This window comes from Microtus oregoni, unplaced genomic scaffold (genome assembly GCF_018167655.1).
Source record: "Microtus oregoni isolate MIOR12 unplaced genomic scaffold, Mior012 000014F_ref0000157, whole genome shotgun sequence".
Classification (NCBI taxonomy): domain Eukaryota; kingdom Metazoa; phylum Chordata; class Mammalia; order Rodentia; family Cricetidae; genus Microtus; species Microtus oregoni.
In genome coordinates this window covers 37,888,456-38,032,634 of record NW_024543073.1, presented here as the reverse complement: position 1 = coordinate 38,032,634, position 144,179 = coordinate 37,888,456, and the positions used below count along the sequence as shown (strand labels likewise).

The following is a 144,179-nucleotide window of genomic DNA, read 5'->3' as shown; positions in this document are numbered from 1 at the left end:
TGCGGATGTGGGCAAGCTCACAAGTGAGCTATGCGGTGTCTCCTGCCACTAACTGATGCTGGAGGCCTGGGGGTTCCATGGAATCCTTGAAACTGTTCTGAGATGCCCTGTTCTTCCCAGAGGAGGAGCCGGGAGGGAGGAGTCAACGGCCTAAGAACACAGCAGGGAGGGGTAAAGGAGCTCCGGCCAGCTCTGGCTCTCCTTCCTGCAGTGACCCGCTACTGGGGGCCTGCCAGGCTCTGAACTGCAGTATACTTTGCTCCTTGCTTCAAGGTTAACTGTCTCGTTCCGCTCCCCACCACGTAGTAACCGTGACAGCAGTCAGCTCACACTGATCCCCGAGTGTAAAAGACGGTGGTTTGAAGACAGGCTTTGCTTGCCTTTGTTTTCAACTTGAATGTCAGACTGAGAAATAGCTGGAACAAATAGTTCTGGGTTAGAGGTCAGGGGACAAACTGGACTCCAGGGCAAAACAAATAAGGCCTCTCACAGTAGCTTGCAGGCGTGAGCTCACAAACCTGCCCTCAGTGAACAGACTTGGCACGCTGCCTGGCTCACCCTTAAGCAGCCCCAGCAGGCCGGGAAAGCATGGCCTGATGATCCATGTGAGGATCTGAGCTTCTGCCTGGAAAGCGATGATGCCACAGCACAGGAACACTCCGTGATGCAGCCCCGCAGCTGCTGTGGGACGGTTTGGTTCCACGATGCAAAGATGTTATTGTCACACGGTCTGTGGACCATGTCATGAAAAGTGGCAAAGGGACATTATTCTTACAATAGTTTGCCTCTGGTGGAACCTTCTGGAGAGACTGGCTTTGTTTGCAGATTCTAGGATGCAGTTTGAACTTGCTGGGTAATCACAGGGATGTATTTTGTCAAAATCTTTCTCCACAGCTCCAGCTCATGTCTGCCAACACTATGGTTTCCCCATGGAGCCAACAATCCCTAACAGCAGGAAAAACAAACAAGTGCCCGGTGCCAGGTGTGGCTCTAAACTGTCCACTTTAACACTAAAGCAGTGCTTCTCACCCCGCTAGTGCTGCAACCTCACAGTTCCTCATAGTGCGGAGACCCCCACACCAACACCACCACAACAACAACAAAATTATTTCATTGCTACTTTTTTAACTGTAATTTTGCTACTATTAGGAATCATAATGTAAATTTCTGATACGTGAGGTATCTGATATGTGACCCCAAGGGGTCACAACCCACAGACTGAGAACCAGTACTGTAAAAGGGGCGGGAGTTTGGCCAGGGCTGGGGGGGATGAGAGGTGGGGGTGTTGTCTCCAGGTGGCTGAGAGAGAGGAATGTGTGCTCTCGTATGTCAAGTAAGACTTGGCCCTGGCCGGGCAATGGTGGCGCACGCCTTTAATCCCAGCACTCGGGAGGCAGAGGCAGGTGGATCTCTGTGAGTTCGAGACCAGCCTGGTCTACAGAGCTAGTTCCAGGACAGGCTCCAAAGCCACAGAGAAACCCTGTCTCGAAAAAGCAAAAAAAAAAGACTTGGCCCTCGCTGGCTGCCTCGGTGAGGCCCACCCCCAAGAGAACCAAGGCCATGCAGAAAGCAGAAACTGGCTCTGTCTGGGTAGCACAGGTCTCCGGTCTTGAGACAAAAGCCCTTTGTCTAGGAGGTGGCTTCCAGGAAGCCACACCACATCACTCCCCCCCCCCCCCAACTAATCCCAGTGCTACAGATAAGCTGGAAAGCCCTTTCCAGGAGAGAACTTGAAAATGTCCTACATGATAAGAGAAAATCTGAATGTCCAATATTAAGAAAATTGTCTATCCCAGCTTGTGGAAGTTTATAAATATGTAGCAAAAGAGGTTGAGAACATAAAAGGAGGCTTCTTTTAGGCTCATGCAAAACCAAAAAAAAAAAAACAAAAAACAAAAAACAAAAAAAAAATTTGTCCATGGATCTGACAGTACAGAAGGTAAGTGTTGAAACTATCTACACCTTGGCATAAACTCTCCAGTGGGCCTCCTGCACACTAAACAAGCACCCACTGGACAGCGTTCCACACCCACCCACAATGATAGTGTCTTTGTGTTGGAAGTAACCAGTATACCGAACTCTTAGCCATTCAATTTTACTATAAATCTAAAATTGTTCCAGGTTTTTTTAAATTTTCTTATCTAAAGTAAGCAGTTTTTTTTTTTTAGTAAGCAGTTTTTTTTGAGTGTTGAGATTTTCTTATTCATTTCTTTGTTATTCTATCTTCCTACATGCTACTCTGATTTGGGTATCGCTTTAATAATCAGGAAAGTAAAAATAGTTTTAAAAGCCTATCTCTTCCTGGGACAGGAACAGACTCAAGATTCCTCTGCTCTCCTAAAGACAATGGGAACAACTTACTAGGTCAGTCTTTTTTATCATTATTATTAAATTTATTTATTTTATATCCCCACGGAAGCTTCTTCTCCCTCCTCTCCTCTTATTCCCTCCCCCACTTCCCCTCTGGCCTCCTCACTCCATTCCTCCATTTCTGTTCAGAAAAGGAAAGGCCTCCCATGGATATCACCACAACATGGCTAATCTAGTTGCAGCAGGACTAAGCACTTTGCTGAGCAAGGCAAATTTCGTGATGTCATTGTTTTTAACAGCTGAGTAATACCCCATCGTGTAGACGTCACACATTTTCTTTATCCATTCTTCAGCTAGGTTGTTTCCAGGTTCTGGTTATTACAAATAAATCTGCTAGGAACATAGATGAGCAAGTGTCCTTGTGGTATGATTGCACATCCTTTTGGGTATAGCTAGGCCTTAAGGTCCCAATTTTCTGAGAAACCACCAAGTGGGCAGAGTTTTCCTGTCCTGCAGCAGCTCGCAGATAAACGCACTGAGTCATATATTAATTAGAAATGGTCAGCCAATAGCTCAGGCTTATCACTAACTAACTCTTACATTTTAGTTTAACCCATATTTCCTATTTATGTTTTGCCACATAACAATATCTTCTTTCAACACGACAGGATCCTCTCCTACTCCCTCTGTATCTGGCTCGCAGCTCCAGACTCCACCCTTCTTCCTCCCATCATTCTCCTAGTCTGGCTCTCTTACCTACCCTTATTCTGTTCAGCCCGTCAGTGTCTTTATTAAACTAATCATAGTAACATGTTCACACAGTGTAAAGAGATATCCCGCAGCACCACCATATTGATGTCCAAAGTGGCTGTACAAGTTTGCGCTCCCACCAACAGAAGATGCTCTACACCCACCGTCTCCAGCATAAGCTGTCATTTGTGTGGGTTTTTTAAGAGTTATTTTTTAAAGATTTATTTATTTATTTATTTATTATGTATATAGTGTTCTGGCATGTATGTCCACACACCAGAAGAGGACACCAATCCCATAATAGATGGTTGTGCGCCACCATGTGCTTGCTGGGAATTGAACTCAGGACCTCTGGAAGAGCAGCCTGTGTTCATAACCTCTGAACCATCTCTCCAGCCCTAAGATTTATTTATTTATTATACATACAGTGCTCTGGCATGTATGACACAAATCTCATTAGAGATGGTTGTGAGCAACCAGATTGTTGTTGGGAATTGATCTCAGGTCCTCTGAAAGAGCAGCCAGTGCTCTTAACCTCTGAACCATCTCTCCAGACCCCTATCATTTGTGTTTTTTATCATAACCATTCTTACAGGTTTAAGATGGAATCTCAGGTCATTTTGATTTGCATTTCCCTGATGGGTAAGGATGTTGAACATTTCTTTAAGTGTTTCTCAGCCATATGAAGTTCTTCTGTTGAGAATTCTCTTTAGATCTTTACCACATTTCTTAATTGGATTATTTGGTTTTTGATTTCTAGTTTCTTGAGTTCTTTATATATTTTGGAAATCAGCCCTCTGTTGGATATGGATTGGTGAATATCTTTTCCCATTTTGTGGGATGCTGTTTTGTCTTACTGACCATGTCCTTTGCCTTACAGAAGCTTCTCAGTTTCAGTAGGTCCCATTTATTAATTGTCAGTCTCAGTGTCTGTGCTGCTGGGGTTATATTCAGGAAGTTGTTTTCTGTGCCAGTACATTCCAGGTTACTTCCTACTTTTTCTTCTATCAGATTCAGTGTAACTGGATTTATGTTAAGGTCTTTTATCTATTTGGACTTGAGCTTTTTACAGAGTAATAGATAAAGATTTATTTGCATTCTTCTACATTCTGACATCCAGTTATGCTAGCACCATTTGTTGAAGATGCTTTTTTTTATCCATTGTATAATTTTGGCTTCTTTGTCAAAAATCTGGCATCCATATGTGTGTGGATTAATATCTGGGTCTTCAATTTGATTCCATTGATACATCTGTGTGTTTTTATGACAATACCATGCTGCTTTTATTACTATAAAAATAATATTACTTTTATTACTACTCTATAGTAGTGCTTGAAGTCAGGGACGGTGATGCCTCTGGAAGTTCCTTTATTGCACAGGATTGTTTTAGCTATCCTGGGTTTTATATTTTTCCCTATTAATTTGGATATTTTTCTTTCAAAGTCTGTAAAGAATTGTGTTGAGATTTTAATGGGGATTACATTAAATCTGTAGATTGTTTTTGGTAAGATGGCAATTTTTACTGTTAATCCTGCCGATCCGTGAGCATGGGAGATCTTTCCATCTTCTGACATAAGCAAAACAAGTGCCGCTTCAATTCTCCTGTAGCCGACAAGCTTGTTGTTGCCTCATTGCCCCAAAGAAGTCACTAGATTAAAGAATGAGTCAAGAGTAACAGTACATAAGGTTGGGCTGGAATGCTCTCTGTACATCACTAAAGGCCTCTTGTGAAGCAGCTACAAAATGGCATACATAGGTAAATAGTGACAGGTGTTGAGACATGACTGACCCCAAGGTTTATGTGATCGAACAAGAAGCATGGAGAAGATTCTGCACTGAAGTTTCAGTGAAGTTGGAGTGAGACTCAGCGACGAGGCTAGCAGAACTCAGTCTGATTCTCAGCAAACGCTGCACTGTACAGTAACTGATGGAGGACATTGTTGGGGTGGGGTGCGGTGAGACCCTGCATTTACAGCTCCTTAGTTCCAGAGCTGTGGACACTGTTAGGATGGGGTGGGAACCTGGCTTTTCAGCTCCCCAGTTTCAGAGCTGACGATGTTGTTGGGGTGGGGTGGAACCCTGTGTTTACAGCTTCCCGGTTCCAGGACTGTGGACACTGTTGGGGTGGGGTGGGATGGGACCCTTTATTTATAGCTCCCAGGTTTCAGAGATGCGAACATTGTTGGGATGGGGTGGGACCCTGGTTTTATAGCAATTCCAGAGCTGAGGATACTGTTGGGGTGGAATAATGGTAAAAATAAAACAGCGCCATTCCCAGAGTGGTGGCAGTGGGCAGCAGGCAGGAAAAGGAAAATTCCGAAGGACCCTGTGCCCCCAGTCAAATGCACCTCACAGCGTGTGCAGTGCTAGCGCAAGAGGACTGACTCTGGGTCATCCAGTCACACTTTCAGCTATGGAAAGTAGCAAAGGGCCTGTATCGGCATAAATAAATGCAATGCAGATACTAAACAATATTCACACTTTAATGATAAACTTACAGAACCGAAGTTCCCGCGTGGCACAGGAGGTAGGAAGGAAAAAGGGCCGAGCCGCCTCTCTGCGAGCCCATTTATTGGCAGGCATTCGCCCGAGGCAAACCCCGCCCCCTAAAGGGGCTGTCTTAACCCTACATCTCCCCCTTTTGTCTAAATAAAACAGAACTAAACCAAATATAATTATAAACAATAATAACAAACGATAAATATAACAAACAATACTGAGAACAAAAGTTTTGCTAGAGAGTAACTACAATTAAATAATCTTTAACTCCATCAAAGATCTGAGAAGGGAGTAAATATTACTTAACAAATGAGAGATATCCAAAATGTGCAACAAATGACAGTGACAACTGACTACCTGGGCAATCACCCAAAATCTCGTTTGCAATGTTGAGTCAACCAACTTTGGCTAAGGCCTATCATAACTGACATACCATTATCAAATGCAAGGAACTTTCTTAGAATTATCCTACCCTGTCTTGGCAAGATAAGACAATCCTGTTTCATATCTTTGTCAGTAGTTGAGGTATGGGCTTTTCTTAACCCAAAGGCCAGTTCTGCCAAGAAGACAAGCTCCCAGTGGAGTGTCTTTGGTGCTCAACATTCTCTCGGGAGTAGAGTGGTGTTGCCAGGAGTAATTGTGTCTCGATGGCACAGAATTCTAGGTTAGATTAAAGGCCATTTTCTACAGCTCTTCAAAGAGGCTGAAGATTATACTATCTATACTAAATATAATCTCTATGTATCTAAAAGACCTGATTAACCTAAAAATAATATGACAAACATATAATTCTCAATACCTATCTAATTTGAAAACTAAGAGAATAAACAACTGTGCAATATATATATATATATATATATATATATATCTTCACCTGTAAACAATGTCATTACATATCAAAATGTAAACAATGTTATTACATAAATAGTACCAGAGGTAGAAATGTACATTGTGATATGATAGATGTATCCATACACTATAAGCATACTCTTATACAAAAATAGAGGTAGGAACACTCACATTCAATATATCAATATACAAGAAACAGTACCAATATAATTTTCTAAAAACAGTAAGTCACAAATACCAATCATCCCATCAAACCAGTTAATCCCCCTCTTTTTTTTGAATATACCCCTAATTCCATACAATATCTCCCATCCCCTCAACCCTAAACCAACCACTAAAAGATGTCCCTAACCCTGTGGGCAAACTCTGTTGGGAGAGGGGACATCGTCCTCTTAGATTGCTTCTAGCTGACATGGGGGCGACGTTCTTCTTAGGGGCCCCTGTGAAAGCAAATGATGGTAAAATTCCCAAATTAACCTTTGAATTAAGAAAATTATAACTAGTCTCTGAGTGTTTTGAGAAGGTCCGGCCAGAGTGTTGTCAAAAATGTGCATCATTCGAAATTGTCTCTTGCAGTTGGTACCAAAAACAGGTCTAATATTAGCGCTTAAAAAAAAAAAAAAATTCATGACGTCATAAAAGCCAGATTGAGTTGATGTTGTGGGGCCCCATCTTCATCCTGGAAATTTCAAAGATTATTATAGGAAAATATGTTGCTTGTTATGGGAAATTTAAACATTAACAACAAGGACATATACTGACATATAAAGAAAGACACAGATATGAGGAAAGGCAAAGAAAGTTTATCAGATATAAAATTATTCTTATTCTGTCCCATTTCATGGCTCCTGACCTGAGACAGAAACTCTGAAATATCTCTTATCAACAGGCTTGGAATTGAAGAGGGACTGAGCCATAGTCCAACTCCAAAACCAGCTCTACACATTTATAAAGAAGTGTTCAATAAAACATATAAATATATATAAAAAAATCAATATTTACAATATTGGCAGGCATTCGCCCGAGGCAAACCCCGCCCCCTAAAGGGGCTGTCTTAACCCTACAAGGGCCCAACTGTAGCCATGGAAGTTGTGGTTGGGGGATGGAAGGGGAAAACTCACCACCAAAGCATAGAGGTTGGCGTTCAGGAAGATGGAACACATGGTTGTTGTGGAGAAGGGCAGAGAGCCTCCCGAGTCTCAGGCACCAATGGCACCAATGGCACCAATGGCACCAGTGGAATGGTTTGGAAATGAAACGCTGCAGGTCCCTGAGAGGCTACAGTGGGCAGCAGGCAGCAGACATGAGACCACTGCAGGCCATGAAGGCAGCCAGGTCCCAGGCAGGGAGCCGTATGGTGGGTGAGAGACTGAGATGGATAGCTATGCCATGCAAAGTGAGGTTGGATATTTATTTAGTGGGTTATGGAAGAAAAAGGGAAGAGGGGGAAGGGGTGAAGGGAGAAGCACAGATTGGGGGAGGGGGAGAGAAACAGAGATGGGGAAGGAGAGGAGCCATGGCCCATGTTTCTCTCTGGGAGAGAAACAGAAAGGGCAGGACACTCAGGCCAGAAGCAGAAGGAAGTAGGTGGGGCTTGTCTCTTAAAGGGACAGGACAGACCATTACAGGTGGGGTGGGACCCTGGTTTTACAGCTCCCCAGTTCAGAGCAGCCTGTTGAGATTGCTGTCTGCAGTTCTCCTTCACAATGACCCTCCAGCTCTTAGTCTTCACTCATTTTATAGCCTGTATAACTGTAAACTCCTCAGGACGGTTGTACTCTTTTGTTCATTTAAGGCACGGCTGTATCATAGAGCCAGGGTAGCCCTGAACTCAGACTCCCCCTGTGTCAGCCTCTGAAGTGCCGGAATTATGGATGTGTCTGGTTTCACATCAAGGGATCTTAATGCCATACCTGATGCACAGGTGGTGTTACCAAGGATTGAAGGTGCTTATCAAGTTTTGTCAGCTTCCATCAGGAAGTGGAATCTATTTCTCTTCCTCTGAACCTGGGCTGGTGTATGACAGTCTTGACCAATTAAGTATTCTAATCATTACGTTTCTTACTATTATGGAAAAATACCTGAAAAAAAAAAGCAAATGAAAGAAAGAAGGGTTTACTTGGGCACACAGGTCAAGGGTGGAGTACATCATGATAGGAAGGAATGGCAACAGAAGCATGAGACTGCTAGTTATACTGCATTTGTACTCAGGGAGCAGAGAGACAGTAGCATCCACACGCTGTCTCCTTTGTATTCACTGTGGAATCCCGCACCGAGGCTGGTGCTCCCACATTTGGGGTGAATCATCCCATCTCAATTTACCCAATCTACAAAATGTATTCTAGACATGCCAAGAGATTTCTCTAATAAGTGATCCTAGATTCTGTTAACAGAATTAACCACCAAAATATGGTAGAAATGACAGCCTTTTAGCTCTAAGCTTAGTCTTAAAAACAGCTTGTCTCACACGGTTTTCCACCTCCTCTGACTCCCTGATCATCCACACCAACTTCACCTCTGATTTAGACTGGGTGTCTAAGAGATTGTATGTGTTCATTGATATCCAGAGGCCTAAGTATCTTCCAGTTGAGGGACACAGGTCCACAGCTGAGAGACGGGAAGCTGCCTGGCATTCCCCAGATGAACCGAAAGCACCCATGCTGGATGAATTGATCATCATTTAGTTGGTGGAAATGAACTTCGCCGTAGATGCCTGAATAAGTGCAGCCGCCAATCCCTCACCAGAGGACTGTGTGACCACCATTGTCTCTATGGGCTTCTCAATGGATCAGGGTTCAAAAGCTTTGTGGGACACAAATAGTTTAGCATGGGCTATATAGACTAGGGATCTTCAGTCACACTGATAACCTAGATGTAGGAGCTGCCATGGAAACCTCTGAGGTATGCTCAACCAAGTCTGTGCCAGTGAACTGCAAAGTTGGGGATGGTCCTGGGAGGTGTCAGCTCTTTGCCATCATTGGTCACATGGGCACCTCTGTCATGTGTTCTCACCATGTCTGCCACATCAAGAAGGAAGGCAGATGTGTGATCTACAATAACCAGAATGTGTGTGCTTCCAAAAAGCCACCCAAGGACCTGGGCTACAGCTACTGCTGCCAGAGAGTGGTCAGCTAGGAGCCTACCCTCACCTTTTACTGCTTCAGGCAGGGGACAGGCCATCTGACGTGAGAGACAGGGACTAAGGGATGGACCTCACTCTGCTAGGCACCCTTTTTCTTTTTGTCCCCAGCAGCAGGAAAGAGCTGGAGGCCATACAATGGCCTCACAAAAAGAAAGAGTACTCAATAGACTTTGGGCACAGGGCAGGGATGGGACAGGAAGGTAACCATTGCCCATCCCCAACAGGACTTTGCTGATTCCTTCTCCTGCCCCTTGAGTCCACACCACTCTGCTTATCTGTAATGGCCCTGCCCTACAGTGAGGAGGAATTTTCTTTGTGTGCCTGAGTGTAGCTTCAGGCAGCCTTCCTGGGAGGAACTATTGTGCCTCCCCTGCCCTCCTCCACTCATGTTTGCTCCCATGTAGTTGGGCAAGGAGGGATATGGAGAAACTAGGGATCCCCCCTTCTCCCCTTTAACCCCCTCTGCCTCTTCCAGGTCCTCTGGGGAAATGCCAAAATATGTAATGTGAATCAAAGGACAATGACAAAAAAAAAAGAAAAACTAGAAAAAGAACTTGGTCTCTTAAGACCCTCAACAATTGCAGCTAACCTGGTAGGGATCCTTGCAGGAAGCCTGCAGCTCAGTGCAGAGAGAAACAAGAGCAGCTAACCTGCTACGGAGCCTTGCAGGAGGCTTGCAGCTTTCCCCTCTGGGAATCAGTGAGGCAGGTGAAGTCGTTTTGACCCTCCAGACCTCCAGAAGTGTAGGAGCAATGTGATGCTTTTGTGTCTGCTTGCAGTTAGGAACCCAGTCAGGCAGTCATGGCTTGCTTGGGTTCCACATACTGTAAGTACAGGTTCTACACAATGCCTTCGTGGGGATTTTCACAGGAGAAGTGAGAGGCAGGATAGTGGAGCTACCAGCTCTTATCACCCACTTTAGCCAAAATCAGTCCCACTTTAATGTTTTTAATGCTATGACCTTCTGTCCTGTTTCTAGATGATCACTTACACATGTAAAACACTAATCCATACTATGAATTATGGGGTTAAAAAAATGAGATGTTCACATAAATGTCATGACAGACCCTTCACACATATGCATTAGCTCCAGGGGTTTCTCTGGGTTCCTCTAATACAGCAGTTCTCAACCTATGAGTTGCGACCCCTCCCACCAAGGGTTGAATGACACTTTCACAGAGGCTACCTAAGACCATAGGAAAACAATTATTTACCTTGATTTACAACAGTAGCAAAATCACAGTCATGAACTAACAACAAAAATAGTTTTATGTTTGGGGATCACCACAACATGAGGAACTATGTTAAAGGGTCACGGTGGAGTAAGGAAAGTTGCAAATACTGCTCTAGCAGAAGAGTAAAACAAGACAGGTTGGGCAGTGGCAACAGAGGAAATAGAATAATGGAACAGAGAAGGTATGAAGATGCAGTCCCTGCCCAGTTCTCTCAACGACAAGGTTGTTTCAAATTGAGGTGGGCAGTTAAGAGCCTCGGACAGAACAGCAGCAGGCAGCCTGATCAGGGGATGCTCTGAAGACAGCATAGCTCAGGCTTGTGACTCAACTGAGGGCAAGTCTGTCGGGTGCAGTCAGGACAGAAACAGCAGCGAAACAGCTGCTGGTCGGGCCACCCTGAGTTAGATGCTCCCACCTGAGATCAGGGGTGTGAGGGTGTGTGTAGCCCTCAGTGAGGTGTGTGTGTGTGTGTGTGTGTGTGTGTGTGTGTACTCACAGAGAGAGAGAGAGAGAGAGAGAGAGAGAGAGAGAGAGAGAGAGAAAGGGAGGGAGAGGGAGAGAGAGAGAGGGAGAGAGGGAGAGGGAGAGAGGGAGAGGGAGGGAGAGAGGGGGGGAAGAGAGAAAGAGGGGGGAGAGAGGGGGGAAGAGAGAGAAAGAGGGGGAGAGAGAGAGGGAGAGGGGGAGAGAGAGGGGCGTAGAAAGAGAGTGGGGAGAGAGGAGGGAGGGGGGAAAGAGGGGGAGGGGGAGAGAAGTGGGGGAAAGAGAGAGAGGGAGAGAGAGAGAGAGAGAGAGAGAGAGAGAGAGCGGATTCCCTGGATATGAAATGCAGTCCATGTAGTGTTGGTGCTGAGAGGTCCTAGGATGTCAGTGAGCATGGTACCATAGAGCCTTGATGTCCTAGGATGGCTGTGTCAGTGAGCATGGTACCATAGAGCCTTGAGGTCCTACGATGGCTGTGTCAGTGAGCATGGTACCATAGAGCCTTGAGGTCCTACGATGGCTGTGTCAGTGAGCATGGTACCATAGAGCCTTGAGGTCCTACGATGGCTGTGTCAGTGAGCATGGTACCATAGAGCCTTGAACTGAGGATGCTCCGTGTCCTAAATTCTAGGAATATTACCCGCATTCAAAATTTTTCAAGTCTCAGCTTTTCCATTCTTTTTCTGACTCCTATTACCAGGAAGTCGACATTGCTGCTCTCCTCATACACTGGTTTTCTTTTGTATTTTATCTCTTTTTCTTTCCTTCTCTCTCCCGGGGAAAAAAGTCCCTTACTCCATCTTCCAACTCATGATTTGATTAATTAAGTTCCCTATCATATTTTCCTCCTACATTGTGTTCTTTATTTTAATGGCATCAAAATCTCCGCTTTTCTTGTCTTATTTGCCTTAAATTGCTAACATATTCTTCTCTCTTATTGTCTCTGTTTTGGATCACAGGTAACTTGTGGGCTTTCTTTCAACATATTTTTACTCCTTCAGTATGGAGGAGTTTTGCTCTGTAAGCTAAGGGAGACTTTGGGACTCTTTGGTATTCTGAATCAGGAAGAGAATTTAAGACAGGGATGATGACCAGACATCATGGCTGACATCTCTTCCAATAATGCCACCACTCATTCCTCCTCCTGTGAGGATTTACCTCAGCCTTGTGGGGAAGACCAACAGGCCTGTGCTATGTCGTCAATTGTGAGAACCCATGTTTCTTTCTTGTTTCTACAGACCCTTCAGTTTGGCTTTGAGAGAGCATGCCATGGCCATGTCAGAGAGCTTGTAGGAAGAGGAACTTCTATATAAATGAGTCATTGAGTTCAAATTCTGTGATGATTAGAAGACGAATGACATGGAAAGCAGCCTGGACTGTGGGCTCTAGATGACTTTCATGATCTTGACCATGAAGTCTCCACTTTAACTCCAGGAACACAAGGCAAGGACATCTGGAGTCCCTCACTAACTTCCATGACCCCATCTCTTCAGATGCTTGAAGTTTCTGCATCTGCACCAGAGCCTTGCTCAAAACACTGAGGGCCTCTTAACTAGTCAATTACAACATGAGCCACACGGTTAAAAAATGGACAGGAAGTGGGTGTGAGCCATGGGCTCAGCTTCACAAGGAATGTCTGGATTGGCTGCTACTGCTTTAGGAGTAACTGTTTAGCCATACGACCAGGAGCACGACCTAGAGCTTCAGGTTGCACAGAACAGCCAGTCTGGGAAACAACACAGCTTTTTTCCTGTACCACTATGAAATGTCCCCACTGCCGCCTTCCTCTGAAAAATGGCCAGTTCCTCATCAACAAAAGCCTGCACTGTGTTGTGTTAGGAGTTCGGAATGCAAGTACAAAGCTTAGTACCTAGGCATACATATGTGAGTGTGTGTGTTGAACGTTTGAAACAAGCCTTGCAGACAAACATCTGTAAACAATCTACCTTTTAACTGTTTCCTTAAAGAGTTCAGACTTAGGGGGGCTGGAGAGATGGCTCGGAGGTTAAGAGCACTGACTGCTCTTCCAAAGGTCCTGAGTTCAATTCCCAGCAACCACATGGTGGCTCACAACCATCTGTAATGAGATCTGGTGCGTGCAGGCATGAAGGCTGAACACTGTGTACATAATAAATAAATCTTAAAAAAAAAAAGAGTTCAGACTTAGCTGGGCAGTGAAGGCACAGTCCTTTAATCCCAACACTCGGGAGGCAGAGGCAGGTGGATCTCTGTGAATTCAAGGCCAACCTGGTTTATAAGACCTAGTTCTAAGATAGGCTCCAAAGCTACCCTCTCTCGAAAAACCAACATATACATATATACATATGGAGAGAGAGAGAGAGAGAGAGAGAGAGAGAGAGAGAGAGAGAGATTGCAAAACATCTAAAGTTGGGGCCAGAGAGATGGCTCAGCAGTTAAGAGCAGTGGTCCACATAGCAGCTCACAACTGTCTCTAACTCCGGTTCTAGGGGATTTGATGCCCTCTTCTGGCCTCTGAAGATGCTGCATGCCCATGGTGCACAGACATAAATGAAGGCAAATACCCCACTCATTTCCTATTGTCCTGGAGAACAGCAGTAGCCAAAAGGTTCTATAATCATCGCCTTTCCACATATTAGGGAAATATATAATATGTAATAATCTTATGACTAAGAATGCTGGTTGCATTGTCCAATGTAGTTTAGTTCCAATGCAGCAGTGTTCAAGGCAATGGCATATGATTTCCTGTAGTAATATGAGTGGCGGGGCTGCATCCCCAGCACCCTGGCCGCCTGGCTAGCTTATACCCTGAAATAATTACACGGACACTGTATTCTTTTAAACACTGCTTGGCCCATTATATCTAGCCTCTTCTCGGCTAACTCTCGCACCTGGACTAGCCCATTTCCAATCATGTGTGTAGCACCCCAAGGTGCGCTTACCGGGAAGATTCTAGCCTACGTCCATTCTGGGTCTGAGCTTCATGCGTCTGCTTTAGAGAGCAGAGCTATCGCCTCTGTCCGGGAGAGGGGAGCATGGCGTCTCTGAGCTCACTTCCTCTTCCTCCCAGCATTCTGTTCTGTTTACTCCTCCCACCTATGTTTTAACCTATCAGGGCCAAGCAGTTTCTTTATTGCTTAACCAATGAAATCAACAGATTGATATATGACACTCCCACATCAATTTCCCACATGATCAATATAAATGGGCTCAAAGGCAATTCCAAAATAGAAGTTCTCAATGGTAGCAACATTGAAATCCTTATGGCCAGGATGATTTCTTGTGTGTGTGTGTGTGTGTGTGTGTGTGTGTGTGTGTGTGTGTATCTGTAAGTATTCATAGGCTTGTTCAAAAAGTCAGCATATCCAGAGTATGTTGTGTCTCATGTTTAAGTTAAATTCAAACATGTAAATGACTTCATGGTTTCCTATGCTGCCCAAACCTAAATAGGCACCTAATAAACACAATCCTAATATAGGTGGTAAAATAAAATCTTTTTTAATTGTCTCTTAATTATTGTGTCTTTCACAACATGTCTCTATATCCTTCTTCCAATCTCACCCATCTCCCCCCCTCAAAAAAAAATCTTATAACTAGAGTTATTCATTAGCAAAGGCGATGCCAAGCATAGGACTGAAATGTCTTAGACTTTCTACAGCTTCAGAATTCATCATTTCAGAAGACATCCTGGCAGTCTGAATTGTTCTCAGGAGTGAGTAGTCACTGAACACAGCACACTGCTTCCCCGGGGCTTCCCTGACTGACCAATGCTGGGATCTCATTCCTCAAGCCATATACATGTAGGAGAATGTCATGGTGGAACTCATTACTTTGTACACTTAATACACAATAGCACAAAAGAAAGAAAAAGAAGTGAGACATCTATAAGGCTAGATCGAATATATTTTATTGTTGTCTTAGATTTGCATCATTAATATTTTCTTTTGTTATTGAAATTTAATTGTATCATTTCTCTCTTACCTTTTCTCCTTCTCATAGGCCCCACGTCCAAAAGCTCAGTTAGTAAAGGCATTTGTTTCAAGCTGAGGACCTGAGTTTGACCCCCAAATCCACATGGTGGAAGGCAGGATTTCAGCCCTTCAAATTCCCCACATGGACATGAAGGGTGCTCCACCACCCTCCCCAACAACACACATTAAACGAGTACAAAGAAAATCTTTTAAGAATCAACAAAGAGGGCTGGAGAGATGGCTCAGTGGTTAAGAGCATTGCCTGCTCTTCCAAAGGTCCTGAGTTCAATTCCCGGCAACCACATGATGGCTCACAACCATCTGGAATGAGGTCTGGTGCCCTCTTCTGGCCTGCAGACATACACACAGACAGAATATTATATACATAATAAATAAATAAATATTTAAAAAAATATTTTTAAAAAAAGAATCAACGTAGAAAACTCTTTTTAATGTTAACATGCCTTTGAAATCATTAGCTTAAAAAATTAGCAGAATTATGCAGCGTATTTGCGAGGAACTCTTGTTGATAGGCAGTGCCTGAGTGCTGTTTATCTGAGTTCTTTCCTTCTGGGGGCAAGAACTATTTCTTTAGGCACGTGCACTCTTATTTTCGGCCACTAGGTGGGGCTCCAACCATAATGTCGTTATCTGAGCCCTGAAACCATTTTTGCTGCAAATTATAGGGCAGGCATCCCTGAACAAGACCACCTACTTGGACAAATCACCTACTGCATAAAACATGTTTTTCTCTCCACCCCTAGAGCTTTTACAGAGCTCCCCGAGCAGAGATGATAGTAAAGAGTTACTTCAATAAGGGAGTATTCCCAAAGCGTTAAGAAAATTAAGACAGGAGGGAATTGGCAATCGGGCCCCGGGTTTCAAAGCGGATATCTTCAACAATAATTTAATCCCCCATTCCAGGGGTTGGTCTGCGACCCCATGACCGGGTCAAGCAGACGTCTTCCACAGCCTTCTCTCTACCGGAACGTGACCTACATGTACACTAGAGGGTGTGGAAAAGTGGCGTGAAGTTCTGCACTAGCTCTGCTGTGCCTTGCTTAGCATCCTCCAGATTCCATTTGCCTCATGCATTTGCCAGCCCAGATAACTTGCCCAGAAGGTGGAGGTCCATATGACCCCGGTCCAAGGCAAAGCTGCGGCTTTCCCATTTCCTAGAAGACTGCCCTCTGTTCCCTTTGTTCTCAAGTCTGAGTCGCATTCCCAGAGAAACACAGGACGGGTTTTTGGTTTTGTTTGTTTGTTGAGAGAGAGTTCATGCTAGGATTGAAAGTGTGTGCCACCCCACCACCACCCTCCATACTACAGACTGTTCTAAGCTTCAGTCCAATGTGCACACTTGCGTATGTACGCGCACACACACACGCACACACACACCTAGATCAGTGTGGGTATAGGCCAGAGTATGTGATATATCCCCGCACTCTAAGTGATGCAGAAAAAGAACGAATTTGCAAGAGCCAGCGTGGTTAAAAGGCTTTACTGGACTCATTGGTTAAGAGCATTTACTGCATTTGCAGAAGATATAGATTTGATTTCCAGCACCTACGTGGTGGTTCATAACCATGCTGACCTTCTTGGACACCGGGCATGTATGGACACAAGACATGAATGTGCAGGCAGAAAACATTCATGGACATAAAATAAAAGGAATACACCTTGGGGAAAAGAAAGGCTTACTGGCGGTAACAAGGAGCATGATGTTTGACCTTCAAGAGTCTGGTCTGGGGCTCTCAACCAGTTTCTCCAGGTTCTACAAATCCATGAAAGTACCCACAAGTCATCCTGAAAACCCACCACGCCCACTTCAACTAAACCAACGCAGACTGATTAATTATTAAGGTTCTATGGATACTTTGTTTGAACATGAATATAAAATGCTACTCCTTGCTTCTTTTGTTTTGTTTGTTTGCTTTGCTTTATTTCCAACGTTAAGCTAGCCCCCAAAACTTCACAGACAGACCGCCAAAGCACAAGGGGACTGCTCAAGGCTATCCATGGCTTGAATTGAGTTCTTTTTTTAAAAAAAAAATTATATATTTTGTGTTTGGGCACTCTGCCTGCAAATATGTATAAATTACCGTGTGAGTGTGTGCCCATGGAGGGCAGCAGAGGGTGTCACCTGGAACTGGGATTACATGACCCCGCTCAGCCACCAAATGGGCGCAGGGAACCAACCCTGGGTGCTCTGCAAGAGCAAAATGCTGTTAACCACAAAGCTCTACGCCTATTTATTCTTTGTGGCTTTCACATCAGGCATCTCGATCCCATCATCTCCCTGTCCCTTTGTATCCACTTTCTGCCCTTGCAACCACCCCACCAATAAAATTAAATTTAAAAGAAAAAGAAGAAATTTCATCGTAGAAACTACACTGTGACCCAGTGAGTCACACAGTACACACTCTAACCCATATATCTTTACTGGCAACTGTCCATTGCAGTGAGTTTCTGCTACACTACAGTGTATACTTGGCCCTCGCTGGGACTCCTCTTGGATATCCTGTTGATGCTCTGTGTCATGGAGATCCTGAAGCTTTGGTCGCAGGTCACAGATGGGGTGCATGTTAGGGTGGGCCAACTCAACCCTTGTTCTGGGCCTGGATGGTTTCTGGGTTGGTCAGCCCACCAGTTCTCCCCAGTCCTCACCACCAGGGGGAGCTCTCCAGCACTGCTCCAGCTAGCTCACCCCTTGCAGTCAGGAGCAAGGACCAGAACCTGTTCTCCTGCCTTCATGCCCTTGTGGCCAGCTCACCCTCACCTAACCACGAGGATCTCGAACAAAGCTGCAGGATCTCCATGACACAGATCATCAACAGATTATCCAAGAGGAGTCCCAGTGAGGGCCAAGTATACACTAGAGTGTAGCTCTACTGTGTAGCCCAGGCTAGGTTGCAGCTGGTGATGGGCAGAGACAGCTCTCACACCGGCCACAGGCAGATGACGGTGGGGACAGGGGAGGGCATCTCTCCCTTGCCGATACCACCATATAGCAGATGAAGGGCAGGGCCAGATTTCCCACACTCACATTCTCGGGGCCAGTTCACCCACACTCCCCTGTCTACAGGGTCAGCTCTACTATGCTGCCCAGGTGAGACACAGGGCCCATTCTCCCGAGTGCTACAGTTGGGGCAGGGGGCTGCAGGTGAGGAGGGGAAAAAGGAGAGGGCATCTTTCCCTCACGCATGTCACCACATGGCAGATGAGGAGAGGCAGGACCCACTCTCCCGTCCTCAGCCCTCAGGGCTAGCTCACCCCTGCTACCTCAGTCAGGCTCAGCTCTACTGTACTGCCCCGGTGAGGCGTAGGGTCTGCTCTCCCAAATACTGCAGCCAGCAAGGGACAGGGCCACCTCTGTGCAGCACTGTCCTCTGGTGGTTTCAGGAACCACGGACATCAACACAGACATTGAGCCCTGGCAGTGTGGTGGTCTGGCCACTTACCTCATCCGGCTCCTCGCTGCTTTCACCTCTGTCCACAAGACATACCCCCCCTTTCCCTCCCATACCACAACACACATGTCCCTGGCATGCACGGGGGGTCTTTTTGTCCCACTCAGTCCCTGATGGCGCTGGGCATCATGCTTTCTCCTCGGAGCCCCAGGTGGGTCTTCAAACTGAATCTTTTTTTTTAAAGATTTATTTATTTATTATGTATACAGTGTTCTGTCTGTCCGTATGTTTGCAGACACGAAGAGGGTACCAGATCTCATTATAGATGGTTGTGAGCCACCATGTGGTTGCTGGGAATTGAACTCAGGACCTCAGGAAAAGCAGTTAGTGCTCTTAACCTCTGAGCCATTTCTCCAGCCCCTCAAACTGAATCGTAAGTGTTGAAAAAGGGAGAACGGAGTGCCCATAGCAGGTAAGTGAACTGAAATCCCCAGGAACAAAAGCCATGTCTGTTAATGAGTCCACAGGCTGGCTGGTTTGAATGTAGTGATTACAGAGAGTTGGAATGCTGCAGATCCGGCTAAATTATCTTGAGCAATCATGCCCACCCCTGTGTCTGACCTAGCATCTGTTGCTGACTGTCACCTGAAACTACACAGATCACCAGCCTCTACCAACCCAAAGACTAAGACCTAGAGTGGAGATTCCTCCCCGCCCCCTCAGTTTTCTATAACCTGCCTGCCTAACACTAGTGTTTCTGCCAATGTTTTAGATTGGGTTGTTCGTTTGGGCTTTTTTTTTCTCTCCCTTGTGTCTTGGATGATTTTATGTCAACTTGACAAAAGCTAGAGTCATCTGAAAAGGAGAAAGGGGACTCAAGATCCAGATGTAGGGCATTTTCTTAATTAGTGATGAATGGGGGAGGGCCCAGACTTTTGTGGGTGGTGCCATCCCTTGGCTATCCCTGGGTCTGAAGAAAAAAAAACAAACAAAAACAAAACAAAAAAGCCAAAACAACAACAACAAACAAACAAAAACCAGGCTGAGCAACTCATGCGCAAGCCAGTGTGCAGCTCTGCTCCATGGTCTCTGCCTCAGCTCTTGCCTCTCGGTTCCTGTCCTGTTTCAGTTCCTGTCCTCACTTCTTTCGATGATGAACAGTGCTGTGGAAGTGTAAGCCCCAAGTTTCTTTGGTGACAATGTTTCATGACAGCAATAGAAACCCTAACAAAAACAAGTTAGTAGCAGGAGAGTGGTCTGTGACAGACCTGACCGTGCTGTTTGCAGAGGACTGTGGAAGGACTTTGGAACTGTGGGCTAGAAGAGCCATGGAGAGTGAAGACCTCCGTGGTATGTTCTTTAGGAACTTGGAAGACAAGAATGTTAAGAACAGTACTGGCAATGGAGGCCTGGCTTGTGACATTTCAGAAGAAGACATTTGTTATTCTGAGTTATGACGCTGTGGTTCTGGTTAGCGGGCCTAAGGAATCTGATTGACAGGAGACCTTTATATTACTAGGACAATTGACACTGGTTAGATGAAGCTAAGAAATTAGCAGTGATTGAGAAGAGACCAGCAAGACTGAGGTGAAATCTGGGAAGTGCTTCCTCAGAGACATCACACAGAAGCTGTGTTTCAGAAGCAGCTGAGGATGTACCTCACACTGGAAGCTGAACTTTCTAGTGTTAAGTCATGCAGGTCGTACTGGCTTTGAAGACATGAAGGTGTCATGGAAAGCAGCTGAGGTTTGGCACTGTGGGAGGCCAAGAGAGGCCATTGTTGAAAGTGTAGCCTCATTGACATCTGAAGGCCCAGGACTGAAGCTGAGGCTTGGCACATGAAGAGAGCCTATGAGAGGCTATCGGTACAGCCCAGTTGCAACAGGAAACCTCAACAGTTTGGAGATTCCAGTACTGTGGGATATCCACCAAGAAGAGCAACAGCAGTGAAGGGGTTTCACCAAACTTAGAAGACAAGCTGTGTGTGTTGCAGATGTAACTCAAGTCCCTTGGTGGAGCCCAGAAGATTTTGAGTGAATACCAGTCACTGGACGCCGAGTTACGTACATTTTGGGAGTTTGCTTTTGCTCTGACTTCATTGTGTCTGTACCCTGGTTCTCCCTCTTGAAGTATTCAATTTGTTTTTTATTTTACAGGAGCCCACAGTTGAGAGACTGAATTTTTAAAAGAGTTTCAGGTTTTAAAAGAGACTCTGGGTTTTTTATGTGCATTGGTGTTTTGCCTGTGTGAATGTCTGTATGAGGGTGTAGGATCCCCTAGAACTGGAGTTTTAGACAATTGTGAGCTGTCATGTGGGTGCTGGAATTGAACCAAGGTCCTTTGGAAGAGCAGACAGTTCTCTTAACCACTGACCTATTTCTCCAGCCCAGAGATTTTTTTTCAAAAGACTGAATTTTAAAGTGTTTGAATTTGTGAAAACTTTTAAAGTTTGTGAATTGTTTATGCTATGATGTTGATGTTAATGTGTGATCTTGCGGATGAACAAGAAAGGAATGGTTATAGTTTAACTGATGAGTTTGGGTGTCAAGGTGACAAGGGGTCTATTGACACAAACTAGAGTCATCTGAAAGGGGGGAACCTCAACTGAGAAAATGCTTCCCTAGAGTTGGAGAGGTGGCTCAGTGGTTAAGAGCACCACCTGCTCATCTAAAGGTCCTGAGTTCAATTCCCAGCAACCACATGGTGGCTTACAACCATCTGTAATGAGATTTGGTGCTCTCTTCTGGCCTGCAGGCATGCATGTAGGTAGAATATGGTATATACAATAAATAAAATAAATCTTTAAAAAACAAGCAAAATCTAATAAAATCTTAAGCACCCCCCCCAAAAAAAAGAAAATGCTTCCCTAAGATTCAGCTATAAAGTATTTTCTTAATTAGATGGAAGAGGGCCCAGCCATGGTAGGTGGTGCTATCCCTGGGCTGGTCCTAGGCTGATGTGGGATTCCCCTCTGTATGCTGTGAATACCATTGGTTAATAAAAAAATTGTCTTAGGCCTGCACAGGGCAGAATTAAAGTAGGTGGGGAAAACTAAACTGAATGCTGGGAGAAAGAAGGTGGAGTCAGGAGAAGCCATGTATCCACCACCAGGAACAGACGAGCCTGAACCTTGCCAGTAAGCCACAGCCATAAGGTGATACATAGATTAATATAAATGAGTTAAATTAAAATGTAAGAGCTAGACAGTAAGAAGTTGGAGCTAATAAGCCAAGCAATGGTTTAATTGATACAGTTTCCGTGTGGTTATTTCGGGAGTCTGGACAGTCACGAGGAGCAAGCCGGTGAGCAGCTCCCCCTATGGCTCTGCATCTGTTCCTGCCTCCACATTGCTGCCCCATTTGTGTTCCCACCCAGACTTCCTTTGATGATAAACAGTGATATGGAAGTCCTTTCCAAGTCTCTTCAGTCGTGGTGTTCCCACAGCAATAGAAACCCTAAATAAGATACCTTGATAGGCTAGGCAGATAGTTCAGCCACAAAGTACTTGCTGTTCCAGCCTGAGAACCTGAGTTAAGATTCCCCAGCACCCACATAAAATACCTGGTTAGGCAGCTCACACACATTCTAGCACCGCCCTACCTGAATCATCAAGTTCCATGTAAAAGTGAGAAGTCCTGTCTCAAATTCCAAGGTGGGTGTTGTTCTCTGGACTTCATGTGCACACATGTGCATGATTACACACGCATATACACAAATAAGGAATATAGTTGCATTGATTTATGCAACTATAATAGCCCCATGAAGCCATTTCCATATTAGAATATTTATATGGGACAACCCGAATATGAGTTTCCAGGTCCTAGTCACTCACATTTGGCTCAAGAATAAATTCTAATCCCTTTTGAGATTAGAACAGAGTTTTGCACCCATACAAGAAAGAGACACACTCTTCTCCAACCCATGGGGTAATAAAACATTTTTGTTAAACCCGTGAATATAAAGGAAGTTTGCATTTGTTCTCCAGGTGTTATTCAGAGACAAACATTCTCTTAGCAAGTCAGGCAAATAATACTAACCGCATCCCCAAACCCACAGGGTCAACCCCAATATTGGGCATTTCCTCTCACTGGCTTTAACCTCAGCTGTCCCTCCTAGGACGTACTATTTTGAAGTTATCTGGCCAATCTGTATCATATGTTTCCTGCTGGGACTGGGAATCATGGATTTACCAGAGGTTATGTCCAGGTGGACCTTATAAAGTCTTAAAAGATGAAACCAAAGCCAAGAAGTCAGTAAGAGGTAGTCCCAACAGCAGAGGTGCTGTAGAAAGAAGTGACACTGGGCAGGAAAGCATGTCTCCCTGTGTATTCCCTGAACCCTGCTCAACCCTGCTCCTGTCTGTGCAGGCACAATGAAGCACATCTGTAACCAGAGGGGGCTGGAGTAGCTGAGCTGTAGAAAGCAACGCTGTGCTCATCAAACACTTCTGGAAGTGTACTATTTCTAAATAAACCGCCTTTGTTTCTGCTGATGCCCATATGTCTCTCTCCAATTCTTTGTTCTAAGATACAGATACATCCCGGAGGTCCTGGGATATGCCCTCCTGACTCCACTACCACGGGCAGCCATAAAGCTCTCAGAGTCAGAGTCTGCCATTTCTCAATCATCCTGATCAGCTTATATCCCCAACCTCAAGGGCTTCCTGGCTTTGATGCCATTTCTTTCTCCTTTATTGTGGATGAAGTGGAAGGAAGGCTCACAGAATCTCACCTTATGAATGGGCACGGCCAGCTGCCATTGCTATCTGGTAGCTAATGCCAAATTAGAAGGCTTGAAGGTCACTGGGAATGGAACCCTTCTTCATGGACAGTTGTGGATCTCACTTCCTGTGCCCTAGAAAACCCAGTTTTACAATGGAACCAGCAACAGTAGTAGATAAGGATGATGCAAATATGGAAACTGGTCCCCCTTTAATACAAAAAGATAGCTATGGATTAGACTAAAGAAGAAGCTGGAGCTAAGAAGGATTTGATGATAACACCAAGGGGAGGCTAGTTCCACATGTGGTAAGCATGGCTATTTTTATAGATGTATTATTTTTAAAGTTCTTTTAACTGTGCTCTGTAATGTGATTTCTGGTGGAAAGAATAGGTTCTGAGTTGTATCTCTGGCCCTGGGTGGAGACACAAGTTAGCTGCCAGGATTAAAAGCTTAGTACAAGCCTATTATATTACGTAGCCAGGGCTCACTAGTAAAGGACAAAGGCATACTGTCACACCTCTCCTAAGAGTTAATCCAAGGGGCCCTGCCGATTGCCTAAACAGGAAGGCACACTTGCTCCAGAGACTAGGAAACAGTATAAAGCCTGCCTAGAATGTAGGTTGGGACAATCTGACCATTGTCCTGGGTAACTTCCCGACAGTGTCTTTCTTTGCAATGGCCCCTTTGACCTTTGCCTACTCCTACCCCCTATAGTAAGCTCTGGCTGCTTTCAAAACTGATCACAAGGACTGGGAAACTGAGGGGAGGCCAGAGCAACATTACCAAGCTCTGTGGGAACTACTTTAGAATTTTCACCTTATATAATCGTCTGAGCAGGATACTGAGGCCCAGAGAGATCAGTGCCTCTTACCTGTCACACAGCCACAGAATGGCAGCCACAGACTCAGAACAGTCAGCCTCGCCATGCTTTTGACTGTCACACACTGGCCATCTGAGGCTTCTGCTGTAGGAAGTCTTTTTCCAGCCTGGATTCTGAAGGTACAAAGGAATTCCACATTCTTCCAGTTCCCCACCAAGAGAAAAAGAGGGAGCTAAGGATCTAAGGTCTGTCTGTATGGGGCAGAGAAAGTCTCCTGCATAGTGAAAAACACCAAGCTTGTGAATTAGTAACATACCACTCTGATACACAGTGTGTACTGAAACTCAGCCATATACTTTTGAAACCCACATAGCTATGTGACTATAGTCTTAGTATCTGACACACTCACACACACACACATAGCTATGTGACTATAGTCTTAGTATCTGACACACTTACACACACACACACACACATAGCTATGTGACTATAGTCTTAGTATCTGACACACTTACACACACACACACACATAGCTATGTGACTATAGTCTTAGTATCTGACACACACACACATAGCTATGTGACTATAGTCTTAGCATCTGACACACTTACACACACACAATGTACACACGCACACACGTACAGGCATACATGCACATGCACTCATACACTGTACACAGAAGAGCTTGTACTAAAGATTTTCTTCATGTACCACCTGAACTAGTACCAAGCAAGAACCATGTCTGTTTTATATAGCTGAGTGATAGGTTCCATACCCCAATATTAGGTTTCTTCACAGATACAGTAAGCCAAATAAAGCCAAATTAAGAAGACCAGGTTTATTGGATGAAGCACTCTCAGGTGACCTTCCAGTTCCCAATAGGTGAGACATGGGAAAGGGGTAGGAAAAATCACATCACTGGTCTAGAAGCAGGGCTTAAATACCCTGTGGGCAGTCTTGAGCTTGAGAAAGGACCCTGTATTTTTGGCAGTCTTTCTGAGGGGGCAGGGTTTGAAGAGGAGGAACTGGAGATCCCAGTTGAACAACCTGACCTTCGTGGATATATAGGCACCAGTTCAAGCCTGGCTACGTCCTGCTAGCAAGGACCAATATGGGGAGGGGGAGTCGGGAGTCAGTGGGCTCATGCTCAGTGGAAGGTGTGGGTAGAGAAGAATTCAGTTAACTGCCATGATCTCAGGAATCTGTCTTTTGAGGAAGCGGATAAGGCAAGTTGCTAGGAGGAAATAAAAAAAAAAAGATGATTAATACCAGCCCTATGAACGGGGCTAACCTTGGAAAGAGCGAAGACTGCAGAAAGATGGAACAGAGATGTGCCCTGGTTGTATAAAAGAGACAAGGATGGATGATCCAGACATGAAAGCAGATATGCCCTTCATTGGCACATTCTGGAAAACCAAAGGGTGGAGGGTCCCAGTTATTGGACAGACCATTTATCCTGGGTAAGCACCAGCTTGAGGTTGGAGAGGTGGTACCAACACAGATGTCCCAGGAGCTGGGGGGATATGGAGTTTCCAGGAAATGGTGAGAGCCTCAGGCACGAGCTCAATGACCCTGGGAGTGAAGACTGGGCCGTTATCTGTCTGGATGATCTGTGGCAGACAAATCGAAGGAGATGTGTTCTCGGAGTACCTGAGCCACCATAGTTGCTGCTTCCCAGGAGGTGGGGAGAGCCTCCTGGAAAGCTCAACTAGAGTTAGGTGATGCCAGAGCTTTTTATAAGTGGGCATGTGGATAAAGTCAACTTGCCAGTCCTCACCCAATTGATGTCCTCAGTGCTAGTTCAAGGGCTGGCGTATCTGGAGGAACCTTGTGAGTTGACCTCGGCTCATGTCATGCAAGAGGAGTGGATTTGTGCTCAGATATGGGCTCAAAGATGGGTGGGGTCCAAGAGGGGCTCTAGAGGCCAATATCAGCTTCCACCAGGCCAGATTCCTTGATTCGGTAGCAGCACTCTGCCCAGGAACATGCAGGTGTCTGTAAAACAACCAGAACAGATTTACAGATTGGTGTTTTGGCAAAGGGGTAAAAGGAATAAACGTTTTCCCTTTGGCCTGGTTTTTAGCCTGATGAAACACACCTTTAAGTCTACACTTAGAAGACAACCGGAGGAAATTTATGAACAAGAGAGGTTGTGCATGCAAAGGAGGAAGAGGGAAGAAGGCTGAGGAATGAGAGAGGAGGAACAGAGTTGATCAAGCATGTAGGCTTCCACGCCACCTTCCATGCTAACCTGTCAGAGGCCGAGGAGTCAGCCATGGGTTATTGAACTGTTACCAGCACCTTGCTTTTCAGCAACACTCAGCAGTTTTGCCACATGACACTGGAGACAATACAGTAATGCTGAAAAGGCCTCTGTGCAGTCCTGTTAGTGTTGTAAAGAACCTAAAAACAGGGACCAGTAAAATCCGCAGAACTTAAGAACTTCTGAAACTGTAGTCAGTGCTCTATCAGCTTATCAGACTCCACTTATCAATGCTAAAACCCTGAGGCCTGCTTGTCCCTGGCCATGAAGCTGTGAATAAGGCAGAATTGTCTGTACTTTTAACAAGAAACTTGACTAATGAACTAAGGTGCTACCAAGGTGCCTGTAGCCTTGGGGAGCCAGGGGGAGAGGTGTTAAACCGGGGAAGCTATCAGTATCCAGGTCATCAAACACTATCAGATCTGAGAAGGATAAATTTTACCTCAATAAGCAGAACCGAAACACTTTTCAAATTGATTAAAAGTGAGAGGAGCTTACTGGCTACCTAGACAGGACCCAAGTTTTCTCCATGGTTGTTGGGGACCGAGGTCCCAAGGCAGTATAGTCTTCAGCCGCCAGGCCAAGGAGATCTGATGGACTGTCCTGTGGAGCAGGAATTTGGGGAGACTGGCCTACCCTATCTAGGCTAATCAGGACCATCAATTCCCCAGTTCTGGCTTGTTCGCAGTCGGGATAGGGTCTTGGCAGCAGTTGAGGTACAAGGCAGTCTTTTCCGCTCTGTAACTGGTTTTGCCACCTTTAAAGCAAACTCCAGGCAGAAGTTCTTCTGTGGTCATCTGTCTTCCTTGGAGGAAATAGCGGTACTTCCAGGAGCTGGCATGTCTCTATCATGAAAACTTTCTCTATTAAATGACATATTGACAGATCTCTGAAGCATTTGAAGATCAGGAGATCATTATCTGTTAGATATAAGCAGTTCGGTACCAAGATGATAGATTTTCTCATACCCCAATAATAGGTTTCTCCGCCTATGCACTAAGCCAGATCAAGCCAAATTAAAAAAAAATCAGGTTTATTGGGAGATCTTCCAGCCCCCTATAGGTGAGGTGGGGTAAGGGGACAGGAGAAATCACATGGGGGTCAGGGAGATTCACTTAAATTCCCTGTAGGCGTGGTCTTGAGCTTTGGGGAGGAGCCTGAACTTTTGGCGGTCTTTCATGGGGGCCAGGGTCTGGAGCAGAAGGAGCTGGAGACCTGGGCCAAACACTGAGCACTTCTAAAATGTGTTTCATCAGTATCTCTTCAGTATCCCTTCAGCATCCCTTCAGCATCCCTTCAGTATCCCTTCAGTATCCCTTCATTATCCCTTCAGCATCCCTTCAGTATCCCTTCAGCATCCCTTCAGCATCCCTTCAGTATCCCTTCATTATCCCTTCAGTATCCCTTCAGTATCCCTTCATTATCCCTTCAGTATCCCTTCATTATCCCTTCAGTATCCCTTCAGTATCCCTTCATTATCCCTTCAGTATCCCTTCATTATCCCTTCAGTATCCCTTCATTATCCCTTCATTATCCCTTCATTATCCCTTCAGTATTCCTTCAGTATCCCTTCATTATCCCTTCATTATCCCTTCAGTATCCCTTCAGTATCCCTTCAGCATCCCTTCAGTATCCCTTCAGTATCCCTTCAGCATCCCTTCAGCATCCCTTCAGCATCCCTTCAGTATCCCTTCAGCATCCCTTCAGCATCCCTTCAGTATCCCTTCAGTATCCCTCCAGACAGAGACTTCTCAAATGTATCCCTTCAGTATCCCTCCAGACAGAGACTTCTCAAATGTATCCCTTCAGTATCCCTCCAGACAGAGACTTCTCAAATGTATCCCTTCATTATCACTTCAGACAGAGCAACATTCTTACCACTACCCTCCCAAAGGCTGATACTCTTTCCCTTCACACTCTATTTTTGCAGTTCCCTGTCTTCAGCCAAGGAATATTTCCTGAGGTTCAAACAACAACAGAAATACATCTTATTTTCTATATATGAGATCATTGTGAGATATTTTTAATGTGCTTTTCAGATTATATCCAGACATATTTAAACATGTAACACTTCTAATATCCTGGGACCCCAATAATCAGAACTGCTGCTTATGTCTGTCACACACTGGACACGTCCTGAGGGCATCTCTCCCATACCTACAGTTAAGAATAAGAGGGAAGCCCCCTATTTCTGCCAGTGGTGCAGTACAGCTTCCTGGAAACACAAATGAGGATTGCATAACTCTCTTCCTCTTTTGAGAAAAGCTTCTCCCAGCCAGTCCCTCTGTTGTGGAACTGACCATTCTCTAAGTACAACAGAAGCAATTAGCAAAGACGAATAACAACAGGTAGGTGTGTTACCAAGTCAGAATGAGGCCCTGTAGTTCTGGATGGTTTTGTCCAAGTGCCCACTTCAAACTTTAGTTATGAGGAAACTGCACAGATGTCAACAGGGCAGCCACCCACTTATTCCTACCAAAGGAATTTCCTTTACTGCTCAGGTCACGAGAAGATAAGGCCCTTGATTCTATTCTTGAACACAAACATAAAGGTGCGGGCAAGCTCCAGTGTCCATGGGTTCTCACATTTATGAGTTAAAATCAAACGCAGACCTTCTGGAATGCAAACTTACCCTGCTCTTTTGATCTTACTCCTGAGTTTAAGTCTCTTTTAACACCTCTCCCTGGGCTGTAGAGAAGGATTGTTGGGTAAAGTCACTTGCAGAGAAGTTTGATGACCCAAGCTTGATACCTAGAAGCCACATGGTAAAAAGAACTCCCTAAATTGTCCCCTTACCTCCATATGTATGCCCACAGTAAAAATAAAAATTAAATGTCAAAAGATTAATTTTTTTGTTAAACTACAACTCTGCTTTAATTTTTTTCAGGAAAAAAATCATCTATATAGTAGAAAGTACTGAATTTCTTTCTTTTCATTATCCTTTAAATAACACAAGATAGCATTTAATTACATAGTGTTTTCATTGTACTGGATATCTTAAGTAATCTAGATTTAGAGGTAATGGTAGGACAGGTCTAGCTTATATGCAAAGGTCACACCATTTCATATAAAGGAACTCAATTATGTCAGGATTTTTGGGATCCTGGATATTCATCCCCACAGAGACTGAGGTACCATTGTCTGTTCAATGGGATTTGATGGAGAGCCTACAGGTAGTGATGCTGGCGATGTAAAGATGCATCTCTATCCTGTGGTACACGGTCAGGATGATCACCCACGTATTTCTAGGACTTGTAAAATTAGCTCTTGAGGTCTCTTTGGGTCACCTAAATTTTCAATGGCTTGTCTCAGAGTTCCCCAATAAGTAATTAATCTATTAAGACCCCCTAGGATGTGATCTCTCATTGCCCTCTGATTTCAATAGCACAGGCTGGTTTCTCTAGCTATCTCTAAAACCACCACTCACCATCTTTCCATGTTCTCTATTTTATTTTATTTATTTATTTTGGTTTTTTCGAGACAAGGTTTCTCTGTGGTTTTGGAGCCTGTCCTGGAACTAGCTCTGTAGACCAGGCTGGTCTCGAACTCACAGAGATCCGCCTGCCTCTGCCTCCCGAGTGCTGGGATTACAGGCGTGCGCCACCACCGCCCGGCTTTCCATGTTCTCTAAATCAACCAACACACACACACAATTACACACAGTCACACACAAACACACACAGACACACACATAGACACACACAAAGTCACACACAGACACACACACAGAGATACACACAGACACACACACAATCACACAGACACACATACAGACACATACACAGTTACACACAGACACACACACAGTCACACACAGTCATACACAGACACACACAGTCATACACAGATACACACAGTCATATACAGACAGACACACACATAGACACCACACAGAGATACATACAGACACACACACACAATCACATACAGTCACACACAGACACACACACAGAGATACATACAGACACACACACAATAACACACAGACACACACATGGGTCACACACAGACACAGACACAGGTCACACACAGACACAGACACAGGTCACACACAGAGATACATACAGACACACACACAATCACACACACACACATGGGTCACACACAGACACACACACAGTTTTCTGCTGAATTGTGACTAGAGCAGAAAGCAAACCTCCTGTGACTGGAAATAGGATCTGTGTGCTCTTGGCATATTTGTTAAATGAAATACTTAGTGGCCTTAGGTGCATCAGGGCTACATCTATTCAAGAAAAACAGTTAAGTGAGCAAAACAAGGAAAACACAGGGAGCTGACATGAGGTTGCTAAAGAAAAATAACAAGACATCTTTCTTCCAAAGACACAAAAGAAACTAGTGACAGCTTCATTTGAAAATAGGAATCAACCATAGGGTGTAGGTTGGCTTGTGTATATTTTCAAACATACAGTTACTTTAAAATACTTCTTAGAGGAAAGAGGGGGAATATATATCACACATCCAAAAGCATTAGAGAAGAAGTTCCTGGCTGTGCTGGGGAGTTCAGGAGAAAAAGAGAGGCAGGTATGGAAAGAGAGGGAAAGAAGAAAGGACCCAGTTCCTCCGCATACCTAGCTGCTGGTCCATTCAAAAGCACTAAGAAGCCTCGCTCTTCACTCCCCCACCAAGAAGAGGGAGCAAAGACGCTAAGGTCTATCTGGATGGGGCAGAAACAGCCTCCTGCACAGTGAAACACACCAATGCAGCACTCTGCTACCCAAGTTCTCATAATGGGCGATTCTCCCAAAGAAAGTGCTAGAGAAAAAAGACAGGTTGTTAAAACCCAATAGGGAAGGCTTTCTTGGAAACACGGCGATCATTAAATAACCACCACAACACAGGTGTTGAGGCAGGAAAGAGATTAGGCTCAACTCCAAATCAGAAAGGGCAGTTGGGATAGCAATGGATAGACAATTACTATGTGGAAACATTAGGAGAAAGAAGAATTTGGGCTAAATTAACCTAAGACCCGTGCGGAAGTCAGGCCAGGGTAAACGCACATCACTTGGAAGATGGTGGACGTGAGACAGTGAGAAGGGGCAGGACCAGGATTCTCTACTAAACTGCATTGGAAAGAATGCACAGATTGACCAAAGTTTGTGCAAGCAAAGAATCTTTTCAGAGTCAAGTGCAAATCTTAGCTGGGTTCGCCATGCTTAGGTGTCTAGATTTCAGATCATAGGGAAGCATCTGTCACCATCAAGCGGCACTTAGAGGTTACGTGTATTAGTGTCCTAAGATTTGGCCATTAACCGTATAACTAAGGCCCCCCTGCCTTGCTATCAGCACAGAAAGTCCACCTTCAAGTGGGGCTTCCCCTGAGAAAGAGGGGTCTTTGTGGAGACTCGGTCTGAAGTGCTTCTAATTTAATTGGCAGAGAGAGGGCAGCTGGTGTCTCAGACTGTCCAGAAGGGTCTCCTGTGTGGCCAGGACAGACAGCTTACATTTTCTCTGTGGGTTCCTTCTCAGCCCATCCTGTCCACACTGTGAATTCTTAGAGTGTTTGAGCTTTTCCTTGCCTATAGGGCCCTCTCTTGCCTATGAGAGTCTTTTAACTGAACCTTATATTAATTCCCTTGTTCATTTTATTTGTTGGTTTGGTTGGGTTTTTGTTGTTGTTCTTCCTCGGTTGGGGGTGGTGGTGGTTGTTTTGCTTTTGTGGTAGAGGTGGTTTATTGGTGATGGTTGTGCTGGAGACCAAACCCATGGTTTTTTCTTGCCAGGCAAATACTCTAACACTGAACTAAATTCCACCCCACAAACCTTGTGTTCTGTAGAAAAGCAATGAAACATCCAAGTCAGCACATGGGGAATGAGTCTGCAGCTACTGGAAAATGAAGAGGATCTCTGCACACCGGAGGGTTTGCAGCTGCTGTCTCCCCTGGATAGCGTCCACATCCTAAGTCATCTGAGGCCATTGCTTGGTGCATTAGTAGCTTGGGCTTTTGTTTTACTTGTGCCCATTTTTCTTATATTTTGTCTTAAGTTCTTTGGTCAAGCCATTTCAGATAACAGGTCCACATGTGCACATGTGTCCAGAGGTTGTTTCTCCTCTGGATAAGAAACTTTGTCCCTAAGTGATTCACTTCCGTTCTGCATCTCAGCTCATGATTAAGGAATTTATTTTTGCAACCAGATGTAGCTATGACTTCTGTGATTGCACATCTGCTGTTAGCAAACACAAAAAGAATGTTTGATGCATTAGCAACTTACTAGTCTAGGCTGTTTGCTTTCTTGTAAAGCTGCCGGCCTCCTAGAGGCAAGGGCCTCATTTAGTTCTGGGACACTTTTCACCTGCTTCCAAAGAAAGCTTTGGACTCTGCCTACCCTTTCTTTCAGTTTTGGGACTTGGATTTCCCACATGCTAGGCAAGCTAATGACTAATTTATTTCCAGCCCTATTTTTACAGCATCTCACTGAATTGCCCATGATGACCTTTAACTCATTCTGTAATCTCTGTGTGAGCTTTGAGTTTGTACTCTGCCACTCCTCCAGGTATCTGGGATTATAGGGCAGCACCACCACGTCCAGCTTTGGCACTGCTTTGTACAAGTTTCTATTTCTTTGTTTCAGCTTTTTTGCTATTGCTACATATATTTAGTTATGTGGTCATGCAGCTATCAGGCTTTTTGTGGTCCTGGCTTTTCTGTTATAGAGCAGTATTTTCTTTTCTTGCTTTTCAATATTTGCCAGTGAACCAAATTTCCTATTTCTCCTTTAAGGCCTCTATGTTCTGCTTTCACCATTTTCTCCCCGGCTCATTTGATCTCCTTCCTGGGACGGACCCCACAGTTGGTATTTTAGACATGCATAGAAGGCTAGGCTTCCATCCTCTGGGGTTTACATTGTGGCCTCTAGTCCTGCCTGTTTGCAGCCCTGCTGCCTTTTTCCCCTCTAGACGAGTCCCCTCTGGCTAAGATTCACAGTGCCAGTAGGTCTCTTATTTTCATCCTCCGGTTCTCCAAGTCCTCCTTGTCCTGTTATTCACCTTCCCCACAACTGACTGCTCTCTGTCAAAACAAACAAATGCACAGGTGAGACTCCCTGTGGAAAATCCCTTTTCCTCCATCCTTTTCTATCCCAGAATCTCTTTAAGCTATTGTTCTATTTTGCCCTCTGCTCTGTCAAATTTCCTAAAGACTAATATTGTCAGTTGTGGTAGGACACATCTTTAACTCCAGAAAAGAAAGGGCAGAGGCAAGCAGCTGTCTGTGAATTCAAAACCCACCTGGTCTATCTAGTGAGTTGCAGGCCAGCCAGGGCTACAATAACCAGACTTTGGCTTTAGCCAAACTAGCAAACAAAAAGACTAATCTGAACTGGTTTCTAATTACCCACATCCCCAAATGGTACCTTCAATAAGAAACAAACAAGCAAAAATGAAGTAAAAGGTGCATATGGAAAATATTCAAAGACAGAATGGAAAACACCTCTCCTCCATCTGTCTGTTGGGAACATGTATTAATTGGCTACTTAGTTTCAGGGTTTAAGTCTCCAGAAAAACATTGATTTTATATATATATATATATATATATATATATATATGTGTGTGTGTGTGTGTGTGTGTGTGTGTGTGTGTGTGTGTGTCATATTATATACGTTCACACATTCCCAAACCATTAAATGTACATAAACAAGGTCACTTTTGTGCATTTCTGTGTTTGTAGGCATGTGTGTGGTATATGCACGAGTGTATGCAGGTATATGTGCACCTGTGCAAACATGTGTGCACGGTGTTGGAGTGTTCTCCTCTATCACTCTCCACCTTATTCCTTGAGGCAGGGTCTCTCCTTGACCCCAGCTCCAGTGATCAGTCTGCCCCTGCCGCCCCATGCTAGGGCTATTGGCATGTGAGGGACCATGCCTGACATTTTACATAAGATTCAGAACCTGAGCTCTGGTCATTAAACTTGGACAGGTATTTTAAACTACTAAGCCATCTCTCTATCCACCTACAAAGTTTATTTTATAAATAGATTGCTAAAATTTTTATATCTTAGATAGCGTTCATATTAAGCCTATTTAGATACAATTCATTATTTCTAATGTTTTCAAAGTAGCCAGTCATACAAGATTTGCCCTGACTTGTATAATCAATTCCATACTCATGGATGTTTGGATCAACCTCAAGTTCTAAAGTTGTTTTTAATACCCTTATTACAAACATGGAGAAGCTATGTTTCAAAATTCTTGTTTTATAAAAAGGTCTGTCAGACATTCAGGCCTGTAGGCCAAAGATGGATGCCCAACATTGCAAAGGAATCTTGTGTGACTGTCCAGGAAGCCAGATGTTTCTGTCATTTCTACAGTTTCGGGAGTTTCTTTCTCTGCACTTACTGTTTACTCAGGTAATATTTTGTTCTTCTTGGGTCTCTAATGGGCATTGAAGACAAGATAGTTATAGTTTTACAGTTTTTCTTGTTACCAAATTCAGAAAAGAAACTTAAGAGATAAAAGTTTATAAGGTGGAGAAAATAAGAGCTGTTGTAAGGAGGGGCAACTTGTTCGACCCAGGCGCTTAGATTCCCGAAATAACCACACAGAAACTGTAGTAATTAAATCACTGCTTGGCTTATTAGCTCTAACTTTTTATTGGCTAGCTTTTACATCTTAATTTAACCCATTTTTATTATTTTATATTTTACCATGAGGCTTGTGGCCTACCAGCAAGGTTCTGCCGTGTCTGTCTCTGTCAGCTCAATGGCTTCTTTCTGACTCTGCTCCTCTTTCTCCCAGCATTCAGTTTAGTTTTTTCCACCTAGCTCTGTTCTACCCTATCAGGTCAAGCCAGTTTCTTTATTAACAAATGGTATTCACAGCATACAGAGGGGAATTCCACATCAAAGAGCTTAAGTTGTTTTTCTAAGATGTTTTAAGGTCTAAAAAGATAATTTTAGGAAGGTAATATATGTTATCACAGAAAATGGTTTAGGTATAAAATTTTGGACTAACATAGGATAGATAATAAAGTACTTTCTCTGAGTTTTCCACAAAAAAAATGAACTGGATATTGTAAATGTAATCCTTACCTGATAATTGTTCTTATTATATATAACTTTACTATGTTAGAATTAAAAACCTTTCCTTTTTATTTAGAAGAAAAGGGGAAAATGTTGTGGGATATTTGTACGCTGTGTGAAGATGTATTGCAGTGATTGGTGTAATAAAAAGCTGAACAGCCAATAGCTTAGCAGAAGAGATAGGCAGGACTTCAAGGCAGAGAGAGAAGGAGGAAGAAGAGATAAATCTAGGTGCAGGAGAGATGCAGAGATGCCAGAGAACACAGAAAGCAAACAGGATGTTACAAGGCAAAATATAGATGAATATAAACAGGTTAAGTTATAAGAGCTAGTGGGGCAAGCCTAAACTATAGGCCAAGCTTTCATAATTAATAATAAGTCTCCTTGTCATTTTTTTATGAGCTGGTGGCCCAAAGAAAGTCTGTTCATAGGTCTTACGGTGGCAGCCTTACAAGGGATGAGTTTCCCTGAACAAAATTTTTCAGGTCTAAGGAGAAGGCCAAGGTCATCAGTATCCCAGTCTTCTGGAACGTTCTCATGAATCAAGACGTAGGTAAGATAAACCATTAGACTGTTAGACAGCTATAAGACTAGCATAGTGAGGGCAAAAGACAGCTCAAGGCTGTGATTCTTCATGGCAACCACTCACCCCATGAGATAGATACTCATACTTCTCTAAGCCGTTTTCTCCAGGGTCAGCTGCCTGACCATTGGAAAATGAGATATACTCTCCCTTCTTGTGGGTGCTCTCCAACCTTCAAGAATCTTACTTTTTGAGTTTTTCTTAATTGACAGGAGACAAAAGACACAAATTTCAGCGCTCTTTCCCAGGCCAAGTGGGGTAGAAGCATGGGCGAGTGAATTAATGGTCACAGGGTTAGTCCTGTTATATTTTAGTTAGCCAGAGGGAACTCTGACAGTTGATGGTAATTTTCGAGGCAGCATGCAGAATTTACCCTTTCTTGCCCTCATTTTGGCTCCCAATTCTTCAATAAGAAACTCCAATTTGGTATTCCAGGTGATTTTTTTTAAAAAAATTATTTATTATTCTGTAATGATTAGGGTTTTTTCTTCTTTCCGTTCCTTTTCTTTTTCTTCTTTTTTTTTTATGAGACAGGGTCTCACTATCTATTTTTCGCTGGCTTTGAACTCACTAAGTACACCAGGCTGGCCTTGAACTCACAGAAATCTGCCTGCCTATGCCTCTTGAATGTTGGGATTAAAGGTATGTGGCCGCTCCAGTTTTTAAATATAACTTCACAGTACTTTAATATCTTCTACTAGGGCTTGTCTTATTCTTTGCCAGCTTTTGTAGGTCAAAAATATTTTTCCTAATTTCTGTATGTTAGTTTTTTGCCTGGATTTGTGTCTGTGAACCACACGCATCTGGTAACAGCAGTGGCCAGAAGATAGACTTGGATCCCCTGGAGCAGGAGTTACAGGTGGTTATGAGACACCACAGGAATTGAACTTAGATTCTCTGGAAGAGCAGTCAGTGGGCCATCTCTCCAACCCTCTTTCAAAGACATTTTGAGGCACTCCATTGAGTTGATATATTATTACTAATTTCATATTGCTCCTTTGGTGAGTGTTATCATTCACGGCAGCATGTGTTGGGTGAGAGACAGACAAGCCATGAAGAGAGAGCTTGGGTATAAGAGTTTATTTAGTGGGTATTGGGAGCAGTGTAAGAGTAAGAGGTCAAAAAAAAAGTAAGGGACTATGGAGGGGGCAAGAAGGGAAGAGAGAAGGGGGAACAGAAGAGAAGAGGAAGAAAGAGAAGGAAAAGAGACAGAAGCTGCCTCTCCCTTTGAGCCCTTGTTGTGCTGAGAGGAACAAACGCAGGAAGCAACTGCTTTGGACTCATACTGAGATCCACCCCCTCGTCTACCACTTCTCTGCTGGCCAGGCTTAGTCTCCTAGTCCCACGGCCTTGATTTCAGGGTCTTTACATTTATTGGTAACATGCTAAGAAGTTATCCTGGTGAGAGGTGTGAATGCTGTCTGTGTGTCTCCAGTCCCATTTCCCCTTTCTTCTTTCCTTCCAAGAGAATTCCTTTTTGTGTGGAATCCACTCCCTATCCCCTCCCCCTTCCTTAAGGAGAAGCAGAAGCTATTTCCACTCTAAAAGGCTGAAAGGGACAGACAAGCCTTCCCACCCCACCCCCAGCCCCTTACTCTTTGATTTTGGAATGAGCCTGTGAAGCAATTCAAATCAACAGCTAAAGGTGAGGTTTGCTGTGGAATAAATTCAGAACAGCCCTCGATTGTTTCCTGTGCTGTGGCTGTTCACAGAGCTGAGGCGCCCCACCACCAGGCTGAGGAGCATGAAACCTCAGGAGATGGGCTGGAGCTACCAAATGGTACAGACCTTTAAACCAGTTACTTCATATTTTTGTTCTTTATGAATGTTTTTAAAGTATTATTATTTAATGTAGTTTATTTAAGTATTTCTTGCCTTTAAGAAAAAAAGGCAACCTAAGAGTTAAAGTATGGGGTCCAGGCCACACAGCTGCTATAACAAGCAGCACAGGGTTCCCCACTCACACAGCTGCTATAACAAGCAGCACAGGGTTCCAGAAAAAGCCTTAAGTTGGTGCCACCCAGGGATGGCCAGCCTCTAAAGAGAAGTACCTGACAGCCCAACCACCAGATAAGATTAGAAAGATCACCAGACATCTCTTGAGCCCAGGACTCACCTATCCCCTTTAGCCAAAACTGCCAGACAAATGTCAGCCAATTAGGGTCCTTAATCCTGGAAATCCCCGCACGCCAATCTCTACTATGATTAAAAGCCCTATCTCGACTGGGCTTGGGGCTCTCTGCTCTCAACCGCTGTTGTCAGACAGTCGGAAAGTCCAACCTTAAGTGTGAGTAAAGAAGACTCTTTGTTTTTACATACAAGACTCAGTCTCCTAGTTGTTTTTTAAGGGACTCCGTTGTTAGACAAAATCCTTAAGAGCCTCTCCGGAGCTCAAAATAACTCCAATTAGACCAGGTTAGACCAAATTAAAAATGTCCACCTTTAACCATGTGTTCCTTTTTCCGGCAGGAGCCTAAATAGCCTGTGAGAGTGGTACTGACCCTCCCTGGGGAGGGGTCAGCACTTGGCAGGCTGGGAGTTGGAGTCCAGAGGTGGAGTCCAGCCCAAGGCAACCTTCAGGGGGAGGGTGCCTGAGGTGGAGCTTTCTTCTCCACTGGTGCCCCAAGGCTGACAGCCAGGGGCTGGGGTGATGCACCCAACTTAATATTACTCCTGTGATCTGGGCATAACAAAGAATGATTTGCTATACCCAGAACCCCCTTGTTTCTGGTAAACATACCTAGGGAAGCACGCAGCAGTGCCTAGCAACCGCACCTTCCTCTCCGCCCCAGCTCTGATGACTAAGGAGTGTGGAGGAAACGATCAGAATTTCACATGTGGCTGGTTATCAGCCATTCATCTTTGTTTTTTCCTTGTTGATGAGTCACAGAATCCAGTACTGTTTTAGTAACTAATGGAACCTGTGGTCCACCTCAGGCCTGTCAGAGGTCCTTCTTTGTGCCCTGGGCAGCAGTTAAATGCAGGAAATCACAATAAGTCAAAGCACAGAATAAGCGTGGAGTGTCCAGCCACATACGGGACCTCCATACCCATATTACACTTCCTTGGCCCGAGGCTCAGGTACCGTGGGGGGCGCATCTGGGAGGACACGAGGAAAGGTCATCTTCTGAACAGGACCTGACCACTGCACTCATGGACTCTGACTGCACAAAATCAAAGCAGTCAGCATTCCTGCATGGAGCAGGAAGGGGCTCATGAGCTTCCACACCCAGCTGATGGCTTATGGGGAAGGGAGAATCAGTTTTCTTCAAGGGTGTGGCCCCTGCTAGGTCCACCACACTCTAGCAAGCCCCACTGCCCCATATGCATGAGTGTGCAGGCAGCAGAAACAGGGGCCCGGGATACACTCATTGTCCGAAAGGGAAAACAAAAGTCGTGAATTTGGGAGAGGGCTAAGAGACAGGGAGTGGGTCTGGAATGAGCTGCGGGGTGGTTGGAGTGTGTATGATTAAAATACTTTGTATGCACATATGAAAACCTCAAGGACTGATAAAAACATTACATTTTTTAAAAAGGAGGAGGAGGAGAAGGAGGAGGGAATCTGCCTTTGGGTATACCATTGTCTTAAGAGTTAATCCAGGAGGAAGCTGGGCAGTGATGACACACTCCTTTAACCCCAGTACACAGGAGGCAGAGGCAGGTGGATCTCTGTGAGGTCAAGGCCAGCCTGGTCTAGCCTTTTCTAAGAAGTGAGTTCCGGGCAGCCAGGATTATTACACAGAGAAACCGTTTCTCAAAAAAGAACAAACAAACAAACAAACAAAAAAAAACCCAAAACAACTGTTTGGTTAAAAGCATCGCCTCAGCTCCCTGGCACCCCTTTATACAAAGAGTCTAGATTGTTTAGTTAGGGGGGCTTCACCCCAGCACCCTGGCATCCATTTTTGGAATGCGGGGCAGAAAGTTCTATTTCAAAGCTCCCTCCCCTGGGAGTTGCCTCAGTCCAAATTCCACCTCCGAGAAAGCCCACCAAAAGGTGACCCCTCCCCATGGAAGGTCAAGACCACTCCCACAGGCTATTTAAACTGCCCCCCAGAGAATGAACGCATGGTCTCTCCTTTTGCCTCTTTCTCTCCATTTTTGGGTGGGCACCCTGGAGTGCTGGCAGCTATTAAACATGGGTGTCTTTTATTTTGGTCTGATTTGGTCTGATTGGGATTATTGCATCAGCAGAGAGATTGGTCTTTTAACAACAACAAAACGAAGACAAGTTAACCTAGGAGGCTTGAGAGATGACCAGTGGTTCCCCTAGTGTCACTATTGCTGTGCCGAAACACCATGGCTACACACGACTTGGGGAGGAAAGAACATGACTTACAGTTCCATGATACTGTTCATCATCACAGAAGTCAGAACAGGAACTCAAGCAGGCTAAGAACCTGGATGAGGAGCTGATGTGGTGGCCATGGAGGAGTGCTGCTTACCGGCTTGTTTCTCGTGATTTGCTCAGCCTGCTAAGACTACCGGCCGAGGTGACATGACCTGTTATTCTTTTTTTTTTTTCTTCCCCGCCCCCCCTGTTATTCTTTTTTTAAAAAAATGCTACAAGATGCTGCAAGATCCCCGGTGGCAGTAGGCAGCAGGAATGTTGTAGGTCCCAAATGGTGGCGGCGGGCCATGTGGTGGCAGACAGCGGGCCCTGGGAGCAGCCAGTCCCAGGCAGAGACAGCTGCTGGTCCCAGAGCAGTGGTGGTGGGCCATGTGGCAGCAGGCAGTGGGCCCCAGGCAGAGATGGCTGCTGGTCCCTGAGCAATGGCTGGTTCCAGGCAGGGAGACACATGGCGGGCGGGCAGAAGACAGAAACATGGATAGACACGACATGCAGGGTGATGTTGAATGTTTATTCAGGGGGTTATGGAGGAAGGGTGAAGGGGGGGACAGAGAGAGGGAGAGAGAGAGGGAGAGAGAGAGAGAAGAAGAGAAAGAGACAGAGAAGGGGGGAAGCAGAGAAGTGGGGAGAGAGGCAGAAGCGAAGCTGCCTCTCCGAGAGGAAGATGAAAAAGAGAACGAGCTCAGGCTGGAAGCTGAAGATCAGCCTGCCTCAGCGGATGGGGAGGGGAATGGGTGTGGCTTGTCTCTTAAAGGGACCAAAACCATAACATTCCCAGGTCTTCCTTATAATAAAAAGCACTCACCTGCAGAAAAGGAAGGGCCCAAGATGGCGGCTGGCAGGTCAGAGGTAATGGGAGTGGGCGTGGCTTGTCCCTTAAAGGGACAGGAAAGCACAACATGACCCACATGGGCTGGGCCCTCCTCCATCAGTCACTAGTTAAGAAAATGTCCTACAGGCTTGCCTACAGCCCAATCTTAGGCATTTTCTCAAAGGAGGTTCCTTCTTCTCAGATGACTTTAGCCTGTGCCAAGTTAATGTAAAACTAGCCAGCACATTGGTTAAGAGCACCTGTTGCACTTCCAGAGGATCCAGGTTTCATTCTGAGCACCCACACAGTGACTCACAACCACTGTAATTCCAGTTCCTGGGGATCCGACAACTCTATTGACCTCTGTGGGCACCCAACACACACATGGTCCACATACACACATGAGGCAGGTGAAATACCCATATACATGAAATGAATCTTTAAAAAAATCACTTTTAAAGAGTATTCACCCAGTTGGGCAGGTAAATTATTTGGCCAAGATGCCAGCCCTGAGGAAGCTAGGCTCTTCAAGCCATGCTAAAGAAATGAAGAAATAAAGATCTCTTTCATGAGATAATGTACGTTTCATACACCTGCTGGGTTTTCTGAACCACTCAGAAGAGCTCAGCTTTTCTTCTCTATCTCTGTTTAAGTATGCTTTCCTGCACACTGAAGCTTTGCTCCTTCTCTAACTTTCCCCTTCTTGCCATGTAGCTGCTTGTCTGCTTCCCGCTGCACGTGTTAGGTTTCTATCACCCAGCGCTTTGGCAAAATGTCTAGCCACCCCAAACGCAGGCACTTCCATGTTTCAGGGCTGCACATGCGCCATCAAGCACCCACTTTACATAGCCACCAGGGGCCCTCGAGCTCTATGTGATGTATGTGCTGCATGGTCACACGATCTATGCGTGATGCAGCTACAGCTACATAAGCCCCTGTGCGCATTGCAGGAAGTTTTGTTTCATAATCTCATATGCCAATCACCTGGTTTTAGTTTCGAGATGAGCAGACTGAGTCTATGGACGGTAACTTGATTTTTTTTCTCTTTTGCTCTTTGGGGGCCCGCCACCCAGCTTCCAAATACACAAGGAGACTTTTCCTGACTTATGAATGCCTGGTCTTAGCTTGATTTTTTTCTAGCCAGTTTTCCTTAACTTATATTAGCTTGTCTACCTTTTGCCTCTGAGCTTTTACCTTTCTCTATTTCTGAGTATCTTTTCTTTCCTTCTTTTGTCTGGCTGTATGGCTGTGTGGCTGGCCACTGACTCCTCCCTCCTTCTTCTTCTCTCGCTCCTCCGTCTTTCTTCCCAGATTTATTGTATTTATTCTCTCCCTGCCAGCCTCGCTTATCCTTTCTCTTGCCTACCTATTGGCCATTCAGCTTTTTATTAGAACAATCAGGTGTTTTAGACAGGCAAAGTAACAAAGCTTCACAGAGTTAAACAAATGCAACTAAAAAGAATATAGCACATCTTTGCATCGTTAAACAAATGTTCTACAGCATAAACAAATGTAACACCTCTTCCCTAATATTCCACGACAGTAACCAGATGATACCCTTTGGGATAGCCTACCTCAGCACCAAGGGCTGGAAAAAGGAGAGAAGTAAAATCTGTCTTCTCTATTGGAGTCTCCAACAAAGGCATTCCCTATCTAGAAGGCTTTAGATTGTTTCCTCTGGTATGGTTGTGTTTGGGACTACTCCCTTCCCTCAAGTCAATAGCAACGATAAAACATTTAACTGTTTGGAAACACCCAAAAAGACCTCAGATATGGGGCCTCTAATTTACATGGGAGTCAGAAACCACAGTAGAGCCCAGGGTCATGTCCAAACTGAACCTGAATCTCAGCCATTGTGGCAAGAGAAACAGTCCGAATGTGAGGTGCAGCTGGTGCCCCTAACTGAATTTCAAGTCTTCCAAGTCAAGGGCAGTTTCATTATTCAGTCAGTTTTGGAACTACCTTGCAAAGTTGCTGTGAGGATGAAAATTGCTTTTATTAAATTCTTATCTGTAAGTTTGGCACAGAGCCAGCACTTAGTAAGAGGGTGCTGACTTGAGCAAAGCAGGAGAAGGTGAGGAAATGCTCTGAGGGACTTTTGGGGCAAAGTTAATGATCCTCTGTAGTCAGACCCGTGGCCATCCAGGGACCATTCCCCAGAAGGCACAGCCACAGACCCAAACTTTCCTGCATCTGGTAACATGTTAACTCACCAAAGCCTCCAGCAGCATACCTAAAGGGCGGCTGTTGCTAGGAAGTCAGCCGTAGGCACCTCCAGTCTCCGAGGTGCCTCAGTGCAGCTCAGCCTGCAGAGTCCAGAGTGGTCCTGCAGTGAGCTGGACAGACTTTGTAAGGTTTGCCCCAAAGCATTCCTGTCACTGCTTAGAGCTCATCTGTGCTCACTAATTTCCTGGGATTCCAGAGATATAGCCTGCCAGCTACACATAAGTATTCACAGTGGCTCTTTCCCTGCCCACGCTCCGGTGGACCAGCTGTTCTCATTGGCACCCTTATATACCTCTATTGTACAGCCCCACATACTTGATTATATCTGTGTCCATTTTCCATGCTTGCATGCCCCACTTCCCTATGAATTCCTAAGGATGAGAGTATGTATGAGCATCTGTGTGTCTGGTCCAGGGAGACGATTAATAAACATTGACTACATGAGCTCAGATGTAGACAGAAGAGGACCTGTGTGCATCTGCCCATTTGTGGGGCTCTAAGGCAAGAATGAATGCATTCTTCTTGCGGTCCTTAAGAGACTGCAGAAATGGTGGGAAATGATTTTAAAAGAACAATGACGGGGCTGGACAGATGGCTTACAGGGTAAGAGCACTGGTGTGATTAAGGACCCACGTTTGATTCCCAGCATCCACAGCTTCAACTAAAGTCTGTAATTTCAATTTTATAGATCCCACACCTACTTCTGGCTTCCATAGGCACCAGACATGGATGTTGTATGTAAATATACATGTAGGGAAAGTATCTATACACATAAACATTAAATTTAAAAATTCCCACTGAGCTATGCTAGTCAGGGCAGAGCTTATCATGTGACCTTAGCTGGGAGGCATTCTAGTAGGAAAGAGGTGTTTGTTCTGGGGTACTTCCCAGAAGAGCTACATCATCTGGATTTGGGAGTCACTGGACTAGCGGAAGTTAACTGCAGAGAGAATGGAAATGTGGGGCGCTCTGAGCTTGGGGCGGGAGACGCACTGCACACAGTGGGGCAGGAGATGCACTGCACACAGTGGGGCGGGAGAGGCACTGCACACAGTGAAGATGCATGTCACAGAGCATAGAAATGACTCACAGCCCAGGGAGCTGGGAGAAAGCAGAAATGGGGGCCGGGCAGGAGGAATGACAGAACACAGGGAGGGCCAGTCATACAGTGTCTCCACAGGGAATCTGAAAAGGCCCAGAAGACTTCGAGAGCACATGGCAGGGCCAGCATTTCTAGAGACTGTCCAGCAGCACCACAGAGCTGGCTGGGAGGCCCTGTGAGGAGATGACAGGGGACAGGGCCCCCAAGTAGAGTCAGGTGTTCAGACCCAGGGGAGACCTGGGAGGCAGACCTGGGACAGCTTTGCTGTTTCATGTAGGCAAAAGTAGAGGGCAGGAAAGAAGCCTCCACCTTCCTGCCCTCACCACAGAAGGAAGATAGTATAGAGAGAGAGGGAAGCAGGCATAGAGGAAACCTAGGTGTAGTCAGATATATATATTGGACTTCCAGCTCATAAATAATGGCACAGAGACTTATTATTAACTATGAGAGCCTGGCCATAGCTCAGGCTTCTGTCTAGCTAGTTCTTATAATTTAAATTAAACCATACTTGAAAATCTATGTTTTTCCATGAGGCCATCCTGCTTCCTCCTGATCTGCCCTTTCTGCTGCCTATACTCTCTTGCCTAACTATAGGTCGTTCAGCTTTTTATTACACTAATCACAGCAATCCATCGTCACAGTGCACACAAATCCCACAACCCCTGGCAGCTTGAACACTAACCCAGGGAGGCTGAGAGGCTGAAGGAGGCTTCAGACGGGGCATCTCAGCTGCTGCATTCCTGAGGCTTGGAAGAGAAGTCCAGGCAAGGAAACCAAATGCAGCATTCATCATCAGTGACAGCCGGAACAGCACGTGGAGAAGACTCTGCCCCAGGACACCAAATGCACAGGTGATGTCCTCAAGAAAGGAGCTAAGCCAGAACATACAGATGTGCCGGAACAAAAAGCAGACCATGCTGCCACTAGCATTGGGAAGCGGAGGGCTTCTAGAGGGGGTACTGATCAAAACCGCATCCTGCCAAGCAAGAATGGAGAAAAGCCTGAGAAATGTCCATTCGTGGCCAAATGGGGCCACAATTACTGCACTGCCGCACATCCTCACAGACCACTAGCTCGTTGTCAGTGCTCTGCACAGGAACCCCACCTCTTCACAACGGTGCGTGCACTCCCACTTGTTCCAGAAGAGCCCTTATCTGCTCCTATGCACATACTACCCTCTCTGGGCCCCACCAGCTCCCCGCTGAAACATCTGTGGTTTCTACAGGTCTGCACTGGTCTGTAGAGCCAACGCTGTGGGCCTGCACACCTACACAGCACAGGAACCTGTGGGTACATTTCCCCCTCACGGAGCCGAAGCCCCAGGTTTGCTGAGATACAGACGAGTACATATGGTAGCCTCTGACTTAGTGACTGTCAAGTTAGAGATACAGACTGATAAGAAAAGATCCCCATCTGGCAGGAGTTTGGAGTTAGGGGTAGCGTGGGACTCCACGTCCCAGGTGACTCTGCAGACAGATTTCTTGGGAGGTTTCACAGTTCTGCACATGCTAACTTCACACTTAGACTTCTGGGTTAGGCCGGTCTGAACACCAGGTCCAGGATGAGACTTTTGGGCAAAAGGTGATACGGAGAGTCAGACTGCCAGGCAATTAGGAAGACAAGGCAAGGAGAACACAGGTGGCAAAGGACAGCGGGCGAATGTGCAGGAGATGGAAGGTCACCATGGTTCTCAGCCATGGTCTGAGAGACACCAGACCAGTCAGATTCTTAGGAAAGGGAGCTGCAGGAAGGGAAAGACCAGACAGTGCTGAGAAGACAAAGACTCTAAAAACCAGCCTGCACCATGTGTTGATGCCCCAATGTCTTGGAAACAGACAGAGCCCTGCAGACATCTGGGCCTCAAGAGGCCTCTGGGGTGGGCCAGCATCTGGAGGCTAAGGGGAAGAAAAAGAAGGGCAGGGTACCGACTTTACCCGGAGCCTCACTCTGGAGTTTGAGAAGCTACTGGCAGGGAGGTCTGCTGGGACAGGGCTGTTCTGAACCACTTCAGTGGCCCCGAATCTGGACATTTGACTGCTATTTTGCCATTTGATTTTGGTAACAATGAGAGTGACAAAGAAAGCGGCCTCCAGTCGTCACTCTTCCTCTCTCTAGTCACAGTGTGCACCTGAGCCACCAGCATGGTGTGGCTCTAGCCGTCCTCCAAGGCACTCTGGTTCTAGTGTGAAACTTGCCGTTTGCTTGGAAAGGTGATCTAGGCCATAGGCGTTTTCTCTTTGAACTGCTTATCTAACTGGGCCCTGCCTCCTGTAGCTCACTGGCTCACTGTGGATACAAGTCAGGCAGGAAAAGATCCCCATTCTGTGTGGAGCTTGAAGTCAGGGGTTCTATGGAAATTGCTTTCTTACCTAACTGCTGTTCAAAGGTCACCAATGCTAAGGCTGTTGGGGTGGGACAGGTGTGTATCTAAGGCTTAGCTTGCCAGATAGGTCCTGTGCAGAGTACGGTCACAATCTACACTGTTGAAAGGGGCACAGAGTTCGGTATGGCCTCAGTACTGTGCACACACTTGGCAGACACAGAAGTCCAGGTAGCTTTGCTGCCGTGTTTTTACATGTCAAGATCCAGTTCCACTAACCACACAACACTCACCTTCTAGGCTAAACAAAGCAACCTCCAGGGGCCCAGTCACCTTTCCACCTCACTTCCTACGAAGTGCCAACCATTCCTGAATGGTTGTGTTTATGTTTTTAAAAACAATCATGTCTTTAAAAGAGGGAAAAAAAAGAATTTGCTCTAAGAGGTCCCGGCCTTCTCCCAGAAGCTGGTCAGTGCAGTCTCTGCTACCCACGAGGGTGACTTAGGTTCATTCCCTGCTATTGGACAGGCATTTCCAAAGGCGGAGAGCACAAAGACAGCCTGGCCTACGCTATTATGGATTAAACATCGAGTGTGCATTCCTAGGCCTGCTAACTTGAGGCTGGCCCTTTAAAACTGAATCATCCTGCTCGCTAACTCCTCCTCCAAGGAGGTTCCTTTTTAAATGAAAGCTGTGGCTAAGCCACGTTTTACACCCGACCAGGACCTTCTACTGAGCGGTCCTCCTGAGGAAGCTGCAGCCTGCCGGCATGGCTCAGGAATTTGTTAATGGCAAGATCCAGCCTGGCAAGGTGGTCGTGTTCATCAAGCCCACCTGCCCCTACTGCCAGAAGACGCAGGAAATCCTCAGGCAATTGCCTTTCAAACAAGGGCTCCTGGAATTTGTGGATATCACAGCCACCAACAACACCAATGAGATTCAAGATTATTTACAGCAGCTCACTGGAGCGAGAACAGTGAGTGTGTTCAAATGCTAAGAAACGGCTCAAGGGTTGCTGGTTCCTTTCAGAGTGCAGACATCCGTGCCTTTTCTAGGTCGCCACTACCAGGACGCTGTCCTTCCCAGCATCTAGAGAGCTATGCAGGGTGGGGGAGGAACCTGAGGACAGACACTGGTCAGACAGCAGCAGAGGGACTGTCTTGGAGGACAGCACAGGGATGTGTGGTGCCTGCTCAGTGGGCTTGGCAGCCAGCTGGAGGCAGTCGGCTGTGCATCTGAAGGCTTTGTTTTAAGCACTATTTTGAGCTGACAGTGTTCATCTGACAAGGCAGGGGGCAGCTGAGAGGCTGGGTGTGACCTTCAGCTTTCTGTTGAGGAACGCGGCAGCAAACACACTTCTTCGCTGTTTGCACTCCCCTCGGTACGGTTTGTGAGCCTTCATTTTCTTTTCTCTAGGCATTATCACCTGGTTTGCTCCTTATCTAGCTCCACCCACTGCTCCACCGTTTGCCCCTTGTGCTGCCTTAATTAGAGGCTATTTCAGGCCTGCTGTTACTCAGGCCCGGTTACCACAGTAGCTTTTGGAATAGTCTGCGAGTTTCTTGCCTTCCTAGGGGGCCCGGCCGCACAGCTGGAGTAGCACTTCAGAAGCCTGTTGTGCAAATACACTGTGTGGCTTCCTAAGAACCTCCTCTTCCCTCCGAAAAGGCTTGCTTTGTGTCCGGGCTGCTGCTGGGATGCCCAGTCTAGCAGCCTCTGGTGCTGGCACGGTGAGCTTGTCTCACTGTTACTGGAGTGTTGGGGGACAAAGCCTAGGATCTGGCTGCCCCAACAAGCCAAGAACCTTGGCCACCTGCCTCCAATTAAAGGGACACGTGACAGTGAAAAGCAGAGAAAAGAAACTTATTCAGGGAGGTTTCATTGGGAAGATGAACACCTAAAGATGTCATCCAGTGCTTCCCAAGTCCATAAAGTTCAGGATATGTGTGTGCGTGCGTGCGTGCGTGTGTGTGCGCGTGTGTGTATGGCTTGTATGTCTGCCCACATTTGTGAGACGGGCCAGAAGTAAACTTTGGGTGACTTTTCAGTCACTCTCAATAACCATTTTTAGAGACAGGGTCCTTCACTGAATTTGGAGTTCACAGACTGGGCTGGTGGCCAGAAAGCCCTGAGGGTCCTCCTATCTCAGTCTCCCCAATATTGTGACTTGCAAGCAGATTTTTCTGTAGACTGTGGGAGATAAAACTAAGGTCCTCGCTCTCATGGGCAAGCACCTCACCATCTGAGCCCTCTCCCCATCCTAAGACTTAGGTTCATAGCAGGTGGGAGGTGTACAGGCCAGATCAAGGGGAGGTCCCCACCCACTGTTGACTCATTGGTTATCTCAGGTACAGTTGGTCTCGTAAGGACCTCAGAACTGTGAAATCTCTTCCTGCACTGGCTGGCATCAGGACTTCAGCCTTTCGCAGCCCAGGTTTTCCGGGGAAACTAGTTTTGAGGCCCAGTGTTTAGATAGTCAAAGGGAAAGACAGAGTCTCCCCTGATGGCCATCACACCAATTCACTTACATCCCTTCCAGGGGCACATTGTAGGGCAGTGTTGGCAGAAACACATTTCCTATTTGAGATTTAGTGTGACTTAGAGGGTTTTCTCTGTGACCTAGGTATAAAGCCTTGGAAATTGTCTCATTCAAAAATCTGTATTCTGGTGCAGACAAAGAGTACGTTATTTTACAGCTATAGGATGAAGTCTTGGAGCAGAGACACAAATAGTGGAAAGAACAGAGAAGTGGGAACACTCCTATAGGCCCGTGCAGAAACCTCGCTGGCCAATGGAGTCACCTGGGAACTTTTCAGACAATCCCGCACTCACACCACACTCCTATTTGGCCTCCCAAGAGGAGAGGTGGGAGCCGGCCATCAGTGACAGTGGGAAAGATCTGCAGGTGGTTCGAGCTACAGCAGGATTAGCGAGGACGCTGCCTGCGCAGAGCAGCAACTGTTCTGGAGGAAAACAATCTTCACCTTCCATCTTAACAGATGTTTGCACTGATTTGCAAAGCAACACTTTTGTAGTAGCTTTTTAAGTTTAAAATTTCAAAAGGGGTGTGAGTGTGTGCATGCACATGCGTGTGGTAAATTCACGTGTGTATATGTGAGTGTGTTGATGACTAGAAGTTGACCTCAGGATGTGTTTTTCAATCACACTCCACATTAGTTTTTTTTGAGGCAGGGTCTTTCACTGAACCAGCACCTTTGCCATTTTGGTTAGGCTGCCAAGCCTGTGAGCCCGTGGGATCCACTTATCTCTGCACCCAACTCCCAGTATTGTGCACTGTTATGCCATGTTTTTCCATGGCTTCTCAGGATTTGAACTCAGGGCCCTCATGCTGACAATTGAGCCATATTCATGATCCTGTATATATCCTCCCCCCAAATAGGTTTTTAGTACAAATCCAAATACATCCTTTTGAGGGAAGCACAAAAGCTTCTAACTCACTGCTTCCAGATCCTGTTGGGATGTGTTTACCTTCTAGGGCAGTGAGAACTTGAGTGTGGTTGGCTATTCAGTCATGCTCCGTGACCTCTGGGGAGTGGTACACAGTAGGAGTTCAGTGGGGCTTGACCACAGAAGCAGTCTTTGGCAAGACTGGCTTTCTACAGCTCCTACCCTGGTGCTTTTGTCTGCTACTTCTCCAGAGCTCCACATTTTTCCTTGAGCCTTTGATGGAACTTTCTGCAAATTGCCTTCATTTTTGTGTGAGGAGGCTTGGTTTTTCTTCATGGTCATAGGATGATTTTTCTGGATAGAAAACCCATTTTTCAGCATCTATGTGTCAGACATTTCTGCACAGTGGAAATACAGCCATGAAAAAACTCCTACTTTGTAAAATGTGCACTTTTGTGTGGGAGACAAACAATACAATGAATTGTGTATTTGGGAGGTGGCAATGATGTGCTTACCAAGAAAATTAGGAAAGGGGAGACAGGGTGTATGCGGCAGGCTGCTGGTTCAAACGGAACCACAAGAGCCTCACTAAGATGGAGAAAGACAAAGGTAAGGTCTAGCACACCTGCCTTTAGTGTGCTCGAGTGACTGATGTCCCATGCAACGAAGGGGAGGGCATGACGGGGACACTAAGGGTTAGAATAAGAAGGGCTTGATCTGAGGCCCGGAGAAGGCCTCTAATCTCCCAAACACCAGTGTGGGCTGCCCTGCACGGGCGCAGGCTGCTGCTGGAATGTGGCTCCTGGGAGGGCCATGCTGGTCACTAAGGTCATCAGTGCAGAAACTGCTTTCCCCTCAAAGGAGTTGGCAAGTGAATGAGTGTGGCCTGAGAGGATGGAGCTGGGTTACCTCCACGTTCCAACGCAGAAGCAGAAAAAAGAGCCAAATAAGGCAATTTTTAAAAACCTTAGGAGGAATATCAAAGAAGTGAGTTATAAAGTTGTGCAGATAGGCCTTGGATGCTGTGAGATAGCATTCTTACCCTCTGACAGGTAGCAGAATGGTTTCGTTAAGTTACTACATTCCAAAGACGTTTATATATATGTTCATTGGGTGTGACACTGAGGTGTAGTTAGAAAGAAAATGCTGCTCCTTTTCAGGAGGTGCAGCTTTGCCGGAGTAGGTGTGGCCTTGTTAGAGGAAGTGTGTCAATGTGGGGGTGGGCTATGAGGTCTCTTCTCAAGTTTCACTCAAGTGTCCACTTCCTGTTGCCTGCGAGATATAGCAGTTCCCCCTCTAGCACCATGCTCCCCACCATGATGACAGCAACTGAACCTCTGAGCCAGCTACTCCAGTTAAATCTTTTTCTTAGAATAGTTGGCATGGTCATAGTATCTCTTCACAGCAATAAAAAACCCCAGTTAAGACAGCAAGGTAGGCTAAAGGTAATTCAAGATTGCAAAGTAGGCCCTGAAACACCTACAGTCCACAGGCTTCACCGTCAGCAAAGCTCTAATCAGCCTCTGCACATGCAGTTACTTTTACAGAAACAAGAGACTGCGGGAGGGACAGGGTCTGGGCTGAAACTCTCAGAGACAGTCTGAGACCACACAGAATTCAGGTGGGAATGGCAGTCAGAAGAAGGGGCTCACAGTAGGAAACCGGGCCAACAATGGTCAGAAGTGGAGAAGTGGGTGCTGGGAAGATGGCTGCGTGGATAAAGCATTTACCTCACAAGCACACATGAATGGCAGCCTGCTTGTAAACCCAGCATTGGGAGCAAGGACCCTTCCTCATTTTAATAAAAAAAAAAAAAGGTAGACTAATCGAGGAAGACACTCACTGTCAGCTTTTGGCCTCTGTATACACAGGAAGTGAACCCTTGAGTTGCGGAGAATGCTGGGGAGACACACTCCAGGAAAACCCAGAGCTTGGTTTTAGGGTGAAGGTTCTTCCTCCTCTAGCAGCCGCTGAGTCAACTTCCTCCTAGGAGAGGGGTGGGCCAGAGGTTTGAGTGACAAATGTTTTTCTTCCTTCTCCTCACCGGACTGTGGGGGTGGGGCCAGGGTGGAAGGCAATGTTCCTTCTGGCTTCTTGCCAGAGTGTACAGAACCTATCCTAGGGAACAGCCAGACCGTTTCAGGGCCTGTCTCAGGCTGGGAAGTGGACAGGGGAGGGTGTGGTGGGGGTGGGGGGCTCAGTAACCCTGGGAGAAATTGGGGTGTTCTGTGTAGAGCAGGGATTTAAAGGTGACTGGGACCTGGGAAATGTTTAGAAATTCAGACTCCTGGAGCTTAGCTCATTTTGTCTGAATCTCAAAATTAGGGGTTGAAAGAAGGAATCTGCCTCTCATTTAACCAGACCTTCCAGGATTCTGAGTCTCAGTCAATGAGAGAACCAGCCCCTGGGGAGTGATGTTTGCTTTCGAGGCAGTCTTACCACTGGAATGAGCTCAGACCTCCAGCGTAACATTTACCACACAAGCATGGGGGGCACAGTTTAGAGTAAACTCCAGAACCGCATAGGAAAAACCAGTTTGTACCCCCAGCACAGGGGACACAGGAGCAGATCTGTCTCAGTTTTTAAAAACAGAGTGACCCAGGAAGACACCCAGTGTCAGCCTTTGGCTTCTACACACATAGGAAGAACAATGGAGATATACAAAGCTGCAGGAATATAGAAAATCGCTTGACTCTTTTGGAAAATACAGACATTCAAGAGTAAATACACAGTTTCCTTGTTTAAAGCTTGGGCGAATTTTATCTGTCAAGTCATCATACTCAACAGAACCACTGGGGTTCTGCTGTTATTGGTATGACCAAGCACCCCCATGGTGAAGATAGGGAAGGAAAAGTCCTTAGACTAGGGGGCCTCCTTTGCTCTGAAGCAATAACCAGCATTCCATGCAATTTTAGGGTTCTTTCTTCATCTTTCTGCACTTTTCTCCTTGGTTAGGGGAAGGAATATTGTGTCACTTCCTTCCCAGAGTCTCCCACAGAGCCCCCTGCCTCCCCTAACAGCCAGGTCACCTGCCAGAGAGGGTTCTGTGGGTTTTCTAATTGTCAGGCAAAGGACAGAGCTCACATAATTTGGATGTGGCATAGGATTTTGGTTTAGTTATTGGCTTCCTAATTTTTAAATCCTGGTTCTCCCTGGGTCCCCTTTTCTATGACACAAACAATCAAGACAATTGACTAGAGTTTATCCACAGTAGTTCAGCCTCTCTGTGCATTCTTCTCGCATTCCAAACAGCTCACTTTGCCATTCTATACTTTCTAAGGAAAATAGGATGCTCGGAAAAATATTCTCACTCTGTTGTCCTCCTACTCCCACCCCATCAGGTATGATCCTGTGTGCCCCTCCCCCCATCAGGTATGATCCTTTTGTTCAAGGGCCTGTTTTTTCCTGATCACTGGTACCTAAGCAGAGTCCTTTCTTCCTTGTCAGTCAGCCTTCATGTGAGGCTTGGAGATTACGGTGGGGACAGGTCCTCTCTCCTAGGGAGTCCCTTCACCTCTCTGATGGGTGTCTTGACAGGGTCCTGTGAAGTGGGAATGACTTGAGAGGAATTGATTCCACAAGTACATTGGTCACATTAGCTAGCCAGCAAGACACAACAAATCAGTGCCTTAGGACCGGGAGCTACAGCGTTCAGATAGTTTGCCCATGGACCCAGAGCTACAGCGTTCAGATAGTTTGCCAATGGCAAAGGAGTAAAGGAGACTCAAAAACAGCACAATACTGTCTTCTAGTTGAGGACAGCTCACTTGTGTTTTAATAACAGGGGGATGCATTACTTAATAAGCATGGATCTACCTTCTAGCTGCACTGAGGAAGAAGAATGCCCCTGATTGCTGGGGTTTAGTAGATGGTCTCAGGTCTTGGGTCTTTCCAACTTCAGAGAAGCCAGAGCATAACCTGGTACTCTTACTGCATCAATAAGAATTTGCACTTGACCTATGTCTGTAAAGTGAAAAAAAACTGTCAATGCCCAGCTCATCCAACCTGAAACACCTTTTCTTACCTTTTTCCCATGTGCGGCTGAGGATTCAACTCGCCATGCCTCTGAACTACAACCTAGCCCTAGTAATGTTTTTTTAATGATGACTTCTACTCTTAAGAGTCTTTTAAGACTCTTCCGAAGGTTGTAAAGCCACTTGTGAAGCTTAGCATGTGGACAATGGTGGGGGGGGGGTGATCACACTAGTCACAGGATCCTTAACTGTCCCGACGTGCTCACTTCTGCAGGTCCCTCGGGTCTTCATAGGCAAAGACTGTATAGGTGGATGCAGTGATCTCATCGCCATGCAGCAGAATGGGGAGCTGATGACCAGGCTGAAGCAGATCGGAGCTCTGCAGTAATGGAAGGGAGGCAGGTGAGCCTGGGCCAGGGCACTGGGAGACAATGACTTTCTGCTGCCATTTCCTATTATGCTGTAGGAAGACATTCTGGGGGTGATCTGAGGAACTGAGACAACATTTACTGATGAATCTTACATCTTACGGAAGGATGAATTGTACCAGAGAGAAATGCTTTCAGTGAACCTTTATTTAACAAATGTATTGTGCTAGACACAGTACTAAACATAAACACACACAAAAAGATAACCTGGAACTTCCAGTCCCTAGAGATAGATCACAAACAACTAAATTATTCACTCCTGAAGCACACAGAATAATGAGATAGAAGCGGGGCAGGGCAAGGGGGGTTGCTTGCACCTAAGGACGGCAGAAGCAGGTCTTTCTCAACAGGGACTGCCTGACAAGGACTCAGCTAACTAAAGATGAAGGATTCCCGAGGGATAGTAGAAAGTAAGATTTAAACGGGACAGTGGGGAGGAAGTAGGAGATGTAGACAGGGTTGCAGCGCAGAGGCCATGAGGGGATGTGCTTAAGTATAAGATGAAATGAGGTCTTTTTGGTTTTTTTTCTCGTGTTTATAGGTGTGATCTAGATCTAGCTGACTTCTCAAATGCCAAATCAGACACCTGAAGTGGAAAACTACAGGGAGATCAACTGATTAGAAAATTGGGGTCTCCTTTTAGGGTTCTTGTCCATACTGAACAATTTCAGAAGAAAAACTTGGCTGGGAAAGTTGTAAATCCTGGCAGTTGCCAGAAGGGGAAGTGCAGATGGGAAGAAAGAGCCACATCCTTTGAGCTAAGCCAGCATGGGGTCAGGAAGGAGAGTGAGCAAGGGAGGCTCAGGGTGAGGGAGAGCATGCTTAGAACTGAGACGGAATAAAGGAAAAACCAAGCCTTTCTGGGTGATTCAGAAAAACAGGTAGACTGTGGAGTTGCGTGTCTGTAAGAGACTGATAACTAATAAAGGAAAACAACATCTTAAAAGAATAACTATTCTTCCTATTTCCTTAGCTTGAGGTGGGCCTGCCTTCTTGAAGGATGGGCCCGCCTTCTTGAAGGGTGGGCCGGCCCAATTCTCTTAAGGGAGAAGCCAATGGTGTGTCTCCACTAAGAGGTAGACTCCACTCTTTTGGTTAGTAGGCAACAGCTTTTCCTTAATGGACCTTCATGCTATAGTGTGTAATACCAGGATGCCTTGGGTCTAATGTGTAAGCTCTGTGTCCTCCAGCATTTAGAGTTAGTAAGCTTCCAGGGACACATACACAGAGAGACTCAAGTGTTCCTTTTAAGGAAGAAGAAAGTAATGATTTGTTATTGTTGTGGGTTGTAAGTGTGTTTTTTTGTTTTGTTTTTTGAGAAAGGATTTTTCTGTGTAGCCCTGGCTGTCCTAGAACTCACTCTGTAGACCAGGCTGGCCTCGAACTCACAGAGATCTGCCTGCCTCTGCCTCCTGAGTGCTGGGATTAAAGGTGTGTGCCCCCACTGCCCAGTGAAAGTAAAGTAATGATTCTTTAACATAAAAGATCTTTGAGAGGCTGCATGACTCACAGATCAGTAATTTATCCTTTCGACAAGTCCTATATGTTGATTGCAGTGGTCACTCAGGATAGGAATGGAAGGAAGGAGGTCTCTCTCTAGGCCTCAAATAGTCTATGTCAATATACGTCTTTGGATCCCTGTTTGCAGCGTCACAACTGGTGAGCACTGTCTGTTCAGGGTAACTTTCTGCACTCACAGAGTTCTAAATCACTGAAACCTACTTAGTAACACCCATTGACTTCCATTCTAGAACACGTTTAGCAGGTCAGGCTGAGGTTAAGAACAAAACAAAGAAAATGCCATTTCCCTAGCCCCCTGTGCTAGTGTGGGTGACAGTGTTCACGGTTTCCCTAGCCCCCTGTGCTAGCATAGGTGACAGTGTTCACGGCTGTAGCCCTGTGCTAGCATGGGTGACAGTGTTCACGACTGTAGTCCTGTGCTAGCGTGGGTGACAGTGTTCACGGCTGTAGCCCTGGGCTAGTGTGGGTGACAGTGTTCAAAGCTGTAGCCTATCGTTCTTTCCCCTGTCCTGTGCTGTTCCTGTTTTCCTGCCAACTCCTGCCCAAGGCCACCTGTAGTAGGTGTGTCTAGATGACTAGAGTGTTGTGCTGTGGGAAGGGAGGCTGAGTTATTTATGACGTGGAATCTAGTTCTTTGTCTCTTTCCCGCCACAGACTCTGTGCTGACAGCAGCTGTCCGGTCATGCTGATGCCAGTGCCAATGCCAAGAACTGACCTGCACCACAAACACGGCAGTATTTCCTGGTGACTGGGATTTTGAACAAAAACAGCTTTTATTTTTTTTTTTCTCTGTGCTGAAAACGATTACAATTTCCTTTTAACCCTGCAGCCAAAAAATTTAGCAGACCACACTAGTTAAATTATGAATTCTTCATGTGCCACCATGTCTCTACCTCTAAGCCTTCTCAGCCAAGTTTATACAAATCTCCAGTGAATCTGTTCCTGGTTCTCTGCTAGTACTGGTCCATTGAAATAATTCTGTAAAACTTGGCTTTATAAAGGCTTTATTAAACCAATGACTATTGTGAACTTGTTTTCAGGTCCCATACATGCATCTCCTCCCCATCCCCAATCCCCTTCTTCAGCCATCACTGCTGAGTCGGTGTGCTCAATCTTGCCCTCTTCCAGAACTCACAGAAGGTAGTGCACATTGTACAAGGATGCTGTTTGAGAAATCAGATGAAGAAGCTATGAGCACACTACCAGACTGCAGAGCAAAGGCTACAGTCAGCACTGTCTGTAAAGATGATTGCCCAGAAAATCCCAAGTAGCTGGTTGTTGATCTGAGTTAGACTACCAGCAAAATTAAATATGAAATGCAAATTGCAAAACATTGCTTCCAAGAATGTCTGTAAAAAAGAAAAAAAAGAATGTCTGTGAAGTCATTTTCGAAACTGTCCTAAATAATTCCTCCCACCCCACACCTTGATGTCTTGCAGTGATCTAAATGCTGTGGAACTGCAGGTCCTGTCTCTGTCTCCAGTGAGAAGAGCCCATTCCTAATAAAGATGTACCTGGAAATGACTAATGATTTCTCCTGAGTTGTGTTCTATGTTCTCAAGCTTTTAGGGGTGGTGGGACAATGCAGTGGCTCACAACACGTGCTCCTAGGCTGAGTCCTAGCCCTGGGCTCCATGCAGTAGAAGGAGAGAACTGGCTCTGAACATTTCACTTCCACACTCAGTGTGGCACACAGGCGCTTCTTAAAATAGATTTAATTGTGTGTAGTTATGTGTGTCTGCATATGGTTACGTGCGTGTGACTGCAGGTACCGCTGGAGGCCAGAGGTGTCCGGTTCCCCACAGCTGGAGTTACAGGCAGTTGTTAGCTGTCAGACTGGATGCTGAGAGCTAAAACTGGGCCCTCTGCAAAAGCAGTAGGCTCTCTTAGCCAGGGAGCCATCTAATCTTTTTTTTTTTTTTTTTGAAGTGAAAAAAATTTAAATATAGTGCCACCTATAGCCAACTGGATAGTGTTTAGGACCCAATAATAGCTTCTATTCCTATTTTATACCTGGTAGCCTGCTGTTGCCTCTTTCCCCTTGTGGGCCCTAACTCTCCCTGTACCCATGATTGCTAGTTGTCAGGATCCACGCTGGACACCATCAATTTCTGGGGAGACTGTAGCAAAGAACTCTGCTGGACTCTTAAGAGGCACACTTTGTGTGTGGCAGCAGAAGCCTCCACAAAACCAAGGGACCCTTGGCCCTCATCCTCACGCAAGCAAATAAGGTGAGCAACAGGTTTTACAGTGCTTCAGAGGTCATGTCCATGTCCCCAGCTCCTGTGTGAAGGTACGACCCTGTACCTAATGGGCTGTCCCCCTGGCCAGGTGAATTTCTCTGCCTACAAATAAGGAGAGGAAAAACCACACAAGAAGAATCAGAAGTCTGAGGGGTAGGAAGGGTCCCCATTAGTGAGCATGATTTTAGTATGGGGACTCTCTTCTATGATTTTCTTGGCCAGGGGAAATTAAATCTGTGAAATTAAAATCTTTGGGAAAGAGGTGTCCTTAGAGATATTGAAAGGGTCACAAGACACTAAATTTTCATCCACAGTTTTATACATTGTGGTCTTTCCCCACATTTTTTCAATACTTTATGAAAAGTGAGCAATTGATTTACCCAATCACTTTTTTTCCTGGCTTATGTATGACATCAACAGCAGAGAATGAAGCAAACACACTTAGAGTATCATGACCCCGTGCACACAATTATCACTTCGACATCTTTAATTTGCGAAAGTCCCAGTGTCTTAGGATCTGAACTAGAAGAGGAGCACAGGAGGTAAATGACTCCAAACAGTGTCTTCCAGACACAGCAGGACTGATGCACATGTGAATTCGCAGACACAGGGCCTGCTGATGGGGTCCCAGCACTGAGTGGGGGAAGAGGGCACAGGGTCCTACAAAGAAGCTGTCTGTAGTGTATAGCTGCTAGCAAAGGGAAAAGGATTTGTTCCAATGGAGTGTCACTGAGTAGAACAGCTATACTCTGGAGAGGCCCCGCACTCAAGAGTAGTTGGCCAAAACAAAATAAACCTCCACTTTTTTTTTTTTGCCATTGATTTTTTGTTTGTTTGTTTTGGCTTTTGTTTTAGGTGGGTTTTTCTTTTTTGAATGAGAGAGGAGAGAAATAACATGAATCGTGTAGATAGGGAGGTTGGAAAGATCTGGAGGAGGTGGGGGGAGAAAAAAACATGATATATTGTATGAAAAAAATGTAAACTTTACCGTACGTGTATGGGTGTTGCCTACATGTATGTCTATGCACTACATGTGTACAGTGCCTGTGGAAGCCAGGACAGGGCATCAGGGCATTAGATCCCTGGGACTGGTGTTACAGATGGATGTTAGATACCATATTAGGAAAATGAATCTCAGTTTTCTGGAAAGTAGCCAATGCTCTTAATTGTCAAGTCATCTTTCCAGTTCCCCACTTTAAATTTTATTATTAAATTATGACTGTTTTCATTCATGCATGGATGTGTACCATGAGCAGGCCTAAAAAGGATGTCAGGTCCCCTGGTAATGGGGTTACCATAACCACAGATGGTAATGATGATGGCTGTGAGCCCCCATGTGGATGCTGGGAACTGAACCTGGGTCCTCTCTGAGAGCACTAAGTTCTCTTTACTGCTGAGCTTATCTCTCTAGCCTAGGGATGACTGGTGACCTTGGAGTCAGTTTTATAAGCTAAGGCAGAGCATATCCCAGCTACATACCCATTCCTCATCATCTTCCTCCCCTTGAAGACAGCAGGCCAGCACCCTTACTTCATAAAGGATGTCACCGACTTCAGAGTTAGTTCAATGACTGTGCACTGGGGCACAAGATTTCTTACAATTCCTACCGAACAGCTGAATATTTATTGAATATCCGGAGACAATAAAATGATAGGTAACTGAGACAAACAAGTATGAGATAGTACCAAATTCTATCAGAGGAAAGCACGTATCTACATACATTTTAATTTTATGATAAACTTGAAGTAAAAGTAATACCTTGAGTTCCTCATGCAAGTTCAGTAAATTCCCCCATGAAAAGTAACAATATCAAAACTAATAATTGTTTAAATGTCAATAGATACAATGAACTATTGCCTGTATATTTTATGAGCTCCATGTCCTCACCCAAAACATTAAAACTCTCTTTGAACTCCTTTAAAAACCCATGTACCCCATTAAAGAAAACCAGCAATTGATCAAAATGCAGAGTTGTGGTATCCAGTACCAGCAGGCACATCTACAGTACACTCCTGTGATGTGGGAGTTTCCTCTGTGTGCTTTGATTACCATTAATGAATAAAGAAACTGCCTTGACCTGTTGATAGGGCAGAACTTAGGTAGGTGAGGAAAAGTAGACAGAATGCTGAGAGGAAGAAGGCAGAGTCAGGGAGCCGTCATGGAGTCACCAGAAATAGACGTGCTGAAACTTTGCTGGTAGGCCATGACTTCATGGTGATATACAGATTAATATAAATTGGTTAAATTAAGATACAAGAGTTAGCCAATGAGAAGGTAGAGCTAATGGGCCAAGCAGTGATTTAATTAATACAGCTTCTGTGTGGTTATTTTGGGGCTAAGTTGGCCGGGAACCAAACAAGTGGGATCCTCCCAACAGATTAGCACTAATGTGGCCAACTATAATCCATGTAAAAGCCTGAGAGAGCTTGAAAAGGAATTCTATACACAAAAGAACAGAGTTTAATACAGTTTCTTGGTAGCCACAAACTTTTTTTCTAGATGGACTTGTGGTGAGTAAGGTTCCGCAGGGCACAGTAAAACTGCATGACTTCTTTAAAAAAAAAAAAAAAACAAAAAAAACAAAAAACCAGTGGCTTTCTGATTCACCAGCATGAATGGCTCTGGCTCTATTGGGAGGTTCAGCTATTGAGCATTTAAGTGGGGTTTGTGGGTAGCGTATTGCAAGTTACTTGGTGGCAGCATGAACCAACCAGTTATCAGAGTTAAGGTGGTGAGGATGGCTCCTGTCTGGCAGTCTCAGACACTAACGGACTTCCACCATGTTGGAAAGTGCAAAGCAAGCAGACCCTGCCATATTTCCCCTAGCAATGGCCCAGCTTAAGTTTAAAGAAGCGTTTATCATTTTAAAAGCAAAAGCACTCCTGGATAGTAAAGAATTACAGATATGCAATAAAGACAAATCCAGATGGAAAAGAGGTCTAAATGAGTCATAGTGTTGGATAAATGTATGTAGGCTTGGGAGAGAGATGAAAAAGGAGTATAGTCATAAAATAAAGTTAATTCTTTAAAAAAAAAGGGTAAAGTTTTTAAAGAGACAAAGTACAGAGAGTCATAGATTAAAAGAAGAAAAATAAGCCATGCAAAAATGGTAAATTCACAGAGAGTCTGGATTATGTGTATTATTGTGTTATCTTTGAATTTTGTGAATTTTTTCACTGTGAAAGAGCTAAGTACAGAAAGACATTTAATTGTCTGGGCTGCTAAGCTAAACCAGCGTGTATATTATAAAGGTATCTTGTCTTTAGAATTTAGATCTAAGGATATATTGCTTTGGAAAAGAGGTTTCTCTTTTGTTTCCACAGAAGATGAGAACCTGTGAAATTCTTCTAAACCAATGTGGTTTGATAGACCAAGACCCCCTGAAAGGTTATCAAGAACACCCCACAGAAAATTACTTCACCCAACTGCTGACTGAGATGAACCTAGCACACAAGATAAATCATGAAAGACCTGATTAATAGTGCTTCCAAACAGCAGGAAGCAGTATGGACAGAACTATGCCCACATTCCCAAATATTGTTTATAATTGTTTGTTTACATTTAGAGAGTGATATTATATAGATATGAATAATTTGCTTTGGTATGGATCTTGGTTTATTGGTACAATTTTAAGGTCAATTTTGTTATATGTATATGTGTTTCTGACCTTGATTAAGGTATTGTATTTGTGTAGCTCATTTAAAAGTATAATGTATAATTAAGAAATATAAGTTAATAGATACTCATCTATAATAGTTAAGCTTGTAGTCTTGTTAGATTTTCTAGATGTATAGAGATATATTTCAGTTATATAGGTATTCTTCAAATCTTTCAGAGACCTTCAAATATAGCATTTAAAACGTTTTAAGAGCTTAAGATTTATCATGACAATGAGACACATCTGCTCCCGGCAGCACCAATACTTCAAGAGGAAGATGGGCATTGAAGAGGCTCCTTATGGAGTTTGTTAGATGTTTCTGAGGAAAATATTAGAAGATATTACAGATGATGGACACCAGTCATTCGGGCTGTATAAGGATACAAAGCAACTGATAAACATTCAGAGGTACCAACAGCCCTACCTTTAAAATGGTTAACTGAGAAACCAATATGGGTTAAGCAGTGGCCTCTAGCTGAGAAAATGTTGCAGGCTTTAGAACAGCTGGTACAAGAGCAACTAGATGCTCAACATATAGAAGAATCTACCAGCCCTGGTAATTCTCCTGTATTTGTTGTTAAAAAGAAATCTGGAAAATGGAGAATGGTGACTGATCTAAGGGCTATCAACAAGGTTATTCAACCTATGGAACCTCTACAATCTGGAATTCCTCTGCCTTCTCTGTTACCAAAGGAATGGCCTCTCATAGTTATTGATTTAAAGGATTGTTTCTTCACTATGCCTTTACAAGAAAAGGATAGAGAAAAGTTTGCCTTCACAATGCCTACTTATAATAATTCTCAGCCTACTAGGAGATATCTATGGACTATCCTCCCACAGGGAATGCTCAATAGCCCCACCCTGTGACAATACTTTGTCAGCCAGCCATTGGAAATAATTTGTAAGCAATTTCTTAAGTCAATATTATATAATATTATATGGACGATATTTTGTTATCTGATTCAAATACAGATACTTTAGAAAGAATGTATAAGGAAGGTAAGGAAGTCTTGCCTAAATGGGAATTACAAATTTCTCCTGAAAAAATTCAAAGAGGGGATTCTGTTAATTACCTAGGTTACAGAATAGGCTTACACAATATTAGAACACAAAAGGCACATATTGGGAGAGACCAGTTGCAGACTCTTAATGACTTTCAAAGATTATTAGGAGACAATTCCAGTCTACGGCCGACTGTTGGGATAACAGCTGATCTAATAATTCATTTAAACAAAACCTTAGATGGTGATAAAGACTTGAATAGTCCCAGAGAATTAATAGCTAAAGTAGAAAAAAAGTGACTATTGTTGAGGAGAAATTACAGGAGGCACATATGGATAAGGTGAACCAAACTTTAATTTTATTCTAGTCATATTGCTTTCCAGAATTTCTCCTATAGGAATTTTAATGCACAGGGAAGGTATTTTCTTGGAATGGATCTTTTTACCACACAAACCAAGTAAAAAATTAGAAACTTATGTGTAAAAAGTCCATGAATTATTTATAAAAGGTAAATTGAGACTTCATCAATTAGCAGGTATAGACCTAGCAGAGATTATAGTGCCTTTTATTGCTGATGAAATAAAAAAAAGTTATAGGAAGACAATGAACCATGGCAAAGGGCTTGTGCTCATTTTTTGGGAGAAATTAATAGCAATTATCCCAAAAGCAATAGACTTAACCTTATAAAGAGAACTTCTAGGATTCTTCCCCAAATGGTACATGATGCACCAATAACTAGAGCATGTGCATTTTCTACTGATGCAAATAAAACAGGAAAGGCAGGTTACAAATCAGAAGAATTAAGCAAGGTGGAACAAAGCCCTTATAATTTTGTCCAGGAGGCAGAATTATATGCTATTCTTATGGTACTAAGGAATTTTAAAGAACCTCTCAATATAGTTAGATTCACTATATGCAGAAAGAGTTGTCTTGCATATTGAAACTGCTGAATTTATACCAGATGATACAGAATTGACTTCTTTACTCATCCAGGTGTAAGACATAATCAGGAATAGCCTTTGTCCAATATACATAACACACATCTGATCTCATACGGGTCTGCCAGGTCCTCTAGCACAAGATAATGCACAAATTGATCTATTATTGGTTGGAAGTGTGTTTCAGGCCTCTGAATTTCATAAAAAACATCATGTCAATAGCAAAGGTTTAAAGAGTTTTCTATTACATGGCAACAAGCTAAGGAGATTATAAAGAGACGTCCTACTAGATCTTTCTATAATCAAGCACAATTGCCTGCAGGGCATAACCCAAAGGGTACTCAAAGGAATGAGATCTTGCAGTTGGATGTGTTCCACGTTACAGAATTTGGAAAATTAAAATATGTACACCACACCATAGACATGTATTCAGGTTTTCAATGGGCAACTGCCTTGAGCTCAGAAAAGGTTGATTCAGGAATCACACATTTATTAGAAGTTATGGCCATCATGGGTATACCTGCACAAATAAAGACAGGCACAAATAAAGTTCAGTATATGTTTCTAAGAAAATGAAACACTTTTTTGCTTATTATAATATAAAGCACATTACAGGTATACCAAATAATCCTACAGGTTAGGCAATTATAGAAAGGTCAAACCATACTATAAAGGATATGCTGAACAAACAGAAAGAGATGGAAAATACCCCCGGAAATAGATTGCATAATGCTTTATTAACCTTGAATTTCCTTAATGCTAATGAGAAAGGTACAGTAGCAGCAGAGAGACATTGGATAATGGAAAAAACTTCTGAATTGAATCAGCCAGTGATGGAGGTGGGTCTTGTATCTTATCTGTTGCTTTCATTGGTTAACTAATAAAGAAAACTGCTTGGCCTAATAGGATAGAAAATTAGGTAGGCGGAGTAAACAAAACAGAATGATGGGAGAAAGAAGCCGAGTCAGGCAGTTGCCATGATTCTTCCACTCCAGACAGACGCATGATAAGATCTTTCCTGGTAAGCCAGCTCGTGGTGCTACACAGAGTATTAGAAATGGGTTAGATCAATATGTAAGAGCTAGCCAATAAGAGGCTGAAACTAATGGGCCAGACAGTGTTGAAAAGAATACAGTTTCCATGTAATTATTTCGGGTGTAAAGCTAGCCGTGTGGGCAGCCGGATGCCAGGAAGGCAGCTCCTTCAACAAGCCAGTATATTTCAAGGATGTGTTGACCTCACAATGGAAACCAGGAGATGTACTATGTTGAGGAAGGATTTTCACTCTTGTTTCCACAGGAGAAAAAAATTATGGATACCATCAAAATTAATAAAGATTCACTTTGAAAAAGAGAAACCTCTTGAAAAAAAATGCTATCTCATCTAAAAATGGTGACAATCATTCAGGTGGTAAGTAAAGCTCATAAGGGTTAGGGCAGGATTCTGCTCTTATCTGTACAGAAAAATACACATCATCAAAAATTCAAGAGACCCAGGATGTTTGAATTCTTACAGAAGAAAAATTAACTATCCACTAAGGAGCATCTAGAAAACAGAATATGGTTTATGAATCTAGGTATGGGTTACACTTACATTTACACACACACACAAACCCACACATACACACATTAATATATTCAGCTGGTTTTGGAGTTGGACAATGGCTCTGTACTTCTCTAAATCCAAGCTTGTTGTTAAAAGGAACATTCAGAGTTTCTGTCTTATATCAAGAGCCATCTGGTATGGGACAGAAGAAAGATTTTAGGAAAAATTTTACTTTCTCCATGTCTACTTTGTCTATATCATATTCTTCATTGAATGTATGTTTATATGAATGATGTTTAAGTTTTTCACAATGAACATAGATTTTTCCTACAGATCCTTTTCCTCCAGTAATCTTTGAAATTTCCAGGAAGAAAATGGGGCCCCACAGCAACAACTCCACCTAGTTGAGATGATATCATGATGCTGACAGCACTATTATAAGACCACTTTTTTGAGGGGGGAGAATGGCAGATGCTGAAATGGTGCACCTTCTCATGACATTCTGGCCAGAACTCCAAATAAGAACTTTGAAAAAAAAGGGGGGGGGGCTAGAGAGATCCCTCTGTGGTTAAGAGCACTGACTTCTCTTCCAGAGGACCCAGGTTCAATTCCCAGCACCTACAAGGCAGCTCACAACTGTCTGAAAATGCAGTTCCACAAGATCTGATACCTCACACAAATGTACATAAAAAATAAAGTTAAATAAATCATTAAAAAAACAACAAAAACCCTATCTACCTTATCTATCAACTGCTCAGAAATTGTTTGCAACTATACTAGACAGTAATTTTGAAACTTAACCATCACTTTAATTTTGCAGGATCCCATTAAAGAGAACATCTCCCCCATGACAATGGGGGGATAGTAATAGTGGGTAATAGAGTAAATACTCATGAGATATTATTTATGGATAATTTACATTGGTATAGTTTTTGTATATTGATACAAGTTCAAATTATATCTGTTACTTTTGTTTACATTTGTACACCTGTGCAAAGTTATTTTGTCAGATTGTATATATGCATGTTTTTAACCTCGGTATAGGACATGTTGTATATTGATACAACTTTTATGATATATTTTAATATTGCATTATATATTACTCCTACCTCTGATCAAAATACTTACATATTGCTTACATTTTAAGGTCACTGTACTCATTTGTTGCACATTTATTTACAGATTATTTAATATTCTGAAATGTAGTTTTAGTCTTTAAGTTATTCAGGTATTAATTATTATAGGTCAATATTGTTCATGTTTGTTGTACATACAGTCACATCAATTAGGTTATTTAGATATATAGAGATTGTATTCTGTCTAGATAGGGAATCTTCAACCACTTCAAGGATCTATAGAACATGGCATTTAAATAACTTAGGGTTGTGTTGACATGAGACATGATTGCTTCTGACAATACCAATCTATTCCTGAGAGAATGTTGAGCACTGAAGACACTCCACTTGGAGCTTGTTTTCTTCTTAGCAAGACTGGCTTGGGCAAGGAATTGCTTATGCCTCAACCACTGACAAGTTACATAGTATCTGGAAATGGATAATCAGGACTGTCAAATCTTGCCAAGACAAGACTTTGGGTGATTGCTCACATAGTTAATTGTCTCCATTATATATTGCTCATTTTGGAAGCTACTTGATTGTACTTCCTGCCTGCTCAAGTAATATTATCTCCCTCCTCAGACCTTTGATGGGGTTGAAGATTAGATAGTCATAGGTACTGTACTCTTATGAACTAGCCAAGCCATTTCCTATTATAAGACTTAGACTCCATAGGATAGAATGTTTATTAAAACATTTAGCATATGTCCCTTGCTTAATATTGTTTATTCTGGTTGTAATTCTAATTACACTTGATATCTGTTCATAATGTGTATAATGTATATAGTTTTTTATCAGGTTTGGAACTCGTTTATTTAAACAAAAGGGGGAGGTGCTGTGGGAGCACATTCTGCTCCTTCAGCCAGTAGCCTTTAAAATACCAGCCCACTTGGGCGTGGTCTCTTTTGCTTTAAAAAGCAGCGGTAGCCATGCGCTTGCTCTCTTGCTTCTGGCTCCCGCTTCTGGCTGCTAGACTCTGTTCCTGGTCATGCAGAGGGCTGTTGTCTAGGACAGTGATCTATAAGTTTTACCCCTTGAATAAATAACTCTTTTATTAATCATAATTCCAAACTGGTGTGAGATTGTTTTATGACTTATGCCTTCCCAGGACCTGTGGCTCCTCCCAGCTCTCCCAGCATCACTCAAGACGTATGGCTCCTCCCAGTTCTCCCAGCATCACTCAGAACCTGTGGCTCCTCCCAGCTCTCCCAGCATCACTCAGGACCTGTGGCTCCTCCCAGCTCTCCCAGCATCACTCAAGACCTATGGCTCCTCCCAGTTCTCCCAGCATCACTCTGTGTCTGTGGCTCCTCCCAGCTCTCCCAGCATCACTCAAGACCTGTGGCTCCTCCCAGCTCTCCCAGCATCACTCTGTGTCTGTGGCTCCTCCCAGCTCTCCCAGCATCACTCAGGACCTGAGGCTCCTCCCAGCTCTTCCAGTACCACTCTGTGTCTGTGGCTCCTCCCAGCTCTCCCAGCATCACTCAGGACCTGAGGCTCCTCCCAGCTCTCCCAGCATCACTCAGGACCTGTAGCTCCTCCAAGAACTTCTCACCCTGCCCCCTACTCCAAACCTCCCAGCAGACTCCTCACTCTACCCCACAGCCTGATTCCTATATAATTCAGTCATTTTGACTAAGCTGGTCTCTTGGCCTCTGGGCCTGGGACTGTCCCTTGGTTGTGGCTCCTCTCTTGCTCTCCCTCCCCCCCTCCCATGGTCCAGTTTAGTCTGCCAGCCATATTCGGCCTTAACTCTTCCTTCTGGCAGCTTTCTCTCCTACAGCTACAATAAAGACCTTCCCCACACTTTAGGAGTAGTCATGTCCTTTTTTAATTTCATTTTTCCATCCACATGCAAATAACATTATATAGACTAAGCGGGCTATATTTATATATTTATGGATACACACAAGTGTTAAAGAAAAAGAGGTCATGAATTTGAAAGAAAGCAAAGGAGGGGGTATATGGGATGATTTGGAGGGAGAAAAAGGTAGGGTGAATTGATGTACTTACATTATATTATATACTATAACCATGAAAATTATTTTAAAACAATGCATATAACTGACATTTCAGCACACCTATAATCTCAGCTTTCAGAAGGCAGAGACAGATAGATCTCTGTGAGTTCCATGCCAGCCAAGACTATATAGCAAAACCCTGTCTCAAAAAAAACAAAAAGATAGAAAGAAAAAGAACAAAGCATCTAGAACCCAGGTATGATGGTATATGCCTATAATCTCAGCACTTAAGAAGCAGAAGGAGGAGGATCACAAGTTCAAGACCAGCCTGGTCTACATAACAAGTTTCAGGCCACTCAGGGCTATACAACAAGACTGCCTCAAATACAGAACACCTAGCTTAAAAGACTAGTTTTAAGGCTTTTCTTGGGACTGGAGAGATAGTTCAATAGTCAAGAGTGTTTACTGTACTTTCAGAGGATCCAAGTTTGATTCCCAGCACCCACATAGTGGCTTACAACCACTTGTATAACTCAGGTTCCAGGGAATCTGACATCATCTTCTGGCCTCCATAGCCTCCTGTATGTATGTGGTGGCCATAAACTCATCCTAGTATAGACACGCATGCAGGCATACATGCACACGTGTGCATACACACACACACACACACACACACACACACACACACACACACATCAAATACACCCAAGAAAGAGAACTTTCTGGACTTCATTTTACATTAGTAGAGAATCTGGGACAGAAATGTAAAAGAACGATCTCTCAGAATGAATCCAACAACACCATGAGAATGGATATTGAAAGGTCCGAGAACACCATGAAGGGAGTCCGCGGGAGACTGCGTGTGCTTCACTTACACAACCATGAGGGATCTGCAGAGTTGCTCCAGTAGCAACGCTATAGGGAAGTTAGGTCTTTGGTCAATTGCTCGTGGGGCAGAATCAAAAAAACAAATGATAGGAGAAACTTGCGTCTAGGGGTCAAGGTTAGGCTGATGGTAGAGGATAGGGTGAGCCATTCTGACTGGGGCAGAATGGTGAGCAAGGAGAGGCCTAGGGGAATAGACTGCTCCAGAGCTGCAGACCCGAGAATTGTCACTGATTGTTTCCCAACTTCTCAAATTCTGGTTCATGAATCATAGCAATGCCTGGAAATGTATCATAAATGCACACTCTTTAGACATACCCTGGATAACAAAACACAACTCAGACCAAAGCCCAGCAGCCCATGTTTTTTAATAAGTGTTCAGAGGGCTGTCCTTGGCATCCCTGCTGTGAGAGCAAGGCCGAGTGATCCACTGAGACTTTGGAGAGTAAATTATTAAGCCAGTTGTTTACTGAGCTGTTCGGTCTGCTGTAGAGAACAACCTCACAGTGCTACAGAAACAGTAATTCTCTTGCAGTTCTGGAGCTCACAAATCTGAATGTCAATGTGTTACTGGTCTGGCTCCTTCTGCAGGCTCTCAAGTCCATTTTCCTGCTGCCTTAGTTTCCCAGGCTGTCCTTATGCCTTGGTTCATGTATCTTTGTCTTCGGCAGCAGGCAGCACCTCTAAATTTTCTATCACCTGTGTCTCCTCCCCAGATCTACTGCTTCCTACTTTCAAGGGCCTGGTCAGGATAATTTCTTCATCTTAAAGTCCTTAATCATCAGCGAATCTCCCATGAAGAGTAACAAAAGTTAACTCTGAGGCGGGGTGTGGACATCTTTGCAAGGCTGCTATTCTGGTCGCTACAGGAAGTAATGGGAGCAGTCTATGGGAAAGATGATGTGCACATTTCACCTGCTTGTGTTCATGCAAATAAAAACCATGCTAGTCAACTCTGCATTGCTGTGAGACATGCAAGATTAACTTGGCTCATGTTTCCAGTCCAGGGGCACCTGGTTTTGTTGCTTTGGGCCTGTGTTGAAAGCTGCTTACCTCACAGAGGGCTAGAAACAGACACAAAGCACCTTGGTCCCAACAGACTCTTCAGGGATATGTCCCCAGTGACTAGCTTCTTCCCTCGGTGCCCCTTCTCCTTTGTTTCCACCACTTTCCAAACTTTACTTTTCATACTATTTGAACTTTGCCCCCAAGCAAATCAATGAGCTCTTGGGCAATGTGAATACACACACAATGGAAGATAGCGGGGACGAGACTGTGCAATGTGAACACACACAATGGAAAATAGCGGGGGCGAGACTGTGCCCTGTTGTGTGCCCTCATGCCATGTCAGCGAGTGATCCCCTGGCTCCCTAGAGTGCTAGAAGCTATAGATACTAGGAGCAAAAAGAGCATTTTAGTGTGGCTCAGGTAGTAAGGCAAGAAGAAACAGGACTTGGTCTGGATAAGAATGAGCAAGTCAACAGATAGGGGGCTAAACTCAGCCTCCGGAAAAGTATTAAAGTAAGCGTGTAAAAGACTGTGAGCACAATTACATGATGCTTTCTTAAATGGGAATAAGTAGGAGGACTATATGCTTCACACATACACTGCAACGCTGATTGTTGTTGAACATCAAACCATAAGTAAATATAGGCAGCAGTTGTGTAGTATGTAGGATGTATGTATGTAGTATGCAGTTGTGTAGTATGTAGGATGTATGTATGTAGTATGCAGTTGTGTAGTATGTAGGATGGATGGATGTAGTATGCAGTTGTGTAGTATGTATGTAGTATGTAATATGCAGTTGTGTAGTAGGTAGGATGTATGTATGTAGTATGCAGTTGTGTAGTATGTATGTATGTGTGTAGTATGCAGTTGTGTAGTATGTAGGATGTAATATGTAGTATGCAGTTGTGTAGTATGTAGTATGTATGTATGTAGTATGCAGTTGTGTAGTATGTAGGATGCATGTATGTAATATGTAGTATGCAGTTGTGTAGTATGTATGTATATAGTATGCAGTTGTGTAGTATGTAGGATGTTTTCTCCATTTGTTATGTTCCATAAGCCATTTTCCATCTCCTCATCCCATCTTCCTGCCTGACTTACAGAGCAGTCCAGCAGCCAGAGGTGTCTTAGGGTCATTTACACATGCCCTGTAGCCCCCCGGTGGCTCTTCATGAGGCATGTTTCCATTCTGTATCTTGTATTCATGGGAAACGTCACCTTGACCAGTTATTATTCCTGACAGAGCAGAGAGCCAAGTGTCTTCATCTGCAAGTCTGTGGTTACTGTCCATTCTGCTCAATCTGGCCTTTTCAGAGGCAGCGGGGCTCAAATTGGCACAATAATCACTATAGACATAATATATGATTATGCCTGGCCTTTGTGTGAGCAAGGACTAGGGAGATAAATCAAGACATGGGCTTGGACCTCAAGAAGCAGCCACACAGAGACCACTGACAAATATACCTAGGAACGTAGGTTCTACAACAAAGGCACAACAAGTGGCCAAGGAAAGACACATGTAGAAGTAATGGATTCTGGGAGATTCACAGAACGCAAGAGAAATGCTGTTTAAATTGAGTTATCTTAGATATACAAGATTTTGCATTAGGGAATAACCACCTAGTCCAAGGCACAGAAAGAGGATGAAGTATATAGAGAACCTAATGAACAAGCCAAGGTATCAGGATGGGACACATTTTCTGCTTGGGAGAGTAGTATCAGGCAGAGAAGGCAGGCCTGGCTTACCAAAGCCCTTGCTGGGAAGGTGTATACCAGGCCTTCTATAGGCCATAGAGACCTTGTAGGAATCTGTGTTCCTAGATCAGGTTTCTGATAGGAGCACAACATCATAGGTACTATGGGGCCCTTGGTGAGCTCAGCAGGCTTTTCAGGCAGTTCTTCTGCAGAGGGCCTTCAACACACACTACACAACATGGCCTCATGCTTGGCTGCTATTCTTTCCTCCATCTGGGTTCCTCAGGCCTAGTAAGTTGTTCATTCCTCTACTACACAGAACAGCTCTCCACCCCATAAACTCTTGGGCTCGGCTCGTGTTCGAACCTGCATGTTCTGTGTTAAATGATTCTAGGAAGCTGTTTTATCCTTTAAGCAGATATGAGAGGTGGCACCGTCTTTTCACCTCAGCTCACATCTACAAGAACAACAGCAGCAATGCTCAGAACTTTCTACATAATAGGAATTATCTATAAAACATAACTGTGCTTGAGAAATTCGATATTCCCCAAATCATTTCAGCATTGAATATCCAAAGTAGGAATAACCACGAACACTTTGTTAAACCTGTTTTTGTAAAAAATGGTTTATTTGTTATAAAACATTAAATACTAAAGCTAAAAACATATAAATTCAGGTCAGGCTATATTAAAATACATACATACCCTTTGCAAAATCTGATTAAAAGTTGAATTAAACAAGATGCTTTAAATAAAATAATTATTCTTCAAATTAAACCTATTCTTCATATTAAACCTAATTGGTTATATCAGTGTAGTATCATTTGTAAAATTACAGTTAAAAAATTTGGCCATCTTGGAAGTCAAATCCATCTGATTCCTCAGTCTTCCAGGATCCGGATGAAGCCCCAGTACGGCTTGCACAGGGGTGGGCTTCAGTCTCCAGCCAGTTCTCTCTCTTCTGTGGTAGAACAGGGAGAAAGTAGCCAGCAGCATACAAGGGATGCTTAATATGACGCAAACCTGGCCCTGAAGGAAGGGGCCTTATTTCTACTACACAGTATCCTCTAACTAAAATGCGTAGTAAATATATTGAAGCAGAAAATTTGCATACAGCCATCTAAAATAATCCTTTGAGTGGGAAACAACCCTGAAAGCCAGCATGAATTTAGCCATGATCATTTTAAGTATTTGAAACTTCTTGTTACTTTCAATTGGGTGAATTCCATAGTACTGAGGGGTCTGTATTCAAATGTGCTTAAGAATTCACTTCTGTTCTGCCCCAGTCACTGTCACAGGTAGTGGGGAAACCTCCAGAAAAAACACTCGAGACCACCTGTTTGCAAATTCGGCTCCCACTCTGGAGAGCGCCCTAGTTAAATGTTAACATCGTATTTCTGAGAAAATGTTTTGTTTCTCAACTCCTATTTTTCAATTTCCTAAGCTTTTAGAATTTTAATTGCTGTGATTAGCACAGAGGGTGAGTATATGCATTCAAGTATCAAAGGGCTACCATTGGATCTACAATCGCAAAGGACCTTCTAGGTACCGCTACATTAACTGTTCTTTACAATGCTAAGCCACCAAGTGGGACTTGCCAATAGGTGTGTAACTTAAAATGCAAAAACCAAAACGCATTCTAATAATCTTCACTGACACAGCACAATTAAAATGAGTTCTCTCGGGGATCTAGCTCCAGGAGCTCTTTCCCCCTTTACTCTAACAGTATTGCTATGCAGAAGAGAGTCTTCTGGATGCCACCCTAACACTACAGGGTGAACTGCTGAATCAAACTTTTGAAAAGTTGGAAAAATATGCATATTAAAATCGCTGGAAATTAGGACAATAGAGCCCAGCACTAAATTACAGATGCCATGATGTTAGCACTGCACAGCAATCTGTATTTTCCATGCCCAAGCTGTGCGCATCTTGCAGAATCATTTCTGCAAACACGCGATATAAGAGAACTATTTGGCTTTCCCAGCCCACACTGTCTCTCCATTTTTTTAAACCTTCTTAGGTGGCTTTGCTATTTCATATCAGATGGCCTTTCAGTCCCTGGAAAGAACTCAATTCAAGCCACTGGCATCCTAATCTTAACAGATACATTTAAAAGAAAGAATACTTCAGCTTTTGTACCCAAGTCTCTAGAAGGCATTTTTTCCTGTGATTATCTCTAAAACTTTATTTAGTCAGGCTACTGACTCACTCTTATCAACTTCCTGGCTTTACATATTGATCAAGAAAGTACTGTTCTGGGATAGAGCAAGAAGTAAGTTAGTGTCCCAAAGTCAGCCGAAAGCATGTCTTTCTGCCAGAAGAGGTCGCTGTGGAGGCACTAGGTGGAGCAAGCCTCCCAAAGGGGGCCTCTCCACTCTGCTCTCCCAGCATCCACAAATCCTCTGCTGCGCACTCTTGGAGTGAGGTTTGAATAAGAAAAGAGCATTTTAATTACCTCATCTAGCCTTGATGCAGGCAAGGAGCCCAGTCCTACCTCAACTTGATGGCCGTGCTTTCTTTGTTCAAGCCCACGGGAGGCCTGCCCCTTTCTGAAGGGAGACAGAGGAGTGGATGGGAGGGGGTAGATGGGAGATGAGGGAGGGAGTAGGAGATTAGGAGGGAGAGGAAAATGTGGTTGATATGTAAAATAAGTGAAAAAATGATTAAATAAAATAAAATTTTTTAAAAAGGCATTTTTTTAGCCAGGCATAGTGGCATATGCCTTTAATCTCAGCACTCCAGAGGCAGAGGCAGGCAGATTTCTGTAGGTTCAAGGCCAGCCTAATCTACAAAGCAAGTTCTAGGATAGCCAGGGCTGTTACACAGAGAAACCCTGTAGAGAAAGAGGGAGAGAGAGAGAGAGAGAGAGAGAGAGAGAGAGAGAGAGAGCGAGCATTTTCCCTCAATAGGAATTTTGGGGAGCCAGTGCAAAGTGAAAATATGGAAGCCTTCTTTCAAACATTTTTAGGAATTCAACAGTGTACTAGCAGAGCCTAAACAAGTGCCAGGCCTTTCTAAGTGTGGGAGCTGCAGAATCCAGAAGGTTGCACAGCAATAACTGCTTGCCCTGACTGGGTTTGTGGGAGCTGCAGAATCCAGAAGGTTGCACAGCAGTAACTGCTAGCCCTGACTGGGTTAGCCAATCGGCAAGCAGATGTGGTTGCATGGACCAGATGGGCAGATGTTCTTCATTATATCGATTCAAACACGCCTACTGAACTGGAACCAGCTGGTGTGTGACTGATGGATGGCAAATTCCTATTCCTAAAACTTCACGCTGCACTGGACAGCACTCCTCCAAATTCAGTTACACTTGGCTTTTAAATGGCCCTTATTTTAGCAATCAGTCAGACATGATGAAATTTTTGTATTTATCCTTGATGATATTTTTAAAATTAAACATCTCTTAATGAGGAGAGGTTTAATGCTATTAAAGCAACGGGGCAACCTAGAGGAGAAGCCACTGTCCAGGAGATTTATGTTCTGGGCGAAGCCTTAAAGTCTGTGCTCCCTTTTAAGACCTCTGCAGCCTTCAAAGCTAATAAGAAGCTATATGGTGTTTTTAAAATACCATACTGATTCAATTATAAGAATTTTACTGGAACCCAGAGGTACCCATTCTTCATAACAGTAAAAAAGTATGTCTATACACAAAAGCTCAGGTCACATGACTAAACAGCGACATTTCCGGGAGTGGATATACTTCCTGTACTCTGCCAGCTGCTTCAAGTATATGTTTGATGGCCATCTGTGCTTCTCAACAAAACTTCGTTCTTCCACTGAAATTTTAAAGGGGAAAAAAGTTAATTACATATATTTTTTTTGTCAAAATGAAATACAAACATTTGATTGTTACGTGACAGAGGGGTTTAGTCTCTTATATCCCCCACCCTTCCCACAGCCTTCCAGAATGGGTCAGAATCTGGATAACAGCAGCCGTCAGGATTTATAGCACTATGTGGTTAATGCTGACATGCACTGCTCCAGCAGGTGGGATTTCACTGCTTCCCTTTTCTCTTTCAATACAACGTTTGCTTTCACTGGAGATAACAAATCCATCTTTCTTTGTGGATAAGCTGACCTTTCACACTCTATAAACTCGTCCTGACTCTACTTCCCCTCCAGTGCAGGCACCAGCTAATCTACTCATTCCCCTTGGGATTCCCTACTCCGGAGTCTACCGCACCGCGAGTTCCTGGTCTTCCGGCTTGCTCCTCTAGCCTCCCTGTACACCGTGCGCTCTGGACCCACTTCCATAGAAACCTGACTTCAGTCCAGGCCCGCACCCTACGCTCAGCTACACCCAGAGTCTACAAATCTATGACTTGCTGGGCTTGAATTTCTAAGCTTCCCATTTCCTATAAATGTTGGCTCCACCGGTAGGGAGATGCCTACCAAATGCTTAGTCAGCATTTATGAATTTCACTGTTGAGACCCCAGGCTTCATCCTGCCTCAGGCACACCTAGGACTTTAAACATTTATGGGTCTGGGATCCCTCCCTTCAGTTCGCATTTCCACTTCATTGTACTTAGTTTGATTCCTCCACCTGCTGTTCAGCTTCATGGGCACGTGGATTAACAATGACCTAGTTATACAATCTAAGTGACAGTAAAAAGGCTGTCTGCTCAGGGGAGTCATTCATTGCTTCATGAGGAAGCAAAGATGAATGACGTGGCCTTGTAATGACAGAACTCCAAACAGCGTGTGGTGGCATACGCCTTTAATCCCAGCAGTTGGGGAGAATAGGCAGGCAGTTTTTGTGAGTTCCAAGCCAGCCTGGTGAACATGGTGACTTCCAGGACAGCGACGGCTACAGAGTGAGACCCTGTCTCAAACACAAACAAACAAACTCAAAATCAAAACAACAAAACTAGAACCCCAGAAAAAAGGTGACTGCAGATGAGCTTTGGCAGCCAGTAAAAACAGCACCGAAACACTGCTTCATAAAACATGGACCCAAACAAACACTGCTTCATAAAACATGGACCCAAACACTGCTTCATAAAACATACCACAATACTTAGCTAAGTTAAACCTATCACGAGAAAAGGAAATTCACAAACATCAAGGGTCAAATTTTCCTGTATGTTGCTATATATCTTCTGAAGTGTCTAGTGTAGGACCGGAGAGATGGCTCAGAGTTGAGAGAGAGCACTTCTTGCTCTTCGAGAGGACCTGGGTTCAATTCCCAGTACCCACATGGCGGATGTCTGTAAATCCAAGATCTGACTCTCTCAGACAGACAGACAGACATGCAGACAAATCAACAATCCACATAAAATAAAAATAAATACATTATATAAAAAACCTGTGTGTTTAACCCTAAGGTGGAATGAGCCAATTTCTAAATAACTTTGGAGAAGAAAAGTTTCACCAAGCACTTGGAAGGCAGAGGCCGCAAGGTTAGGAGTTCAAACCTCTGCTATAAAGCAAAGCACGAGCTGTTTTTAAGATGAGAAAAGTAAAGATGAAAACAAAGGAAAAGAGTGCTGTCGAGAGAAAACAATCAGAAAACTCTAGTGAGACCTGGAGAGCTTCTAAAGCCAACAGCTGACAGCTCCACAGGGAAGCTGTAAAGGGGATGACAGGAGCTGCCAAACCCCAAGCAGGTGGGAAGGGGGCTGGGTATACAATCACCACTGAAAGGGGGGGAAAGACTCCAGCCCTTTGGAGAGGACATGTCCCCTTTGGAGTGGGCAGCCACTTCTTAGTTCCAGGCTTTCCCAGAAGCAAGGCAGACCCAGGGTATCCAACTCTTTTAGATTTTCCCCTGAAGATTTTAAATGGAAGTACTATATAAAAACAACATTTTAAATCGTGGCTGAAAAAAATAAACCCTGGTAGACTTGACTGGAGTCAGCGGTTGCCAGTTCATAACTACTGATTCAGCATATTTCATAATTCTCTGCATGCTCAGAAATCTGATGCCCTCTTCTGGCCTCCAGGGGTACTGCATTCAAGTCAGGCACTTGTTTTTTTTTTTTTTTTTTTGGTTTTTCGAGACAGGGTTTCTCTGTGGCTTTGGAGCCTGTCCTGGAACTAGCTCTGTAGACCAGGCTGGTCTCGAACTCACAGAGATCCGCCTGCTTCTGCCTCCCGAGTGCTGGGATTAAAGGCGTGCGCCACCACCGCCCGGCAAATTGACCGGCTGTTTCCGCCCGGTTGTATATGTAGGTAAAACACACATAAAATAAATAAATCTAGTTTTAAACGTATCTGGCTGAGTATATACAGTCAAAGACAGCTGATATGACCTTCACTGACTTGTAAATGTCTCCAGAGACAGCCTAGTTCACTACTCAGGTCATACAGGAGGGAAAGAGCACAGGTGGCAATGGGGTTCAGGAAAGCTGCTGGGATTCTCAGAACTTCGGACATCCTCTTCTGGTATAGCTCGAGTTGTTAGCTGGGATTCTCAGGACTTCGGACATCCTCTTCTGTTATATCTTGAGCTGTTAGCTGTCAAAATGCTTGTGGTCTGTCCTGTTCTCTTCCTCTGTCTTTTCGGGATCGCCTGTCTTTCTCTGCCTTGCATGTTCTCTTGGAGAAACTGTATCTGAGTTTTCCCAGTGGAAGAACTATATCTGAATTTTCCCAGTCCTGAAACTGGTCTTGTTGTTTCTAAATTTCTCCTCATTGTCACCAAAGCAGCCACTCTAATCCCAGCTCTCCTCTCCTGCCCCACAGGGGTGACCCCTACTCTAACCTTGTCACCTCACATACATTTTACTCTTCTACCACCCACACACACTCTCTTTTATTCTGAGTTTAATGCTCAGTTTCTTCTCCCTAAAGCAGGGTGGAAATTGTATGATCATTGGTATAAATCTTGTCTTGTATGTAAAGGATTTCAGTTCTGTGGGACTTAAGGAAAATAAAACACAAGAGATCAGCCTGCTGCCCTGCTCCAACAGGGACTAATAAACCCCCAGCATTTCCCGGCCTCTCTCTGTCTCTCTGTCTCTCTCTCTGTCTCTCTCTCTTCCTTTCCACACAAACACCAACTGGACAAGAGAGTGACCTGGTTGTAGGAGGCCCTAGGAGTATTTTACTGCTGAGAGGCAGTGTTCACAGCACACTGTAGTGGTGTGTCATTTGTATTTTAATAAACAAAGCTTGCCTGAAGATCAGAGAGTAAGATAGCCACACTGGTCAGCCACACAGACCTGGCAATGGTGGCACACACCTCTCATCCCAGTAGCCACACTAGTTCACCATAGAAGCCCAATGGTAGTGGAGCACGCCTTTAAATCCAGCACCAGAGAGGAATATAAACCGAGATGAGACAGGAACTAGGTCTCTTTTCAGTCTGAGGATTTCTTAGAGGTACGAGCTCTCTAGTGGCTTGACTGCTTTGCTTTTCTGATCCTCAGGTTGAACCCCAATATCTGTCTCTGGATTTTTATTAACCATGCTACAACACACAATTTTCCATGTGTTATCTAGAGGTCCCACATTCAAGCACCCCACAACTCTGCAGAAGTACAGTGAGTGCCTGCAGGGGAAAGGGAAAGGCACAGGCTCCCCACATGGTTTCTGAAGGTTCTGGGGATTATGAAGAGTCCTTGAAACCCTGCATTGAGTTCTGCTGGCTAAATGAACTGAGTAGTTCCTGGGAAAGTTTCATGGTTTTAAAGAATATGGGAGCCAGTGAGATGTTAAAATGACTCCATAGCAGTGAAAACCAGTCTGTGGTTTGTATATCTTCAGTAATTGGCCGTAAGATTGTCATATTTAATGACTGAAAACTAAAAATGTCCCACATATAAAACAGAAACAAAATGATACTTATTGCACAGAAGAGAAATTATGCCATGTTTGTGCTCTTTTGTTTCTTGTCTGAATTTCAGAGGTTGAGGTGGATTCTCATGATAATTTTTTAAAAGAACAAAGACAACCAAGGGAGAGTGCCAGAGGGCTGCCCCTGTCTCTGTTTTAAAAGGAAGAGTAGAATCTGAGCTGCTGCTCTGCATCTTCTGAGATGCAGAGGGTCTGTGTGCAATGTAATCACCAGGGGCCCCGCCTGAGGGCTGGAGGGAAAGGGACACAGGGAGAAGTCAGCGTGTATTTGGTTCTTGATAAGAAAGGTTTTCACGGGAGCATCTTGCACTGGAGTGCAGATAGAGACGCCACTGAGGAGACCACACATTACCCAGAACCAGACTTCCATGCTCTTTACTGGGCTCAGGCAAAGCTCTGACAGGTTATTGGAAGGGAGACCTTGGCATGAGCTAATTTTGGTTTCAGAGCTCGGCTTCTGGGGCCTTGAGTCAGTTACCCTGCAGTCTGTTGGCTCAGTGTCCTGGATGCTCTTATCAAAAGTAAGGGAAGCACACTCCATTAACTGTAGCTAAGATTGCAGCCCATCTACCTTTTATGCAAAGTACCTAATCTTAGACCTTGCTGTGGTCTGCCTGAATAAGAATCATGGAAGAATTGACCGTGGTGTAAAGAGCTGTTTAGAACTACTCCAAATTGAGTCTGTTCTTGGTTCAGATATGCACATCTGCCACACACCCTCACCAGAACCACGAAGCTTTCGCTTTCCTGCTTTCCTGCCAGGATGTACTATCCTCCCTCACACAAGGAGCAACAATAAGCCTACTTAACAGGGTGTTGTCCCAGTAATAGAAAACTGAGATATATGTTTGCATTCATTGCCATAATTAGTAAATTTATACTTGAAACACTAAAGATCCATTACTCATTTTCACTTTTTTCTGACTCTGTTGGTCTGATTGCCCACTCTGATGAACACTCCACCTTTGTGTTCTTTCCTATTACACAGTTCTAGGAATCTCACCCTGTGATTGGTCGCTATGTGGTCTAGACTGGCCTTGAACTCAGGGTCCTATTGCCTCTTCTTTCCAAGTGCGGGGATTACATACTCGCACTATCATGCCTGGCTGACTCATCTAATCATTTACTTTACTTTAAAATTATAATATAATTACTTTCAGTTGGCAAGATGCATAATATTTGGTCAATAAAAAACTTATTACAAAGTTCCTATGTAGATATATACATATAGATTCTCTAAGTATTAAAGATGACATATTATAATAACAATCGATATTTGTATTTCTACGAAAAAAAGCAGTTTAAACTTATATCATTTAAATTTTGCTGCTGACTGACTTAAGTAAAAACTAAGGTCTCATTTATCACAGTCAAATGGCACCTGAGGACACTCTTCACCACCCTAACTCTCCTACCAGAAAAAAAACAATTAAAAATGAATGAGTACTGTAAAATAATCATTGGAACACTTCTTGTGTAACAGGTCAGACTGCTCACGCAACACAGGTGATTGTAGGTGAAAGTGTCTCAATCACACAGCAGAACCGAAAGGATGTGGAGGACACTGCATTTGTGTTTTTATGTCAAAGCACTGCCTTTTATTAATTATATCTCGAACCTCAAAGGCCATACCATTTTCTTTTCAAAGCAGAAATTAGCAGTCTACCTGAAAGGTCTTGAAATTCAGGCTTCTGGCTGAATATGAGGTAGTTGGTGGCGATGAAGTGAAGCAGCCACGTGGAAAGGCAGTCAGAGTGGTGAAACTACAAGGAAATGAAAAGGGAACGATATTATAATCTGCTCTGCTCATGGGAGAGATCGGAGCCCACACCCACGGCTGTGTGCCTGTAAGCACTGCAGTGTTTGGTAACTGTGGCCCCAGAGAGGAGACTGGAGCACTATTAACAAATACTGATAAGGTTAGCTCGTCCAGCAAAACAGCCAAGTCTGCCAGAGCGACAGGGCTGCACCTGCCCCCAGTGAACACTGAGGTTCTTAATGCTTCAATGTAAACTTTTTTTTCTTTTTCTTTTCTTTTTTTTTTAGTTTTTCGAGACAGGGTTTCTCTGTAGCTTTGGAGCCTGTCCTGTCACTAGCTCTTGTAGACCAGGCTGGCCTAGAACTCACAGAGATCCGCCTGCCTCTGCCTCCCGGGTTCAATGTAAACTTTTAACACAAGGTCATCACTAAACACAATCCTATCTCAGACAGAGCTGAGCATTTGCTCCTAGGGTCATTGCTATGTGGAACTGGATCTCTGTGTAATTCTTCTACTTCTGAGTTCTAAGAGCTGCTAATTGAGGAAGACTAAGAGCAGTCTGGCTGCTGACAGAATCTCCTGGGGTCAACCCAGACATGCACTGGTCTAGCCAACCATCAATCTGGATTATAGTAACTCGATGACAGGCAATTTGGGTCAAGTTTTCTGTGATCGTCATTATGTATATACCTAGACATGGTATATACTTAGACGTGGGCAGCTTAGTGGCACTAAGTACAAACAGTACCGTTATCCATCTCCAGATGATTCCATCATCCAAAATTAAACATATTTGCTTAACACAAATAACTTTCTTTAGATTATGCTGTTTTACTTTTTGACACAAGAAGTCTGACTACAGTAGGTACATGCTATAAGAGAAACCATACAATACTTGTCCTTCTTTATCATGTTTCATTTAACACAGTTTCTTCTGAAGGTCATCCATATTGCCATCTATATAAAAGTGCCATTCCTTTTAGAGGCAGAATAACATTCCACATACACATATGCCACATTAGGTTTATCCATTCTTCCTCAGATGGTCTTTTAGGATGCTTTCCTTTTAGCTAAAGGTAGTCTTTTAAGAACACTAAAAAAATTACATAAGCAAAAAGCAATGCTAAATTGGAAAGAATTCTAATTCCATATCTTACAGAACAAACCCAAGGATGATCTTACAAAAAGTTGTATTTTAAATTAGAATAATACTTGACATGTAGATTCACAGTTACCTGTTCTTCTCAGTACACAGAAGTTGTGAACTGAAAGGGATTTCACAGCCAATTCCATATCACATTTTAGTAATTTCTTCTCTGTCTTTTAGCAGATAAAACAAGTTATGCCCAGGGATAGAGTAAAAACCCATAGCTGTGTTAATGGAAGCTACCAGACAACTGACAAAGCAGGCGACCTGGAACAGGAGGGCCAGGGAACAGCCTAAGGGGGAAAAGCTGGCTAAGAAAACTTCCTTCAAATGCACAACCTGAGGTATTATATATTATACAATATATATTAAGGTCTCTAGGCAAAAAATGGAAGGCACCTCATTGTAAAATTAGAGTTTTGGCCTGGCATGCTGGCCTATGCCATTTACCCCAGTATTCAGGAAGCAGAGGCAGGAGGATGTCTCTGAGTTCAAGGACAGCCTAGTCTACATAGAAATTTCCATGCCAAGCAAGGATATCTCTCAAAAAACAAATCAACAACAACAAAAAAATAAAATTAGTGTTTGTGAAATGCATGTGCTATCCTATGATAAAGGGTTTAAACTAAAATAAAATTTCAGAAAATAAGACAAAGAAGCCAATTGGGGAAGCACACGTCTCTGGTACAGTAGATGACAGAATGGATGATGGATGAAAATATAGGCTCCTCGGTAGAGAGCAGGGCTGAGCATAGGGAGGGGCACTGCAACCGTTCTCCTATACCGGAGGACGAGCCATGTGATGGGAAATTTAGATCCGAAGAGCTACTGGGGAGCTTAACTCTGCGAAGACAAGAACCGGGAGGACATACCCAATTCTGTACAAACTGGAAATCTCAAACCTTCCGAGAGGAAGCTGGTGTGTTTCTGTTGTTATGCTAAACACTTACGACAATCATATTACAAACAGGGAAGGTACAGCTCTAGAAGTTTCCATCCATAGCTGGTTAGCCTCTTTCCTTTGGACCTGCAGTAGCAGAACGAGGCAAGCATCCTAGGCAGAGAAAAGTTGTCTCCTCAGGCAGGGATGGAAATGAAAGGAGGAGGGGTTTCCTACAATCCCCTTCAAGGGCACAACACACACACACACACACACACACACACACACTTAATAGTAAAAAAAAAAAAACTTTTATAAAAGGTCTTAAGAAACAAAACTTGGGTTGGAGAGATGACTTAGTGGTTAAGAGCAGCAGCTGCTCTTGCAGAGGACTCAGGTTTGGTTCCCAGCATCCAAAGGGCGACATAGGAGTCTCTGTAACTCTAGTACCAGGGCCCCTGAAGCCATCTTTGGCCTCTGTGGGCACCAGACATACATGTGATATACAGATACACATGCAGATAAAACACCCATACATATATAATAAAATAAACATTTTTTTTAGGTTTGAACAGAAACAATAAAATTTAGGGTAGATATGATAAACTTTCAAACCTCAGACGGAAAACTAAGGAGCGTCAGCAGCTTGATGTGGGATTCCTCTTCGTATGCTGTGAATATATTCTATTACCATTGGTTAATAAAGAAGCTATTTTGCCCAATGGCAGGGCCGAATAGACCTAGGCAGGAAAACTAAACTGAACACAGGGAGAAAAAAGGCAGATTTGGAGATGCCACATAGCTGCCGAAGGAGAAAGACACTGGAAACTTACTGGTAGGCCACAGCCTTGTGGTGATACATAGATTAATAGAAATGGGTTAATTTAAGATATATGAACTACTAGGAATATGCCTAAGCTATTGGTTAAACAGTGTTATAGTTAATAGAGTTTTTGTGTGATTATTCAGGTCTTGGCAGCTGGGAAATTAAAGTGCAGCCTCCCTGTACAACAGCTAGTACTGGGGAAGACAACTCGGAAGGCCTTGTTGACAGAGAAGCAAACACATGGGCAACTGTGGAAGGTGCCTTAAGCCAGTAAGAAGTGATCACAAGGGATGCTCTCCTGCCTACTCACAAATAGGGCTCTTAGCAGAGTCTGAAGAGGATCCACTAAAAACAAACAGAGCTCGGCTAGTAGCGGGAAGCCCTGGGCTCCATCTCCAGCAGGGGCACAGTAAGAACCCCAGTACTCCAGAGGTAGAGGCAGAAGAACTGTGCATTCAAGATCATCCTTGGGGTTGGCCTGGGATAAGTGAGTCCCTGTTTCCAAATAAATTAAATAAAATAAAAATAAAGGAATTCAGGATGCAGACATGCTAACAAGAGGGAAACTTGTTCAAGGTCGATATAAGTACATGAGCCAAAGATAAGGGTTACTTGATTTTTAAAATTTGCTTTTAATATATAATATTAAATTAACATTAATTAATATTAATCATAAATTTTGATTATGACAGAACTGAAGTATAAAATAGTTAAAATGCTCAGATGCTTTGGCTAAATGCCTTGTATACCCAGAAATATATATAATGATTAACGACTTTGCTTCAGCCTGGAGGCAAGCTTTCAGCTGACAAGAGTCTGTCCTTTGTTCCGTCATGTGGCTCCAGCTCAGCATGAACAGGGAAGCCAGACAGGATTTTTGGATATCCCATTCTAGAGTGGTAGATCAAAGATCACCTGTGGGGAAGACCTAGAAGGTGCAGCTTAGGTAGGGCACATTTATGATAAGCTAAGGCCACCTGCAGTTTCAGCACTGGGGAAAATGGGCAATAACTCAGATGGAGGATCCATCAGAGCCAGCTTCTCTCATGAGTGAATGAGTGTATGCTGGGATTTAGACTAGACTCTTATCTGAAGGTCTGAGGGGCAGATTTCAACACACAATTCTTCTTTATGTACAGACCTGGTCCGTCTTCTTCCATATTCTAGAGTCTTTTAAAAAATTAATTCCTATATATGTGCTCTCTCATGCACACACACACGTGCGCGCACACACATACGCGAGTGTTTGCCTGCATGTATGTATGTGCACCTTATTTGTGCCTGTGGACGATTGTGAGCCATCCTGTGGGTGCAGGGGACCGAGCCTGGATCCTCTGCAAGAACAGCAAAAGCTCCTAACTGCTGAGCTACCTCTCTGGTCCCCATATTCTCTAGTATTTCTAACCACAGCTTCTCACAACAGATTTGTGCAAATTGCATGTGTTTTCTAGAATTTGTAGTAGCTACTTCTGAACAGAGAGATCCTGGGCATGGAAGGGGCCAGGAGCCAGTGCAGTGACTCCCAATCTTACACTTTAAATTTCGCTCGATTCCTAACACATAAAGACATGCCAGCCAACTCAACCAATGCTGCCACCATACGACCGAGCAGTGAAAACATGCTCATGAGATGAATGAATAGATGAAGTAGTAGCTCCAGTCACCACGTCATCCGGTATATACAGCCTCATCCTGTATTCTCCTACAGTCACCACGTCATCCGGTATATTCAGCCTCGTCCTGTTATTCTCCTACAGTCACTATGTCATCCGGTATATACAGCCTCGTCCTGTATTCTCCTACAGTCACTATGTCATCCGGTATATACAGCCTCGTCCTGTTCTCCTCCCCCACTAATGCTAAGAAGTGATTTGGGGGGGGGAGAAAATTCTATTTCCTGTAATGTTAATATAAAAAAGCACAGCCACTCTCAAGTAACTGGGATTATGACCACTATTGAAAAAAATTTATATAAACATAATTTCTAACCCAATGAATGCTTCAAAATTACTTCACCATAAAAACTGGTGCAAAGAAACTGTAGCTTCCTTTCGTCACACTTTAAAATGCATACTAGTCTTCACATAGCTGCTAAAACACAGAAAACAAAGTAGTATATGTATATTTTAAATGAAGAGGCCCTCCTTCCACTGACGCCCCGCCCCACCCTCCACACAGGGCCAACCACCTTGGCCTTTTTGAGCAGATCCACAATATCAAGGTTCATGGACGCCAGCTCCCTGCTGGGCATGCTCTGCAGCTGTGTGATGATGAACAGCTCACAGATGTGCTGCAGTCTGGAGACCTGGTACATCTCAGCACAGATGAGGAGACACATGGCCTGGAAAATGCCAGCTGGTGGAAAAGAGGAGACAGAGGGGATGGTTAGACTACGACCGCTTTCAGGGACAGCATGGCTGTGCACACTTTACTTCCATGCTCACACCTGGACTTGGGAGGCTTGGGCAGCTGCTCTATGAGGCTGGAGTCAGTCTGGTCTACACAGTGAGTTCCAGCCTAGCAAGAACTACAGCAGCAGCAGCAACAACAACAAACCCTGTAGGGATAAGTCCCGCCCCTTAAGGGGCGTGTTCGCCTCGGGCTAATGTCTGCCTATAAATTTGGCGAGCAAGCTCCGAGCTCTCGCTTCTGCTTTCCTGGTCTCCGCGGGAACGGTGGTTCTGTAAGTCTATTTCTACATTAAAGCTATATATATATATATATTTTTACACTCTGTCTGCATTCGTTTACGCCGCTACATTTTGGCGCCCAACGTGGGGCTCGAACCCACGACCCTGAGATTAAGAGTCTCATGCTCTACCGACTGAGCTAGCCGGGCAGGGGGCTGGGGTGCCAGGGACGCAGCCCCGCCGCCCTTATTACTTCAAAACCCCAATCACACACACACACACACACACACACACACACACACACACCCTGCTCTAAAACATGCAGACAGTTATCGTTCAGTGTGGACTAGGATTTCAAGGAAGAGTCCGTTAGCACAGTCCTTGTACTACATTTTGTAAATAATTAAGTTTTCATACTCCAAAGAGAATCTCATCCCCAGATCTCTAGAGAAGGATTCCAATAACTGCCCTTAACCAACATATAGAGCTAGCTAATGAAATTTTTCTTTTTTGAGACAAGATCTTACTGTGTAACTCTGGCTGGGCTGGAACTCACTGTGTAGACCAGGCTTGCCTTGAGTGCCAAGAAATCTGCCTGCCTCTGCATCCCAAGTGTGTGCATTAAGAGCTAAACTTTTCTATTAGTTACACTAAATCCCATTGTATCCTCTTTATCCATCTCTATCACAACTCTAGGCTCTCACAACTCCAGGCTCTCACAACTCCTTACACAGTCAAGAATGACCTTCAGCTTCTGATCTAGCTGCCTCTCCCCCTGCATGCTGGAATCACAGGTGTGTACAATTATGCCCAACATAATTGTGTGGATCAAATCCAGGGCTTCCTGATGCTAGGTAAGCACACTACCATTTGAGCTACATCTTCACTTCTAACTTTTGTTTCTTTGCTTTAGTCCCTAGTCTTGCAATTTTGTTTCACTATTGCAAAATTTTAAAAAAAACTAGAATTTTAAATGTGTGTGTGTGTGTAGAAGCATAGGGTATCTGTGTGTGTACATGCCTATGGTATCTGTATATGTGCATGCATACAGTATCTGTTTGTATGTGTATGCATGCATATGCTATCTGTGTGTGCAAACATATGTCATCTATGTATGGGCATGCATATGCTGTGTGTGAGTATGCATATGCTATGTGTGTGTGCATGCATGTTATCTCTGTGTGTGCACATGCATATGTCCTCTGTGTGTGGTCATGTATATGCTATCTCTGTGTGTGGGCATGCATATGTTATCTGTGTGTGGGCATGCATATGCTATCTGTGTGTGGGCATGCATATGCTATCTTTGTGTGTGGGCAGGCATATGTTATCTGTGTGTGCATGCATATGCTATCTGTGTGTGCATGCATATGCTATCTCTGTGTGTTCATGCATATGTTATCTGTGTGTGGGCATGTATATGTTATCTGTGTGTGGGCATGTATATGCTATCTGTGTGTGCATGCATATGTTATCTCGGTGTGTGCATTTGATATCTATTTGTATGTGTCTGTGGAGGACCATGGTTGATGCTAGGTGTCTTCCTGCATTGCTGGCCACTCTATATTGAGGCAGGCTCACTAACAGTTTAGCCTGCTACCCAGTTTTCTCGGGGATTGCTATGGGGATTCCTTCTCTCCACCTTCCACGGTGCTGGGATTACAGCAGGGCTCCCATGCCTACCCCCTTCTGTTCTGGAGATGAGAGTTACACACAGTTCTTATACTTGCCATCAAGCACTTCACTTGATGAGCAATCTCTTAAGTCCCATTTTAAACACTAACAATTTAATGCCATTTACTTATTTCACATGTATGGGGGAGGGGTGTCATGCCACAGTGCCCACCTATGTGGAGGTCAGAGGACAGCTTTCAGAGGTCAGGTCTCTGCTTCCCCATGTGGGTCCCAGGGATCAAACTCAAGCTGTCAGAGTTTGATAACCTGGCCCCATTTTAAATACTGAGGTACTCAGTTCGGTGGTATGAAGCACCCCACACTACAGTGTATTCATTCATTCATTCATTCATTCATTCTCCAGAACATCCATGTAGCAGCAACTCCCCACCTGCGCTCTCGTTCACCTCTGAAGTCACAGTTAAGGTTGTTGGTAGGTTTAGGGCTGTACATATGGGTAAGTTGTAGAGTGCTTGCCCAGTTTTAGTTCCCAATTTGGCACAATCTAGAATCATGTGGGAAGTCTCCACTAGGGGTGTCTGGATCAGGCTGGTGTGTTGTTAGCATCTCTGTGGGGGAGAGCCTGGAGTGTTTTCATGGAGGCAGGAAGACTCGCCCACTGTGGGCAGCACTGTCCCCTAGGCTTCGGTCCTGGACTGCATCAGAGTAGGCAAATGAGCTGAGTAGAAAGAATGAATACATCTATTTCTCTCTGCTCCTGATCATGGATGTTATATAATTAGCTGCCCCAACCTCCTGCCGCCTTAACTTTCCTGAATGGACTTCTGTCAGAATTGTTAACTAAAGTAAATGCTTTCTCCCGTAAGTTACTTTCCGTCAGAGTAGATTCATCACAGCTGCAGAAATGAGAGAAGAACAGTACATTTATAACTTTTACTGTGAATAAATCTTTTACTAAAATATTGAAAAATGAAACTGGATTTTTAAAAAATTTGAGCATGCTACTAAATAATACAATCACTAAAACAATTTGGAGATACCACCTTGATTTGTCCTAATGCATTAGTACAGTTGCATATTTATTTATTTAGGTTTTTAAAACAGGGTCTCTCTGTGTAGTCCTGACTATCTTGAATTCACTGTGTAGACCAACCTGGCCTCAAACTCAGAAATTCAGCCACCTCTGCCTCCCGAGTGCTGGGATTAAAGATGGATGCATTTAAAAAAAATAGTGGTCAAAATTTTTATTAATTATCCAGTTCCCAGTACTGAGAAAAATAATATTTATTTCCCGTAAGAATCAATGCTTTCATTTTCACCAAGCAAAAATAACAAGCCAGTCCTTAATAATATTGGTAGTAACAACTCCAAAACAGCTAACTTGGAGACTGAGACAATTTAATGATAGAAGTAATTTTCTCTTTTGGAAACTCTATATCCTTTCATAGAGGACTCAAAATCTATTTAAACAAATATAGGAAATTTTTTAATTCTAAAAATTAAAGCAACGAGTCTAAAGGGAGGTATAGTCTAAAAGGTGTGTTTTGTTTTTCTTTCCATAGGACTGGCTGCTGGCTAGCTTTTGGGACCAAGGGCATGTGTGGCGCTCATTCCTGCTGTGTTTGAGGAGGCCGCCATCTGGTGGCAGAATGGGAGAAAGCCCTCCAAGGACTTCGATATGTACCACACTTCATTAACTACTAACATTATAATGTGTTCTGGTCAAAGACAGTCTTTGGTTAGTGAATTTAGAAACAGATCCTATAGTCTGCCAGAATCCTAAACATTTCAGGAAAGTTAGAGATGCCAATTTTAGGGGAATCTGGTTTTGTAAGTCAGTCACAGTCTTTAAAAGCCCTCATCCCCAGATCTGGAGGACCACAGGAGTTCACACTAACAAAAGTCCTGAAAACCATTTCAGCCAGATGTGAGGATCACGAAAGCTACTGTCTTGGTATGGCTCCCAAACTCTAAGGTACCCCATTAGGTACCCCAAACACCTCGATTCTCAGTGTCTAGATTAACCAATAGCCTGCTGTTAGCACGAGCTACTGACCCCTGCTCTTTCATTTGAATTAACTAGAATGCAACACTCTCCCTACATCACCCCAAAGCTGCTCAGCAAATACCGTGATACTGACTAATAGACCTTAAACAAAACAGGTTTCCTAGGCAGCAAACTACCAAGATGAGTGAAAAGGAAGAATCACGAGATATTACCTTATAACACACATACGCGTACCTGGGCAACAAGAGTCTGTGTATAAGTATTCTAAAAACGACAAGAAAGTCTCTTTGGAAACGCCGTACACTGGAATCAGGACACTCTTGGCTTCCATGTAATTACCATTAAACATGGCTGCCATCACCTCACACCGTGCCACCAAGATGGCCCTGTGGGCTGGCACAGCTGTTCCTGGAAGGTGAGAGAGGAAAACAAAATCAAGGAAATGCTGCAGAGCTAACAGTGTTTCCCAGCTGGAGTGCCCCTGCCCGTGACAGGCCAAACTGCAGTGCAGAATCACACCAGGCAGACAGGGGGCGCTGCCTCAGAGGTTCACAGCGGCTGAGAAACACAGAGTTCAAAACTTGCCTTTGAACCCAATAATTTACAGATTAGACAAACTTTACTTTAGATTTCCTAAAGACCAAAAAACTGAAATATGAATTTTGCTTTGTGTGTGCATGTATGTGTATACGTGTGTGTATGTGTGTTTTAAATATTTATTATGTAAATTGTTCTGTCTGCATGTATTCCTGCAGGCCACTTCTGGCACCAAATCTCACTATAGACGGCTGTGAGCCACCGTGGGGTAGCAGGGAATTGAACTCAGGATGTCTGGAAGAGCAGCCAGTGTTCTTAACCTCTGAGCCTCTCCGGTCCACTTTGTGCTTTTAGAACAAAGCATTTATCCATCCCGGTTGGCTTGAAATACGCCACCTGTGCCATGTTCCTCCCAGGAAACAGCCCATTGCCCTGTGTGACAAAACTCACAGACTGCCTTGGTCTGACTTCCCCACACGAGAAATGGGAATGGCGGAAGTAAACAAGAAGTGGTCCAAGCCTCATGGGGGAGGGCACTTCTAGACCTTAGGACCATCTGTCACAAGGCCACATTCTTCTCTAGAATAGTCACGGTTTGTGAGGTTCTCTAACCTCTCTAAATCCAAGCAAAGTGCTTCTTGTCCTAGGAAGAAAAGAGGTCCATCTAAACTCACAGATGTTTCCCGAAGCCAATATTTCCTCAGACCCACAAATCAACCACAGATACTGCCAGTTGAGTCCATGGGTTGGCACTGTGATTTGCCTAGTCACCCCAACGAGGAGCAAGGAAACAGTGGAGAGCATCCTACTCCTACCAGCAAACTCCATCCGTCCACCACCTTTTCTTCTTTGCCACAACCCTCCCAGCCAGTGTAACAGGATCATCTACCAAAAGGAACAGCTTCCAAACTTAAAGGATGCTGGATAGATGTGTAGAGACCAATTAAGAAGGAATTCAAATTGGCATTGCAATTTGACTTATGATTTTTAATGTGGGATTCCCCTCTGTTAGCTGTGAATGTGTTTTATTACCATTGGTTAATAAAGAAGCTGCTTGGGCCTATGACAGTCCAGAATAGAGTAAGGTGGGAATTTTAAGCAGAGATAGAGGAGAAAAGAAGGTGGAGTCAGGGAGATGTGATCCAGCTGCTGAAGGAGAAAGATGCCTACCGATAGGCCACAGCATTGTGGTGATACATAGATTAATAAAAATGGGTTAATTTAAGATGTAAGAGTTAGTTAATAAAAAGCCTAAGTTAATAGGCCAAGCAGTATTTGAATTAATACAGTTTCTGTGTGATTATTTCTGGTTTGGGCAGCTGGGAACGAACAAGCAGTCTCTGACTACAGATTTTAGGGCTTAAACTATTTCAAGATAAACAGAGCATCATTTGGAAAATGAGAGCATTGCTTAAACACACTGGATGGCCTATCATTTGAGTTAAGCAGATGAATTAGGATGAAAACTATCAAGTGGGCAGTAGGCAGGAACTGATTTCATAAGCAGGGCTTGACATTGTAACAGAGCTTTCTGTTGATAATGATACAAGATAATGTTGAAACTGTAACCAGCTTCAGCCTGAGCAGCCCCTGGAACCTGCTCCCTTTGCTCCCCAGTACGGAACGACAGGTACAGAACGACAGGTGTGGTGCAGATGTGGCGTAGGAAGAAATGTATGACGACCCCATGTGACGAGAAGAATGTAGTATGGAAAGCCACCGGACTTTCAGCTAAGGGAATATGATCTCACAACCTTTAGAGAACTGTTTTGGTGTTGTGAAAATGTAACACGATACCCAATTACAGATGTGGTTTTTTTTGCCATTGTTGTTTGTTTCATTCAGTTTGTGGTGTGTGTGGGCGCCTGTGGAGGACAGAAGACAGCCTCAGATCCTCTGAACGTCCCCATTGGTGCTGGGGACCAAACAGGATCCTCTTGAAGAACAGTGGGTGCTGCTGCTGATGCCACCTCTCAGGCTCCTAGTTGCCAGTTTTAAGCAGTATATTTATACAAACACTAAAAGACTGTAATACAACATTTATATAATAAACAGCAATTGATTGCAGGTAAAGAATTGTGTAATTGTATAGAAGACATATCTATTTTGTGTTTTAATTTCAGAAAACTTTTCTAAGAAAAAGATCAAGGCTGAATCAATTACAAACCAGCTTTTTCCCACTTTACATAGGTCATCAACTGTCATGAGCCGGTTCCTCCTAAAATCATTACAGGAACCATCACCCTGGGGAGTCTGCAGATCTGTCAGGAGCCGTTTCCTGCTAGGATTATTGCAGGAACCATTGCCCTGGGGAGTCTGCAGAGAACGCCACACCCCTAATTGTGTTAGGAATCGTTCTATTGACAGAGCCTACCCCACACCCAAATTGGCTGTTAATGGAGAGCTATTTTTTAGCAGAACCCACCCCACATTCCAAACTATCTAGAGAACTAGGTGTATCAACTCATTACTTCCTGGCCTACGTGACCTGACCGAAGGTAACCTCCTGGACCATGTGACCAAGGTGGACCACGCTGGCAAGATTCCATGCCCCCGCCCCCATCCCAAGCCAAACTCCTTACCCTATATAAGCTGTACCCCATCTCTAATAAACTGAGGCTTTGACAGGAACCCCCAGTCAGCCTCATTCCTCTCTCTTAGCCCATTATCTTCCAGACAGTACCTCTCCGGGACCCTGGAATAACTGACTGCAGGGTGGGTTACAACTCCTAGACTGAGTAACCCACCCAAAGCGGTTTACAATCAACAATCTCTTTGATTGAGTGTTGAATTAAAATGTATTTGTTTCCCCCTGAGTATCATTTCAGACTTCAACAGTGACATTTAGGAATGATGCTTTGTTTCATTCTGGGAAAGAAAACAGACAAGTTCATCTCAAGAGAGATTTAACACGTACTGTGAATGTGGTTTTGTTAAAGAGTGTTGCATGGAGTCAAATGTAAAGGAGCCCTAACTCTCTACATCACACCTGCATGTTTTCCAAAACTAACTTAGAACTGTTTTATCTTTATATATGACTTCATATTACACAAATAATGCTCCATGTCAGGGGTTTACATTCCACGCTCACTCCAGGCAATTGTGGCTGTTGGCCTATAGCTTCGGTCCAACAGGAAATCATCCTAGAACCCACCAGTTTCAGCTGATCCTGCACCAGAAGAGGAATGGAGTTTACTTTTCCGTCTCTGTTAGTCCTTGTGGGCATAATTGGAACCCTGTAACCACTCGTCACGTGGAAATCTGAGTCTCCATTCATGGGCCAGAAGACAGCAGTGTTTCACATTTTGAACGGACAATGTCTGTTAAAATGCCAAGGTCACTTTTCAAACTCTACCTGCATCTTCTCTTCCGGTAGTTCCGGTCAACTGTAAAGGGCCAGAAACCCAAAGAAACATGCAACATCTATAAAGCGTCCATCCAGACACAAATGCCAGCAATGTCCTTTCAGTGTCTCACTACTGCCTCATCTCACTACTGCCTCAGCTAAGTGCAGCAATGCTTCGGTTCTGGATCTGAGTGTTCCAATGCTCCCCATTCGTTATCTGAAAACGTCAAGAGGTGATGTCCAACTGGAGTGAAGGAGCCAAAGACTGACTGACTGAAAAAATTATTATACCTCAATAAACACTAATCTTATCCCTACATTATCTTTCTCATTACTTCTTAAATCTGTGCTAAAAATGCTGAAGTAACATCTGGCTATCACCAACACTCAATGTGACTTTTTCAGAATATGTTTTGCACTGTAAATATTTTAGGTAAGATATGTAGTGAAAAAAGTCACATGTTTAACTAAGATTTCACTATAACATATAAAAAGTTTTATACCTTTATAAAGATTTAAGGAGAGTTGTTATCCAGCTATTACTCAAAGGGTCTGTCTTAGTTTCAATATAAATTAATTTATATATAAGAATGTTTTCCCTTCCTCATTTTGGTATGAAACATTTAAATTAGTGATTAACCACAAAGTTGGATACATATTCACACTGCACACAGCCACTTCCTTGAAAACAAAATAACACGCTAAACAAAGAAATGAACGAATGAAACCAAGAACCATTCAACAGGACCGAGAGATGTTTCTGCTCATAAAGTGCTTCTTGTGAAAGCTCAAGACCTGAGCACAAACCCCACAGACAAAATAAAACAAGTGGACTTTGTAGCACAAGCCTGCCATCCTACCAGGGTCGGGGAGGTGGCAACAGAAAGAGCTCTGGGGGACAATTGCCCAGTGAGCCTACCCTAAGCAAGTCCCGGGTCCCAGTGAAAGAACTTGTCTCAAAAGACCAAGTTGCCAGAAAATAGAAACAACCTAAAGACCTTACAACTGACAAACGGATAATGAAAATGAGGTGCATCTACACTATGGGATACTACTCAGCTGTGGAGAAAGCTGAAGCCATAGACTCTGCAGGTAAATGGAAGGAACTAGAAAAGACCATACTGAGCAAGGTAATCCAGACCGAAAAGGACAAACACCGCATGCTGTCTTTCAGTGGAGGCTCCAACTCCGAATCTTCAGATGTGAACACATAGCCTGTAGTTACTATAGAAACCAAGAAAATAAAGCTGGATTGTTGTCAAGACAGGGGGGCTGCTTGTTAGAGGGAAATGGAAAAGTGGAGGATCTTTAGGAAATGGGAGGAAGGTGAATACAGAAACAGGAAGGAGATGGGTAAAATTACAATAAGGATCTGAAGAAGTCATAAGAAATCATACTGTTATTTAACCAAGAAAGAAAGAAAGAAAGAAAGAAAGAAAGAAAGGAAGGAAGGAAGAAACCTCTAATACATGTGATTCTGTGTATAAATGTACATATATAGTCTTCATAAACTTTTCTCATCTGTCTGAGGGTGCTCCCCCCAAGAACCAAAGATCATCTAACAAACCCCAATGCCAGACATGAGAAGCCCTCTTCTGAGTTGTTGGCCAGGACACACAGCCTACACAGCCTCCGAAAACACACAGCCTACTATTGCATCATGCAAGCTTCCGAGGGAGGGAGGCAGCCAAGAGTCTCACCCAGCTATGAGGCCTTTGAGCCACGGCAATGACCAGCACGACACAGTGACCCTAATAGTGCAGTAGTGGATGTATACCTCGAGAAAACAATTCTCTAATTGGATTTAAAACCTGACCAACAAGAAAGAAACCATGCCTGGTACTGGAAACCTAGCTAACCACTCAGAACTGGAGGAAAATCTACAACCACTAATTTACTAAAGCAGCACAATCCCTAACAATAATCTATAAACATTTATCATTATACCTACAGATAAGTGTAGTTCCTCATCAAGGGAACGTCTCCAGCAGATGAAGAGTAGTACACAAACACAACCAATCAAAATATACAAATTAAATTCTATACTGAAAATAAAAAACAAAATAAAACAAACAAGCAAAAACCAAAGTGAGGATTATGAGATGGGTCAGTGGGGAGAGGGTTTGCCATCAACCCTAACAACCTGCGCTCATTCCCTGGAGCCCATAGAGCAGGAGGAAAGAGGCAATTCCCACGCGTTGTCTTCTGACCTCCACATGACTACCAGAGCATGCACACCACACACCCCAAAATAGTTAATTAATTAATTAATTAATAAGAAATAAATGTAACTTTCAAAAAAGGGGAGTGGCCTGAAGTTGTGTACAGATGTGTACATCATCAGATGTGACACAGCCAGAGCCCTTGCACACGTGGGTGAGCGGCCAGGGGCTGGCGGAGAGGGTCGGGAAGGGACACAGCAGAAGAAAAGCAAGGGATTAAACGGGGAATCTCTATTTTCCTTCAAAGCCCTGCACAGCAGGTTACGCTGACATAACATAAAGCGTGGGGCCAATTCCTCCTATGCTAACAGTAAGGAGCAATAATGTCCGCTATGCAAACATGGGAGCAGTTCCGGTGCAGCGAAAGAGCAAGGCGGGAATGGAGCTGGAGAGACAGATGGCTCACTGGCCAGAGCTCTGGTTCCCAGCACCCACACGTCACAAATGGCTGTCATTCTAGTCCCATGGGGTCTGATGCTCTTCTAGCTTCTACAGGCCTAGAGTTCAGCGAAACTTCAGCTAAAGAGATCTAGGCTATTTAAGGGGAAAAAGGGGAACAGCCAAAAATGACTAGAATCTGATCATACCTTAAGAAATGAATTTCATGGCCAGGTGTGGTGGTGCGCACCTTTAATTCCAGCATGTGGGAGGTAGAAGCAGGCAGATCTCTGTACGTTCAAGGCCAGTTTGATCTATAGTGTGAGAGTTCCAAAAGAGCCAGAGCTACATAGTGAGACCCTGTCATAAATACATATACACTACATACGTACATACAACAAAAGCATGCCAGGCTAACTGTATTGTGTGTGACATCACTGTGCAGGTGGCAAGTGGATTCACCCTGGCCCCTGGACTGCAGGCGAGCAGCGTCCCGGAGACCCACAATGTGCAACCTTCTTACCACACGGGTCTTTAAAGGCATTTCAGAACATCCCTCAGCCCAGATGCAGGAACAATGCTTGTATGTTTACCACACACATGTCAGATAATCCCACAACACGTTTAACCCCTAACAAAAAGCCTACCCTACGTTGTCATGTGACCCCAGGACTTTTGGAAGTTCATCTTTCAGAGTCTGCTCAGCATAAAATTCATCAACTGTACATCACAGATGTGGCTAAAGGTCAGACCTCGGCCACCAATAAGAGGTCACGTGTGCAAGAGCGTCGGTTACCCTCCTCCAGAACACAGACACTGTTATTCTAGCTTTCACAAAAGGACTTGGTAAAGGTAGGAATACTTTTTAATTTATAGGCTAATTTTTTTCTTAGCAGTGGACATCGTGCTGTCATTTGGAATGTGAAGCTTCTTAGCCAGCTATCCTGTTGTTTCTCTGGTGTCTAGAACACCCAGGCACTCCCCACAAATGCCTTCATCAACAGCATTCCCCTAGGAGTAAATTCTGTGATTCCTACTGGCTGCTCCTCTAAGAAGCCTTTTCCCACCTACAGTGAGACACCTTGGACTCTTCATGTTGGCAATCAATGTGAGCGTACCACTACCAGGGTCTGGTTAGTCAGCTGCAGGTCTTCTAACCTGATGAGAGCATTGCAGATGAGCCTATGGCTGTTGAGTGGCTCCCTCCCTCACCAGGAAGTTTTAAATGTATCTCAAGGTCACTCTCACGCTCCCACTTTCAGAGTCCCAGACTCACACTGCATTTGGTGCTGCCAATAAAACTTTGGGAAAAAATTCAATTCACTAGTTTTATTGACATACGACCAAAATTAAAAGTAAGGAGATTCTTTCTGGGGAAAGATTAAAAAATAAAGGCTATGCTAGCTGCCACGTATTTGCAAACAACTCCTCTTATCCTTGCATAATTGAAGGTATCTGACAACTCATCTTTAAGATTTTGCATTTAATCTATTAAAGTGACAGAATTATACATGCAAGTAATCTGCCCTGGGCTTCCAGGACAGCTCTTTATTAAAGATGGGTAGCATTACTTCCCCATAGAGAGAAGTGTAATCCAGGTGCTCTGGTGATAAGAATTCTCACAGTATTTCGAGACACACTCAGCAATAACTGTGGGTGCCTGATGTAGGTCAGACAATTTTTTTAAAAAACTGAATAAACAAAGCAAGAGATAATATGCTTTTATGATAGATGGCTTCAGATGAATCAGAAAACGGGATCATAAAGAAATATACAAATTAAACTAAACACTAAACATCATTCCATGCCCTGCAGATCCTGAAAAGTAGATGAAGTATATGGAGGGAAAAACCAAATATAAAATGACTTTCTTAAAACTAAGACGGTATTACTTCATGTTCACATCACTTCATTTCCTACAACAGAAAGCACTAATTCCTCCATCCCAAGTATAGAAAGCTGAACGAGAACGCGAGGGGAACAAGAAAAAATCAGAACCATAAAATGCACTCTGTATGAGCTGAGCCACACCTTGTATTTCGAAGACAACATCAGCAAGCATTGGTTTATTGAGGAAAAACTTGAGCGATGTATTATAGAACCACAGAGGCTTTCTGGCTTGGTAGGTCTTGCAATTCCGCAGGCAATTGATCTATGAGGATAAAACAGACATGTAGAAAGCTGTTTAGTATGATTTGATAGCACACATGGAAAACTGCAGGTAAGAAATCTCAGCTGCCTGTCTCACGATGGCACCTCCAACCACATCTGTGAAGGGTGCTTCCCTCAAGCACTATGTCTGCTGCCTGCTTCACGATGGCACCTCCAACCACATCTGTGAAGGGTGCTCCCCTCAAGCACTATGTCTGCTGGCTGGCAGGTGAGCAGCAGCAGGCCAGCAGCAGGCCACTGAGCACACAGCACAGCAACTGGCTAGGTGGTGGCCAGGGATCCTGACTCCCTGAGAGCCACTAATACAACGCGAATAAATCTTTATTTCTTTATCACATAAGTTCTCTTATGGCCTAGCAGGTCATTGTTTTCTCCTAAAGAAAGAACATTTAAAAAAATCTCAGATTGGTGAATTTAGATTTGAATACAATTTTCTAATGATAATTATCTTTTGTTTGTTTTTATTGTTGTTGCTGGTGTGTTTGCGTGTGTGTTTGCATGTGCGTGCATGCGTGTGTGTGTGTGTGTGTGTAGCAGAGGTAACTGGAACCTACAGACAGTCCCTGGGACTCTGCCCACATCACATGACCTGTCCCAGCACACCTGCTAGCCCAGCTCCCACAGTGCCTCCACCCACCTCAGCTTCAGCACTGGGTTAATTTGCTGAGGTCTCTCCAGACAACCCCTGGTGGTCACTATCTGACAGGCCCACGGCCCCTCTTTCCTCACCTCCATCCTTTTCTTTTGTATTTTCTCTAACTTTCCTTTACAATGAAATGAAACAAATCTTAACAGCATTTTCAAGTAAAGCTGCCCAAATTAGGCTACAATCTTAAATTGTATGGCCACAATCCCTCAGTTGGAATGATTTAGTTATGGCTCTATTTGAAATTATTTTTACTTTTTTTTTTTCGGTTTTTCGAGACATGGTTTCTCTGTGGTTTTGGAGCCTGTCCTGGAACTAGCTCTTGTAGACCAGGCTGGTCTCGAACTCACAGAGATCCGCCTGCCTCTGCCTCCCGAGTGCTGGGATTAAAGACGTGCGCCACCACCGCCCGGCCTATTTTTACTTTTTTTAAGACAGTTTCTTTGTGTAATTCTGTCTTGGAACTAGAACTAGCTTTGCAGACCAGGCTGGCCTCAAACTTAGAGATCTGCCTGCCTCTGCCTCCCAGAGTACTGGGATTAAAGGTGTGCACCACCACCGCCTGGCTGTTTACTTACTCTTGGTGACTCCATCAGTTTCCTGGCTGTATTTCTGACCAGCTAGGGAAATGAGGAGCCTTTATCCTTCAGAAATCACAAAGCCAACTCCAGCAAGAAGAATAAGTGATACCTAATTGTCTACCTTGGGCTAATCTACTTTGGAGGTAAGTTTCCAAAATTGTGTGAAGGAGGAAAATGATACAATCCTCTTGACAAGGTGTAGAAGGAGCTGCGGACAGGCCTGCTTTTTGTCCCTCCCAGCTCCCACACGACTAGCTTTACCCAAAATAATTACATGGAAACTGTATTCTTTTAAACACTGCTTGGCCCATTAGCTCTAGCCTCTTCTTGGCTAACTCTTGTATCTTGACTAACCCATTTCTAATAATCTGTATAGCACCACAAGGTGGTGGCTTACCGGAAAAGATTCAGCTCCATCACATCTGCCCCCACTTCCCTTCTTCCCAGCATTCTGATCTGTCTACTCCACCCACCTATGTTCTGACCTATCAGGACAAGCAGTTTCTTTATTATTTAACCAATAAAAGCAACAGATAGACAGATGACCTTCCCACATCAACAAGGAAAAAGAAAACCCAGTTCAGCATGAAATCCAGAAGCAAGACAGAAGGGCAGAAAGCAACAAAGGACCAGCTCCTCCAGTTGAAGATCTCAGCACTGCACCGCAACATCCACTGGAGGAGCTGATGTTTAGCATGCAAGTGACTGGCACGTGTAGAGAGTGGCCGCCAAAACCCAGCCTGGAAGTAGAGAGCTAGCAGGGCGTTGGGGTATATCTTGTTTTATGTGCAGTCTGAAAGAAAAGGCTAAACTGCTCAAAACTGCAGTAATAATTTGTGGCATACTCACAATTTAAATTGACACTCCCATCTGCCAACACAGTGTTACATTCCTATGACACACTTGAGAGACAGAGAGTATTTAGCGTGGGAGCGGCCTCCCACCTGTGCAGGGAAATCAGTTCAGTGTCATGGAATTCCATAGTCCAGGCTTCTCATCATTGGTCTGAGTTGATATTACTCTCGGTACCACAAAGGGCCAAGTGCCAGATCAGACCCAAGGAAAAGATGGGTTCGAACACCAGCAAGACTCTGAACATTCCATGTAGATAAGGGTTCTAAACCTGCGCATCACGGATCTTATAGAGATATTCACTATGTATGAAGTATGTGTGTGAGAGAGATGGAGAGAGAGACATTCCCCCGGTTCATCAACTCATCAGATGTTCTGCGTAAAGAGAATCCAGGCATTTGTGCATCCTTTTTTACAGGACTGTTCAGCCGAGTTAGGTTGAAAGAGAGCTATTCTGATTCCTGTAAGGCTGCTCAAGCCGGGATTACCTGCTGCACTGAGTTACTACACCCCTTAATTCTGTGTTTCTCTGTTAATTTCTTTTCTCAACCAAGGAAAATTAAGAACCTTCCTGAAAAGCTAGTACAAGCCAGGTGTGGTTGTACAGATGTAATCCCAGCACCAGGGAAGCTAAAGTAGAAAGCTACCAGTCTGAAGCTAGTCTGGGCTACACAGAGAGCTTGAAGCCAGTCAGGGCTACAAAGAGTTTGAAGCTGGCCTGACTATATAATGAGTCACTGTAACAACAACAACAACAAAAACCCAGAAAGTGGGGGGAGGGGCAGAGAAATGGCTCAGTGAGCAAAGTCACCTTCTGTCTGTGTAACCCTGGAGCCCACACAGTAGAAGGAAGAACCCACTCCTACAGACTGTCCTCTCAGCTCCACGTGTGCTCCTGGGCACACACAATTGTGTACACAACTTTTAAACATGAGAAGAAATGAAAACTAATACAGTTCATACTTTTCAACTATTGACTTTAAATGTTATTAATGTTCAGTTATCTGTTAAATAAAGGAATATTTGCCTTATATTTTGCTAAGCATTGTGCTTAGCTGAACCTTATTTTATCTACTGCAGCCAGTTGGCTTATCACAGACTCTGAAAGAATACACTGGCTAGATTGTGCAACACAGTTGTCTTAAAGTTTTACAAATCTACTTTTAAAACTTTTACAGACTCTGTATAATCTAAATCACTGCAGTTTTATTGTCTTACAACTTCAGTATTTTTATAACCTTGAACCCAGTTTGTAATTTTGAACAAGCACTCAAGAGACTCCTCAACTGCCCATTTGGTTAAATATATTGCTCAGAACTCTTTAAAAGTTTACGGGAACAGCCCTACTCCCCAAGACTCCTGGAAAATCACATGGTGTGAGGATGGGTACCTCCTGGAGGCAGCTGCAGCTGCAGGAGGCTAGCAGTTCTCATTCCCAACATGGGCTATGTGTTCCCAGGGCCCCAGTGGGCTGTTGTGAAAGCAGAATTCACAAGTGAACATTTCAAAGGCATGAGTCATGCCTAATTTAATCCTTACATAAAGTAAAATCTTAGTAAGAAATACATACATTTCTGTTTAAAACATTTAAATAGAAACATATACACGAAAAAAGCATTTCTATTTATGAATTATTTAACTTTGCTAATGACTCACTGTTATAGTATCAAAATGAATCTGTTATAATTCAGAGTCAAAGTGATTTACCTTTCCTGGTGTTTTTAAAAGGCATTTCACTTTCTCGATTACATCTGAAACATCCCCTGAGTCGTTCAGCTTCCTCCTGATGTCTTCTTCCAGCTCTTCCCACTGAAAAGCACCTGGAAGGAACCACGTGTCAGGAAGTCCTATGTGAGTAGGAGGTATGAAAAGCTTCTAGATTACAAATGCTTCCTTCTTTTGTATTTAATTTCTCTGGAGCAAACATATCTCTTTATGATTGAAGTGTGTGTTTAACAAGTTAGTTTGACTTCCTCTAATCCAATGGTTCTCAACCTGTGGGTCATGACCCCTTTGGGGTCCAACAACCCTTTCACAGGGGTCGTCCAAGACAATCAGAAAACACAGCTATTTACATAATGATTTATAACAGGAGTAAAATTACAGTAATGAAATAACAACGAAAATAATTTTATGGTTGGGGGTCACCACAACATGAGGAACTGTACTGAAGGCCACGCATTAGGAAGGTTGAGAGCCACTGCTCGGAACAGGCTTCCTCCTTGGCAGCCACAATTTCTGCAGCAGGTGTTCAGCTGGCAGCACCGGCCAGGATGAGTTTCTGTGAAAAGTGATCTGCTTTCAGGAAGACAGTCAGTGTGGCTGTTCCCACACTGAATGCCTTCACCACTAATGGAGAGTGAAGGCCTCCCCTGGTCTGGAAAGCTGCCCTGCAGACACACATTCACTCTGAGGCTCAGGTGATACGTCTACCCTGGAACTCTCCAAAACTAACCTGAGAAAGGCAGTGAGGGGGTTTTCTGACACACTCATTCCCAGAGCCCACAGCGGCAGCAGACCTTTTCTGAGCATCGCCTCCTTCCTGGTCATCTGCAAAGCTGCTCTTCTGCCCCTCACTCCTGCCCACCGCCTTTTCTCCAAAAGATGATCTTTACCCAAAATGCCCTCTCCTTGGCCTAAGCACTTTCCTGCCCAACCTCCCTGCTTCCAAAGACCTTTCATCCTTGGGATCATCCTATTATTCAAGCTAAAATTTAAAAATTATTATTTCTGCTCATGATGTTCCAAGGAGTCTTAGTTACTGTTCTACTGCTGTGAAGACCAAGGCAACACTTACAAAAGAAAGCGTTTAACTAGGGGTTTACCTATAGTTTCAGAGGCTTAGTTCATTATCATCGTGGTGGGCAACATGGCAGTATGCATGGTGCTGGACAAAGAGCTGAGAACTACATCCTGACCTGCAGTCAGGCAGGCAAAGAAAGAGAAGCCTGGGCCTGGTGTGGCTTTGGAAACTCCAAATCCCTTGCCCACTGACACACTTCCTCCAACAAGGCCACACCTCCTAATCCTTCTAATCCTTTCAAACATTTCCACTCCCTGGTGACTATGCATTCAAATATATGAGCCTATGGAGGCCATTCTAATTCACTCCATCACCTTCACCCTTCCATGACTTACAGGAGGTCAAACTCCTAAAAATCAAGTTAAAACAATATACCACGGACAGGCAGGTAAGGAGGTCCACCTTTCAGCTTTATCTGCCATTAACACTTGGGTGACTGCAAGGAAGTCATCCCGCCTGTCTGGGGGGTGATCAGGACCCTTTGGCATCTGCTCCTAATCTTGCCCTGGTGCATTCCTGCCTATCTCCATCACTCTGCAGATGCCCTCATGATTGAGACTGAGGACTGAGCAAGGCATATAACTCACATTTTAATTCAATGAGATCAGTCAACTTCTGCCAGTGAGAACCAAAACTGACTCGAAGATCCTGACCCATAGGCTCTCAAACCCTGAAGCTCAGGGTCCCTGGAACTTGTTTCTTAATTTTTTAAAAAAAAGATTGGTTTATTTTTATGTGTATGAATATTTGACTACATGTTTGTAAGTGAATTACATGTGTGCAGTGCTTGAAGAAACAAAATGAGGGTGTTAGATCCCCTAGAACTGTAGTTAGTCCGTTGCTAGCCATCACGTGGGTCCTGGGAATGGAACCTAGGTCTTCTGCAAGTGCCCTTCACCACCAAGCCGTCTCTCCTGTCCAGGCGTGTCAGCATTCCTGAGCGCTCTCGCCTCTTCTCTCTCTCACTCCAGTTCCGGGGCATTTTACATTTTCATCCTTTCATCTCTCCCTTTTTATATCGGTGATTTTTACTGGTCACACATAGTCTTCCCACAGTCTTACAAATTCTTTGGATCATCTTTCCAAAAAACCTCCCATGCACACATAAGACAAAAGATATGTATAAAAATGTCAGGACCCCTGTATTCAAAGGTGATTTTGTGGTGCGTATCCCTAGTCATTGATACCACGGGGAGAGGATGCCAAAAAGTTTTTCCCTGTATTTGGAAGGTTCATTCTTTCCTGTCCTTGCTAAATCTTGGTGCTTCTGAACACAGTTTTCTTCTCACAGCCTCTTAGTCTCTTGGCTGCTGACACCAGGCTCTGAGTGTCCTCTGCCAGTGCTGGGCAGTGTCCTCTGGGACTTGCAGACAGAGGTGTTTGTGTTGCTAGAGACCACAGAGCAAGACACTACACAGAGCAAAGCTGGGGCTGCAGCAGGCTCAGAGCATCACGAGACAGCTGATCACTCTGCTTAGTAACTAGCTCAGGCATGGGTGATCCTGACACCAATGCCTCGGAGGGCTATATGCTAGGCCCATGCCCACCCGCTAATAGCCTGGACTGACTAGAGAGAGAAGAGGTTTTTCCACTGAATCTGTAGCTAACTTTTCTGCCACCTCCCTAACCCCTGAGCAATAATTCTCATATATAAAAGAAGAAACAAAAATGCCAGGACTATCAAATGCCTTAGAAACCAATGGAGCCCAGACTGCGCCTCCATCCTAGCTGGGCATCATACTGTCCTGAATGAGAAGAGTTTGTTAGACTTTCTGGAGCTAGGGTTCCAGACACTGGCGTCTTTTAAACCCCCCAGAGCTCTACTGTACTCTGAGTGCTACTGTTGAGCGCATTCTTACTTTAAAAATTCCAGCCAGCCTACAAACCACAATCCCAGAGAACTTAGACAACAATGAGGACACTAAGAGAGACTTAAATAGACCTAATCTACATGGGAAGTAGAAAGTATAAAAAGACAAGATCTCCTGAGTAAATTGGGAGCATGGGGACCTTGAGGGAGGATTGAAGTGGGGAAAAGGGGAGAGGCAGGGAGGGGAGCAGAGAAAAATGTAGAGCTCAATAAATATCAATAAAAAATACGAAAAAATAAAAAATTAAAATCCCAGACATTATCAACACCCAGATAGTGGCACACAGCCTACAGCAGGCATAGCTTTCTTTGTCTACCCTCATCTATACTGAAGGAGAACACAGTTACAATATCGGTACTAACTTTTAATATTGTGGAGTAAACCTTACATATAGCTAATAATAGTAAAATGATGTTAACCAAAGAACATCTACACACTACCTCCATTCACAGGACTACCGGAAAGCAAGCAAGCATCGAGTAATCTGAATAACGGGCAAATCTGAGGGGCTGCTCCGCTGGTCGAAAACAGACTAGGCGAGAGCCAGAAATCAAGACAAAGTCCTAAGGGCACACAAGCGAGCAGGCTGCTTTCGTAGCTAGAAATACTAATCACCTTATCTTTGACACCCTAACTGCCAATAAAACAGCCATACTGAGACTAGGCCTTCCTTTCCGCGGTGACGATGTTTAAGATGAGATCCACCCCTGAACAATGTTTTCGGGATCCAGGGATTCAGCATTGCCAACAACAGGCACGGTGCCATGAGGCTGGACCTGTAGCAGCTCCTCATCTTGCACTGTTCACTGCGGTTTCCCAAAGATAATTTCTCAAATCCCTCAGCAGTTTACGTAGTCTGTTGAAGAGCACAGCGCATTCAGGTACCCTATGCTGTTTTCTGTTGCACAGGAAAGAGCATGCGCAGAATTGCGAGTATTGGAGAAAACCCCAGGCAAAGTGAACCCGAAGGCTCGCCCACCTGCTCACCTGCATGCGGAATTCTAGGTCACCTTAGGTCCACCTCAAAGCTGCATTCTCGAGTCTCTTACAAATATTTCTAACCATTCGAGATCACATGACTTAGGAATTTTCAAGTCAAGCTATCAAGTATTGTAAGAATGCTACAAGTGTATGCTGCTTCAGGGTAACTCCCCGAACACAGAAACTGCGGCTCTCATTCTGTTGTTAGCCCTGGTCCGCAGGCATTACTTACCAAACGTTAACACTTCTTATGCATCGGAAGGTTAACATACACCTGGACTGTATCTAAAAAGTTATTCAAAACTTTTTAAGAGGAAAACAAACTGAAGGCTCATATGTGAGTATAAAATGCTAACCGGACTTTGAAATAGTGACTTCTAACACCAAGCCAAAACATCTACATAGTCCAATTCCCAGAGGCAAAAAGCAAGTCTGGCATCATTTAGAAAGAACCTTTGTGGTCTGGTTGACTATTTTTTAAAGGGCAGAAGACAGGTTTATTGTAGCTTTTGAGTCCCTGTTTATGCAAGCTGTGCCATGGAGTTCTGCCCTTGCTTAGCAGCCCCATTGCCATACACAAACCACGGCTGTCCTCCAATGTCCCTGACAAATGCTGTGACCTGTGGACTGTGAAGAAACCAATATGCAGTGGGTCTGGAAACCTGCGCTCTGTGTAGAGGCTTGAAAATGTCTCAGATCTTCCAGGCCTTATTGAAGATCCTATGATACATGTAGCTTTAAGATTTTTTTGTTTCACTTTGTGTACATATGTGTGTGTGTGTGTGTGTGTGTGTGTGTGTGTGTGTGCGCGTGTGCGTGTTTCTCTGTAGCTCTGGTGCCTATCCTGGAACTAGCTCTTGTAGACCAGGCTGGCCTCAAACTCACGCCTGCCTCTGCCTCCCAAGTGCTGGGATTAAAGGCATGTGCCACCACCGCCCCGCCAAAAAATAATATTTTTTAAAGCACTAATCTATTAACAAATGAGAACCTAACAGAGAAAACAAACAAGAGTGATACTCAGCTATTTTGTCTGGGCAATGGCATCTGTGTTTGTTTGTTTTTCTTGTAATGAAAATACATGTGCAATGGTGGCTTTAGCATCTTCTAAAATGGAATTTAGGCTTCCTTATGCTCAGTTCAGATTTATCATTTGTACATAATTAAAGAATGATTGATATGAACTTGCAGATCCAGCTATTCTTCCTCTCCACCTGCACTGGGTTCCTTCTACCTCAGGCCAAGGTCAAACCACCCTATCTCGTGCCTGCCTGAGACACAGGAGACCAGAGCAGCAGTGCAGAAGTGGAGAAGATCTGAGCTGGCTGAGGAGCTCACCTTCCTGACATTGCATAGCCTCTGCTGTGCCTAGGCACCCCATTTCCTTGCTCCCGGCCCAGTCTCTCAACTGAAATCTAAGCCCCGTTTCACGAGCTGTGGCCCAAGCCCAGTATCAAACACCTGCTGGGAACAAAACTCACGCTGCACTCCACCCCAGTCACACCACCAGAATCTGGACACTCCGGTGACCTCTGACCTGTCTAGATGAGGAAAGGTCTCAATGCCGGCCTCCCTGATGGAGCTTCCCCACTGAATTCCTGTCTTTCCCACTCTACTTCAAGCTCCCTCCATCCCAACCACACGTGAGGCTTCGAAAGGCCAGCCCGAGCACACAAAGAATAGCATCATAGCTTCCAGAAACCGCAGCAACAATTCCCCCAAGCCCTGCTGGCCCCATCTTCTCCTCTGTGATCCATGTCCTAGGAAAGGACCCCTGGTCCCCAGAAGACAGCAAATAAGGACTGCATGTTTACCAGAGCAAATATACAGGCAAATAAAACCTCTGCAGTAGGCTCTGAGGGAATTCCCCCATTCAGAAAGCTGTCCTAGGTAGCTGGCAGGGGAAGGGGTGGAGGTACACCGAGAACCTTTTCTTCTCTTTGCCTTTTGTCCACTGGCCTGATTCCCCCATCTCTATTGAGCTGACTTTACAGTGTACAAAGCATCCTAGGAGAATGGCCGGCAGGTTCAGTCTCTGGGTACTGGACCTTTTTTACAGCTACAGTATTAAAGAAGGCATAAATAACTCAGAGTGCTCGTGTGCCTTCCAGGATCAAATGGATTTTATAGGAAGGCTGCTGAATAATTCATAGAATTTCAACAGTAAACTCACTGGAAAGTCAAACACCTCCGTCAGTGTTGCTTAGACATGTCATTACAACCATTTTTCTTAACATGCAAACATCTTAACTGTTTTAGACTTAGTATTAAATTCTGAGCTGTGAAATCCAAGTTTAAAGACTAAAATTTGTAGACCTAGAAGAAATCATGAACTTGATGGTTCCAGCTACTTGAACCTGCTCTCCAAGGCCACTGAAACACACTGTTAATCTCCCATACTGAAAACAGTAGGCCCTATGGGGCCACACTTGTGAATTTCCCAAATCACTATTCCCTAAGCACTACCATATTATTCTCACTTTTCCAGCAAAACTCAACTACAGCAATTCTTTTAAAAAACATAGTTAAATTTTAACCACCTAGTTTCTTTGGGTTGAATAATTTTTCACTGCATACATATCCCATTTTCAGTTTGCTCATTAATCCCTTGCTGACATTTGGGTCACATTCACCATTTTACCCACGGTGTCTATGAGCACGGCTGTACAGCTCTTCTTTGACGCCTGCCTTCAGTCACTTAGGTATATACCCAGAAGCGAAGTGCTATGTTATGTGGGAATTCTGTTTTTAAGTTTCTAACAACTGCTGTGTTCTTTCCAATGCATTAAAAATGACTAAGTGACAACCTGCATGACCCCGAAGATATGGCAAATGAAATAAACCATCCGAGGCACACAGAGTAGTCAAAACCACAGAGAGTGCAGCGGCTGCCCGGGGCTTGCCGCGATTTAATGGGGACATACTTTCAATTTTCAAAATAAAGAAATGCAGAGATAATGGAAATAACTGTATTCTAGAAATGCATCTACTATCATTGGATTGTACACTTAAAAAGGGCTAAAATAGCAAATGTAGCTATGTGATTTTGCCATTAAGGCAAATAAACTTGTCAAAAAGACAAAAAACTTGAACTAATTTCTACATATAAAGTAAATACTACATTTCATGTATAAGTATCACCTCAGATGTCAGGGGCTAAGATAAATGTAAAATTAACCCAGACTCTCACAGACTTCCAGGGAGCTTGAGAGAGCAGAAGGGCTCGGAAGAGTCGGCCAAGGTACCTGAATAAATGAAGCGCAGAATATCGGACAAACACGAGCAGAAGAGCGCGTCCTTCACGACGACTCGCAGGGGCGGGTTGCTGGGAGATTCCTGGCTAGCACCTGGACGCACAGCATCTCTGTTGATGGCGAAGAGGTCCCGGGTCATCCGGACGATGCTGGGATCCTGAATGTCGGTAGGGCTCTTCACATTGAACAGCAGCATGAAAACGTGGCTCACAGCGCAGAGAACAATCTTGTGGGCCTGCGCGACGCCCGTCACTTCCGGGTGGTAAAACACCACGTCCACACACTGGCAGCAGGACAGCAAGTTGTTCAAGTCGGAGTGGTAGTGCGATGCCTCGGCTTTCAAGACAGGCATCTTTTCTGTTTCCGGGGGACAATGAAGATAATAACCTATTTTTATGTCTATAGGCCCAGAGATGGGATCCTGCAAAGAACCAATACTTGCTCGTTTGCTTAAATCTACAAATCACTGATTTTGCACAGTTTAACCTAAGAGCACATGAACTAGTCCATCAGGGATTACCGAAGCAAATTTTACAGAACGCACATGAATACGACATTTCATTTTGTACTGAAGATGAAAACCTAATGACTTGAGCAATAAAGTAACATTTCTCATTATTTTTGTGGCTCAAAACAAACACTCTCCCAGGTACAGGCCTTTACTATGGGGGCTGGGAGTCAGCATTCTTCTGATTTAAAAAAAAATGAACTAAGTTCTGAAGAGCTTACTCTCAAATCCTCAGCATCTGATGAGGAGTGGAGGCCAAGGGGGACCACTTAACACCAGCAAATTCCCATGCCTTCATAAATTGCAATGACTCTAACTACTCTATTGTCTGACATCATCCTAACAATTTTACTTTGATTCCTGTCTTTTTTTTTCTTCTAGTGAAATGATCTCCCTCACCAATCAGCCAGTGGCTCTTCACTTAACATACCTCAGCCATGGTGGTGACTGCAATCCATGGGCTCCTACACAGAACATGCCCTTAGATTTCCCATGACTAGTTTGATCCTGCTGAAGAGAGAGCTTTCCATGAGCCCAGAATATATATCCTCAGCTCATGTCCTCCCCAGAAAACCTGACCTTGTTGACAAACCTGAGCAGAGGGATGTAAAGGAAAGACTGCCCATGCATGGCACCCCAAGCAAGTGAGTCAACTCCTTCAGCAATAGGAATCCTTTATATGGACGAGGCTTGGGAGCTGGGTCTGGGACCAGGTTCCCTGCGGTGCACCCCAGGCCACCCTACCTCACAGGACCCCAAATGCTAAGTCCCAGAGCCCAGCGCTAATCCTTAGAAGCATTCCACCCCAAAGACACCTGCGGGCAGTCACGCTGCGTCCTGTTTTATTTAGAGCTCAGCTCAGGGCTCTCTAAACTAAAAGACACATGAAACAGTCTTGTAAACACATAGGCTATCTCTGCTGCCCACACACTGCTGGGGACCTGATATACTATATTACCCAGACCCCCAAAGAAGCCACTTGGGGAGTTTCTATCAGTGTCAAACAGTGTTGGGTGTTTGGTTCTCTCCTTTGGATCAGTGAGAACAATTAGCTGTCTCCACTATTTGTTCTTTTCGCCTTGAAGGTATTTAGGCCCCAGAATTTACCACATCAGACCTTATCTGAACCTTATCTGAAACTGGAAGCCATTCCTCAGTTCTAACTTGTGTTCCCTTGGTTGACATCTACATTGATTCAACAGCTAGTTCTCCGGTGCCTACTTAAAGGTGGTTTTTCTTTTTGACAAATAGGAATTTCTCACATTTATGGAATACACACTGGTTATTTATACAATGTGCATCTCATCATCATTTCTTTGTATTTGAGGCTTTCAAACCCATCTTTTCCATGTCTTCATAAAACACAATAAATTATCATAATAAACTGTAGTTAGCTGGGCAGTGGTGGCACAACTTTAACCTCAGCACTTTCATGGCAGAGGCAGGCGAATCTAAGTAAGTTGGGCGCCAGCATGGTCTACAAAGTGAGTTCCAGGACAGCCAGAACTGCTATACAGGGAAACCCTGTCTCAAAAACCAAAACAAAACAAAAGTGATAGAAAACTATAGTCATGATTCTATGATATCAAGTATCTATTATTTTTAGAAATAATATTGAAGACAAACTGACCCAACAGATAACAGATTCCATGATTATGTCATAAACCATGTAAAATGTTTTGATGAGTGTGATTTTGTTTTTATATTTAAACTCTGTAGCACAAATGACAGTGCACACACACATTCTTTCATTCATCCTGCAGTAATTAACTCTATCATCCTGCTTTATCACTAGACACGAAGGCGCAGACACAGGCACATGCGCACACCAGCTGAATCCTTTAAAAGGTGAGTTGCAGGCATCAGACGACTGTGAGAACACTGACTTAGTAATCATGATAGGTGAGAAAATTAACAATAAACCTACAACCTCATCTTGCTTTCAGTTCAAATTAAGATTTCACCAAGTGTCCCAAGATTGCCTTTTAGATGACTTTTTGCACAGCACCCAGTTAAGACTGGCATGGCCTTTTGTAGCTACCTGTCAGTCTTTTATCTCCACGGTGCCTCTCTGCCACATGCTAAGAATCTATAGGATCAAACTTGATGTCAGCACTTTCTCAGCAGTGTGGTTTGACTACCACCTGCTCTAGTGTCAGTTAAAAAAGTCCTGGCCCTTGTCCCAGGTTCACTGGGAATGTCGAACGGCCCTGAGCATGCTCGGATTGATCTATGAGGAATGTCCTAAGGTCTGCACACCTGGCTGTTCAAGTTGAGGCGGTCTAATTCCGTGAAAGGAGTTGGTCATTTTCCTTTTCCTCATTTTTTCACTTGTCTTCTGATTTAAGGCTTGAATCATAAAATACTCCAACTGAAACATGAATCAAAGCAGAATTAAGTCCAACACAATTATATCTGACATGACGATTTGTATTCCAGGTCACATCTGCAAATGGTTTCGATGTCAGTGCCAATACTAACAAACATGTGCAAACAATTTTTAATATTAAAAATATATATTTAGAAGGATTGACTTGTTTTGTCTGGGGCTCATGGGCTAGCTAACTTTGCCACTGGTGAGCTGCAGCCCACGGAGACCTTGGCTCACAAAGAGAAGTGGATGGCACCTTAAGCAACACTCAAAAGTGACCTCTGAATGACCGCTAGCTTCTACACACGGCACGTGTGTCCCCCACAATGCTGCACATGGTGAAGCACGGGGACCTCTGGGTGACACTAACCAGCCAGTCTAGCTTACTTGGCATGGGCTAGGTCAGTGAGCATCCCTGTACCTAAAAAAGGGGAGCAGTGTCCTCTGGCCTTCACATGTAAGTATGTACCCATGCCCACATGCAGACATAGGGGTGCATTATGTGCATGGACACACACACACAGACACACTAACAAGATTACTATAAACTTGTGTAGGTTTGTATTAGAACATGTGATTTTGACATACACAAGGACCCATTTTGAAAGATTCTAAAAATCTTAACAGATGATTAAAAATGTTTCATTTGAATAGAGAATTTTATAATTTTACACTGATTAAGCCTATGCCACTTAACTCTCATTGGGTTTCTCAAGGTTAAAGCAAATGATGCTTATGAAATGAAAGCACTCACTGATGCCCTGGAACGTAGCTCAGCAGCAGCCTGCACAGGAGCACTCATTGATGCCCTGGAGCGTAGCTCAGCAGCAGCCTGCACAGGAGCTCACAGGCTCTCCACTTACCACTCCTCCGAAATACTTTCCGATGTAGAAGTCATCAAGGCTGTGCAGCTCCAGGTAGGTAGCTCCCAGTTCTTTGGCAAGTTGGATCCCTTCTGTGGTACTAACACAGCTCCCTCGGTCTGAGGTACACAGGGGGCATGTACAAGGTAATTCTTCTGAGGACAGAAATGCAAAAACAGAGAGCTTTTAAATTAAACGGAAAAAAGGGCAGTACGACCATTAATGGATAGATTCACTATATACTAGACTCTCAAAAAATAGTGTAAGTGTGGGAAAAAGTCCTTGGATGAACCAGCACTGGCCGTGAGGAGAACAAGTGCTTCAGAAGTCGGTGAGTGGCTGTCAACCGGCCAGCGACAACTGACCCAATGTAGTTACACAACCACAACATCACATCACTAGCCCGTTAGATCAAACATAACCATCATGACAATAGAGGGCTGGGTCTTCTTCCGTCATAAATTTCCTGTTAAGTAGGTTACCAAGTTTGATTAAATTTTATACTTTTATTTTAATAGAATTCCCAATTAACATGAATTTTAAAGTTGTAGGCTGCCACACTTCTACCACCTCATAAATTTCATATCATATGCATTTTGTGTGTGTGTGTGTGTGTGTGTGTGTGTGTGTGTGTGTGTGTAACAGTCCTGGTTGTCCTGGAACTCACTCTGTAAACCAGGCCAGCCTCAACTCACAGAGGTCCACCTGCCTCTGCCTCCCAAGTGCTGGGATGAAAGGTGTGAGCCACCACCGCCAGTATCAAATGCATTCTTAATGCTATCATTTAATTCTGAAACATTCTATCTGAAGATCTATTTTTATTCTATGTCTGGGTGTTTTGCATGCATGAAATCTGAGTTCCATGTAAGTGTCAGGTACCAGCAGAGGTCAGAAGACACACTGGATCACCTGGAACTAGAATTACGGATGGTGAGGAGCCACGACATAGGTGCTGGGAAAGGAGTCCAGGTCCTCTGGAAGGGTAGCCAGTGCTCTTACCTGCTGAGCCGTCTCCCCAGCCCCTAAAACATTCTTCCTTAGTAATCAAATCAAATCAAATCAAAATTTGAAGACTAAAATAAGAAAGCAAACTTTTTAGGATTCATGTGTTTACAACAGGAAAAGTGTGACTTATGGCATCTTTACACTCTTCCTACGGCCCAAAATATATATTCAGCTCCATAGTCATCAGTCAGCTTTGCTCTGTCTCAGGGATAAACATCAGATACGTCATATTCAATGTGATCAAGAAAGGCATGTTGTTTACCAGTTGGTGTCCCTGGGAAGTACAATCTAAGATGGAGAATGGTGCAGGAGGCATTGCTTGGTGACGGTCCTAGTTAGGGATAGTGATGAAACACCATGACCATAAACAACTTGCAGAGGAAAGTGTTTAATTCATTCACCCTTCTGTAAAACAGTTCATGAGAAGAAATCAAGACAGGAACTCAAACAGGGCAGGAACCTGGAGGCAGGAGCTGATGCAGAGGCCATGAAGAGGACCTGCTAACTGGCTTGCTCCCCCTAGCTTGCTCAGTCTGCTTTCTTTTTTAAGATTTATTTATTTATTACGTATACAGTGTTCTGCCTACATGTTGCTATGGCTGCATGCTGGAAAAGGGCACAAGATCTCATTACAGATGGTTGCGAGCCACCATGTAGTTGCTGAGAATTGAACTCAGAACTTCTGGAAGAGCAGCCAGTGCTCTTAGCCTCTGAGTTATCTTTAGAGCCCTCAGTTGGTGTGGGAAGTTCTTCTGTGTATGTGCTGCTTTTATTGGTTAATAGATGAAGCTGCTTTGGCCTATAGTGGGGCAGAATAGAGTAAGATGGGAATTCCAAGCAGATAAAGGAAGAAAGAAGGTGGAGTCAGGGAGATACCATGGAGATGCCATGCAGTCACTAAAGGAGACAGACCCCCAGAACCTTACCAGTAAACCATGAGCCTCATGGTAGAATATAATAGAAATGGGTTCATTCAAGATGTAAGAGTTAGTTAATAAGAAGGCTAAGGTAATATGCCAAGCAGTGCTTTAATTAATAGAGTTTCTGTGTGGTTATTTTGGGTTCAGGCAGCCAGGAAATGAACAAGCAGCCTCTGCCTACACTCAGTCTGCTTTTTAATAGAAGCCAGGGCCATCTTCCCAGGGATGGCACCATCCACAAAGGGCTGGGCCCTCACCGGTCAATCATTAGTTAAGTTAACGCCCTACAGGCTTGCCTACAGCCCCATCATTTTCTTGGTCCTTCCTCTTGGATGACTGTATCTTCTATCAAGCTGACCAAAGTAGCCACGCAGAGGCTCTAGGAACAGCTCTTCTCAGGAGTGAGAAAAACAGGTCTGAGTACTGGAAAGACTTCCATAATAGTGCAGTTGTACCTTAGGTCTCATTAGGTCCTTCAAGTTCTCTGGAAGTTAGCCTTTCAGAGTTTTTCCCACTTCCATAATAGTGCAGTTGTACCTTAGGTCTCATTAGATCCTTCCAGTTCTCTGGAGGTTAGTCTTTCAGAGTTTTTCCCACTTCCATAATAGTGCAGTTGTACCTTAGGTCTCATTAGGTCCTTCAGGTTCACTGGAAGTTAGCCTTTCAGAGTTTTTCCCACTTGAAGGAAGGTAGCTGAGCCTGTGTCCTACCCCTACTGTGTAATTAGATGAGGACTGCATTCTTTGAGAGGAGGTTGCCTTGGGCAAGGCAGCTCCTCCCTGTGGAGACACCTGAAGGACACTGTGTGTGGCGTCAGCCAACAAGACCACAACTGAGGCAGTAAGTGGAAGAGACAGGAAAGAGCATCTGAGCCATTCCCCTGGGCAGCACACAAGTGTTTCCCAGTTACTGTGCAAAGAGGAAGCATGTGTGTGCATGTATGGGTTGTTGGCCACCACATATGAATGAGCCAGAAGATCATTTTCTATACTCACTTCTCTCCTTCCACCATGTGGGTTCCAGGGATTGAACTCAGGTTCTCAGTCTTGGCAGCAAACACCTTTACCAACTAAGTTATATCATTTTAAAATTCAGAAACCAAGGAATCTTTAGTCCCAGCACTCAGGAGGCTGAGTCACGGGAATCTCTGTGAGTCTGAGACCAACCTAGTCTACATAGTGATTTCCAGGACAGTTACACATGGACACCCTGTCTCAAGAAAATAAATAAGGAAGGAAGGAAATAAATACAATAAAGTTCAGAAACCATGTACTTTTATCTGAATTTTACAGAGAAGGAAACTGCAGCTCAAATCTGCTAAGTATCTTAGCCTTGGAGAGCAGTGAAGGAAAACAGAAAAATGTCATTGGCTTCGCCTGATACATAAACATAAATGTGGCATATCCAAAAGCAGAAAAAAGAAGTTTGAACAGAGATTACCAGTTTCCAAAATACAGCAATTAGAAACATTGTTAAGCCAGGCTTCTTAAACTGCCATACATTCTAGTCTGAGTGTACTTTTTCTAAGACTGTTTCAGTTTGTAGCAAGCTGTCTATGTAGCATTTAGGCTGCCTTGAGAAAGAACAATGGATGTTTCTCATTCTTTACAAGACCTTTGTGAACAGTGCCTTGATTTTTCTGAAGACAGAGGCCTTCTTACATCTACAAAGGTCTCTGTGGCTTAAAGGGATGTGTAGGTAGATCACGTTATGAAGTTGTCAGAGTCTCAAGAGGGCAGTGAACCTGATGTTCAAGAATGGCTAACAATCCAACTCTGAGGGAAAGTAATTTTTATTTGAAGCCAGTAGCATGCAGTCTACCTGCTTTCCACATCACATAGACATATTCTTCCACTCACTCAGAAAAAAGGGAAACTGTCATGTAGGCAGCTATCAGTTGGTTAGTTACATGTTTTCTGGATCCCAAAGTATGTCTTTTCTAATTGAGATACTCTAGATTCTCTTCTGAACCAGTACTGTATTTCCCCGCACCAAACAATTTTAGTTAACTTAAGAGGATCCAAAATAACATTCATGTTTTTGTTTATTTTGAGAAAGGATCTCATATAGCTCTGGTTGTCGTGGACCACACTATGTAGACCAGGTTGGCCCTGAATTCACAATGATCCTCCTGCCTCATGGCTATAGTAGCTCTGGGAATCAGAGTTAGTACTATCTTTATCGCTGTCCCCAACACACACACACACACACACACACACACACACACACACACTAGTCTTAAGATATTATCATAAAGTATTCGTTCTTGTAAAAAAAACCAACATAATTTTGCATCCAAATAAATGGTATTTCTTTCAAAGTAGTGGCATTGAGGGTAGGGTGCTCTTTACAATGTTGTCATTGTTTGAAAGTTTTAGAAATTCTTTTGAAAAATTCTAGCAGAGCAACATATGAAGCTTTCGGAGCAATAAAAATAACTTGTGCGGCGGGGCGGGGGAAGATAACTTGAAAAGTAGGATGCCATCTCCTGAAATTTATAATTATGAATGCATCCTAGGGCCATTGTGAAGTATTTTCACTGTGTACTAAAACCCAAAGATTTGTGTTGAGGATATAGCTTGGTGGTTAAGAGTGCATGTTAATCCTTAAAATGTGGCATACACCTGTAACCCCAGGAATGGTGAGGTGAAGGCAGGAGGATTATAAATTCAATGTCATTCTTGTTTATATAATGAGTTCAAGATCAGAATGTCTCAAAGAAACAAACAGAGAGTCCAAAATGTTTTCAGAACCAAGTACAATGATAGCCACATTGCCAAGTTTGTCACAAAAAAAAAAAAAGGAAGGAAGGAAGAAGAAAGAAGTGAAGGAAGGAAGGAAAGGAGAAAGAAGAAAGAAAGGAAGGAAGGAAGAAAGAAAGAAAGGAAGGAAGGAAGGAAGGAAGAAAGAAAGAAAGAAAGAAAGAAGAAAGGAAGGTAATAGGGTCAAACACAATTGTGCCAATCCCTGTCTTTTAGAAGCTGAAATATGGGGTTAGAAAATTCAAGATAAGGCTAAGCTACATAGCAAGCCCTATCTCAAACTAACTAATGCATGTATGTACACACAGACACACACTGAAAGAGATGGGACTGCTTTGCGGAATAAGCTCCAACAAGACCCCCAAGAGAATTAGCGAAGTTACCCAGCTGAGTGAAATGTGTTGTGGGGGATGAAGTGGAAGGGAGCAATACAGCCCTTGAGTGAGCAGCCAGATTTAGCTCTATAATTAACATGCAATCACATCTTTAGTCAATTCATTCCATGATTTTAAAGAAAATTATTTTCTTCATTTAGATTATTTATAAACCTATTTCATTCATTGAAAACTATTACCTACTACCAAGAGGGAGAGAAAGCTGAACTAAGGTGGATGTGACTGCAAACATTTGAAACACAGTGAACACTAAAATAAAGGAATACAGAGTTGCCGTAGGAACAGAGGAGGGACCAAGCATTGGGGTGGAGGGTGTACAGCAAAGGCAATGGCTCAATGGAAAGAATGAATTCGCTGTGCAGTTATAGAAGGGGCACTGCAATCGGAGTGGACCACAACTGCAGAAGGGTGGGCCAGGACAAGAAGAAAACACATTTCCACTTTTGAAAAAGATCTTTGTATAACTTTTATTTATGTGTGTCTGTGCGCGCGAGCGCGCACTCGAGTGATGTGCACGAGTGAATGCGTGTGTGGGAGGTGCACAAATGTGTGTGTACACGAGTGAATGTGTGTGATGTGCACAAATGTGTGTGTGCACGTGATGTGCACGTGTGTGTGGGTGATGTGCACAAATGTGTGTGTGTGTGCACGTGATGTGCACGTGTGTGGGGGTGATGTGCACAAATGTGTGTGTGCACGTGTGGGGGGGTGACGTGCACAAATGTGTGTGTGCACGTGATGTGCACGTGTGTGTGGGTGATGTGCACAAATGTGTGTGTGTGCACGTGATGTGCACGTGTGTGGGGGTGATGTGCACAAATGTGTGTGCATGCAATGTGCATGAGTGAATGTGTGTGTGATGTGCACGTGTGTGCACGTGATGTGCACCTGTGAATGTGTGTGTGATGTGCATGAACGTGTGTGTGTGTGCACGATGTGCACGAGTGTGTGTGTGTGTGATGTGCGCACATGTGTGTCTGTGTGTGTGTGTGGCCTATGGAACCTTGAAGAAGCTGCTGGATTCTCTGGAGTCCAAGCAGTTGTTTTGGACATCAAATCCGGGTCCTCTGAAAGAGCAGTGGGTGTTCTTCACCACTGAGCCATCTCTCCATTTTTACAACCTGAAGATGGCAACTTGAGCCCAAACCACACAAGTGACTAAATAAAAGGGAGGCTGTCAGAGGAGAGAAGGAAGGAAAGGAGGAGGAGGGGGAGAGGTGACAGAGAGGACCAAGCATACCGCGACATTAAAATGAAGTGAGATGACGTCAGGTCTGGCATTAGGAGGGCCTGGCAGGACCGCACTGAACTAAAGCTGGGTGTGACACAGTACAGGTGACCTTCACATACTGGAGTGACGTCCAGAGTGTTCACAACTCCAACATCGGAAGCAGGAAGCAGAGGACTAAAGGCAACGGCTGGCAGCTGGCCGAAGCGCAATGGTGGGAGGAAGCAGATAGCCCCCATGGAGCCCACGGGCACCCGCTTCCACCCCAGCCACAGACAGCCGCTGGGCAGAGCAAGAGAAGGAATCAATCCAGCTTGGAAAATGAAGTGCAAAAGTAAACAAAGAATTTCCTACCATTTCAGCTATATTCTGAAACAAAACCTCACCAAACAGACTTACAAAGACTAAAGAAAACCCAATAACATTCAAATAATGAGAACAACTATAATGAATTAAGTATTTTCAATAAGTCAATAAGAAGAAATTGCAAATGAGCCACTGAGAGATTTTAGATACAAAAATATTGAAATTAAAATTTAATCAAATAAAGTAGCAGAAAAACTTTTACATACACCAGAGAAAAGAGACCAAGAAAAGAGAGAAACATAAGCGAATGCTGTACTCGAAATGTTTGGGAGGCCGATGCAAGAAGACCACAAGTTGAAGCCAGTCTGGGCTACAGTGTGAGATGCTACCAAAAAGAGGAAGCAAGGGTTCTACAACAGAAAATAAGAAAGCTAAGAGCATCAGGAGAGATCCAGAATTACCAACATCAACTATAAAGAGCCATAAAGAGAAAAATGGTGGGCTGCTGGTAGCTGAAGCCAGAAGGCAAGTGACCCTTGAAGACCAAGGAAAAGCATGAGGTTCTTCAAGCAATCCAAAGTGACTGTTACAGAAAACAGAAATTATGTCTGACATGTTCAAGAAGTAGTCAGAAGCAGATCATGAAAACCTTTGCATTTCAGATAAGAAGTTTACAACTCAAAGTTACGCCTGTGAATACAGACTCTGGATAAGAAGGAAAGCACTAACAGGAAGCGCTGGTTCAAGCCAGATGTCGTCTCTGGCTTTCCTGGAAGGACCTGCAGTGGTGTGCACCCCAGAACTCACCTGCGCATGTCTGAGCATCATCCTTACCAAAAGGTATCTGAGCTGCGAGAGCAAGGTCTAAGCATTTGTTGTCTTCTAGGAGGTAAGGTGCTGAAAACTGACAGGAGCTAGCCGAATAAGATGCCTTCTTAGATATGGATCATATGTTGCACAGAGAAAAGACCATAAAATGCTGAACTTTAAAAAAAAAGTCCTTATTAATCATAAGAATTGGGAGGGGCAGAGAAAAGCGGAAGCTACTTATAGAGGAAAACCAACCAACCACAGAGGAGGGATGAAAGCTCACACTAGAGCAAGCACTGTGCAGCATCAGAAGGGAGTATATAAAATAATGGGCTGAATTCTTTTAGAATGTCCTTGTCGTGAAGTCTTCCTCCACCAAGCAAAAAAAGAAATTGGGGACCAAGTGTGGATTAAGCACTAGAGAGACAGGATAACTAAACAGTATTTATGTCTTGAATTGAAAAAACCAACTGTAAATCACATAATTGGAACAAGGAAAAAAATGCAAATGTAGATATTTTAAATAGTGCAGTAGATAACAATATGCTACGTTCTGGAGTGATCGCCACAGTATGGGCCAGAAGTGAATAATAGCCTTATTCTTATGATGGGATATTGAGCAGTCAGGAGTGAAAACAAAAATCCCAAGTTACAATGTAGTCTCCAATGGTTTAGAAGAGAAAATGGGTGTATGTGTGCGTGCATGCTATGTGTGTGTGTGACTTATAAATTCTATAATTCAATGTTTACTTCTTGCCAATTTTCTTAGTTCCTAGACTGTAAAGCACACACTGTTCTGCTCTGACTTGTGTTCTGACATGACTACTCTGAGTTTCTTCCAGAAAGAACATGAGGCCAGAGGTCAGTCCACCATGAACCTTAAGCTTCAAGGTCTTCATAGTTTCTTCAAAAATCCATGGGAGAAAGCTCAACAATGTATTCTCCCACACAGTTACACACTACTGTAAAATTGGTGAAGTAAAACATGATTTGATTAAAATCACTGTCTCTGCCGGGTAGTGCATGCTTTTAATCCCGGCACTTGGAAGGCAGAGGTAGGTGGATTTCTGAGTTCGAGGCCAGCCTGGTCTACGGAAAGAGTTCCAGGACAGCCAGGGCTGGACAGAGAAACCCTGTCTTGAAACACCAAATCCAAACAATCAAAACTGTCTCTCTCCACTCTCAAGTTTGTACTGAATAAGGCCAGACTGAAGGAGCCATCTGTGTTCTGGATACCACAAGTGAATTAACCTCAGGTTCAGAGAGCTGTCGCTCACGGTCTGAGGCACCAACTGTCCTGCTGCTGGAGTGACCACAGTGCGGACATGCCATGATGAGGCACCAACTGTCCTGGTGCTGGAGGGACCACAGTGCAGACATGACATGAGGTCACAACTGAGCTGAAATAGGACACAGCATAGGTTCAGGGTTCTGGGGCCAGAGAGTGAAGAAATAAGAAAAGACAAAAACTAATTATCACTCTCTTCTCTCTACAGGAAATATTACAAAGTAATTCATATGAAGATATCAAAGACTTTACAACCCAAAAGACAAAAGAATTTAAAAAATAAAGATAAATAAAGAAGTGGTAAGTTCCTCAAGACCTAGCTATACCAATTTTAGGCATATACCCAAAAATTTTGCAATCATGTCACAAGGACACTTGCTCAACCGTGTTCATAGCAGCTTTAAGCCAGAAGGTTGAAACAACCTTGATGCCCCTCAACTGAAGAATGGATAAGGAAAATGTGGTACTTTTACACAATGGAGTACTAGTCAGCTGTAAAAAAATAATGACCTCATGAAATTTGCAGACAAATGGATGGAACTGGAAAAAATCATTCTGAGTGAGGTAAGCCAGACCCAGAAGACAAGCACTGCATGTACTCACTCATAGGTAGTTATACAGGATAGGATAACCAACCTACAGTCCACAGCCCCAGAGAGGCTAGATGAGAAGGGGCCCATAGAGGGATGCATGGATTTCCCTGGGAAGAGGAAGTAGAAAAAGATCTGGGTAAACTGGGGGTGGAGATTGGGGGATGGTGGGATGGGAACTACAGGGAGCAGGTTGGAGTCAGGATGGAGGTGGAGAGTAATAAAAGAGACATCTTGATAGGAAGAGCATTTTGGATTTAGAGAGAAACCTGGTGCCAGGGAAACCCCAAGAAACCCACAAGGATGACCCCAACTAAGACTCCTAGCAATGGTGGAGAGGGTGCCTGAACTGGCCATCTACTGTAAGCAGATTGGTGACTTCCCTAGTTGCCATCAGAGAGACTCTCTCCAGTAACTGATGGGAACAGAGGCAGAGATCCACAGACAAGCACTGCGCTGCTCTCCGAGAGTTCAGAGAAGGAAAGCAGTGAGGGATTTTACCAGCCAGGGCGTTCATGATGGACAAACCCACAAAGACACCTGACCTGAGATCACAGTAGCTCATGGACTCTGGACCAACATGCATGGGACCGACCAAGCCTTCTGCATGTGTGCAGCAATCGTGTAACTTGGTCTCTTAGTAAGGCAGTGAGAGCAGTACCTCTCTCTGGAGCTTAGCTGGCTTTGGTAACTAACTTGTTCCCCGTGCTGGATTACCTGGTCCCACCCCGGCCTAAAGGGAGGAGCTCGGTGCTGCCTCAACCTGATGTGCCCTGCTTTGCACCAGTCCACAGGAGGCCTGTCTCTTCCTGAATGGAAGTGGAGGGGAGTCGATGGGAAAGAGAGGGTACAGCTGGGAGGAGAGGAGGGAGGGAAACTGGTTGGTATGAAAAATAAATGAAAAAATGTTATTTAAATAAATTTTTAAAAAAAGGAGTGGTAAGCTATTAAGTAGAAACATCTTTTAGACATTCGTAGCATTTGGCAGCTTTGTCACGTTTGAAATTTGTCGTATTCTTTGTGCATTTATAAATAAATATTTGTTTGTTTCTATTTGTTTGCCTGAATGTGTGGATGTAAAATTGTATAAATCTGTGCACTTCCAAATACCTGCGACTTACCCTTTCAGAAAACCAAAAATGCCACCATGAAAGATTAAATGAGGTCCTAGAGAAATGGCTTGGCAGCTAAGAGCACTTGCTGTTCCTCCAGATGGCCAGGTGCAGCTCCCAGCACCCACACTAGGCAAAGTGAGGGGATCGGATACCCTCTTCTGGCCTTGGAGAGAACTGCATGGGAAATGCAGACATAAACCCATGCAGGCACACATACACACATAAATAAAGAAGAAAAAAAAATCACCAAAACTTTTTTTTAAAAAAAGGATTAAAAGACGAAGAATTGACACCAAATAGGGATGGCAACAATGCAATGAGTTTGAGATTTACTTAGCATAAAATCAAACAAGGTACTTAGCTTACTGAATGTGGTTGCTGTGAGAGAAAGAGGTGGGGAAGGGACCAGAGGAGAGGGCAGAGGGCAGAAAAGCCAGGAATCAGTGGCTGTAGTATGGGGAAAAGTTTGGATGATTGCAGAGAGAACTGTTACTAAATGAAACAAATTTGACACTGTAGGGCTCCCTCTGAAGAACTTCAAACAAAGGCAACCGGACAGAAAGCTCGGGAGGCTGGCTGGAGGACTGAAGCCCCAGGCAACCCAAGAACTAAGGAAACTCTTTCAAGAATCATGAACAAAAGCTGGCAGTGGTGGTGCACGCCTTAAATCCCAGCACTCGGGAGGCAGAGGCAGGCAGATCTCTATGAGTTCGAGACCAGCCTGATCTACAAGAGCTAGTTCCAGGACAGGCTCCAAAACCACAGAGAAACCCTGTCTCGAAAAAAAAAAAAAAAAAAAAAAAAAAAGAATCATGAACAGGAAAATAGTTAGAGAAGACCTCCTAAGAAAGTGAAGTCAAGGGTGGGCTAAGCTTGTTTTCTCTGTAAGTACTAGTGTGAAAGAAACATAAACCGGCCCTCTGCTTCAGCAATCCACTCCAAGGAACAATCCAAGTATCAAAAGGACAGTGGAGACATAGTTGATGGCACATTCATACAATGGCATAACATACAGAGATTAAATGAGGAGGCAATATATACACACTCCGACTATGCAGCTCTGTGCCGAGTTCAAGAACAGGTGTGACTAATGTCAGAAGCCAGAACAACAGCTCTCGACATGGAGGCTGTAATCACCTAGTGTAGCTGCCTCAGGAAGCCTTCTGACGCAGCACAAACATTCTAAACCCTCCTCCATGACATAGACATTAAGTAAGTAAGACATAGTAAGCTGTACTGTCAGTTTAGCCAATCAGATGTTCCCTACTGTGCTGGCTAGTTTGCTGTCAACTTGATACCAGCCAGAGATATTTTGGAAGAGGAAACTGCAAATGAGAAAATGCCGTACCAGACTGTCCTGTGAGCAGCCTGTGTGTGGCACATCTCCTTGGTTGAAGATTGATGTGGGAGGGCACAGCTGTTCCTTGTGGGCAGTGCCACCCCTGGGCTGGTGGTCTTGGTTCTATAAGAGAGCAGGCTGAGGAAGTCATGAAGAGCAAGCCGGTAAGCAGCTCTCCTTCCTGGCCTCCACTTCAGTTCCCGCCTCCAGGTCCCTGCTCTGCTTGAGTTACTGTGGGGAGTTTTCTCAGTAATGGCCTTTTCCGTGGAAGCATTAACAGTCCCCATGTTGCTTTTGGTCATTTTGTTTTATCACAGCAATGGAAACCTAAGACAATTTTCTATGCCTTAACAATAATAATAAAAGTTGTTTAAAAAAAGAATTAAAATGTAAAGACAGCCTTACTAAGGAAATAACCCTGAGCAAACTTACAAAATGCTACGAAATCAAAACAAGTCCTGAGTTGGCCCTGATATCTGATGATCACAGCAGTAAAGGCCGGGGCAGCAGGAACCCAGGATCCTACTAAGCGGGTGGTAATAAGTAGCCCTTTCCTGGGGCAGTGCTGTCAAGTGTTTCCACCTCAGTCTGCCTAACAACCGCGCTCACATGCCACATCTTTTCATGGATAACCTATCCTTGCCCGTCAAATGGACCTTAAAAGAGATGACTATGGCTCAAAGTGTCAAAAGAACACAATTACTGATGGACAGTAGAGGAGCAACTTAAGGGACGATTTACACCCAAAGCGCACTGGGTATATTTGCGAGCCTCTCCTCTGACACCTGATTACTGTATAGAACAATGAGGTGACAACTGTTTGTTTTGACTTTCAAAATAAAACTATATTAATCATTAGTAAACAAAGTTTTGTAAACACTGCATGCTCATCATAAAAGGAAATCGTGCACTTACCATGTTGCCTGGTCCCAACAGCTGCAATGATCACTGGAACTGAGTTTGATGCTCGTTTAATCACTGGAATATAATTATCCTTTACTTCGTGGAATGAAAACTTGTCATTTACATTGTATTTTATCACAACGATGTCAGCACCCCCAATTAGGTTTCGGGAGGTGTACCAATCACTGTCAAAAATGTCCTAAACAAAAATGCAAACATCACCTTTTAGTTTGTCTATCTTCAAATCAATTCCCAAACTAATTGCCAGATTAGTTATAAGATACTGTCTAAATGTTTAGTGTATGTTAGTCTTGAGAAGGCATGCAAATGTGTTTTTGAATGCTATGGTGGTTTTAATGAGAACGGCCCCCAGAGAAACTGAATGCTGGGCTCCCAGTTGGTGGAACTGTTCAGGAAGGATTGGGAGGTGAGTAACTGGGGGGAGAGAAGGCAGGCTTCGAGGTTTCAAAAACCTAGGCCATTCTCAACTAGCCTTCTCACTGCCTTGTACCTGTGAATCAGACGTAAGCTCTTAGCTACTGACCCAGCCCCATGTCTGCCTTCCTCTGCCACATTCCCCACCTGGTGATCATGGACTTACCCTATGGACCTGTGAGCCCCAATAAATGTTTTCTTTTATAAATTATCTTGGTTATGGTAATAGGAAAATAATAGCAGGAAAATAACTAAGACAAAAGGGTAACCACATAAAATTTAATATGTCTGATACCTGATAATCTATTTAAAACACTTTTTCTTCACTACCCTAAACAACTATACACTAGTAAGACCCCATAGCTACAGCATTTGTTTGATGAAATGAGCAACCTCTGTCCACTCTATTTTGAAGTTATGCTGATTTTAGTCACTTGCAGTTCCAAAGCTGTAACACTGTGCAGTCAAGGTCAGAAGCTTTCCTGTGACCCAGATAGACACTGCGGGGTTTCTGTGTGTTCTCACACTGTGAATCTTGTATTCCTTTTACCTTACACACATTTGAAGAAATTAGTATATAATCTTTAACTTTATATTTGTATAGTACCCATTTGAGCATGGAGAAAATATGACTCTATAAGACACATTGTACATTACAAGGTGTTAATTGTAAAGGCCTGTGTTTGCATTTTATGTATTGAGCTCATATACTCAAAATTCAGGACAAAACTGTTCAGAAATTCTTACTATAAGACTATAGTTAATATTCATATTTAGAACTAGAATCATATGTAATTTATTATGGAACTTAGTTCTATGATAATATCTGCAAAGTTTTGTGAAAATAGCATATAAAGAAAATGCCATCTTAATTTCACTGCCAAATATGCACAAAAAGTTTTCTTCTTAAATTCTAGTTAATGATTAATCATTTCTTTCATGTGGCCTTTTTCTAAGACATAATCAAGTTAGGAAACTGTTGGGTTACAGAATCTTACACTTTGGTATGTGAGCCCAAAAGGAGGTTAAAAGTGTTCAAATCAGCAGGCAAGCGAGACCCAAGTGGCAGAGCTGAGAGGCTATGACAAACATGCCCTTGTGGGGAGACGAGCTCTTGTCCCATTTCCAGACCCTCAGCTGCCCATCTCTCAGCAAGCTTATTCAGAATGAGAGCTGCACTGCAGAACTTTAAACAGGGATGTATCATCCAAACCACAATGGATATAGCATTTGAAAGGAGTTCAAAACAACAGAGACAGAAAGGAAACTGAATGGTCAGTGGCAAAGGCAAAGGGCTGAGTGCGGGTTCTGCTACAGTGTTAGGGTGAGGGGAGAACTGAGGACATGGACCCCAAATCACAAACGCCCGTTGGTCCCAACTGTATCTACAAACACTCTGGTTCAGGATATGCAGAGGCAGCACAGCGTGGAAGCTGAAGGATCACAGAACAATAGAAGAGTCCGGCACATGGGATTCAAAACCAGTCCAGAGAACAAGTTAGAAATCATTTTTTCACATTCCAAATAGTTCAGAATTCCAGAGTTATTGGAGAGGCAAAACATTGGCGAAAGGAGGATTTGGGTATTATTAATTTCCTCTGTGGCATTGAGGATAAAACAACTATAAACACTTTTATTTGTAATGCAATCCACAGCTGCAAACTGTACAAGAAAATATGAAGGCATCATCTCACAGTTTATCTTTTATTCATCTGTTCATCTGCGGGCTTTTGAGACAGGATCCCAGCGTGTCCCGCACTCACAACCCTCTCTCCTCTTCCCAGTTGCTGGGATTGTAGGCACGAGCCAGGATGCCCAGCTAACCTGCTTTGGAACAAACTTCTAACAGACAGAAAAATAACATAATATGACTACAAAAGAGAGAGGTAGGCAGAACTAAGCTATGAACTTCATCTAATCATTTGAATTATGTTTACTTAAAAAGCTTCAAGTACACAGAGACAGCAAAGAGGCAGAGCAGGGGTAGCAAGCTACAGAACGCAACTCTGGGAGGGGAATACTTCCAGTTTCCTTCCAACTCCAAGGCAGCGGCGACATTTCTTTTTAAGTTGTCACAGCTCCACTGGTTTCTAGAAATCTAGAGGAAATCCATTTGTCCCACCCCTTGTAAGGCAGTTCCAGCATTTTACTGGGACATTATGCAACAGCAAACTTGGAGCTACACTGGAGAATCAGATTCGTCTTTACAAAAACAAAAACCCGAGTTCCTACAAGGAAACAAGGACTTCATCCTATTCGACTAGTGTGTGCACTGAAAATCCTGCGTCGGTATAAACCTTGACTGACGAGAGCACCTCTCCCATGTTTAATGCAAGCGACATATAACTACACTAAAGCTATAATGTGCACTTTATTACAGCAGCCAGCACTCTTGAGACTTTACCCTTCAGCACCGCACCAGGAGACGGGAAAACAAGTCTGAGAGAAGGTGAAAATGTACACACACACACTATACACACACACACACACACACACACTATACACACACACACACTATACACACACACACTATACATACACACACACACACACTATACATACACACACACACTCACACACACAAATCAGGGCTCTGAGATCAGTTCCTTTTGTTGTCAAAAGTGCTGTGTTTGATATTCTGATTCAGCACGCCTGCCAATGCCAGCTGATTGGTTAAACCAATGTTCATACTTCTGGCAGAATTTACTTATTATGTTCAAGAGGAAAAAGCAGCAGCTCAGAAAAACTCTACATACGTAACTCACTATGTCTGAAGACCCACCCTAGTATGGGAAATGGTACCTGGTGACAAACTTGGTATCACAGACTGTGAGCACACAAAACGAGAATTCCCTTAGCACGCTATAACAGTCAGCAAGACTACAAAGAGTATTTAATCCTTTCTGAAGATTTTTGTTTTATCTATTTTATTTTTATAAAATGAGTGCTTCTTTGCTAAGTGGACAAACACAGGAAGTAAAGGGTTAACTTGAAACTAGGAGAAATAATCCCAATATCCCAAGCCATATTATTTTATTTTCTCTGTATTTATTTCCTCAATCCACTAAATGTTCATTCAACAGTATGCTGAACAAGTAATACTTTCAGGCTAGAAGCTCTTTCGTAGTAAAGGGCCCAGAGTAAACGTGCTAGCACAGACATCAGCCCACAAGCCCTCACCAGTGGCTTCTTCTGATACCATCATTGCTGCCATACCTGGAGGCTAAGTCCATTCTTTTAATTGAAAAGTCTACTTAAAATTTATTTTAGCACATTAATATCCATCTCCAGTCAAAGAGAGTCTTCCACAATAGGAAAATATGCTCGAGAAAATTTCCTCAGTACATTCTACATACTTCTGTTCCAAAGTATTCTATTTCCCCTTAGCTCTGATTCATTTCTTTTTTTAAAAAAAATCTGCCCGTTTAATGAAAGAATCTCACATAAGTTATGCCCTTACAAGACCCAAAAGTTTCATATGTTTATCTTTAACTGAAACACATACCACTACAATATTAGCAATGAATTACAGGTTTAAAAATAAGCGAAAACATTTGAAATATAGTGTCACTGTGTTGTGAAGATATCTGCAAGTCAAGGAGCTGACTCCTTTGTCCTTTCGTCACATTTCTTTCATTCAACGATCATAAACATGAAGAAAATTTAAAGTGCTAAGTAACATTAATGATACTTCTAATTTATTAATCACTAAAAACAGTGGCTAATGCAGCAGTATTTGCATCATTAAAAACTAAACCCCCGCTCCCGAGGTTATAAGTCTACAAATGAGCCGTTTAAAATTAGTTCTTACACTCCGTCCTTTCTCCCTTTTTTCCATACTATTTCTGACCTCTCCCGGAAAAGAGTATTTTTGCCTATGTTGGGCGGTAAAGGACGGTATTTATAGCACACATGTCCCTATCCTCCACAGGGTGGAACTTCGTGACCCTGTCCCTTGGTTTCAGCATAGTCAACGCTCAGCTGTCTACGTGCAGCACCGTAACTGCGCTACATTCCCCTGGGACTTTCTACCCTACAGACGTGTTTTGTGACAGGGCTGCTCCACCACCTCCATACTGAAACAAAGGACAAGATTTGCCAAAAATGTTAACTAAAATAAAATAAAAAAATAACCGCTCGCCAGGCAGTCAGGAAAATAGGAAACGAGGGGAGGAAGGATCCAAACGACAGGCTCCTTTGGCCTGCGCACCGCGCAGCCGCTGCCCCTTACCCAGACGGGACAGTCGTGCACCACCAGCTTGACGTTCCCGAACGCACTGGCCTGGTACTCGGTGAACACCGGGCGCGCGACCGTGCTGGCCGCGTTCAGCAACAAGCTGCTCTCGTCCCCCGAAACCAGCGGGCTTCTCCCCAGGTAGGTGCGGATGAGCCCCGACGGCCGGTTATCCTGGTGGAACGTGTCGCCCTCGTTCCCCAGCGCCACGATGTGGATGGACCTGCGGGGCCGAGAGGGGCGCGGTGAGCGGGTGGGCGCAGCCAGGGCGCGTGGCACGTCCGGACCCGGACGGTAGCAGGACGGCGACGCGTACGTACATGATCGCGGCTGGCAGGGCGGCTTCTCACCGCAGGCAGCTCATCCCCGGTCGCGGCCCTCGCGCGCCTGCACCGCGGTGCTGCCGACAGACAGAGCCGGCCCGGCGCGGGCGGCCAGCGGGGGCGCGGGCAGCGCTGCGGATCCCCGGTCGCCGCCCCTGGTCGCCGCGCCTCCGCCCCGGCTCCGCCTCCGCCCCGCGGTGACCCGGCCCAGCACGTGTCCCCCCGCCGGGAGTCCGCCGCGCAGGGGAGCGAGCTGCCCGCCGAGCCCTCCTCGCTGTGCCCGGGCGGCGGCCGCGGGACACAAAGGAGCGGTGGTCGCGCGGACGACGCCGGAGCCCGGGAGCTGCTCGCCGCCAATCCGCCTGCAGCAAGTTTGCTCAACTCGGAAGACTGAAACCCGAGCCGGGAGCGGGGGAGGGGCAGCCTGGCCCCGCCGGGGACCAGAGGAGAGCCGGGCTAGGGGGCAGCCCCTTGCCGATCCCGCGGTCCTGTGTCCACGCTGGCCCTCACCGAAAGTGTGTTATCGTTTTGTCAGTGGTCAACATGTTCTACAGCGGTTTTGTAAAATCCTATTTGCGAAGAAAAAAAAAAAATAAAGGCAACATTCATGAAGCTGCAGAAAGAGTTCTTTGTTCACGCACCAATTAATTTGCGGATGTCGCTTTGGAAAGGTCATTTACTATTGCAAGCTATATTTGGCATACTTTAACCAAAACTGCGGAATTTGAAGTGTCAGGATTTTTAATGTGATTTTTTTATATAAAAGAAAGTTCTAGCAGTCTATTTGGATTCTTTTTAGCACACATTCCAGTTACATTATTTAATAATAGCTCACTAAAAAATAAGGACCGTGTTAATATAAAGATACTTTAGATTCTTTCATGATGACACGCAGAAATAAAGCGTGTGGATGCCCCTTTTAAGGGCCTAAGACTACCTCCAATAGAAAACACTGTGAGAGACTGCTAAAGCTAGGACAGGCCAGGGCTTATCCTGGGGCTCCTCCATAACATTCTCCCAAACACCTCACACACAGTTAAAAGGGTTCTTGCTTGTCTTTTTAGTTATTTGCTCTGCTTTGAAATTGGGCTTTTTTCCGTTTCTCAATGGGCCTATTCTGAGAGACAGGAGGTATCTGAAGGGGTCCTGGGAAGATGGAGGTAAGTTAGTGGCATCTGGAGTGTCAACATCTTTTTATTAGGAACCAGCATCGCATGGCTGAGCAGAGCACTAGTCCGTGTCCACAGGGAGGACTGGACAGGAGACGCAAACTCCTCTTTGTTCCCTGAGATGGCTCTGCCTGTGCTGCCCGGGCTAGTTTCTACTTTAGCCTTCCCGCTCTTTGTCATATGTTTCTATGCTCAGAAGGTCACCAACCTGCTCTACACAGGGACTCCAGAACAGCCAGTGTCACATAGTGAAACCCTGTCTCAAATAAATAAATAAGTCCCCTTTGTACCCAAGTACAGTTTCTTTTAGTTTCTGACAATAACCACCCTGAAAGATTCAAATGTGCTGAGCACGTTTCCTGCTGAACTACAGAAAACATAATTTCTCACCATTCCCCTCCCGTGACCCACCAGTCAAACATAGACACTAGAGTAGATAAATAAACAAAGAATGATGCTTAAATATGATGAACTCTTAAAAAATGTCTTCTCACTATATTGTCCAGGCTGACCTAGAACTCTAGGGCTTACTAAGCAGTCTTCCTATATCAAATTTCTAGAATAGCTTAGGCCATAGATGTTTAATGAATTACCAATTGGCTTTGGTAAATGAAGGTAAAGTTGTCTTGTCCTATACCATGGGTGACCCTAAGGACATCGTGCTACACAAATAAACCAGTATGAAAGGAGGAGTGCTCAATCATTCCAGCTATGAGCTACCTAAAGCTGCTGTAGAATAACTCTTCCGTACGCTGTGAGGCATGTTGCTCTCGTGTTTAATAAAAAGCTGACTGGCTAATGGCTAGGCAGGATTTTCGGGACAGAGAATGTTGGGAAGAAGGACAGAGTCAGAGAAGACACGATGAGATGGAGAGCAAGAAGGATGGGAAGTGCATACACAAGGTAAACAAGCCTCGGGGCAGCACACAGATTAATAGAAATGGGTCTATTTAAGTTACAATAGCTAGCTAAAAGCAAGCCAAAGCTACCAGCTGAGAATTTGTTATTAATATGAAGTCTCTGTGTGGTTATTTGGGAGAAGCTGCCAGGACACAAAGAAATTGCAGCTACAGAAAGTAGCCAAGGTCTTAGGGATAGGAAGTGGGACAGAGTATCAGGAGCTGGGGAAAGAAAGGAAGTTATTCATGGGTGTAGAGTTACAGTTTGGGAAGATGGAAAAGATATAGAAATCAGTTATACAACAAAGTGCACATAGCTAATGTGGCTTGTACCAATCACTAAATCATGATTAAGATAGTAATTTTTCTGTTGTTACTTAAACCACAATACAAAATGCATAAGAACACACAAAAAAAGATACCATATAGAACTGGAGGGTGAAAAGAGGGGAGACGGCATTCCTTTTCTCCTCCCCTTTTGAGTGCTTAAACCAGGCCAGGTAGACACGGGAGAGAGTAAGATGGTAAGAAACACAGGACTTACTCCATGCTCTGGGGGAAGCTAGGTCTGACAATATCTCCTAGATTCTCAATGTATTTATTCTCTACATAATATACTCAATCTTTTTGGAAATGTGTTCGGTCCTTGATAATTCTGATATAAGCCCATGTGCTCAATAGTTAATAGTGGTACATTCGACGGATTAAAAGTTGAATGAATGCCTAGTTCTGTGCTAAGGATCGTTAGGGAGAAGTCCAGAATAAACAACATCTTAAAAGACAAGGGAAACTTGGGTAGATTTGGAGGAAGAGGATGAAAGGGAAGGAATTTAGGAAGAACTGGATGGCGTGGAAACACGCAAGGTGGTGTTCTGAGAGCAGAGGAGAAGTGATTGCTGCTTCAGGCCAGCAGAAAACAGAGCAGGGAAGTCAGATGCGGTGCTACTCTGACTACAGGCGAGGCATCCCAGTGAAGTCCCTCTCTCTGAGGAAGTGTCCTGGCTGTAGTGAAGACACTCTAAAGAAGTATTCGTACCCTTCCCTTTGGCAAAGAATTTCTCCCAGGAATCTTTCTGGGAAAAGGAAAGGCTAAAGTGCTGACCAGACGAGAAACTTGTCACCAGGAAGAAATTTCACAAGTTCAGACTACTTGTGAGTCAAGCCTTTTGCTAGAGACTGGAACTGAGACAATGCTGACAGGGAGGAGCCCACTCTGTTATCTATGTGTACAACCCTTGCCCTCTTTTTAAACATGAACCTCGTGCCTGGGCCTAAAGATGGACTTCGGGAGTTACTAGACCTCTTTCTTTATTAACGTTCCTAGAATGGTCACAGTGAACAAACCATTCTCTGCTTTTCAGCATTACTTGTCTGTCTACTTTGCCTTCTCGGGACTGGTTTCTGAGCCTGTGTTAGAGCTGCCAACGCCAAGGCTTTGTTCCTAACAGCTGCGGTAACACCCTTCTCTCCGTGGGACATGACTGCTAGGCTTTGTTCCTAACAGCTGCGGTAACACCCTTCTCTCCGTGGGACATGACTGCTAGATGCTCACCAAACCCATTTTCACTTCTAAAATAAATGATTTAATTTTCTAAACTCCTTGGATATATATTCAGCCATGCGATTTACCCTCACCAATGGCATATAACCCTGATGAACAACTAAGAAAAGGTTTGCTTGCTGGGCAGTGGTGGCGCATGCCTTTAATCCCAGCACTCAAGAGGCAGAAACAGGTGGATCTCCGTGAGTTTGAGGCCAGCCTGGTCTACAGAGCTAGTTCCAGAACAATCAAGGCTACACAAAGAAACCCTATCTTGAAAAACAAAAAGAAAAGAAAAACAAGGTATGCCCCTGTAAAGGGGTGGGGGAGTGTACCTCCACTAGACACCAGAAACTATCAAATAAAGGCCCAGTGTCAAGTATGGGTTACCCAGTTTTGAGTTGTGGTCAATAGGTTCCCATAGACCTCCCCAGTCATTATAGCCTATGGCCATTCCTCTTAGTTACAATCCCAAACTTGATGGTAAGACACTATTTCTAAAGACACCACATGCATGAGTCATGGATATGGAGAAACTAAGCTAGTACTAAGCCTCAGAAGTTTTGCTCCCATGGGGTAGCTTTCAGGACACTGGAAAAGAAAAATGCACACACTGGGAGAGAAAAATCACCAACAGCCTTGCACAGCAACCTGGTGACCTGGGGAGCTACAATAATGGCCGACCTGGCGAAACGCATCCACTGATAAAATAGTGAAATGGGTGTCTTAAGAGTAATCAGCCGCTTTCTGGTGGGTTTGAAACCCTCTGTACGAGATGCTACCGATGCCTGGAACCAGTAACAAGGCCAAAGCTGGTGGCTAGCTAGGTCATAGGCCCTAGAGGAGAGCAGAGTACTGTTTATTCTGCTAAACAGATGTGACCAACTGCTCCTTAGTTCTTCTCTTTATACCCATAGTATATCTCAACCCTCATCAGAGAAGCTTATTTTTACAGTAGATAACAACACAGAGATTCACAAAAGAGCAACATTCAGAGACTAAGAGACTGCAGAATGCTCAGCTCTAAATGGAACGTCTATGTCACACTCCTTCACCCAAAATTCAGAAGTCATCATAGAAGTGGAGTGAGAAAGATGGTAAGAGAGAGGGAGTAGATGACTGTAGCAAGACGTCAGAGGTGGCATACAGCCGTCACACACGTGACCTCAGCGGAGCTGGGACTGTGTGCACACCACCAAGCTAGTGACAATGTCCGTGTGGATGGGAGAAGGGGTTCATGAAGTACCTCTCCCGTCTGAAGAGCCCTGATAGGCGGCCCGAGTTCCAGCAGGTGGTCCTACCCTGTGCAGTCAATAGGAAGAGAACTCAGCAAGTATGAGAAGAAGAGTTAGAGAACATGAAGGTGCAGGGACGAAGTTGGCACGGAGAAGGAAGGGGGTAGATTTGATCTAAACACATATGCTTGTCTGAATATTAAGTAAAATAGCCTAAATACAAAACAACGAAAACTTACTTTAAAAATACACACACAAAAGAAAAGGCATGTTTTCTCCACTTTCTTTGTTCTTCCATCTGCCAATCTGCTGAAGCTAGTTCAGCCTTGAAGCCACGTGTTTATAAAGATCTTGGCACCAGTGTGGCCCTTGTGGGAGAGCCTCCTCACTGTGCTATGAGTGGGAAATAGATCTTTCTTGAGTTTAGTCAGACATTTTGAGGTCAATTGCTACAGTAGCTGCTGATACTTGTCTTGACTAACAGAATGTCACAGATGGTCCATTTCCTGACATCTTACAGATACTTTCTGTACTTATATTAAGATCAATTTTTGGTTGCTATTTCTCTTTTATTTAAAATTTTTATTTAGTGTATGTTTTGTAGTTTTTATTACTACCTTTTAAAAATACGATGTTTACAAGAATGAATTGAAACAAGTTGTAACACATTACATTGTCATGTATCTCCAACTTTAAGATCCCTGGGACCACACAGGAAGGGCTTCCATCCCAAACAACATTGTCTCCTTTTACAAGGGCTGAGACCTCCTAATTCTGCATCTGCTTTGCTAGGAGATGTAACATACTACATACAAGACAGCTCAGGGATCTGGTCCCAGCCCCAGGTTGTAAATATTACTGTAAGGTTGGAGAGTTTCTTGAAAGCAAGCTGTTGCCCGAGGGAAGCAAGTGTTCTGTGTCAGGCATGCAGAGCTAGGCTGGCCATAAAATTTTCCAGTGTGTTTTGGGGAGCTAGGTTTGTGCAGGGGGCTGGGGCCTCAGGAGGCAGGGGGACTGAGGCTTCATCTTACAGAAGTGCACCAAAACAACCTCATTGCTGTCTCTCCCTTAAATAGGGCTGCCTTCTGTTCATTCCATCAAATAGAACTGTTTTTTACACACACTTCTAAGGGAGAGGAGTTAAGCTGCAGTAATATTGAGTGCAGGGAAAGGTACTGGAACCTGCTTGACCTTTCGGTGGGCTGGGTGCAGGCGTGGGGGCTGTTGTAAGGCAAGGGCAGGACAGGTGGGCAAGGAGGACAGTTGCCTTGGCCTTTCAACATAGAGCATCCCTTCGCAGTTTGGGTATCTAGCTAAGGGGCTTTCAAACAGTCTAGTACACAAAACAAGAACAAACCCAAGCACAACTGGCATAATCTCCCTCTGTGCCACCTACTCACGGTTTCTCTGTGTAGCTCAGGCTGCCCTGGAACACACTCTATAAACCAAGCTGACCTTGAACTCAAAGATCCACCTGCTTCTGCCTTCCATAAGAGGACATTAAAGGTATAGAGAGATGGCTGAGAGGTTAAGAGCACTGGCTGCTCTTCCAGAGGTCCTGAGTTCAATCCCCAGCAACTACATGGTGGCTCACAACCAGCTATAATGAGATCTGGTGCCCTCTTCTCTTCTTCTGGTGTGCAGGCATACATGCAGACAGAATACTGCTTACGCAATAAATAAATAAATCTAATAAAAAAAAAAGAGTTCACCCAATCATACGCAGCTAAGGGTAACATTTCTTACACCCCCAGAGCCACATACAGTAAGGTTAAAAAACAAAACAAGGTCAGTGAGATAGCTCAGCAGCCGGAAGTCCTTCCCACCAAGGCTACAGCCTGAGTTCCAGCCATGGTGGAAGGACAGAAATGACTCCCACGAGTTTTCTCTAGCTTACGCACCTGCTCTGCCAAGTGTGTGTGTGTGTGTGTGTGTGTGTGTGAGAGAGAGAGAGAGAGAGAGAGAGAGAGAGAGAGAGACATAAATTTAAAAAAATTACAACTAATAAGATCTGAAAAAAAAAAAACTGACCATAGCAAATGTTCTCAGAGAACACTGTTTTAAGTATGAATTTGTATCTACTTAGACAATTACAGTCATTTACTAGTTGATTTGAGGAGGAGGCCAGCCCACAGGTGGAAGTTAGAGGGAAACTTGCAGGAGTCAATTCTCTCCCTTCATCATGAGTACTGGGAGGTCAAACTCACCTATGGGGCTTGACAAGTCCCTCTACCCACTGAGCCATCTGGATGGTTCTCCATCCATTTTTGCTGATTTTACTTTAAGACTGTATTTATCATGATATTCTGACTTGTACATATTTAACTAATCATTTAAAAACTAATATGCAAACATAAATGCAGGATCCAAGACTGTTTCCAGCATGGATAAGTATCGCATATTCAAACCAATCCTTCCCTGTAAAGTCTCTGGTAATAACTGCTAAAAAAAAAAAAAAATGCTCTTCAGAGCTTCGTTAGAAGACAGCATACCACTGGGGAAATAGTTTTCTTCTTGCCAAGATAAAAATGTCTGAAATAATACATTGAATACAAATAGGGAAAAACAACCCTGCCCCTGCATTCCTTTGTCAGCAAAGACCTTGAAAATATGCACAGAAAATTTTGCTAAATAGAGTCACAAGTATTAGAACAGTGTGGGAAGAAGTTGCAGGCTGAACTGAAAGCTGATGTTTCTAGTATTTCCCACTTTGTGCTGTTTAGTAGGCTTTGTGGCACTGTGGTATTTACTAGATTGTGTTTCAACAATAAAATACAACTTTTTGAATGGTCTTAAAGGAAAGCCCTAATAAAGGTGGTAGCTTTCTTCCATATCCTTCAAAAAATGGCTTTACAAATATAAAAGCTACGTTCCGTTGAATGTTTTTGTAAGTAGAAATATTGATGGATCCGTGGGAATTTTTGCCTTTTAGTTAGCTTTTTGAGATGGGATCTCACTGTATCCCAGGCTGGTTCCAGACGTGACAGTCCTCCTGCCTCAGCCTCTTAAATGCGAGGATTAGGATTACTGGTATGTGACACCATGCCTGATGATTTAGTTTTGACTAAGATAATTCATTTTTGAAATGAAGGAGAACTAACTACAAACTAAGGAGGAAGCAAGCACATGAGATATATTCCCAACCCACCTCGTAGATAACTACTCTGGCAAAACTTTTTGAGCCAGAATGTGCAACATGAGAGAACATTATCACTGTGGTTACTTAATTTGTTTAGAACTCTTGGTAATTAATCTACTCAAAATCTAGCTATACCACTCTTGATCATATACTCAAAGGATGCTCCAGCCTACCACAAGGACACTTGCTACCATGTTCCTTGCAGTTCTATACATAATAGCCAGAGACTGAAAATAACTGAGATATTGCTCATCAGAAGAATGGATAAAGAAAGTGGTACATTTGCACAATGGAGTACTACTCAGCTGTTGAAAATGACATTATGAAAGTTGCAGGCAAATAGATGGAACTAGAAAAAACAACCATGCTGAGTGATGTAGCCCAAACTCAGAAAGATAAACGTGGTACTTATTCACTTATATATGGATATTAGCTATTAAATAAATAATAACAATCAATCTACAATCCATAGACCCAGAGAGGTTAGATATAGAGGAAGAAACTGGGGGAGAAGATTTGGATCTCCCTGGCAGGAGGCAATAGAATAGTTTTTAATGGGTGGATGGTGGAGGGAGCAAGGGGGGATGGGAGGACCTAATGAAGAGGAGGAGGGGAGATGGGGTTGAAGGATGGAATACAGGAAGAGACAGCTGGAATTGAGGGGTGCTTGAGGGATGATAAGCAAACCTAGTGCAGTGGAGACTTCCTAAAATATATGAAGTTGGTCCTAATGAGGTCTCCTGATGTAGGATGCAGAGTCCCAAATGTCCATCTCTTGTCACCAAACATGGCTTTTAGTAGCAGAACTAGGTTGCATTCAACTGAGTTGTTGGTTAGAGGGGTCCCATGGAAACCCCAAACAACCCAGGCTGTTGATAACACAATAGGTTGCTCTCCAAAAATTGGTGGTTGGGGGGTAGCATTGCCAAGGACAATAGCCACACCAGTAATTGAACATGGAGAGACTGAGCTGGTGCCTGTAGGAAGCCCTCACTCCATATTCTAGTTCATTTCACCTAGGAAGAATTGTAAACACTGACCCAGTTGCAAAACTTTTGACCCATGTTCTGTCCTTTTAACAAGATTAGTTAGAGCAATGGTGACACAAAGCTTGTGGGAGTAACCAAGCAGTGTCTCATTTACTCAAGGCCCACTCCATGAGACGGAACTCATCCCTGACACTGGTTGGGTAACCAAGAACCAGAAACTAGAGAGCCCAGAGGCCTATAGTAAACAAACACTACTGGTCTTTAAAAAAGTATCAATAAAATGACTCAAATTATATTCTACTGTACTGGTAGATCAGTGCCTTCTTCAGTTATCATCAGAGAAATCCCGTTCTGTAGATGGGAACAAATATAGTCCCACAGCCAGACCTTAAACAGAGAAAGATCCCTTGGGAAACACAACTCTAAATGGGATGTCTCCATCAAATCCCTCCACTCAGAGCTCAGGGACCCCACAGAGGCAGGGAGCCCTGCAGAAGAAGAGGCAGAAAGAGTGTAAGAGCCACAGGGGGTGGAGGACACGAGGAGAACAAGGCCCTCTGAATCAGCTAAGCAGGACACACAAGCCTACATGTGTCTGCAGTAGGTCCTCTGTGTTTTACGGGGCTCCTAGATGTGTGAATAAGTGGGTCTCCTGGATCTGTGAATAAGTGGGACTCACTCCTGGATGTGTGAATAAGTGGGGCTCCTGGATGTGTGAATAAGTGGGGCTCACTCCTGGATGTGTGAATAAGTGGGGCTCACTCCTGGATGTGTGAATAAGTGGGGCTCACTCCTGGATGTGTGAATAAGTGGGGCTCACTCCTGGATGTGTGAATAAGTGGGGCTCACTCCTGGATGTGTGAATAAGTGGGGCTCACTCCTGGATGTGTGAATAAGTGGGACTCCTGGATGTATGAATAAGTGGGTCTCTTATTCCCACGCCTGCTCCTGGGACTCCTTAACGTCTGTTGGGTCGCCTTTTCCAGGCTCCATGTGATGGTTCTTGAATTATGCTATTATATTTTATTTTGTCATGCTGAATTTTTAATCTCTTTGGAGGTTATTTTTTTCTAATGAGACAGAAAGGGAGTGGATCCAGGAGGAGGAAAGATGGGGAGGAACTGGGAGGTGTAGACAGCGGTGAAACTGTAATCAGGGCATACTGTATGAGAAAAGAATCTTGTTTCAATAAAAGAAAAATTTTTTTAAATTTTCATTGTGAAACACTACACACATGCAAGAAAAAGTACAGGAAAAACTTCCCAGGACACTTCTCCTTCAAATACATATTTGTGAGTCCACTAAATCACTTAGCATTCTGGTTAAGGGCCCAGGCTTGGAGTCTCAGCTCCTTCACTCATTGCTTAAGTTAAGTTAGTTATGTGTCTGTGCCCTAATGTTCTCTCCAGCAATTAAACAGCAACAGAGCCTACTCCAGGGGTAGTGAAAATTATAAATCAGTGTTTGTACTGATTGCACATAATGTAGCTCCAGGCATACAATACAAAATATGTAATTATATAAAACATATAGTTTATAAAGAATAAGGGGAGAATTCGCATGCTCATGCTAGTCTAGGGAGTAGATGGAAATCATTTTGAAATCAGGTGAATATTACCTACCAAAGTTGGGGGTAGCTTTAAAATGAAAGAAGCTGAGAAACTGGAAGAAAAGGAGGGGAGCTACCTCAGATAAACTGCAAACTTTCTTGACTAGAATTTCAGCCCTAGGAAGAACTATATTCATGTTGTTTTAACTAATCTAACAAGAGATAACATTTGTAATTTACATACAAAATCATGAGATTAGTCACCCAGTGAATAAGAGCTTGCAAGTAGCTCACTGGAAACAGAAAATTCATTTGCCAAGGTCAGATGTCTGCCTTGAAACCATCTGCTTAGGCCTAAGGAAGACTGTCTTAACTCACTTGGTCTCAGGGGAGCCTCAGGTAGATGCCTACAGCTGCATTTTGTTTCTGGTTGTGGGTTTCTTCCAAAAGGCAAGCTTTGCCCTTTTACCTATGTTGCTTGTAGAAGACACAGGAGAATGCAGGTTCTTGTCAATGCATATCATCACACCTGCCCACTTCAGAAAAGATCTAGCAAAGTTGTGCCTCTCTTTAGTTGAGAAACACAACTCTGTTAAATGTAGATAGATAAATGGACATTCGAATAACTGCTCTATTTTAACTAAAATATTAAATAGTAACATATTTCAATTCTGGGTGGCTGAGAACGAATGAGCGGCCTCTGATTACTGTTTGGTGCTCTGGCTTGGGCAAGAATTTCTATGTAAAGTGTAAGAAAGCTTTCAAAAAAGCTTTTAGACCCACAAAAATGGGAGCCAAGTGCAGCTTCTTGGTAACAGCATTTTTTCAGATAGTCTCTGTTTGCAAGGGAGGTGCTGTAAAAACTGCACAGCTTTTTTGTTGCTTCCTGGTTTGCCAGCACAAATGGCTGTGACACTTCCGGGAGGTCTGCCTATGCCACCCGACCCTGCAGCTGGGGCAATGTGCATGACTCTCAGAGGCACTGAACATGCCTCCACCACGTTGGACTGAGTGGAGACAACAGGGGGTGCTGCGGAGTTGGTCCTAGCCACGCTCACTTAGCATTTTTTTAAGTGCTTCTGGTCAGAAAATAATTACAGATACACACTAAAGACAGATTCAGATTAAAAAAATACTCTAAATGGGTCATTTTATTTTATTTTATTTTTGGTTTTTCGAGACAGGGTTTCTCTGTGGTTTTGGAGCCTGTCCTGGAACTCGCTCTTATAGACCAGGCTGGTCTCGAACTCACAGAGATCTGCCTGCCTCTGCCTCCCGAGTGCTGGGATTAAAGGCATGCGCCACCACCACCCGGCTCTAAATGGGTCATAATGTTGGATAAATGTATGTAGGCTTGGGAGAGAAAAGAAAATGAATATAAACGGTTATAAAAAGAAGTAAATGGTTTTTAAAAAGATAAGTCTTTAAAGAGACAGAGTACAGACAGTCATAGATTAAATAAAAATAAGTCACGTAAAGATGGAAAATACACAGAGAGTCTGGATTATGTATATTATTGTGTTTTCCTTGAATTTTTTGACTGTGAATGAGCTAAGTACAGAGAGACATTTCATTGTATGGGCTTCTAAATTAAACCAACATATATATATATATATATATATATATATATATTTTTTTTTTTTAAAGGTATCTTGACTTCAAAATTTGGGTCTAAGGACTTGTTGATTTGGAAAAGA

General features: G+C 43.9%; 2 protein-coding genes and 2 non-coding genes across 4 annotated transcripts; 2 read left to right on the top strand and 2 right to left on the bottom strand.

Annotated features, from left to right (window-relative positions):
• Window positions 1-47,561: 47,561 nt before the first annotated feature.
• Glrx (glutaredoxin) lies at window positions 47,562-57,716 on the top strand. Its single transcript, XM_041663452.1, has 3 exons — window positions 47,562-47,837; window positions 54,518-54,645; window positions 56,847-57,716. Exons 1-2 carry the CDS (start codon window positions 47,631-47,633, stop codon window positions 54,629-54,631), a joined length of 321 nt encoding a protein of 106 aa, XP_041519386.1. The 5' UTR covers window positions 47,562-47,630; the 3' UTR covers window positions 54,632-54,645; window positions 56,847-57,716.
• Window positions 57,717-75,022: 17,306 nt separating this feature from the next.
• Rhobtb3 (Rho related BTB domain containing 3) lies at window positions 75,023-132,587 on the bottom strand. The gene is made up of 12 exons (XM_041663186.1): window positions 131,960-132,587; window positions 131,637-131,862; window positions 126,983-127,169; window positions 114,310-114,464; window positions 113,335-113,446; window positions 110,559-110,924; window positions 103,369-103,481; window positions 99,442-99,562; window positions 91,162-91,335; window positions 86,843-87,009; window positions 81,709-81,805; window positions 75,023-76,020 (listed from the first exon to the last, which is right to left on the bottom strand). Coding segments are annotated over exons 1-12 (1,836 nt in total). The 5' UTR covers window positions 131,962-132,587; the 3' UTR covers window positions 75,023-75,904.
• Window positions 87,421-87,493, bottom strand: Trnak-cuu. The gene has a single exon. It is a non-coding gene; the product is annotated as a tRNA-Lys (tRNA).
• LOC121456022 lies at window positions 105,603-105,738 on the top strand. The gene has a single exon (XR_005975575.1). It is a non-coding gene; the product is annotated as a small nucleolar RNA SNORA71 (small nucleolar RNA).
• Window positions 132,588-144,179: the final 11,592 nt, after the last annotated feature.

Excerpts from the sequence above, each read along its gene's own strand:
- Rhobtb3 (XM_041663186.1), bottom strand. Across the intron at positions 113,447-114,309 it reads GAAAGTATTTCGGAGGAGTG|TTGGAGTATTTTATGATTCA; the intron begins GTAAGTGGAGAG and ends TTCATGTTTCAG. Across the intron at positions 76,021-81,708 it reads TGAATTTCAAGACCTTTCAG|TGGAAGAACGAAGTTTTGTT; the intron begins GTAGACTGCTAA and ends TTAAAATTTCAG.
- Glrx (XM_041663452.1), top strand. The coding sequence starts at position 47,631 with ATGGCTCAGGAATTTGTTAATGGCAAGATCCAGCCTGGCAAGGTGGTC. Across the intron at positions 47,838-54,517 it reads AGCTCACTGGAGCGAGAACA|GTCCCTCGGGTCTTCATAGG; the intron begins GTGAGTGTGTTC and ends TCACTTCTGCAG.